This window comes from Oncorhynchus keta, unplaced genomic scaffold (assembly GCF_023373465.1).
Source record: "Oncorhynchus keta strain PuntledgeMale-10-30-2019 unplaced genomic scaffold, Oket_V2 Un_contig_8186_pilon_pilon, whole genome shotgun sequence".
NCBI classification, from domain to species: Eukaryota; Metazoa; Chordata; class Actinopteri; order Salmoniformes; family Salmonidae; genus Oncorhynchus; species Oncorhynchus keta.
Window position 1 is genome coordinate 1 of NW_026289906.1, and position 127,058 is coordinate 127,058.

The following is a 127,058-nucleotide window of genomic DNA, read 5'->3' on the forward strand; positions in this document are numbered from 1 at the left end:
GAATTTAGGTAGACTTGTTCTCAAATTTGCTTTGTTAAAATCCCCAGCTACAATAAATGCAGCCTCAGGATATATGGTTTCCAGTTTACATAGTTCCCGTGATGTCCGCCTTGCTGTCTGCTTGAGGGGGAATCTACACAGCTGTCCGCCTTGCTGTCTGCTTGAGGGGGAATCTACACAGCAGTTCCGTGATGTCCGCCTTGCTGTCTGCTTGAGGGGAATCTACACAGCTGTCCGCCTTGCTGTCTGTGAGGGGAGCTGTCCGCCTTGCTGTCTGCTGAGGGGGAATCTACACAGCTGTCAAGGGGGAATCTACACATCTTCCAGAATAGAATTCTCTTGGTAGGTAAAATGGCCGGCATTTGATTGTCTGAATTTGGGTGAAGCAGAAGGACTTGAGTTTCTGAACGTTATGATTACACAGCTCCAATCCTTGAGTTAATCACACAAAGAATACACCCAAACCGTTCTTCTTCTTGCCAGACAGGTGTTCATCTTTGTCGGCGCTGAACATTTGCTCCATGCATGGAGAAGCTACCAGTGGCTGAACTCTGATTCCCAACAACATATGTTTCAGTGAAGCACAGAATGTTACAATCTGGCTGATGTCTCTATTAGCATTTATGACCATTTGAACATCTGTGGCCATGCTTCTGTTATAATCTCCACTACCTCCCCAACTGTAGCCAGAGATTAACTGGCCACCCCATTCATTTTTACTCTCCTTCCAGACCCATATCAAACATCTCCAATCCAAAGTTAAATCTAGAATTGGCTTCCTATTTGCCTTTAAAGCATCCTTCACTCATGCTGCCAAACATTGGATAGTAGTATACTCAGGAGCGGTGGGCGATGTGCACATCTACAGAGCCTGACCAGGTGGCCGCTTCGTCTGCCCCTTCTGCCGTTGTTTTGGGTCGACTACTGGAATCCATTGTCCTGGGTGGAGGTCCAAACAGAGGATCCGATTCAGGAAATGTTCTATTTCTGGTCATAATGTTGGTAAGTTGACGTTGCTCTTATATCCAATAGTTCTTCCCGGCTGTATGTAACAACACTTAAGATTTGCTGTGGTAAATAAATAAATATAAAAAAACGAAATACTGCCGGGATAATAGTTTCCTAAGAGAAAAGAGGTGCCCATCTCTGTCGGCGCCATCTTGTGTTAATTATGGGGTGTAGATTGATAAGGACATGTTTTATTTGATCAATTTTATAGTAAGGCTGTAATGTAAACAAATGTGGAAAAGGTGTGACTTCAAACGTTTGGGGTCACTTAGAAATGTCCTGTACAGACCACCACTCAAATCAAAATCCACACAGACTGGTACTGTACAGACCACCACTCAAATCACATCCACACAGACTGGTACTGTACACCAAACCACCACTGTCACCAACTCACATCCACACACTGGTACTGTACTGACCACCACTCAAATATCCACACAGACTGTACAGACCACCACCAAATCACTCAAATCAAATCCACAAATTCCACACAGACTGGTACAGACTGTACAGACCACCACTCAAATCACATCCACACAGACTGGTACTACAGACCACCACTCAAATCAAAATCCACACAGACTGGTAGTACAGACCACCACAAATCAAATCAGACCACCATCAAATCATCCACACAGACTGGTACTGTACAGACCACCACCTCAAATCACATCCACACAGACTGGTACTGTACAGACCACCACTCAAATCACATCCACACAGACTGGTACTGTACAGACCACCACTCAAATCACATCCACACAGACTGGTACTGTACAGACCACCACTCAACATCACATCCATCCACACAGACTGGTACTGTACAGACCAGACCATTCAAATCACATCCACACAGACTGGTCCACCACTTCACATCCACACCTGGTACAGACCACCAATGTGACAGACCACCACTCAAATAAATCCACACAGACTGGTACTGTACAGACCACCACTCAAATCACATCCACACAGACTGGTACTGTACAGACCACCACTCAAATCAACACCACACTGGTACTGTGACCTGACTGGTTCCACACAGACTGGTACTGTACAGACCACCACTCAAATCACATCCACACAGACTGGTACTGTACAGACCACCACTCAAATCACATCCACACAGACTGGTACTGTACAGACTGTACAGACCACCACTCAAATCACATCCACACAGACTGGTACTGTACAGACCACCACTCAAATCACATCCACACAGACTGGTTTTGTACAGACTGTACAGACCACTCAAATCACATCCACACAGACTGGTACTGTACAGACCACAGATCCCACCACTGTACAACCATCACAGACTCTGGAACACAAACAAAAGACTGGTAGACCACCACTCAAATCACATCCACACAGGCCACCACCATCAAATCAAAATCAACACAGACAAATCCAAAATCCACACAGACTTACTGGTCAAACAAAATGTACTGTACAGACCACCACTCCAAATCAAATCCATACAGACTGGTGTGTACAGACCACCAGCTAATCCAAGTCAAATCCATCCACACAGACTGGTACTGTACAGACCTGTGTTCAAAAATGGCAACTCAAATCTAATCCACACAGTACTGAGTCAAACAAAATGACTACAGACCACCACTCAAATCACCACATGTTCCACAGACTGGTACTGTACAGACCACCACTCAAATCAAAATCCACACAGACTGGTACTGTACAGACCACCACTCAAATCAAAATCTGGTACTGTACAGACCACATCAAATGGCACAGACTGGTACTGTACAGACCAGTCAAATCAAAATCCACACAGACTGGTACTGTACAGACCACCACAAATCAAATCACATACAGACCACCACTAATCACATCCACACCAGACTGGTACTGACCACCACTCAAATCACATCCACACAGACTGGTACTGTACAGACCACCACTCAAATCAAAATCCACACAGACTGGTACTGTACAGACCACCACTCAAATCCACAGACCACCATCATTCAAAAGTTTACAGGTCCACACAGACTTAGAAATGTCCTGTGTTGAAAGAAATGTCCTTGTTGCACATTTTCTGCCCATTTAAAATAACATGAAATTGATCAGAAATACAGTGTAGACGTTGTTAATGCTGTAAATGACTATTGTTCCAATGGCACGTTTATAGAAATCTAGAGGATTTTATTTATGGTTCCAAATATCTACAGAGGCTCATTATCAGCAACCATCACTCCTGTGTTCCAATGGCACATTGTGTTAGCTAATCCAAGTACAGAGGTCCATTATCAGCAACCATCACTCCTGTGTTCCAATGGCACGTTGTGTTAGCTAATACAAGTACAGAGGCCCATTATCAGCAACCATCACTCCTGTGTTCCAATGGCACGTTGTGTTAGCTAATACAAGTACAGAGGCCCATTATCAGCAACCATCACTCCTGTGTTCCAATGGCACGTTGTGTTAGCTAATCCAAGTACAGAGGTCCATTATCAGCAACCATCACTCCTGTGTTCCAATGGCACGTTGTGTTACAGAGGCTAATCAGCAACCATCAGTACAGAGGTCCATTATCAGCAACCATGGCACGTTCCTGTGTTCCAACTCCTGTGGCACGTTGTGTTAGCTAATCCAAGTACAGAGAGCAACCATCACTCCTGTGTTCCCATTATCAGAGTCCATTATCACCATCACTCCTGTGTTCCAATGGCACGTCCATTATTGTGTTAGCTAATCAGAGTTTATCATTTTAAAAGGCTAATTGATCATTAGAAAACCCTGTTTATGTTGGCACAGCTGAAAACTGTTGATCTGATTAAAGAAGCAATAAAACTGGCCTTCATTAGACTAGTTGAGTATCTGGAGGGTCAGCATTCGTGGGTTAGATTACAGGCTCAAAATGTCCAGAAACAAAGACCTTTCTTCTGAAACTCGTCAGTCTATTCTTGTTCTGAGAAATGAAGGCTGTTCCCATGTGAGAAATTGCCAAGAAAACTGAAGATCTCGTACAACGCTGTGTACTCCCTTCACAGAACAGCGCAAACTGGCTCTAACCAGAACAGAAAGAGGTGTGGGAGGCCCCGGTGCACAACTGAGCAAGAGGACAAGTACATTAGAGTGTCTAGTTTGAGAAACAGACGCCTCACGAGTCCTCAACTGGCAGCTTCATTAAATAGTACCCGCAAAACACCAGTCTCAACGTCAACAGTGAAGAGGCGACTCCGCAGTGCTGGCCTTCTAGGCAGAGTTGCTTCATTAAAAGAAAATGCCATATCTCAGACTGGCCAATAAACATAAAATATTCAGATGGGTTAAATAACAGACACTGGACAGAGGAAGATTGGAAAAAAGTGTTTTGGACAGATGAATCTAAGTTTGAGGTGTTCGGATCATAAAGAAGAACATTCGTGACAAGCAGAAAGATGCCTGAGGAGTGAACCATCTGTCAAGCATGGTGGAGGCAATGTGATGGTCTGGGGATGCTTTGGTGGTGGTAAAGTGGGAGATTTATACAGGGTAAAAGGGATCTTGAAGAAGGAAGGTTATCACTCCATTTTGCAACGCCATGCCATACCCTCTGGACGGCGCTTAATTGGAGCCAATTTCCTTCTACAACAGGACAATGACCCAAAGCACAGCTCTAAACTATGCAAGAACTATTTAGGGAAGAAGCAGTCAGCTGGTATTCTGTCTTTAATGGAGTCACAGATCTCAACCCTATTGAGCTGTTGTGGGAGCAGCTTGACCGTATGGTAAGTAAGAAGTGCCCATCAAGCCAATCCAACTTGTGGGAGGTGCTTCAGGAAGCATGGGGTGAAATCTCTTCAGATTACCTCAACAAATTGACAACTGGAACGCCAAAGGTCTGCAAGGCTGTAATGGAGGATTCTTTGACGAAAGCAAAGTTTGAAGGACACAATTATTATTTCATTTTAAAATCATTATTTATAACCTCGTCAACGTCTTCACTATATTTCCTGTTAATTTTGCAACTCATTTCATGTATGTTTTCATGGAAAACAAGGACATTTTTAAGTGACGCCAAAAGTTTGAACGGCAGTGTATATATATATATACTTCTTACGAACAGAAACTTTGAATGTTTGTATGCATATAAAAAGTGTGATTTTTGTAACAATCCTGCGAGCGTCGTACTCACACCCACAGGACATAACCCTTGATAAATACTAATCGTTCTCAGCATCAGTGTCAACATCAGCATCAGTGTCAGCATCAGCATCAGTGTCAGCATCAGCATCAGTGTCAGCATCAGCATCAGTGTCAACATCAGCATCAGTGCCCAGCATCAGAGGTGCCAGTGTCAGAGACGGAGCCCAGACTCAGCATCAGTGTCAGCAGACAGTGTCAGCATCAGCATCAGTGTCAGCATCAGCATCAGTGTCAGCATGCCTGTGTCAGCATCAGGTCCATGACTTTGACTATTTCAAAATAGGCCCTAATGAACCAGGTATCTGGTCAGAGACGGAGGCCCAGACTGAAGTAAATGCCTGGCGGGAATAACCTGAAGTAAGGTACCATGAAATACGGAGGCACAACCAAAAAGGTGCTAAGAAAAACACTTTGCCCAGACTGAAGTAGAGGTGCCAGTGTCAGAGACGGAGGCCCAGACTGAAGTAGAGGTGCCAGTGTCAGAGACGGAGGCCCAGACTGAAGTAGAGGTGCCAGTGTCAGAGACGGAGGCCCAGACTGAAGTAGAGGTGCCTGTGTCAGAGACGGAGGCTCAGACTGAAGTAGAGGTGCCAGTGTCAGAGACGGAGGCCCAGACTGAAGTAGAGGTGCCTGTGTCAGAGACGGAGGCCCAGACTGAAGTAGAGGTGCCAGTGTCAGAGACGGAGGCCCAGACTGAAGTAGAGGTGCCAGTGTCAGAGACGGAGGCCCAGACTGAAGTAGAGGTGCCTGTGTCAGAGACGGAGGCCCAGACTGAAGTAGAGGTGCCAGTGTCAGAGACGGAGGCTCAGACTGAAGTAGAGGTGCCAGTGTCAGAGACGGAGGCTCAGACTGAAGTAGAGGTGCCAGTGTCAGAGACGGAGGCTCAGACTGAAGTAGAGGTGCCAGTGTCAGAGACGGAGGCTCAGACTGAAGTAGAGGTGCCAGTGTCAGAGACGGAGGCTCAGACTGAAGTAGAGGTGCCAGTGTCAGAGACTGAGGCCCAGACTGAAGTAGAGGTGCCTGTGTCAGAGACGGAGGCCCAGACTGAAGTAGAGGTGCCAGTGTCAGAGACGGAGGCCCAGACTGAAGTAGAGGTGCCTGTGTCAGAGACGGAGGCCCAGACTGAAGTAGAGGTGCCTGTGTCAGAGACGGAGGCCCAGACTGAAGTAGAGGTGTCAGAGACGGAGGCCCAGACTGAAGTAGAGGTGCCAGTGTCAGAGACGGAGGCTCAGACTGAAGTAGAGGTGCCAGTGTCAGAGACGGAGGCCCAGACTGAAGTAGAGGTGCCAGTGTCAGAGACGGAGGCCCAGACTGAAGTAGAGGTGCCAGTGTCAGAGACGGAGGACCAGACTGAAGTAGAGGTGCCTGTGTCAGAGACGGAGGCCCAGACTGAAGTAGAGGTGCCTGTGTCAGAGACGGAGGCCCAGACTGAAGTAGAGGTGCCAGTGTCAGAGACGGAGGCCCAGACTGAAGTAGAGGTGCCTGTGTCAGAGACGGAGGCCCAGACTGAAGTAGAGGTGCCAGTGTCAGAGACGGAGGCCCAGACTGAAGTAGAGGTGCCAGTGTCAGAGACGGAGGCCCAGACTGAAGTAGAGGTGCCTGTGTCAGAGACGGAGGCCCAGACTGAAGTAGAGGTGCCAGTGTCAGAGACGGAGGCCCAGACTGAAGTAGAGGTGCCAGTGTCAGAGACAGAGGCCCAGACTGAAGTAGAGGTGCCAGTGTCAGAGAATGTCAGACTGAAGTAGGGTGCCTGTGTCAGAGACGGAGGCCCAGGTTTGAAGTAGAGGTGCCTGTGTCAGAGACGGAGGCCCAGACTGAAGTAGAGGTGCCTGTTAGGAACAGGCTCAGTCAGTAGAGGTTTGAGTCAGAGGTGAGGATCAGACTGAACAGAGGTGCCAGGGTTAGACGGAGGTTAGACTGAAGTAGGGTCAGGGTTTGAGTCGGGGTTATGGTTAGGAACAGGGTCAGGGTTTGAAGTAGGGTTAGTGTTAGAGAACAGGGTCAGACTGAAGTAGAGGTGCCAGTGTCAGAGACGGAGGGTCAGGGTTAGGTGGTTCAGGAGACAGGGCCCAGGGTTTGAAGTAGGTTATGTGTCAGAGAACGGAGGCCCAGGGTTTGAAGTAGAGGTGCCAGTGTCAGGAACAGGGTCAGGGTTAAGTTTAGATGGTTAGAGAACAGGGTCAGGTTTGAGTCAGGGTTATGGTTAGGAACAGGGTCAGGGTTTGAGTCAGGGTTATGGTTAGGAACAGGGTCAGGAGTTTGAGTCAGGGTGAGGGTTATGGTTAAGAACAGGGTCAGGGTTTGAAGTAGGGTGCCTGTGTTAGAGAACAGGGTCAGGTTTGAGTCAGGGTTATGGTTAGGAACAGGCCCAGGGTTTGAGTCAGGGTTATGATTAGGAACAGGGTCAGGGTTTGAAGTAGGGTTATGGTTAGGAACTGAAGTAGGGTCAGGGTTTGAGTCGGAGGGGTTATGGTTAGGAACAGGGTCAGGGTTTGAGTCAGGGTTATGGTTAGGAACAGGCCCAGGGTTAGAGGTCAGGGTTATGATTCAGACTGAAGTAGGGTTGGGGTTATGAACAGGGTCAGGGTTTGAGTCAGGGTTATGGTTAGGAACAGGGTCAGGGTTTGAGTAGGGTTATGTTAGGAACAGGGTCAGGGTTTGAGTCAGGGTTATGGTTAGGAACAGGGTCAGGGTTATGGTTATGGTTAGGAATAGGGTCAGGGTTTGAGTCAGGGTTATGGTTAGGAACAGGGTCAGGGTTTGAGTCAGGGTTATGGTTAAGAACAGGGTCAGGGGGTTGGGGTTAAGAGGGTCAGGGTTATGGTTAGGAACAGGGTCAGGGTTTGAGTCAGGGTTATGGTTAAGAACAGGGTCAGGGTCAGGGTCAGGGTTATGGTTATGAACAGGGTCAGGGTTTGAGTCAGGGTTATGGTTAGGAACAGGGTCAGGGTTTGAGTCAGGGTTATGGTTAGGAACAGGGTCAGGGTTTGAGTCAGGGTTATGGTTAGGAACAGGGTCAGGGTTTGAGTCAGGGTTATGGTTAGGAACAGGGTCAGGGTTTGAGTCAGGGTTATGGTTAGGAACAGGGTCAGGGTTTGAGTTATGTTTAAGGTTGGGGTTATGAACAGGGTCAGGGTTTGAGTCAGGGTTATGGTTTGAACAGGGTCAGGGTTTGAGTCAGGGTTATGGTTAGGAACAGGGTCAGGGTTTGAGTCAGGGTTATGGTTAGGAACAGGGTCAGGGTTTGAGTCAGGGTTATGGTTAGGAACAGGGTCAGGGTTAGGGTTATGTTTCAGGTTGGGGTTATGAACAGGGTCAGGGTTAGGGATGGTTAGGAACAGGGTCAGGGTTTGAGTCAGGGTTATGGTTAGAACAGGTTCAGGGTTTGAGTCAGGGTTATGGTTAGGAACAGGGTCAGGGTCAGGGTTATGTTAAGGTTGGGGTTATGAACAGGGTCAGGGTTTGAGTCAGGGTTATGGTTAGGAACAGGGTCAGGGTTTGAGTCAGGGTTATGATTAGGAACAGGGTCAGGGTCAGGGTCAGGGTTTGGTTAGGAACAGGGTCAGGGTTTGAGTCAGGGTTATGGTTAGGAACAGGGTCAGGTTTGAGTCAGGGTTATGGTCAGGAACAGGGTCAGGGTTTGAGTCAGGGTTATGGTTAGGAACAGGGTCAGGGTTGAGGGTTATGGTTAGGAACAGGGTTTGGTTTGAGAACAGGGTTATGGTTAGGAACAGGGTCAGGGTTTGAGTCAGGGTTTTGGTTAGGAACAGGGTCAGGGTTTGAGTCAGGGTTATGGTTAGGAACAGGGTCAGGGTTTGAGTCAGGGTTATGGGTTAGGAACAGGGTCAGGGTTTGAGTCAGGGTTATGGTTATGGTTAGGAACAGGGTCAGGGTTGAGGGGTTATGAACAGGGTCAGGGTTTGAGTCAGGGTTTGGTTAGGAACAGGGTCAGGGTTTGAGTCAGGGTTATGATTAGGAACAGGGTCAGGGTTTGAGTCAGGGTTATGGTTAGGAACAGGGTCAGGGTTTGAGGGTGGTTGGTTAGGAACAGGGTCAGGGTTTGAGTCAGGGTTATGGTTAGGAACAGGGTCAGGGTTTGAGTCAGGGTTATGGTTAGGAACAGGGTCAGGGTTTGAGTCGGGGTTATGGTTAGGAACAGGGTCAGGGTTTGAGTCAGGGTTATGGTTAAGAACAGGGTCAGGGTTGAGTCAGGTTGGGGATCAGGGTTTGAGTCGGGGAAGAACAGGGTCAGGGTTTGAGTCAGGGTTATGGGGTAAGGAACATGGTTAGGAACACAGGGTCAGGTTATGGTTGGAACAGGGTCAGGGTTTCAGGATGCTCTTTGATGGTTGGAACAGGGTCAGGGTTTGAGTCAGGGTTATGGTTAGGAACAGGGTCAGGGTTTGAGTCAGGGTTATGGTTGAGTCAGGAACAGGGTCAGGGTTTGAGTCAGGGTTATGGTTAGGAACAGGGTCAGGGTTAGGTTATGTTATGGTTAGGAACAGGGTCAGGGTTTGAGTCAGGGTTATGGTTAGGAACAGGCTCAGGGTTTGAGTCAGGGTTATGGTTAAGAACAGGTTCAGGGTTTGAGGCAGGGTTATGGTTAGGAACAGGGTCAGGGTTAGGATATGTTTAAGGTTGGGGTTATGAACAGGGTCAGGTTATGATTAGGAACAGGGTCAGGGTTTGAGTAGGGTTATGGTTAAGAACAGGTTCAGGGTTTGAGTCAGGGTTATGGTTAGGAACAGGGTCAGGGTTAGGGTTATGTTTAAGGTTGGGGTTATGAACAGGGTCAGGGTTTGAGTCAGGGTTATGGTTAAGAACAGGCTCAGGGTTTGAGTCAGGGTTATGATTAGGAACAGGGTTAGGGTTAGGGTTAGGTTTTGGTTTAAGAACAGGCTCAGGGTTTGAGTCAGGGCTATGGTTAGGAACAGGGTTAGGGTTAGGGTTAGGTTTTGGTTTAAGAACAGGCTCAGGGTTTGAGTCAGGGTTATGATTAGGAACAGGGTTAGGGTTAGGGTTAGGTTATGGTTAGGAACAGGCTCAGGGTCAGGGATAGGTTGGAGCCGGGGAAGGGTATCAGTCAGGGTTATGGTTAGGAACAGGCTCAGGGTCAGGGATAGGTTGGAGCCGGGGAAGGGTATCAGTCAGGGTTATGGTTAGGAACAGGCTCAGGGTCAGGGATAGGTTTGGGTTGCTCACCCAGCGATGTTGGATACGGAGATGCTCTTTGACAGGTTGGAGCCGGGGAAGGGTATCAGTCAGGGTTATGGTTAGGAACAGGCTCAGGGTCAGGGATAGGTTGGAGCCGGGGAAGGGTATCAGTCAGGGTTATGGTTAGGAACAGGCTCAGGGTCAGGGATAGGTTTGGGTTGCTCACCCAGCGATGTTGGATACGGAGATGCTCTTTGACAGGTTGGAGCCGGGGAAGGGTATGATGGACGTATGTCTTCGGGAGGGAACAACCAATGAGGAGTGGTCTTCTGGAGACAAGATGGCTGACCAGGGTCGCTCCCTCGACGCACCCGCTGTGATGTCATAAGAGAGGGCCAGCGTTAACAGAGGAATGCGGTAGGATGGTATTGGGTTACGTCCCACATGGCACCCTAATCCTTACATAGTGCACATGTTGACATGCAGCCCCGTAGGACTCTATAGGGAACAGATACATCCAGCCCTGTAGGACTCTATAGGTAACAGATACATCCAGCCCTGTAGGACTCTATAGGGAACAGATACATCCAGCCCTGTAGGACTCTATAGGGAACAGATACATCCAGCCCTGTAGGACTCTATAGGGAACAGATACATCCAGCCCTGTAGGACTCTATAGGGAACAGATACATCCAGCCCTGTAGGACTCTATAGGGAACAGATACATCCAGCCCTGTAGGACTCTATAGGGAACAGATACATGCAGCCCTGTAGGACTCTATAGGGAACAGATACATCCAGCCCTGTAGGACTCTATAGGGAACAGATACATCCAGCCCTGTAGGACTCTATAGGGAACAGATACATCCAGCCCTGTAGGACTCTATAGGGAACAGATACATCCAGCCCTGTAGGACTCTATAGGGAACAGATACATCCAGCCCTGTAGGACTCTATAGGGAACAGATACATCCAGCCCCGTAGGACTCTATAGGGAACAGATACATCCAGCCCCGTAGGACTCTATAGGGAACAGATACATCCAGCCCCGTAGGACTCTATAGGGAACAGATACATCCAGCCCTGTAGGACTCTATAGGGAACAGATACATCCAGCCCTGTAGGACTCTATAGGGAACAGATACATCCAGCCCTGTAGGACTCTATAGGGAACAGATACATCCAGCCCTGTAGGACTCTATAGGGAACAGATACATCCAGCCCTGTAGGACTCTATAGGGAACAGATACATCCAGCCCTGTAGGACTCTATAGGGAACAGATACATGCATCCCTGTAGGACTCTATAGGGAACAGATACATCCAGCCCTGTAGGACTCTATAGGGAACAGATACATGCATCCCTGTAGGACTCTATAGGGAACAGATACATCCAGCCCTGTAGGACTCTATAGGGAACAGATACATCCAGCCCTGTAGGACTCTATAGGGAACAGATACATCCAGCCCTGTAGGACTCTATAGGGAACAGATACATCCAGCCCTGTAGGACTCTATAGGGAACAGATACATCCAGCCCTGTAGGACTCTATAGGGAACAGATACATCCAGCCCTGTAGGACTCTATAGGGAACAGATACATCCAGCCCTGTAGGACTCTATAGGGAACAGATACATCCAGCCCTGTAGGACTCTATAGGGAACAGATACATCCAGCCCTGTAGGACTCTATAGGGAACAGATACATCCAGCCCTGTAGGACTCTATAGGGAACAGATACATCCAGCCCTGTAGGACTCTATAGGGAACAGATACATCCAGCCCTGTAGGACTCTATAAGGAACAGATACATCCAGCCCTGTAGGACTCTATAGGGAACAGATACATCCAGCCCCGTAGGACTCTATAGGGAACAGATACATCCAGCCCCGTAGGACTCTATAGGGAACAGATACATCCAGCCCCGTAGGACTCTATAGGGAACAGATACATCCAGCCCTGTAGGACTCTATAGGGAACAGATACATCCAGCCCTGTAGGACTCTATAGGGAACAGATACATCCAGCCCTGTAGGACTCTATAGGGAACAGATACATCCAGCCCTGTAGGACTCTATAGGGAACAGATACATCCAGCCCTGTAGGACTCTATAGGAACAGATACATCCAGCCCTGTAGGACTCTATAGGGAACAGATACATCCAGCCCTGTAGGACTCTATAGGGAACAGATACATCCAGCCCTGTAGGACTCTATAGGGAACAGATACATCCAGCCCTGTAGGACTCTATAGGGAACAGATACATCCAGCCCCGTAGGACTCTATAGGGAACAGATACATCCAGCCCTGTAGGACTCTATAGGGAACAGATACATCCAGCCCTGTAGGACTCTATAGGGAACAGATACATCCAGCCCCGTAGGACTCTATAGGGAACAGATACATGCAGCCCTGTAGGACTCTATAGGGAACAGATACATCCAGCCCTGTAGGACTCTATAGGGAACAGATACATCCAGCCCCGTAGGACTCTATAGGGAACAGATACATCCAGCCCTGTAGGACTCTATAGGGAACAGATACATCCAGCCCTGTAGGACTCTATAGGGAACAGATACATCCAGCCCTGTAGGACTCTATAGGGAACAGATACATCCAGCCCTGTAGGACTCTATAGGGAACAGATACATCCAGCCCTGTAGGACTCTATAGGGAACAGATACATCCAGCCCTGTAGGACTCTATAGGGAACAGATACATCCAGCCCTGTAGGACTCTATAGGGAACAGATACATCCAGCCCTGTAGGACTCTATAGGGAACAGATACATCCAGCCCTGTAGGACTCTATAGGGAACAGATACATCCAGCCCTGTAGGACTCTATAGGGAACAGATACATCCAGCCCTGTAGGACTCTATAGGGAACAGATACATCCAGCCCTGTAGGACTCTATAGGGAACAGATACATCCAGCCCTGTAGGACTCTATAGGGAACAGATACATCCAGCCCTCGAGGACTCTATAGGGAACAGATACATCCAGCCCTGTAGGACTCTATAGGGAACAGATACATCCAGCCCTGTAGGACTCTATAGGGAACAGATACATCCAGCCCTGTAGGACTCTATAGGGAACAGATACATCCAGCCCTGTAGGACTCTATAGGGAACAGATACATCCAGCCCTGTAGGACTCTATAGGGAACAGATACATCCAGCCCTGTAGGACTCTATAGGGAACAGATACATCCAGCCCTGTAGGACTCTATAGGGAACAGATACATCCAGCCCTGTAGGACTCTATAGGGAACAGATACATCCAGCCCTGTAGGACTCTATAGGGAACAGATACATCCAGCCCTGTAGGACTCTATAGGGAACAGATACATCCAGCCCTGTAGGACTCTATAGGGAACAGATACATCCAGCCCTGTAGGACTCTATAGGGAACAGATACATGCAGCCCTGTAGGACTCTATAGGGAACAGATACATCCAGCCCTGTAGGACTCTATAGGGAACAGATACATCCAGCCCTGTAGGACTCTATAGGGAACAGATACATCCAGCCCTGTAGGACTCTATAGGGAACAGATACATCCAGCCCTGTAGGACTCTATAGGGAACAGATACATCCAGCCCTGTAGGACTCTATAGGGAACAGATACATCCAGCCCTGTAGGACTCTATAGGGAACAGATACATCCAGCCCTGTAGGACTCTATAGGGAACAGATACATCCAGCCCTGTAGGACTCTATAGGGAACAGATACATCCAGCCCTGTAGGACTCTATAGGGAACAGATACATCCAGCCCTGTAGGACTCTATAGGGAACAGATACATCCAGCCCTGTAGGACTCTATAGGGAACAGATACATCCAGCCCTGTAGGACTCTATAGGGAACAGATACATCCAGCCCTGTAGGACTCTATAGGAACAGATACATCCAGCCCTGTAGGACTCTATAGGGAACAGATACATCCAGCCCTGTAGGACTCTATAGGGAACAGATACATCCAGCCCTGTAGGACTCTATAGGGAACAGATACATCCAGCCCTGTAGGACTCTATAGGGAACAGATACATCCAGCCCTGTAGGACTCTATAGGGAACAGATACATCCAGCCCTGTAGGACTCTATAGGGAACAGATACATCCAGCCCTGTAGGACTCTATAGGGAACAGATACATCCAGCCCTGTAGGACTCTATAGGGAACAGATACATCCAGCCCTGTAGGACTCTATAGGGAACAGATACATCCAGCCCTGTAGGACTCTATAGGGAACAGATACATCCAGCCCTGTAGGACTCTATAGGGAACAGATACATCCAGCCCTGTAGGACTCTATAGGGAACAGATACATCCAGCCCTGTAGGACTCTATAGGGAACAGATACATCCAGCCCTGTAGGACTCTATAGGGAACAGATACATCCAGCCCTGTAGGACTCTATAGGGAACAGATACATCCAGCCCTGTAGGACTCTATAGGGAACAGATACATCCAGCCCTGTAGGACTCTATAGGGAACAGATACATCCAGCCCTGTAGGACTCTATAGGGAACAGATACATCCAGCCCTGTAGGACTCTATAGGGAACAGATACATCCAGCCCTGTAGGACTCTATAGGGAACAGATACATCCAGCCCTGTAGGACTCTATAGGGAACAGATACATCCAGCCCTGTAGGACTCTATAGGAACAGATACATCCAGCCCTGTAGGACTCTATAGGGAACAGATACATCCAGCCCTGTAGGACTCTATAGGGAACAGATACATCCAGCCCTGTAGGACTCTATAGGGAACAGATACATCCAGCCCTGTAGGACTCTATAGGGAACAGATACATCCAGCCCTGTAGGACTCTATAGGGAACAGATACATCCAGCCCTGTAGGACTCTATAGGGAACAGATACATCCAGCCCTGTAGGACTCTATAGGGAACAGATACATCCAGCCCTGTAGGACTCTATAGGGAACAGATACATCCAGCCCTGTAGGACTCTATAGGGAACAGATACATCCAGCCCTGTAGGACTCTAGGGAACAGATACATCCAGCCCTGTAGGACTCTATAGGGAACAGATACATGCAGCCCTGTAGGACTCTATAGGGAACAGATACATCCAGCCCTGTAGGACTCTATAGGGAACAGATACATCCAGCCCTGTAGGACTCTATAGGGAACAGATACATCCAGCCCTGTAGGACTCTATAGGGAACAGATACATGCATCTGGATTGCCCTGATCTAGGACAGGACAGGGCTGTGGTGGCTCTGGTTAACACCAACAGATCTGGGACCAGGACAGATACATCCAGCCCTGTGGTGGCTCTGGTTAACACCAACAGATCTGGGACCAGGACAGGGCTGTGGTGGCTCTGGTTAACACCAACAGATCTGGGACCAGGACAAGGCTGTGGTGGCTCTGGTTAACACCAACAGATCTGGGACCAGGACATGGCTGTGGTGGCTCTGGTTAACACCAACAGATCTGGGACCAGGACATGGCTGTGGTGGCTCTGGTTAACACCAACAGATCTGGGACCAGGACAGGGCTGTGGTGGCTCTGGTTAACACCAGCAGATCTGGGACCAGGACATGGCTGTGGTGGCTCTGGTTAACACCAACAGATCTGGGACCAGGACATGGCTGTGGTGGCTCTGGTTAACACCAACAGATCTGGGACCAGGACAGGGCTGTGGTGGCTCTGGTTAACACCAACAGATCTGGGACCAGGACAGGGCTGTGGTGGCTCTGGTTAACACCAGCAGATCTGGGACCAGGACAGGGCTGTGGTGGCTCTGGTTAACACCAACAGATCTGGGACCAGGACAGGGCTGTGGTGGCTCTGGTTAACACCAACAGATCTGGGACCAGGACAGGGCTGTGGTGGCTCTGGTTAACACCAACAGATCTGGGACCAGGACAGGGCTGTGGTGGCTCTGGTTAACACCAACAGATCTGGGACCAGGACAGGGCTGTGGTGGCTCTGGTTAACACCAACAGATCTGGGACCAGGACATGGCTGTGGTGGCTCTGGTTAACACCAGCAGATCTGGGACCAGGACAGGGCTGTGGTGGCTCTGGTTAACACCAACAGATCTGGGACCAGGACAAGGCTGTGGTGGCTCTGGTTAACACCAGCAGATCTGGGACCAGGACAGGGCTGTGGTGGCTCTGGTTAACACCAACAGATCTGGGACCAGGACAGGGCTGTGGTGGCTCTGGTTAACACCAACAGATCTGGGACCAGGACAGGGCTGTGGTGGCTCTGGTTAACACCAACAGATCTGGGACCAGGACATGGCTGTGGTGGCTCTGGTTAACACCAACAGATCTGGGACCAGGACATGGCTGTGGTGGCTCTGGTTAACACCAGCAGATCTGGGATCAGGACAGGGCTGTGGTGGCTCTGGTTAACACCAACAGATCTGGGACCAGGACGGGGCTGTGGTGGCTCTGGTTAATATCAACTGATCTGGGATCAGGACAATGGTGAGCTCTATTTAAGATGGACCACGGTTTAACCTGATGTGGTCTCTGGTGACAACAGGAATGATGGCTGGGACTCATGGCCTATTGGCTGGAGGAAAACAGATCTGGGACCAGGACTTCAGTAGCTCTGGTTAAAAAGATCTGGGACCAGGATATGGCTGTATGGCTACTATTGGCTGACAAAAGATCTGGTACATAAAAACATGATGTTCTCTGGCTACTCATCCAGATTGGGACAAAGGGATCTAGTACATAAAAACAGATGTTCAGGACAGGCTGTCATGGCAATCTGGTTGACAAACATGATCTGGGACAAAACATGATGTGGTGGCTCTACAATCTGGGACCAAAATGATCTCTGTACATAAAGATGATGTTCTTGTATGGCTACTCATCCAATTGGCTGACAAAATGATCTAGTACCAAAACATGATGGGCTTGGTGGCTACTCATCCAATTGGCTGACAAAATGATCTGTACATAAAAACATGATGTCCTTGTAGCTACTATCCAATTGGCTGACAAAATGAGCTAGTACATAAAAACATGATGTGGCTTGTAGGCTACTCATCCTATTGGCTGACAAAATGATCTTGTACATAAAAACATGATGTTCTTGTAGGCTACTCATCCTATTGGCTGACAAAATGATCTAGTACATAAAAACATGATGTTCTTGTAGGCTACTCATCCTATTGGCTGACAAAATGAGCTTGTACATAAAAACATGATGTTCTTGTAGGCTACTCATCCTATTGGCTGACAAAATGAGCTAGTACATAAAAACATGATGTTCTTGTAGGCTACTCATCCTATTGGCTGACAAAATGATCTAGTACATAAAAACATGATGTTCTTGTAGGCTACTCATCCTATTGGCTGACAAAATGAGCTAGTACATAAAAACATGATGTTCTTGTAGGCTACTCATCCTATTGGCTGACAAAATGAGCTAGTACATAAAAACATGATGTCCTTGTAGGCTACTCATCCTATTGGCTGACAAAATGAGCTAGTACATAAAAACATGATGTTCTTGTAGGCTACTCATCCTATTGGCTGACAAAATGAGCTAGTACATAAAAACATGATGTTCTTGTAGGCTACTCATCCTATTGGCTGACAAAATGATCTTGTACATAAAAACATGATGTTCTTGTAGGCTACTCATCCTATTGGCTGACAAAATGAGCTAGTACATAAAAACATGATGTTCTTGTAGGCTACTCATCCTATTGGCTGACAAAATGAGCTAGTACATAAAAACATGATGTTCTTGTAGGCTACTCATCCTATTGGCTGACAAAATGAGCTAGTACATAAAAACATGATGTTCTTGTAGGCTACTCATCCTATTGGCTGACAAAATGATCTTGTACATAAAAACATGATGTTCTTGTAGGCTACTCATCCTATTGGCTGACAAAATGAGCTAGTACATAAAAACATGATGTTCTTGTAGGCTACTCATCCTATTGGCTGACAAAATGATCTAGTACATAAAAACATGATGTTCTTGTAGGCTACTCATCCTATTGGCTGACAAAATGAGCTAGTACATAAAAACATGATGTTCTTGTAGGCTACTCATCCTATTGGCTGACAAAATGAGCTTGTACATAAAAACATGATGTTCTTGTAGGCTACTCATCCTATTGGCTGACAAAATGATCTTGTACATAAAAACATGATGTTCTTGTAGGCTACTCATCCTATTGGCTGACAAAATGATCTAGTACATAAAAACATGATGTTCTTGTAGGCTACTCATCCTATTGGCTGACAAAATGATCTAGTACATAAAAACATGATGTTCTTGTAGGCTACTCATCCTATTGGCTGACAAAATGATCTAGTACATAAAAACATGATGTTCTTGTAGGCTACTCATCCTATTGGCTGACAAAATGATCTTGTACATAAAAACATGATGTTCTTGTAGGCTACTCATCCTATTGGCTGACAAAATGATCTAGTACATAAAAACATGATGTTCTTGTATGCTACTCATCCAATTGGCTGACAAAATGATCTAGTACATAAAAACATGATGTCCTTGTAGGCTACTCATCCTATTGGCTGACAAAATGATCTTGTACATAAAAACATGATGTTCTTGTAGGCTACTCATCCTATTGGCTGACAAAATGAGCTAGTACATAAAAACATGATGTTCTTGTAGGCTACTCATCCTATTGGCTGACAAAATGATCTAGTACATAAAAACATGATGTTCTTGTAGGCTACTCATCCTATTGGCTGACAAAATGATCTAGTACATAAAAACATGATGTCCTTGTAGGCTACTCATCCTATAGGCTGACGAAATGGTTTTGAAAATAGTTTTAAATACAGTTTTTCCTTACCTTCATCTTCACCTTGGCACAGACAGGCAGGCTTTCTCTACAACTCTTGTGAACATGTGAATTGCAATCTGAAAAATACAAAATAAAATGCACCTCTAAATCTTAAAGTAAGAACTTCAACAGAATAATCTTCCAGGGGGGTTCTTTCATGTGTTATGAACTGTGACTGGGGAGATAGACTGGTCTACAGAACCAGAGAGTTGGACTGGTCTACAGAGTTGGACTGGTCTACAGAACCAGAGAGTTGGACTGGTCTACAGAACCAGAGAGTTGGACTGGTCTACAGAACCAGAGAGTTGGACTGGTCTACAGAACCAGAGAGTTGGACTGGTCTACAGAACCAGAGAGTTGGACTGGTCTACAGAACCAGATAAGTTGGACTGGTCTACAGAGTTGGACTGGTCTACAGAACCAGAGAGTTGGACTGGTCTACAGAACCAGATGAGTTGGACTGGTCTACAGAACCAGAGAGTTGGACTGGTCTACAGAGTTGGACTGGTCTACAGAACCAGAGAGTTGGACTGGTCTACAGAGTTGGACTGGTCTACAGAACCAGAGAGTTGGACTGGTCTACAGAACCAGATAAGTTGGACTGGTCTACAGAACCAGAGAGTTGGACTGGTCTACAGAACCAGAGAGTTGGACTGGTCTACAGAACCAGAGAGTTGGACTGGTCTACAGAACCAGAGAGTTGGACTGGTCTACAGAACCAGAGAGTTGGACTGGTCTACAGAACCAGAGAGTTGGACTGGTCTACAGAACCAGAGAGTTGGACTGGTCTACAGAACCAGAGAGTTGGACTGGTCTACAGAACCAGAGAGTTGGACTGGTCTACAGAACCAGAGAGTTGGACTGGTCTACAGAACCAGAGAGTTGGACTGGTCTACAGAACCAGAGAGTTGGACTGGTCTACAGAACCAGAGAGTTGGACTGGTCTACAGAACCAGAGAGTTGGACTGGTCTACAGAACCAGAGAGTTGGACTGGTCTACAGAACCAGAGAGTTGGACTGGTCTACAGAACCAGAGAGTTGGACTGGTCTACAGAACCAGAGAGTCGGACTGGTCTACAGAACCAGAGAGGTGGACTGGTCTACAGAACCAGAGAGGTGGACTGGTCTACAGAACTAGAATAGGTGGACTGGTCTACAGAACCAAACCAGATGTCGCTCAAGATGTCGGCGCCAAAATACTGAAATGTTTCCTAAGGATTGGAAGCAAGGCAGCCCTCTCTGTCGGCGCCATCTTGAGCGATATGGTGTTTATCTACTAAACCTGCTAATAGTTGGTTTTGTTAGAGTTGTATTGACTGATGTTGTCTTACTGGTGCAGAGAAAGGCATCCTTAGTGTTGATGGTTTTGCTGCATTGGTGGCAGGAGGAGGATTGTGTCTGGGAGGAGACCATGCTGAAGTGATGTCCGTTCAGCGTACATCTCTCTCTGGCCTTCGCCTCTCTCCTCTCGTCTTTGTCTCGACTCTTCTCTCCATCCTTTTCCTGCAAGTGGAAGAAGGGGGATTAGGAGTAGAAACAGAATGAGGTCAGATAGTACAGCTACCCTCTCTCTCCCTTCCTCCTTTCCCTGCCTAGAAACAGAATGAGGTCAGATAGTACAGCTACCCCCTCTCTCCCTTCCTCCTTTCCCTGCCTAGAAACAGAATGAGGTCAGACAGTACAGCTACCCCCTCTCTCCCTTCCTCCTTTCCCTGCCTAGAAACAGAATGAGGTCAGACAGTACAGCTACCCTCTCTCTCCCTTCCTCCTTTCCCTGCCTAGAAACAGAATTAGGTCAGACAGTACAGCTACCCTCTCTCTCCCTTCCTCCTTTCCCTGCCTAGAAACAGAATGAGGTCAGACAGTACAGCTACCCTCTCTCTCCCTTCCTCCTTTCCCTGCCTAGAAACAGAATGAGGTCAGACAGTACAGCGACCCTCTCTCTCCCTTCCTCCTTTCCCTGCCTAGAAACAGAATGAGGTCAGACAGTACAGCTGTCTCTCTCTCCCTTCCTCCTTTCCCTGCCTAGAAACAGAATGAGGTCAGACAGTACAGCTACCCTCTCTCTCCCTTCCTCCTTTCCCTGCCTAGAAACAGAATGAGGTCAGACAGTACAGCTACCCTCTCTCTCCCTTCCTCCTTTCCCTGCCTAGAAACAGAATTAGGTCAGACAGTACAGCTACCCTCTCTCTCCCTTCCTCCTTTCCCTGCCTAGAAACAGAATGAGGTCAGACAGTACAGCTACCCTCTCTCTCCCTTCCTCCTTTCCCTGCCTTGAAACAGAATGAGGTCAGACAGTACAGGTCAGACAGTACAGCTACCCTCTCTCTCCGTTCCTCCTTTCCCTGCCTTGAAACAGAATGAGGTCAGACAGTACAGGTCAGACAGTACAGCTACCCTCTCTCTCAGTTCCTCCTTTCCCTGCCTTGAAACAGAATGAGGTCAGACAGTACAGGTCAGACAGTACAGCTACCCTCTCTCTCCGTTCCTCCTTTCCCTGCCTTGAAACAGAATGAGGTCAGATAGTACAGCTACCCTCTCTCTCAGTTCCTCCTTTCCCTGCCTTGAAACAGAATGAGGTCAGACAGTACAGGTCAGACAGTACAGCTACCCTCTCTCTCCGTTCCTCCTTTCCCTGCCTTGAAACAGAATGAGGTCAGATAGTACAGCTACCCTCTCTCTCCCTTCCTCCTTTCCCTGCCTAGAAACAGAATGAGGTCAGACAGTACAGCTACCCTCTCTCTCCCTTCCTCCTTTCCCTGCCTAGAAACAGAATGAGGTCAGACAGTACAGCTACCCTCTCTCTCCCTTCCTCCTTTCCCTGCCTAGAAACAGAATGAGGTCTAACAGTACAGCTACCCTCTCTCTCCCTTCCTCCTTTCCCTGCCTAGAAACAGAATGAGGTCTAACAGTACAGCTACCCTCTCTCTCCCTTCCTCCTTTCCCTGCCTAGAAACAGAATGAGGTCAGACAGTACAGCTACCCTCTCTCTCCCTTCCTCCTTTCCCTGCCTAGAAACAGAATGAGGTCAGACAGTACAGCTACCCTCTCTCTCCGTTCCTCCTTCCCTGCCTAGAAACAGAATGAGGTCAGACAGTACAGCTACCCTCTCTCTCCCTTCCTCCTTTCCCTGCATAGAAACAGAATGAGGTCAGACAGTACAGCTACCCTCTCTCTCCCTTCCTCCTTTCCCTGCCTAGAAACAGAATGAGGTCAGACAGTACAGCTACCCTCTCTCTCCCTTCCTCCTTTCCCTGCCTAGAAACAGAATGAGGTCAGACAGTACAGCTACCCTCTCTCTCCCTTCCTCCTTTCCCTGCCTTGAAACAGAATGAGGTCAGACAGTACAGCTACCCTCTCTCTCCCTTCCTCCTTTCCCTTCCTAGAAACACAATGAGGTCAGACAGTACAGCTACCCTCTCTCTCCGTTCCTCCTTTCGCTGCCTAGAAACAGAATGAGGTCAGACAGTACAGCTACCCTCTCTCTCCCTTACTCCTTTCCCTGCCTAGAAACAGAATGAGGTCAGACAGTACAGCTACCCTCTCTCTCCCTTCCTCCTTTCCCTGCCTAGAAACAGAATGAGGTCAGACAGTACAGCTACCCTCTCTCTCCCTTCCTCCTTTCCCTGCCTAGAAACAGAATGAGGTCAGACAGTACAGCTACCCTCTCTCTCAGTTCGTCCTTTCCCTGCCTAGAAACAGAATGAGGTCAGACAGTACAGCTACCCTCTCTCTCCCTTCCTCCTTTCCCTGCCTAGAAACAGAATGAGGTCAGACAGTACAGCTACCCTCTCTCTCAGTTCGTCCTTTCCCTGCCTAGAAACAGAATGAGGTCAGACAGTACAGCTACCCTCTCTCTCCCTTCCTCCTTTCCCTGCCTAGAAACAGAATGAGGTCAGACAGTACAGCTACCCTCTCTCTCAGTTCCTCCTTTCCCTGCCTAGAAACAGAATGAGGTCAGACAGTACAGCTACCCTCTCTCTCAGTTCGTCCTTTCCCTGCCTAGAAACAGAATGAGGTCAGACAGTACAGCTACCCTCTCTCTCCGTTCCTCCTGTCCCTGCATAGAAACAGAATGAGGTCAGACAGTACAGCTCCCCTCTCTCTCAGTTCGTCCTTTCCCTGCCTAGAAACAGAATGAGGTCAGACAGTACATCTACCCTCTCTCTCCCTTCCTCCTTTCCCTGCCTAGAAACAGAATGAGGTCAGACAGTACAGCTACCCTCTCTCTCCCTTCCTCCTTTCCCTGCCTAGAAACAGAATGAGGTCAGACAGTACAGCTACCCTCTCTCTCCCTTCCTCCTTTCCCTGCCTAGAAACAGAATGAGGTCAGACAGTACAGCTACCCTCTCTCTCAGTTCGTCCTTTCCCTGCCTAGAAACAGAATGAGGTCAGACAGTACAGCTACCCTCTCTCTCCCTTCCTCCTTTCCCTGCCTAGAAACAGAATGAGGTCAGACAGTACAGCTACCCTCTCTCTCAGTTCGTCCTTTCCCTGCCTAGAAACAGAATGAGGTCAGACAGTACAGCTACCCTCTCTCTCCCTTCCTCCTTTCCCTGCCTAGAAACAGAATGAGGTCAGACAGTACAGCTACCCTCTCTCTCAGTTCCTCCTTTCCCTGCCTAGAAACAGAATGAGGTCAGACAGTACAGCTACCCTCTCTCTCAGTTCATCCTTTCCCTGCCTAGAAACAGAATGAGGTCAGACAGTACAGCTACCCTCTCTCTCAGTTCGTCCTTTCCCTGCCTAGAAACAGAATGAGGTCAGACAGTACAGCTACCCTCTCTCTCCGTTCCTCCTGTCCCTGCATAGAAACAGAATGAGGTCAGACAGTACAGCTCCCTCTCTCTCAGTTCGTCCTTTCCCTGCCTAGAAACAGAATGAGGTCAGACAGTACATCTACCCTCTCTCCCTTCCTCCTTTCCCTGCCTAGAAACAGAATGAGGTCAGACAGTACAGCTACCCTCTCTCTCCCTTCCTCCTTTCCCTGCCTAGAAACAGAATGAGGTCAGACAGTACAGCTACCCTCTCTCTCCCTTCCTCCTTTCCCTGCCTAGAAACAGAATGAGGTCAGACAGTACAGCTACCCTCTCTCTCAGTTCGTCCTTTCCCTGCCTAGAAACAGAATGAGGTCAGACAGTACAGCTACCCTCTCTCTCCCTTCCTCCTTTCCCTGCCTAGAAACAGAATGAGGTCAGACAGTACAGCTACCCTCTCTCTCAGTTCGTCCTTTCCCTGCCTAGAAACAGAATGAGGTCAGACAGTACAGCTACCCTCTCTCTCCCTTCCTCCTTTCCCTGCCTAGAAACAGAATGAGGTCAGACAGTACAGCTACCCTCTCTCTCAGTTCCTCCTTTCCCTGCCTAGAAACAGAATGAGGTCAGACAGTACAGCTACCCTCTCTCTCAGTTCATCCTTTCCCTGCCTAGAAACAGAATGAGGTCAGACAGTACAGCTACCCTCTCTCTCAGTTCGTCCTTTCCCTGCCTAGAAACAGAATGAGGTCAGACAGTACAGCTACCCTCTCTCTCCGTTCCTCCTGTCCCTGCATAGAAACAGAATGAGGTCAGACAGTACAGCTCCCCTCTCTCTCAGTTCGTCCTTTCCCTGCCTAGAAACAGAATGAGGTCAGACAGTACATCTACCCTCTCTCTCCCTTCCTCCTTTCCCTGCCTAGAAACAGAATGAGGTCAGACAGTACAGCTACCCTCTCTCTCAGTTCGTCCGTTCCCTGCCTAGAAAGGATCTGTATGGTAACTAGTCCTTATATAGACCACAGATGACCTCTACTGACCAGGATCTGTTACTCTCTATGGTAACTAGTCCTTATATAGACCACAGATGACCTCTACTGACCAGGATCTGATACTCTCTATGGTTACTAGTCCTTATATAGACCACAGATTACCTCTACTGACCAGGATCTCTATGGTTACTAGTCCTTATATAGACCACAGATGACCTCTACTGACCAGGATCTCCATGGTAACTAGTCCTCATATAGACCACAGATGACCTCTACTGACCAGGATCTGATACTCTCTATGGTAACTAGTCCTTATATAGACCACAGATGACCTCTACTGACCAGGATCTCCATGGTAACTAGTCCTCATATAGACCACAGATGACCTCTACTGACCAGGATCTGATACTCTCTATGGTAACTAGTCCTCATATAGACCACAGATGACCTCTACTGACCAGGATCTGATACTCTCTATGGTAACTAGTCCTCATATAGACCACAGATGACCTCTACTGACCAGGATCTGTTACTCTCTATGGTAACTAGTCCTTATATAGACCACAGATGACCTCTACTGACCAGGATCTGTTACTCTCTATGGTAACTAGTCCTTATATAGACGACAGATGACCTCTACAGACCAGGATCTCCATGGTAACTAGTCCTTATATAGACCACAGATGACCTCTACAGACCAGGATCTCTATGGTTACTAGTCCTTATATAGACCACAGATGACCTCTACGGACCAGGATCTCTATGGTTACTAGTCCTTATATAGACCACAGATGACCTCTACTGTCCAGGATCTGTTACTCTTTATGGTAACTAGTCCTCATATAGACCACAGATGACCTCTACTGACCAGGATCTGATACTCTCTATGGTAACTAGTCCTTATATAGACCACAGATGACCTCTACTGACCAGGATCTGTTACTCTGTATAGTTACTAGTCCTTATATAGACCACAGATGACCTCTAGTGACCAGGATCTGTTACTCTGTATGGTTACTAGTCCTTATATAGACCACAGATGACCTCTACTGACCAGGATCTGATACTCTCTATGGTAACTAGTCCTCAGACAGACCACAGATGACCTCTACAGACCAGGATCTGTATGGTAACTAGTCCTTATATAGACCACAGATGACCTCTACTGACCAGGATCTGTTACTCTGTATGGTAACTAGTCCTCATATAGACCACAGATGACCTCTACTGACCACGATCTGTTACTCTCTATGGTAACTAGTCCTTATATAGACCACAGATGACCTCTACTGTCCAGGATCTGTTACTCTCTATGGTAACTAGTCCTTATATAGACCACAGATGACCTCTACGGACCAGGATCTCAATGGTAACTAGTCCTTATATAGACCACAGATGACCTCTACTGACCAGGATCTGTTACTCTTTATGGTAACTAGTCCTTATATAGACCACAGATGACCTCTACTGACCAGGATCTGTTACTCTTTATGGTAACTAGTCCTTATATAGACCACAGATGACCTCTACTGACCAGGATCTCCATGGTAACTAGTCCTCATATAGACCACAGATGACCTCTACTGACCACGATCTGTTACTATCTATGGTAACTAGTCCTTATATAGACCACAGATGACCTCTACGGACCAGGATCTCCATGGTAACTAGTCCTTATATAGACCACAGATGACCTCTACTGACCACGATCTGTTACTCTCTATGGTAACTAGTCCTTATATAGACCACAGATGACCTCTACTGACCAGGATCTGTTACTCTTTATGGTAACTAGTCCTTATATAGACCACAGATGACCTCTACTGACCACGATCTGTTACTCTCTATGGTAACTAGTCCTTATATAGACCACAGATGACCTCTACTGACCAGGATCTGTTACTCTTTATGGTAACTAGTCCTTATATAGACCACAGATGACCTCTACTGACCACGATCTGTTACTCTCTATGGTAACTAGTCCTTATATAGACCACAGATGACCTCTACGGACCAGGATCTCCATGGTAACTAGTCCTTATACAGACCACAGATGACCTCTACTGACCACGATCTGTTACTCTCTATGGTAACTAGTCCTTATATAGACCACAGATGACCTCTACGGACCAGGATCTCCATGGTAACTAGTCCTTATATAGACCACAGATGACCTCTACTGACCAGGATCTCCATGGTAACTAGTCCTTATATAGACCACAGATGACCTCTACTGACCAGGATCTCCATGGTAACTAGTCCTTATATAGACCACAGATGACCTCTACGGACCAGGATCTCCATGGTAACTAGTCCTTATATAGACCACAGATGACCTCTACGGACCAGGATCTCCATGGTAACTAGTCCTTATATAGACCACAGATGACCTCTACTGACCAGGATCTCCATGGTAACTAGTCCTTATATAGACCACAGATGACCTCTACGGACCAGGATCTCCATGGTAACTAGTCCTTATATAGACCACAGATGACCTCTACTGACCAGGATCTCCATGGTAACTAGTCCTTATATAGACCACAGATGACCTCTACGGACCAGGATCTGATACTCTCTATGGTAACTAGTCCTTATATAGACCACAGATGACCTCTACTGACCAGGATCTGATACTCTCTATGGTAACTAGTCCTTATATAGACCACAGATGACCTCTACTGACCAGGATCTCCATGGTAACTAGTTCTTATATAGACCACAGATGACCTCTACGGACCAGGATCTCCATGGTAACTAGTTCTTATATAGACCACAGATGACCTCTACTGACCAGGATCTCCATGGTAACTAGTCCTCATATAGACCACAGATGACCTCTACGGACCAGGATCTCCATGGTAACTAGTCCTCATATAGACCACATATGACCTCTACTGACCAGGATCTCTATGGTTACTAGTCCTTATATAGACCACAGATGACCTCTACTGACCAGGATCTCCATGGTAACTAGTTCTTATATAGACCACAGATGACCTCTACTGACCAGGATCTCCATGGTAACTAGTTCTTATATAGACCACAGATGACCTCTACTGACCAGGATCTATATGGTAACTAGTCCTTATATAGACCACAGATGACCTCTACGGACCAGGATCTCCATGGTAACTAGACCTTATATAGACCACAGATGACCTCTACGGACCAGGATCTCCATGGTAACTAGTCCTTATATAGACCACAGATGACCTCTACTGACCAGGATCTCCATGGTAACTAGACCTTATATAGACCACAGATGACCTCTACGGACCAGGATCTCCATGGTAACTAGTCCTTATATAGACCACAGATGACCTCTACGGACCAGGATCTCCATGGTAACTAGTCCTTATATAGACCACAGATGACCTCTACTGACCAGGATCTCCATGGTAACTAGTCCTTATATAGACCACAGATGACCTCTACTGACCAGGATCTCCATGGTAACTAGTTCTTATATAGACCACAGATGACCTCTACGGACCAGGATCTCCATGGTAACTAGTCCTCATATAGACCACAGATGACCTCTACTGACCAGGATCTCCATGGTAACTAGTCCTTATATAGACCACAGATGACCTCTACGGACCAGGATCTCCATGGTAACTAGTTCTTATATAGACCACAGATGACCTCTACTGACCAGGATCTCCATGGTAACTAGTTCTTATATAGACCACAGATGACCTCTACGGACCAGGATCTCCATGGTAACTAGTCCTTATATAGACCACAGATGACCTCTACGGACCAGGATCTCCATGGTAACTAGTCCTTATATAGACCACAGATGACCTCTACGGACCAGGATCTCCATGGTAACTAGTTCTTATATAGACCACAGATGACCTCTACGGACCAGGATCTGTTATTCTCTATGGTAACTAGTCCTTATATAGACCACAGATGACCTCTACGGACCAGGATCTCCATGGTAACTAGTTCTTATATAGACCACAGATGACCTCTACTGACCAGGATCTGTTACTCTCTATGGTAACTAGTCCTTATATAGACCACAGATGACCTCTACTGACCAGGATCTCCATGGTAACTAGTTCTTATATAGACCACAGATGACCTCTACTGACCAGGATCTCCATGGTAACTAGTTCTTATATAGACCACAGATGACCTCTACTGACCAGGATCTCCATGGTAACTAGTCCTCATATAGACCACAGATGACCTCTACGGACCAGGATCTCCATGGTAACTAGTTCTTATATAGACCACAGACGACCTCTACGGACCAGGATCTCCATGGTAACTAGACCTCATATAGACCACAGATGACCTCTACTGACCAGGATCTCCATGGTAACTAGTCCTTATATAGACCACAGATGACCTCTACGGACCAGGATCTCCATGGTAACTAGTCCTTATATAATCCGACCGTACAGCGTTTCAATCATATGGCCTCTGCAGAAGTCAGGGACATTAATACTTCCTGTGTTTCCCAGAGTATGCGCAGAGCTGTTGTCAAGGAAGTTGTCGAGGAAGTGAATTTGTGTTTACACAAGACTTCCCGCCCCCTCACCTACCGTCGACCAATCACGTCAATGTGGAGTCATATGGAGCCCTCCACGTTGTTACACAATTTGACAGTATTACATCACACCCTCCCTACAGCGCCTCCCGACCACGTTGGTATCTAGCTTACATCGCCTCTTCCCCTTTACGCTCACTTCCCCTTACATTCAGGAAGTGGCACGCAGCTGAATGGCATAAAAACTCTCCAATACAGAATAACAACTCGGTCATCTCAACAACTTTTCTCAAAAAATCAAGGTGTTTAAAACGATGACTTCTAGTAGCTGGTTCTCAAAACTAAGCAAACAATACATGGGTTATCCTCTGACAAATATACTGTTTATACAACCTGAATAGAGGTAGAGGTAGAGGTCAGCACACAATACATGGGTCATCCTCTGACAAATATACTGTTTATACAACCTGAATAGAGGTAGAGGTCAGCACACAATACATGGGTTATCCTCTGACAAATATACTGTTTATACAACCTGAATAGAGGTAGAGGTCAGCACACAATACATGGGTCATCCTCTGACAAATATACTGTTTATACAACCTGAATAGAGGTAGAGGTCAGCATACAATACATGGGTTATCCTCTGACAAATATACTGTTTATACAACCTGAATAGAGGTAGAGGTCAGCACACAATACATGGGTTATCCTCTGACAAATATACTGTTTATACAACCTGAATAGAGGTAGAGGTCATCATACAATACATGGGTTATCCTCTGACAAATATACTGTTTATACAACCTGAATAGAGGTAGAGGTCAGCACACAATACATGGGTTATCCTCTGACAAATATACTGTTTATACAACCTGAATAGAGGTAGAGGTCAGCACACAATACATGGGTTATCCTCTGACAAATATACTGTTTATACAACCTGAATAGAGGTAGAGGTAGAGGTCAACATACAATACATGGGTTATCCTCTGACAAATATACTGTTTATACAACCTGAATAGAGGTAGAGGTCAGCACACAATACATGGGTTATCCTCTGACAAATATACTGTTTATACAACCTGAATAGAGGTAGAGGTCAGCACACAATACATGGGTTATCCTCTGACAAATATACTGTTTATACAACCTGAATAGAGGTAGAGGTCAGCATACAATACATGGGTTATCCTCTGACAAATATACTGTTTATACAACCTGAATAGAGGTAGAGGTCAGCATACAATACATGGGTTATCCTCTAACAAATATACTGTTTATACAACCTGAATAGAGGTAGAGGTAGAGGTCAGCACACAATACATGGGTCATCCTCTGACAAATATACTGTTTATACAACCTGAATAGAGGTAGAGGTCAGCATACAATACATGGGTTATCCTCTAACAAATATACTGTTTATACAACCTGAATAGAGGTAGAGGTCAGCACACAATACATGGGTTATCCTCTGACAAATATACTGTTTATACAACCTGAATAGAGGTAGAGGTCAGCACACAATACATGGGTTATCCTCTGACAAATATACTGTTTATACAACCTGAATAGAGGTAGAGGTCAGCATACAATACATGGGTTATCCTCTGACAAATATACTGTTTATACAACCTGAATAGAGGTAGAGGTAGAGGTCATCATACAATACATGGGTTATCCTCTGACAAATATACTGTTTATACAACCTGAATAGAGGTAGAGGTCAGCACACAATACATGGGTTATCCTCTGACAAATATACTGTTTATACAACCTGAATAGAGGTAGAGGTCAGCATACAATACATGGGTTATCCTCTGACAAATATACTGTTTATACAACCTGAATAGAGGTAGAGGTCAGCACACAATACATGGGTTATCCTCTAACAAATATACTGTTTATACAACCTGAATAGAGGTAGAGGTAGAGGTCAGCATACAATACATGGGTTATCCTCTGACAAATATACTGTTTATACAACCTGAATAGAGGTAGAGGTAGAGGTCAGCACACAATACATGGGTTATCCTCTGACAAATATACTGTTTATACAACCTGAATAGAGGTAGAGGTCAGCATACAATACATGGGTTATCCTCTGACAAATATACTGTTTATACAACCTGAATAGAGGTAGAGGTAGAGGTCAGCACACAATACATGGGTTATCCTCTGACAAATATACTGTTTATACAACCTGAATAGAGGTAGAGGTCAGCATACAATACATGGGTTATCCTCTGACAAATATACTGTTTATACAACCTGAATAGAGGTAGAGGTAGAGGTCAGCATACAATACATGGGTTATCCTCTGACAAATATACTGTTTATACAACCTGAATAGAGGTAGAGGTCAGCACACAATACATGGGTTATCCTCTGACAAATATACTGTTTATACAACCTGAATAGAGGTAGAGGTAGAGGTCAGCATACAATACATGGGTTATCCTCTGACAAATATACTGTTTATACAACCTGAATAGAGGTAGAGGTAGAGGTCAGCATACAATACATGGGTTATCCTCTGACAAATATACTGTTTATACAACCTGAATAGAGGTAGAGGTCAGCATACAATACATGGGTTATCCTCTGACAAATATACTGTTTATACAACCTGAATAGAGGTAGAGGTCAGCACACAATACATGGGTTATCCTCTGACAAATATACTGTTTATACAACCTGAATAGAGGTAGAGGTCAGCATACAATACATGGGTTATCCTCTGACAAATATACTGTTTATACAACCTGAATAGAGGTAGAGGTCAGCACACAATACATGGGTTATCCTCTGACAAATATACTGTTTATACAACCTGAATAGAGGTAGAGGTAGAGGTCAGCATACAATACATGGGTTATCCTCTGACAAATATACTGTTTATACAACCTGAATAGAGGTAGAGGTAGAGGTCAGCACACAATACATGGGTTATCCTCTGACAAATATACTGTTTATACAACCTGAATAGAGGTAGAGGTCAGCACACAATACATGGGTTATCCTCTGACAAATATACTGTTTATACAACCTGAATAGAGGTAGAGGTCAGCATACAATACATGGGTTATCCTCTGACAAATATACTGTTTATACAACCTGAATAGAGGTAGAGGTCAGCACACAATACATGGGTTATCCTCTGACAAATATACTGTTTATACAACCTGAATAGAGGTAGAGGTAGAGGTCAGCATACAATACATGGGTTATCCTCTGACAAATATACTGTTTATACAACCTGAATAGAGGTAGAGGTAGAGGTCAGCACACAATACATGGGTTATCCTCTGACAAATATACTGTTTATACAACCTGAATAGAGGTAGAGGTCAGCACACAATACATGGGTTATCCTCTGACAAATATACTGTTTATACAACCTGAATAGAGGTAGAGGTCAGCACACAATACATGGGTTATCCTCTGACAAATATACTGTTTATACAACCTGAATAGAGGTAGAGGTAGAGGTCAGCACACAATACATGGGTTATCCTCTGACAAATATACTGTTTATACAACCTGAATAGAGGTAGAGGTCAGCACACAATACATGGGTTATCCTCTGACAAATATACTGTTTATACAACCTGAATAGAGGTAGAGGTCAGCACACAATACATGGGTTATCCTCTGACAAATATACTGTTTATACAACCTGAATAGAGGTAGAGGTAGAGGTCAGCACACAATACATGGGTTATCCTCTGACAAATATACTGTTTATACAACCTGAATAGAGGTAGAGGTCAGCACACAATACATGGGTTATCCTCTGACAAATATACTGTTTATACAACCTGAATAGAGGTAGAGGTCAGCACACAATACATGGGTTATCCTCTGACAAATATACTGTTTATACAACCTGAATAGAGGTAGAGGTCAGCACACAATACATGGGTTATCCTCTGACAAATATACTGTTTATACAACCTGAATAGAGGTAGAGGTCAGCACACAATACATGGGTTATCCTCTGACAAATATACTGTTTATACAACCTGAATAGAGGTAGAGGTCAGCACACAATACATGGGTTATCCTCTGACAAATATACTGTTTATACAACCTGAATAGAGGTAGAGGTCAGCACACAATACATGGGTTATCCTCTGACAAATATACTGTTTATACAACCTGAATAGAGGTAGAGGTCAGCACACAATACATGGGTTATCCTCTGACAAATATACTGTTTATACAACCTGAATAGAGGTAGAGGTCAGCACACAATACATGGGTTATCCTCTGACAAATATACTGTTTATACAACCTGAATAGAGGTAGAGGTCAGCACACAATACATGGGTTATCCTCTGACAAATATACTGTTTATACAACCTGAATAGAGGTAGAGGTCAGCACACAATACATGGGTTATCCTCTGACAAATATACTGTTTATACAACCTGAATAGAGGTAGAGGTCAGCACACAATACATGGGTTATCCTCTGACAAATATACTGTTTATACAACCTGAATAGAGGTAGAGGTCAGCATACAATACATGGGTTATCCTCTGACAAATATACTGTTTATACAACCTGAATAGAGGTAGAGGTAGAGGTCAGCACACAATACATGGGTTATCCTCTGACAAATATACTGTTTATACAACCTGAATAGAGGTAGAGGTCAGCACACAATACATGGGTTATCCTCTGACAAATATACTGTTTATACAACCTGAATAGAGGTAGAGGTCAGCACACAATACATGGGTTATCCTCTGACAAATATACTGTTTATACAACCTGAATAGAGGTAGAGGTAGAGGTCAGCACACAATACATGGGTTATCCTCTGACAAATATACTGTTTATACAACCTGAATAGAGGTAGAGGTAGAGGTCAGCATACAATACATGGGTTATCCTCTAACAAATATACTGTTTATACAACCTGAATAGAGGTAGAGGTCAGCACACAATACATGGGTTATCCTCTGACAAATATACTGTTTATACAACCTGAATAGAGGTAGAGGTCAGCACACAATACATGGGTTATCCTCTGACAAATATACTGTTTATACAACCTGAATAAGGTAGAGGTAGAGGTCAGCACACAATACATGGGTTATCCTCTGACAAATATACTGTTTATACAACCTGAATAGAGGTAGAGGTCAGCACACAATACATGGGTTATCCTCTGACAAATATACTGTTTATACAACCTGAATAGAGGTAGAGGTAGAGGTCAGCATACAATACATGGGTTATCCTCTAACAAATATACTGTTTATACAACCTGAATAGAGGTAGAGGTCAGCACACAATACATGGGTTATCCTCTGACAAATATACTGTTTATACAACCTGAATAGAGGTAGAGGTCAGCACACAATACATGGGTTATCCTCTGACAAATATACTGTTTATACAACCTGAATAGAGGTAGAGGTAGAGGTCAGCATACAATACATGGGTTATCCTCTGACAAATATACTGTTTATACAACCTGAATAGAGGTAGAGGTCAGCACACAATACATGGGTTATCCTCTGACAAATATACTGTTTATACAACCTGAATAGAGGTAGAGGTAGAGGTCAGCATACAATACATGGGTTATCCTCTGACAAATATACTGTTTATACAACCTGAATAGAGGTAGAGGTCAGCACACAATACATGGGTTATCCTCTGACAAATATACTGTTTATACAACCTGAATAGAGGTAGAGGTCAGCACACAATACATGGGTTATCCTCTGACAAATATACTGTTTATACAACCTGAATAGAGGTAGAGGTAGAGGTCAGCACACAATACATGGGTTATCCTCTGACAAATATACTGTTTATACAACCTGAATAGAGGTAGAGGTCAGCACACAATACATGGGTTATCCTCTGACAAATATACTGTTTATACAACCTGAATAGAGGTAGAGGTAGAGGTCAGCATACAATACATGGGTTATCCTCTGACAAATATACTGTTTATACAACCTGAATAGAGGTAGAGGTCAGGTCATCATACAATACATGGGTTATCCTCTGACAAATATACTGTTTATACAACCTGAATAGAGGTAGAGGTCAGTCACATACAATACATGGGTTATCCTCTGACAAATATACTGTTTATACAACCTGAATAGAGGTAGAGGTCAGCACACAATACATGGGTTATCCTCTGACAAATATACTGTTTATACAACCTGAATAGAGGTAGAGGTCAGCACACAATACATGGGTTATCCTCTGACAAATATACTGTTTATACAACCTGAATAGAGGTAGAGGTAGAGGTCAGCACACAATACATGGGTTATCCTCTGACAAATATACTGTTTATACAACCTGAATAGAGGTAGAGGTAGAGGTCAGCACACAATACATGGGTTATCCTCTGACAAATATACTGTTTATACAACCTGAATAGAGGTAGAGGTAGAGGTCAGCACACAATACATGGGTTATCCTCTAACAAATATACTGTTTATACAACCTGAATAGAGGTAGAGGTCAGCACACAATACATGGGTTATCCTCTGACAAATATACTGTTTATACAACCTGAATAGAGGTAGAGGTCAGCACACAATACATGGGTTATCCTCTGACAAATATACTGTTTATACAACCTGAATAGAGGTAGAGGTAGAGGTCAGCACACAATACATGGGTTATCCTCTAACAAATATACTGTTTATACAACCTGAATAGAGGTAGAGGTCAGCACACAATACATGGGTTATCCTCTGACAAATATACTGTTTATACAACCTGAATAGAGGTAGAGGTCAGCATACAATACATGGGTTTTCCTCTGACAAATATACTGTTTATACAACCTGAATAGAGGTAGAGGTAGAGGTCAGCACACAATACATGGGTCATCCTCTAACAAATATACTGTTTATACAACCTGAATAGAGGTAGAGGTCAGCACACAATACATGGGTTATCCTCTGACAAATATACTGTTTATACAACCTGAATAGAGGTAGAGGTAGAGGTCAGCACACAATACATGGGTTATCCTCTGACAAATATACTGTTTATACAACCTGAATAGAGGTAGAGGTCAGCACACAATACATGGGTTATCCTCTGACAAATATACTGTTTATACAACCTGAATAGAGGTAGAGGTCAGCACACAATACATGGGTTATCCTCTGACAAATATACTGTTTATACAACCTGAATAGAGGTAGAGGTAGAGGTCAGCACACAATACATGGGTTATCCTCTGACAAATATACTGTTTATACAACCTGAATAGAGGTAGAGGTAGAGGTCAGCACACAATACATGGGTTATCCTCTGACAAATATACTGTTTATACAACCTGAATAGAGGTAGAGGTCAGCACACAATACATGGGTTATCCTCTAACAAATATACTGTTTATACAACCTGAATAGAGGTAGAGGTCAGCATACAATACATGGGTTATCCTCTGACAAATATACTGTTTATACAACCTGAATAGAGAGGTAGAGGTCAGCATACAATACATGGGTTATCCTCTGACAAATATACTGTTTATACAACCTGAATAGAGGTAGAGGTCAGCACACAATACATGGGTTATCCTCTGACAAATATACTGTTTATACAACCTGAATAGAGGTAGAGGTAGAGGTCAGCACACAATACATGGGTTATCCTCTGACAAATATACTGTTTATACAACCTGAATAGAGGTAGAGGTCAGCATACAATACATGGGTTATCCTCTGACAAATATACTGTTTATACAACCTGAATAGAGGTAGAGGTAGAGGTCAGCACACAATACATGGGTTATCCTCTGACAAATATACTGTTTATACAACCTGAATAGAGGTAGAGGTCAGCATACAATACATGGGTTATCCTCTGACAAATATACTGTTTATACAACCTGAATAGAGGTAGAGGTCAGCACACAATACATGGGTTATCCTCTGACAAATATACTGTTTATACAACCTGAATAGAGGTAGAGGTCAGCACACAATACATGGGTTATCCTCTGACAAATATACTGTTTATACAACCTGAATAGAGGTAGAGGTCAGCACACAATACATGGGTTATCCTCTGACAAATATACTGTTTATACAACCTGAATAGAGGTAGAGGTAGAGGTCAGCACACAATACATGGGTTATCCTCTGACAAATATACTGTTTATACAACCTGAATAGAGGTAGAGGTCAGCACACAATACATGGGTTATCCTCTGACAAATATACTGTTTATACAACCTGAATAGAGGTAGAGGTCAGTCACATACAATACATGGGTTATCCTCTGACAAATATACTGTTTATACAACCTGAATAGAGGTAGAGGTAGAGGTCAGCACACAATACATGGGTTATCCTCTGACAAATATACTGTTTATACAACCTGAATAGAGGTAGAGGTAGAGGTCAGCATACAATACATGGGTTATCCTCTGACAAATATACTGTTTATACAACCTGAATAGAGGTAGAGGTAGAGGTCAGCACACAATACATGGGTTATCCTCTGACAAATATACTGTTTATACAACCTGAATAGAGGTAGAGGTCAGCATACAATACATGGGTTATCCTCTGACAAATATACTGTTTATACAACCTGAATAGAGGTAGAGGTCATCATACAATACATGGGTTATCCTCTGACAAATATACTGTTTATACAACCTGAATAGAGGTAGAGGTCAGCATACAATACATGGGTTATCCTCTAACAAATATACTGTTTATACAACCTGAATAGAGGTAGAGGTAGAGGTCAGCATACAATACATGGGTTATCCTCTGACAAATATACTGTTTATACAACCTGAATAGAGGTAGAGGTCAGCATACAATACATGGGTTATCCTCTGACAAATATACTGTTTATACAACCTGAATAGAGGTAGAGGTCAGCACACAATACATGGGTTATCCTCTGACAAATATACTGTTTATACAACCTGAATAGAGGTAGAGGTAGAGGTCAGCATACAATACATGGGTTATCCTCTAACAAATATACTGTTTATACAACCTGAATAGAGGTAGAGGTCAGCACACAATACATGGGTTATCCTCTGACAAATATACTGTTTATACAACCTGAATAGAGGAGGTAGAGGTCAGCACACAATACATGGGTTATCCTCTGACAAATATACTGTTTATACAACCTGAATAGAGGTAGAGGTCAGCACACAATACATGGGTTATCCTCTGACAAATATACTGTTTATACAACCTGAATAGAGGTAGAGGTCAGCACACAATACATGGGTTATCCTCTGACAAATATACTGTTTATACAACCTGAATAGAGGTAGAGGTCAGTCACACAATACATGGGTTATCCTCTGACAAATATACTGTTTATACAACCTGAATAGAGGTAGAGGTCAGCACACAATACATGGGTTATCCTCTGACAAATATACTGTTTATACAACCTGAATAGAGGTAGTAGAGGTCAGCACACAATACATGGGTTATCCTCTGACAAATATACTGTTTATACAACCTGAATAGAGGTAGAGGTCAGCATACAATACATGGGTTATCCTCTGACAAATATACTGTTTATACAACCTGAATAGAGGTAGAGGTAGAGGTCAGCACACAATACATGGGTTATCCTCTGACAAATATACTGTTTATACAACCTGAATAGAGGTAGAGGTAGAGGTCAGCACACAATACATGGGTTATCCTCTGACAAATATACTGTTTATACAACCTGAATAGAGGTAGAGGTCATCACACAATACATGGGTTATCCTCTGGCAAATATACTGTTTATACAACCTGAATAGAGGTAGAGGTCAGCACACAATACATGGGTTATCCTCTGACAAATATACTGTTTATACAACCTGAATAGAGGTAGAGGTCAGCACACAATACATGGGTTATCCTCTGACAAATATACTGTTTATACAACCTGAATAGAGGTAGAGGTAGAGGTCAGCATACAATACATGGGTTATCCTCTGACAAATATACTGTTTATACAACCTGAATAGAGGTAGAGGTAGAGGTCAGCACACAATACATGGGTTATCCTCTGACAAATATACTGTTTATACAACCTGAATAGAGGTAGAGGTCAGCACACAATACATGGGTTATCCTCTGACAAATATACTGTTTATACAACCTGAATAGAGGTAGAGGTCAGCACACAATACATGGGTTATCCTCTGACAAATATACTGTTTATACAACCTGAATAGAGGTAGAGGTCAGCACACAATACATGGGTTATCCTCTGACAAATATACTGTTTATACAACCTGAATAGAGGTAGAGGTAGAGGTCAGCATACAATACATGGGTTATCCTCTGACAAATATACTGTTTATACAACCTGAATAGAGGTAGAGGTCAGCACACAATACATGGGTTATCCTCTGACAAATATACTGTTTATACAACCTGAATAGAGGTAGAGGTCAGCATACAATACATGGGTTATCCTCTGACAAATATACTGTTTATACAACCTGAATAGAGGTAGAGGTAGAGGTCAGCACACAATACATGGGTTATCCTCTGACAAATATACTGTTTATACAACCTGAATAGAGGTAGAGGTAGAGGTCAGCACACAATACATGAATAGAGGTTATCCTCTGACAAATATACTGTTTATACAACCTGAATAGAGGTAGAGGTCAGCATACAATACATGGGTTATCCTCTAACAAATATACTGTTTATACAACCTGAATAGAGGTAGAGGTCAGCACACAATACATGGGTTATCCTCTGACAAATATACTGTTTATACAACCTGAATAGAGGTAGAGGTCAGCACACAATACATGGGTTATCCTCTGACAAATATACTGTTTATACAACCTGAATAGAGGTAGAGGTCAGCACACAATACATGGGTTATCCTCTGACAAATATACTGTTTATACAACCTGAATAGAGGTAGAGGTCAGCACACAATACATGGGTTATCCTCTGACAAATATACTGTTTATACAACCTGAATAGAGGTAGAGGTCAGTCACATACAATACATGGGTTATCCTCTAACAAATATACTGTTTATACAACCTGAATAGAGGTAGAGGTAGAGGTCAGCACACAATACATGGGTTATCCTCTGACAAATATACTGTTTATACAACCTGAATAGAGGTAGAGGTCAGGTCACACAATACATGGGTTATCCTCTGACAAATATACTGTTTATACAACCTGAATAGAGGTAGAGGTCAGCATACAATACATGGGTTATCCTCTGACAAATATACTGTTTATACAACCTGAATAGAGGTAGAGGTCAGCATACAATACATGGGTTATCCTCTGACAAATATACTGTTTATACAACCTGAATAGAGGTAGAGGTAGAGGTCAGCACACAATACATGGGTTATCCTCTAACAAATATACTGTTTATACAACCTGAATAATAGAGGTAGAGGTCAGCACACAATACATGGGTTATCCTCTGACAAATATACTGTTTATACAACCTGAATAGAGGTAGAGGTCAGCACACAATACATGGGTTATCCTCTGACAAATATACTGTTTATACAACCTGAATAGAGGTAGAGGTAGAGGTCAGCACACAATACATGGGTTATCCTCTGACAAATATACTGTTTATACAACCTGAATAGAGGTAGAGGTAGAGGTCAGCATACAATACATGGGTTATCCTCTGACAAATATACTGTTTATACAACCTGAATAGAGGTAGAGGTCAGCACACAATACATGGGTTATCCTCTGACAAATATACTGTTTATACAACCTGAATAGAGGTAGAGGTCAGCACACAATACATGGGTTATCCTCTGACAAATATACTGTTTATACAACCTGAATAGAGGTAGAGGTAGAGGTCAGCACACAATACATGGGTTATCCTCTGACAAATATACTGTTTATACAACCTGAATAGAGGTAGAGGTCAGCACACAATACATGGGTTATCCTCTGACAAATATACTGTTTATACAACCTGAATAGAGGTAGAGGTAGAGGTCAGCATACAATACATGGGTTATCCTCTGACAAATATACTGTTTATACAACCTGAATAGAGGTAGAGGTCAGCACACAATACATGGGTTATCCTCTGACAAATATACTGTTTATACAACCTGAATAGAGGTAGAGGTCAGCACACAATACATGGGTTATCCTCTGACAAATATACTGTTTATACAACCTGAATAGAGGTAGAGGTCAGCATACAATACATGGGTTATCCTCTAACAAATATACTGTTTATACAACCTGAATAGAGGTAGAGGTCAGCACACAATACATGGGTTATCCTCTGACAAATATACTGTTTATACAACCTGAATAGAGGTAGAGGTCAGCACACAATACATGGGTTATCCTCTGACAAATATACTGTTTATACAACCTGAATAGAGGTAGAGGTCAGCACACAATACATGGGTTATCCTCTGACAAATATACTGTTTATACAACCTGAATAGAGGTAGAGGTAGAGGTCAGCATACAATACATGGGTTATCCTCTAACAAATATACTGTTTATACAACCTGAATAGAGGTAGAGGTCATCATACAATACATGGGTTATCCTCTGACAAATATACTGTTTATATAACCTGAATAGAGGTAGAGGTAGAGGTCAGCACACAATACATGGGTTATCCTCTAACAAATATACTGTTTATACAACCTGAATAGAGGTAGAGGTAGAGGTCAGCATACAATACATGGGTTATCCTCTGACAAATATACTGTTTATACAACCTGAATAGATAGAGGTAGAGGTCATCATACAATACATGGGTTATCCTCTGACAAATATACTGTTTATACAACCTGAATAGAGGTAGAGGTCATCATACAATACATGGGTTATCCTCTAACAAATATACTGTTTATACAACCTGAATAGAGGTAGAGGTCAGCACACAATACATGGGTTATCCTCTGACAAATATACTGTTTATACAACCTGAATAGAGGTAGAGGTCAGCACACAATACATGGGTTATCCTCTGACAAATATACTGTTTATACAACCTGAATAGAGGTAGAGGTAGAGGTCAGCACACAATACATGGGTTATCCTCTGACAAATATACTGTTTATACAACCTGAATAGAGGTAGAGGTAGAGGTCAGCACACAATACATGGGTTATCCTCTGACAAATATACTGTTTATACAACCTGAATAGAGGTAGAGGTAGAGGTCAGCACACAATACATGGGTTATCCTCTGACAAATATACTGTTTATACAACCTGAATAGAGGTAGAGGTCAGCACACAATACATGGGTTATCCTCTAACAAATATACTGTTTATACAACCTGAATAGAGGTAGAGGTAGAGGTCAGCACACAATACATGGGTCATCCTCTGACAAATATACTGTTTATACAACCTGAATAGAGGTAGAGGTAGAGGTCAGCACACAATACATGGGTCATCCTCTAACAAATATACTGTTTATACAACCTGAATAGAGGTAGAGGTCAGCACACAATACATGGGTTATCCTCTAACAAATATACTGTTTATACAACCTGAATAGAGGTAGAGGTCAGCATACAATACATGGGTTATCCTCTGACAAATATACTGTTTATACAACCTGAATAGAGGTAGAGGTAGAGGTCAGCATACAATACATGGGTTATCCTCTAACAAATATACTGTTTATACAACCTGAATAGAGGTAGAGGTCAGCACACAATACATGGGTTATCCTCTGACAAATATACTGTTTATACAACCTGAATAGAGGTAGAGGTAGAGGTCAGCACACAATACATGGGTTATCCTCTGACAAATATACTGTTTATACAACCTGAATAGAGGTAGAGGTCAGCACATACAATACATGGGTTATCCTCTGACAAATATACTGTTTATACAACCTGAATAGAGGTAGAGGTAGAGGTCAGCACACAATACATGGGTTATCCTCTGACAAATATACTGTTTATACAACCTGAATAATAGAGGTAGAGGTCAGCACACAATACATGGGTCATCCTCTGACAAATATACTGTTTATACAACCTGAATAGAGGTAGAGGTAGAGGTCAGCACACAATACATGGGTTATCCTCTAACAAATATACTGTTTATACAACCTGAATAGAGGTAGAGGTCAGCACACAATACATGGGTTATCCTCTGACAAATATACTGTTTATACAACCTGAATAGAGGTAGAGGTCAGCATACAATACATGGGTTATCCTCTGACAAATATACTGTTTATACAACCTGAATAGAGGTAGAGGTAGAGGTCAGCATACAATACATGGGTTATCCTCTAACAAATATACTGTTTATACAACCTGAATAGAGGTAGAGGTCAGCACACAATACATGGGTTATCCTCTGACAAATATACTGTTTATACAACCTGAATAGAGGTAGAGGTAGAGGTCAGCACACAATACATGGGTTATCCTCTGACAAATATACTGTTTATACAACCTGAATAGAGGTAGAGGTCAGCACACAATACATGGGTTATCCTCTGACAAATATACTGTTTATACAACCTGAATAGAGGTAGAGGTAGAGGTCAGCACACAATACATGGGTTATCCTCTAACAAATATACTGTTTATACAACCTGAATAGAGGTAGAGGTCAGCATACAATACATGGGTTATCCTCTGACAAATATACTGTTTATACAACCTGAATAGAGGTAGAGGTCAGCACACAATACATGGGTTATCCTCTGACAAATATACTGTTTATACAACCTGAATAGAGGTAGAGGTAGAGGTCAGCACACAATACATGGGTTATCCTCTGACAAATATACTGTTTATACAACCTGAATAGAGGTAGAGGTCAGCACACAATACATGGGTTATCCTCTGACAAATATACTGTTTATACAACCTGAATAGAGGTAGAGGTAGAGGTCAGCACACAATACATGGGTTATCCTCTGACAAATATACTGTTTATACAACCTGAATAGAGGTAGAGGTCAGCACACAATACATGGGTCATCCTCTGACAAATATACTGTTTATACAACCTGAATAGAGGTAGAGGTCAGCACACAATACATGGGTTATCCTCTGACAAATATACTGTTTATACAACCTGAATAGAGGTAGAGGTAGAGGTCAGCACACAATACATGGGTTATCCTCTGACAAATATACTGTTTATACAACCTGAATAGAGGTAGAGGTCAGCACACAATACATGGGTTATCCTCTGACAAATATACTGTTTATACAACCTGAATAGAGGTAGAGGTCATCATACAATACATGGGTTATCCTCTGACAAATATACTGTTTATACAACCTGAATAGAGGTAGAGGTAGAGGTCAGCATACAATACATGGGTTATCCTCTAACAAATATACTGTTTATACAACCTGAATAGAGGTAGAGGTAGAGGTCAGCATACAATACATGGGTTATCCTCTGACAAATATACTGTTTATACAACCTGAATAGAGGTAGAGGTCAGCACACAATACATGGGTTATCCTCTGACAAATATACTGTTTATACAACCTGAATAGAGGTAGAGGTCAGCACACAATACATGGGTTATCCTCTGACAAATATACTGTTTATACAACCTGAATAGAGGTAGAGGTAGAGGTCAGCATACAATACATGGGTTATCCTCTAACAAATATACTGTTTATACAACCTGAATAGAGGTAGAGGTCAGCACACAATACATGGGTTATCCTCTGACAAATATACTGTTTATACAACCTGAATAGAGGTAGAGGTCAGCACACAATACATGGGTCATCCTCTGACAAATATACTGTTTATACAACCTGAATAGAGGTAGAGGTCAGCACACAATACATGGGTTATCCTCTGACAAATATACTGTTTATACAACCTGAATAGAGGTAGAGGTCAGCACACAATACATGGGTTATCCTCTGACAAATATACTGTTTATACAACCTGAATAGAGGTAGAGGTCAGCACACAATACATGGGTTATCCTCTGACAAATATACTGTTTATACAACCTGAATAGAGGTAGAGGTAGAGGTCAGCACACAATACATGGGTCATCCTCTGACAAATATACTGTTTATACAACCTGAATAGAGGTAGAGGTAGAGGTCATCATACAATACATGGGTTATCCTCTGACAAATATACTGTTTATACAACCTGAATAGAGGTAGAGGTCAGCACACAATACATGGGTTATCCTCTGACAAATATACTGTTTATACAACCTGAATAGAGGTAGAGGTAGAGGTCATCATACAATACATGGGTTATCCTCTGACAAATATACTGTTTATACAACCTGAATAGAGGTAGAGGTAGAGGTCATCATACAATACATGGGTTATCCTCTGACAAATATACTGTTTATACAACCTGAATAGAGGTAGAGGTCAGCACACAATACATGGGTTATCCTCTGACAAATATACTGTTTATACAACCTGAATAGAGGTAGAGGTCAGCACACAATACATGGGTTATCCTCTGACAAATATACTGTTTATACAACCTGAATAGAGGTAGAGGTAGAGGTCAGCACACAATACATGGGTTATCCTCTGACAAATATACTGTTTATACAACCTGAATAGAGGTAGAGGTAGAGGTCAGCACACAATACATGGGTTATCCTCTGACAAATATACTGTTTATACAACCTGAATAGAGGTAGAGGTAGAGGTCAGCACACAATACATGGGTCATCCTCTAACAAATATACTGTTTATACAACCTGAATAGAGGTAGAGGTCAGCACACAATACATGGGTTATCCTCTAACAAATATACTGTTTATACAACCTGAATAGAGGTAGAGGTAGAGGTCAGCACACAATACATGGGTTATCCTCTGACAAATATACTGTTTATACAACCTGAATAGAGGTAGAGGTAGAGGTCAGCACACAATACATGGGTTATCCTCTGACAAATATACTGTTTATACAACCTGAATAGAGGTAGAGGTCAGCACACAATACATGGGTTATCCTCTGACAAATATACTGTTTATACAACCTGAATAGAGGTAGAGGTCAGCACACAATACATGGGTCATCCTCTGACAAATATACTGTTTATACAACCTGAATAGAGGTAGAGGTCAGCACACAATACATGGGTCATCCTCTGACAAATATACTGTTTATACAACCTGAATAATAGAGGTAGAGGTCAGCACACAATACATGGGTTATCCTCTAACAAATATACTGTTTATACAACCTGAATAGAGGTAGAGGTCAGCACACAATACATGGGTTATCCTCTGACAAATATACTGTTTATACAACCTGAATAGAGGTAGAGGTCAGCACACAATACATGGGTTATCCTCTGACAAATATACTGTTTATACAACCTGAATAGAGGTAGAGGTAGAGGTCAGCATACAATACATGGGTTATCCTCTGACAAATATACTGTTTATACAACCTGAATAGAGGTAGAGGTCAGCACACAATACATGGGTTATCCTCTAACAAATATACTGTTTATACAACCTGAATAGAGGTAGAGGTCAGCATACAATACATGGGTTATCCTCTGACAAATATACTGTTTATACAACCTGAATAGAGGTAGAGGTCAGCACACAATACATGGGTTATCCTCTAACAAATATACTGTTTATACAACCTGAATAGAGGTAGAGGTCAGCACACAATACATGGGTTATCCTCTGACAAATATACTGTTTATACAACCTGAATAGAGGTAGAGGTCAGCACACAATACATGGGTTATCCTCTAACAAATATACTGTTTATACAACCTGAATAGAGGTAGAGGTCAGCACACAATACATGGGTTATCCTCTAACAAATATACTGTTTATACAACCTGAATAGAGGTAGAGGTCAGCACACAATACATGGGTTATCCTCTGACAAATATACTGTTTATACAACCTGAATAGAGGTAGAGGTAGAGGTCAGCACACAATACATGGGTTATCCTCTAACAAATATACTGTTTATACAACCTGAATAGAGGTAGAGGTAGAGGTCATCATACAATACATGGGTTATCCTCTGACAAATATACTGTTTATACAACCTGAATAGAGGTAGAGGTCAGCACACAATACATGGGTTATCCTCTGACAAATATACTGTTTATACAACCTGAATAGAGGTAGAGGTCATCATACAATACATGGGTTATCCTCTGACAAATATACTGTTTATACAACCTGAATAGAGGTAGAGGTCAGCACACAATACATGGGTTATCCTCTGACAAATATACTGTTTATACAACCTGAATAGAGGTAGAGGTAGAGGTCAGCACACAATACATGGGTTATCCTCTGACAAATATACTGTTTATACAACCTGAATAGAGGTAGAGGTCATCATACAATACATGGGTTATCCTCTAACAAATATACTGTTTATACAACCTGAATAGAGGTAGAGGTCAGCACACAATACATGGGTTATCCTCTGACAAATATACTGTTTATACAACCTGAATAGAGGTAGAGGTCAGCACACAATACATGGGTTATCCTCTGACAAATATACTGTTTATACAACCTGAATAGAGGTAGAGGTAGAGGTCAGCACACAATACATGGGTTATCCTCTGACAAATATACTGTTTATACAACCTGAATAGAGGTAGAGGTAGAGGTCAGCATACAATACATGGGTTATCCTCTAACAAATATACTGTTTATACAACCTGAATAGAGGTAGAGGTCATCATACAATACATGGGTTATCCTCTAACAAATATACTGTTTATACAACCTGAATAGAGGTAGAGGTCAGCACACAATACATGGGTTATCCTCTAACAAATATACTGTTTATACAACCTGAATAGAGGTAGAGGTAGAGGTCAGCATACAATACATGGGTTATCCTCTAACAAATATACTGTTTATACAACCTGAATAGAGGTAGAGGTCATCATACAATACATGGGTTATCCTCTAACAAATATACTGTTTATACAACCTGAATAGAGGTAGAGGTCATCATACAATACATGGGTTATCCTCTAACAAATATACTGTTTATACAACCTGAATAGAGGTAGAGGTAGAGGTCAGCATACAATACATGGGTTATCCTCTAACAAATATACTGTTTATACAACCTGAATAGAGGTAGAGGTCATCATACAATACATGGGTTATCCTCTAACAAATATACTGTTTATACAACCTGAATAGAGGTAGAGGTAGAGGTCAGCACACAATACATGGGTTATCCTCTAACAAATATACTGTTTATACAACCTGAATAGAGGTAGAGGTCAGCATACAATACATGGGTTATCCTCTGGCAAATATACTGTTTATACAACCTGAATAGAGGTAGAGGTAGAGGTCATCATACAATACATGGGTTATCCTCTGACAAATATACTGTTTATACAACCTGAATAGAGGTAGAGGTCAGCACACAATACATGGGTTATCCTCTGACAAATATACTGTTTATACAACCTGAATAGAGGTAGAGGTCAGCACACAATACATGGGTTATCCTCTGACAAATATACTGTTTATACAACCTGAATAGAGGTAGAGGTCAGCACACAATACATGGGTTATCCTCTAACAAATATACTGTTTATACAACCTGAATAGAGGTAGAGGTCAGCACACAATACATGGGTCATCCTCTGACAAATATACTGTTTATACAACCTGAATAGAGGTAGAGGTAGAGGTCAGCACACAATACATGGGTTATCCTCTGACAAATATGATATTTAAACAAACTGAATGAAACTCTGAATGTTGTCAATGTAGAGGTATTTTGATTGGTTAAACACAAGATCAAAAATAGATAAACAGCTGAAAACAGGCTACATTAACAGGATATACCAAACCGGGTGGAAATGGAGATGCTAACAGGACCAGAATCACACTGTTCATTCCTCCCAGACCTACCAAACCCATCTGTATCCTTCCAAACACATCTGTATCCTTCCAAACCCATTAGTATCCTACCAAACCCATCTGTATCCTACCAATCCCATCTGTATCCTACCAACCCCATCTGTATCCTTCCAAACCCATCTGTATCCTACCAAACCCATCTGTATCCTACCAAACCCATCTGTATCCTACCAAACCCATCTGTATCCTTCCAAACCCATCTGTATCCTTCCAAACCCATCTGTATCCTTCCAAACCCATCTGTATCCTACCAAACCCATCTGTATCCTTCCAAACCCATCTGTATCCTTCCAAACCCATCTGTATCCTACCAAACCCATCTGTATCCTACCAAACCCATCTGTATCCTACCAAACCCATCTGTATCCTACCAAACCCATCTGTATCCTACCAAACCCATCTGTATCCTTCCAAACCCATCTGTATCCTTCCAAACCCATCTGTATCCTACCAAACCCATCTGTATCCTACCAAACCCATCTGTATCCTACCAAACCCATCTGTATCCTACCAAACCCATCTGTATCCTTCCAAACCCATCTGTATCCTACCAAACCCATCTGTATCCTACCAAGCCCATTTGTATCCTACCAAACCCATCTGTATCCTACCAAACCCATCTGTATCCTACCTACCCATCTGTATCCTACCAAACCCATCTGTATCCTACCAAACCCATCTGTATCCTACCAAGCCCATCTGTATCCTACCAATCCCATCTGTATCCTACCAAACCCATTGTGATCCCTTTCCTAACAAGATAGAGTATGTATCCTGTATATTAACCCTGCTTTGCCAAACATCAGATGTTCTACCATCCAGACGTACAGCTGTTTTACAAACTGCCTCAACTACTTCTACAGATTCCATACAGAGTTACAAACCCCAGGTGACTCACCTACCCCTGTCCTCCTATTGTCCTCCTAATGTCTTCCTACTGTTCTCTACCCCCGTCCTCCTGCGGTACCTACCCCTGTCCTCTACCCCGTCCTCCTGCGGTACCTACTCCTGTCCTCTACCCCTGTCCTCCTACTGTATCTACCCCTGTCCTCTACCCTTGTCCTCCTACTGTCCTATACCCCTGTCCTCCTGCTGTCCTCTACCCCTGTCCTCTACCCTTGTCCTCCTACTGTCCTCTACCCCTGTCCTCTACCCCTGTCCTCTACCCCCGTCCTCTAACCCCGTCCTCCTGTGGTACCTACCCCTGTCCTCTACCCCCGTCCTCCTGCTGTACCTACCCCTGTCCTCTACCCCTGTCCCCTACCCCTGTCCTCCTACTGTATCTACCCTTGTCCTCCTACTGTACCTACCCCTGTCCTCTACCCTTGTCCTCCTACTGTCCTCTACCCCTGTCCTCCTACTGTCCTCTACCCCTGTCCTCTACCCCCGTCCTCTAACCCCGTCCTCCTGTGGTACCTACCCCTGTCCTCTACCCCTGTCCCCTACCCCTGTCCTCCTACTGTATCTACCCCTGTCCTCCTTCTGTACCTACCTCTTGTCCTTGCCGACACTTTAACTTCATGGAGAGACCTTTGACATCAAAGAACCGTCGATACAACATCTCTGTTACTTTCAGTGACTGTGAGCCCCAGACAGGCTGATATCTAACCTTACAATGCTTCAACCTTCTCAACCACAGCCTCCACTGACTGAACACCACAGTACCACAGCACTTCACAACACTAGTTCTCAGAGTAGGGAGAGAGACAGTGAGAACTGTCAGGAAGTGATGTAACAGTGTACAGGGGGTGCACAGTTCCTGTCAGAGTAGGGAGAGAGACAGAGAGCACCAGGAAGTGATGCAACAGTGTACAGGGGGTGCTGTTTCTGACTCAACCACCATCTCCAGTAGTAAGAGACAGGTATTCATAGAATGACATAGAACTAGAGCGGTCTGTCTTAGCTGCTGGTCGTGGCTGAGGTCTGTCTTAGCTGCTGGTCGTGGCTGAGGTCTATCTTAGCTGCTGGTCGTGGCTGAGGTCTGTCGTAGCTGAGGTCTGTCTTAGCTGCTGGTTGTGGCTGAGGTCTGTCTTAGCTGCTGGTCGTGATTGAGGTCTGTCTTAGCTGCTGGTCGTGATTGAGGTCTGTCTTAGCTGCTGGTCGTGACTGAGGTCTGTCTTAGCTGCTGGTCGTGGCTGAGGTCTGTCGTGGCTGAGGTCTGTCGTGGCTGAGGTCTGTCTTAGCTGCTGGTCGTGGCTGTGGCTGAGGTCTGTCGTGGCTGAGGTCTGTCTTAGCTGCTGGTCGTGATTGAGGTCTGTCTTAGCTGCTGGTCGTGATTGAGGTCTGTCTTAGCTGCTGGTCGTGGCTGAGGTCTGTCTTAGCTGCTGGTCGTGGCTGAGGTCTGTCTTAGCTGCTGGTCGTGGCTGAGGTCTGTCTTAGCTGCTGGTCGTGGCTGAGGTCTGTCTTAGCTGCTGGTCGTGGCTGAGGTCTGTCTTAGCTGCTGGTCGTGGCTGAGGTCTGTCTTAGCTGCTGGTCGTGGCTGAGGTCTGTCTTAGCTGCTGGTCGTGGCTGAGGTCTGTCTTAGCTGCTGGTCGTGGCTGAGGTCTGTCTTAGCTGCTGGTCGTGGCTGAGGTCTGTCTTAGCTGCTGGTCGTGGCTGAGGTCTGTCTTAGCCGCTGGTCGTGGCTGCTGGTCGTGGCTGAGGTCTGTCTTAGCCGCTGGTCGTGGCCGAGGTCTGTCTTAGCTGCTGGTCGTGGCTGAGGTCTGTCTTAGCTGCTGGTCGTGGCTGAGGTCTGTCTTAGCTGCTGGTCGTGGCTGAGGTCTGTCTTAGCTGCTGGTCGTGGCTGAGGTCTGTCTTAGCTGCTGGTCGTGGCCGAGGTCTGTCATTAAAGCTGTTGGCCCTTTAAAGCGACTGGCTAGCTGCTGTGGTGACAGAGAGAGAGAGCTGGAGTCCATAGAGAGAATGTCCACTTCCTGTTCTACTTCTCTTACCGCTCAGTGCTGCTGCTTCCGCCACTAATACTATTCTGTTTCTCTGGTATCTATCTCTCATCTCTTCTCGCTGCAACACAACACAACACTGTATCATTAGCACAAACGTCCTCAACTGAGTCAGATCAAATTAGGGTCATGTCACGGTGAAACGTGAAAACAGACCTCTTTGTGTAACACCACCAAAGCTCTTAATAATAATAATATATCAACGTGGTTAAAACCCATTAGCAAGGGTCAATTTATCACCTTTACTGAAGTTTTTCAGAGTTGAAATGTTTATTTGTGGAAACAGATTGGGGTTCCTCTGAAACACTAGTGCGTTCTGAACAGAGACTGTGACAATGGTAAGATGTCAAGTACAGATGTCGTATCTTCATTTGAGCCAGTTTCACACAGCAGCAAAATAATCCTGCAGCAACAGGAAATGTGAATTGTTATGTGGATTATAATTAATGGACATATTTTTGTAGGGGTTGATACATTTTTCATTAGGGAAAATCAAGTCTGAAATGGGGAATTACAAACTTTTTAAACCTACAATACACACAGGGAAAATCCATCAACAACAGGATGATCAAATTAAGATATGACATGTGTATTTCAGCAGAGGACTGCAAACAGCTTTAATCCTGAAACATAACCTTGTGATTAATAATGATGAGATTATTGGATGATAATGGTCACCCTGGTCTTCTTGTACATCTTGCTCCTATAATAGTAGAGGTATTAGTGGTAGTAGTAGTAGTAAACTCAGCAAAAAAATAAACTTCCCTTTTTCAGGACCCTGTCTTTCAAAGATATTTCTAAAAATATATATAATAATTCACAGATCTTCATTGTAAAGGGTTTAAACACTGTTTCCCATGCTTGTTCAATGAACCATAAACAATGAATGAACATGCACCTGTGGAACCCTAACCCTAACCCTAATGAACATGCACCTGTGGAACCCTAACCCTAATGAACATGCACCAGTGGAACCCTAACCCTAACCCTAATGAACATGCACCTGTGGAACCCTAACCCTAATGAACATGCACCTGTGGAACCCTAACCCTAACCCTAATGAACATGCACCTGTGGAACCCTAACCCTAATGAACATGCACCAGTGGAACCCTAACCCTAACCCTAATGAACATGCACCTGTGGAACCCTAACCCTAATGAACATGCACCTGTGGAACCCTAACCCTAACCCTAACCCTAATGAACATGCACCTGTGGAACCCTAACCCTAATGAACATGCACCTGTGGAACCCTAACCCTAACCCTAATGAACATGCACCTGTGGAACCCTAACCCTAATGAACATGCACCAGTGGAACCCTAACCCTAACCCTAATGAACATGCACCTGTGGAACCCTAACCCTAATGAACATGCACCTGTGGAACCCTAACCCTAATGAACATGCACCTGTGGAACCCTAACCCTAATGAACATGCACCAGTGGAACCCTAACCCTAATGAACATGCACCAGTGGAACCCTAACCCTAACCCTAATGAACATGCACCAGTGGAACCCTAACCCTAATGAACATGCACCTGTGGAACCCTAACCCTAACCCTAATGAACATGCACCAGTGGAACCCTAACCCTAATGAACATGCACCTGTGGAACCCTAACCCTAACCCTAATGAACATGCACCAGTGGAACCCTAACCTAACCCTAATGAACATGCACATGTGGAACCCTAACCCTAATCCTAATGAACATGCACCTGTGGAACCCTAACCCTAATGAACATGCAGCTGTGGAACCCTAACCCTAATGAACATGCACCTGTGGAACCCTAACCCTAATGAACATGCACCAGTGGAACCCTAACCCTAATGAACATGCACCTGTGGAACCCTAACCCTAATGAACATGCACCTGTGGAACCCTAACCCTAATGAACATGCACCAGTGGAACCCTAACCCTAACCCTAATGAACATGCACCAGTGGAACCCTAATCCTAACCCTAATGAACATGCACCTGTGGAACCCTAACCCTAATGAACATGCACCTGTGGAACCCTAACCCTAATGAACATGCACCTGTGGAACCCTAACCCTAACCCTAATGAACATGCACCTGTGGAACCCTAACCCTAATGAACATGCACCTGTGGAACCCTAACCCTAATGAACATGCACCAGTGGAACCCTAACCCTAATGAACATGCACCAGTGGAACCCTAACCCTAATGAACATGCACCAGTGGAACCCTAACCCTAATGAACATGCACCAGTGGAACCCTAACCCTAACCCTAATGAACATGCACCAGTGGAACCCTAACCCTAATGAACATGCACCAGTGGAACCCTAACCCTAATGAACATGCACCAGTGGAACCCTAACCCTAATGAACATGCACCAGTGGAACCCTAACCCTAATGAACATGCACCAGTGGAACCCTAACCCTAATGAACATGCACCAGTGGAACCCTAACCCTAATGAACATGCACCAGTGGAACCCTAACCCTAATGAACATGCACCAGTGGAACCCTAACCCTAATGAACATGCACCAGTGGAACCCTAACCCTAATGAACATGCACCAGTGGAACCCTAACCCTAATGAACATGCACCAGTGGAACCCTAACCCTAATGAACATGCACCAGTGGAACCCTAACCCTAACCCTAATGAACATGCACCAGTGGAACCCTAACCCTAATGAACATGCACCAGTGGAACCCTAACCCTAATGAACATGCACCAGTGGAACCCTAACCCTAACCCTAATGAACATGCACCAGTGGAACCCTAACCCTAACCCTAATGAACATGCACCTGTGGAACCCTAACCCTAACCCTAATGAACATGCACCAGTGGAACCCTAACCTTATATAAACGGTAGATTATCAGACACTCAACAAGGTCTGATTTCATTATTACTGAAACAGGATCCAAGTGGTAAATATAAAGATCCAGTTCATTAAAACAACTTGGAGGCAAAAACTCTAGCACATAGAATTAAAGCACAGAATTAAAAAGGTTTTGTCTGATGTTATTCATTCTAATCAAACAGGTTTTTAACATGGACTATACATTGGAGATAATATAAGACAAGTCCTGGAAACAGTAGAACACTATGAAAAATCTGGGAAAAGGCTTTTGATAAAGTACGATTGGATTTTATATATAAATGCCTGGAACATTTACATTTTGGAGAATATCTTCTTCCGAAGAGGAGAGGCGAAAAGAATCGGAGGACCAATATGCGGCGTGGTCCAAGAAAGAGAACACATGAACAACTGAATACAAAAAAACAATAAACGTGGAACGAACGAAACCCAAAACAGCACCGTGTGGTGAAAAACACAGACATGGAAACAATCACCCACAAACAACACACATGTGAAACCAGGCTACCTAAAGTATGATTCTCAATCAGGGGCTACCAATCAGGGACAAAGTATGATTCTCAATCAGGGACAACCAGGCTACCTAAAGTATGATTCTCAATCAGGGACAACCAGGCTACCTAAAGTATGATTCTCAATCAGGGACAACCAGGCTACCTAAGTATGATTCTCAATCAGGGACAACCAGGCTACCTAAAGTATGATTCTCAATCAGGGACAACCAGGCTACCTAAGTATGATTCTCAATCAGGGACAACCAGGCTACCTAAAGTATGATTCTCAATCAGGGACAACCAGGCTACCTAAAGTATGATTCTCAATCAGGGACAACCAGGCTACCTAAGTATGATTCTCAATCAGAGACAACCACGCTACCTAAAGTATGATTCTCAATCAGGGACAACCAGGCTACCTAAGTATGATTCTCAATCAGGGACAACCAGGCTACCTAAAGTATGATTCTCAATCAGGGACAACCAGGCTACCTAAGTATGATTCTCAATCAGGGACAACCAGGCTACCTAAGTATGATTCTCAATCAGAGACAACCAGGCTACCTAAGTATGATTCTCAATCAGGGACAACCAGGCTACCTAAGTATGATTCTCAATACCCTAAGTATGATTCTCAATCAGGGACAACCAGGCTACCTAAGTATGATTCTCAATCAGGGACAACCAGGACATGATTCTCAATCAGGGACAACCAGGCTACCTAAGTATGATTCTCAATCAGGGACAACCAGGCTACCTAAGTATGATTCTCAATCAGAGACAACTAATGACACCTGCCTCTGATTGAGAACCATACTAGGCCGAAACTATAGAAATCCCCAAAATCATAGAAAAACAAACAGACTGCCCACCCCAACTCACGCCCTGACCATACTAAATAATGACAAAACAAAGGAAATAAAGGTCAGAACGTGACAGTCAAGAGGAGTAAAACAAGGTTGTCCACTATCGCCATATCTATTTATTATGACCATCGAAATGTTCGCTGTTAAAATCAAATCCAATAATAATATCAAGCAATTAGAAATCCTTAGGTCCTTCTGTAGCTCAGTTGGTAGAGCATGGCGCTTGTAACGCCAGGGTAGTGGGTTCGATTCCGGGACCACCCATACGTAGAATGTATGCACACATGACTGTAAGTTGCTTTGGATAAAAGCGTCTGCTAAATGGCATATATTTTTATATATATATAAATCCACGGCTGAAAAACAAAGGTGTCACTGTACGCTGATGATTCATGTTTTCTTTTAAATCCACAACTTGGATCCCTCCACAGCCTCAACGAGGATCTAGATACTGTTTCTAACCTCTCTGGATTAAAAGTAGAGCGCATAAACTAACACTACCTAACATGAAAACAATTACACACAAAACATGATGGGAAACAGAGGGTTAAATACAAGTCGCTTAATTGGGGAAATGTAAAGCAGGTGTTCTCGGTATATACAAATCCCGAAATAAATAAATGATCTCACTCCAATACATTTCTATAGAAAGTTAGCAAAAACAGATCTTGCTACCATGGAAAGGTCTGTCTATTTTGTGGAAAAATCACTCTAATTAACTATTTAGTCATATCCCAGTTTACCCTGATTAACTCTTTAGTCATATCTCAGTTTACCCTGATTAACTCTTTAGTCATATCCCAGTTTACCCTGCTTAACTCTTTAGTCATATCCCAGTTTACCCTGATTAACTCTCTAGTCATATCCCAGTTTACCCTGCTTAACTCTTTAGTCATATCCCAGTTTACCCTGCTTAACTCTTTAGTCATATCCCAGTTTACCCTGCTTAACTCTTTAGTCATATCCCAGTTTACCCATTTGCTTATGGTCTTGCCTACACTTAGCAAACAGTTTTAAAATTATTTTAGAAAAAAATATTCAATTTTATTTGGAATGGCAAGCCAGACAAAATTTAAGAGGCCTATTTATATAATCAATATGAATTCGGAGGGCAGAAATGATTAAATATTAAAGCATTTGACCACTTTCACTAAAAGCATCAGTCGTACAAAACGTATAAATAAATCCAAACTGGTTCTCTGGCAGATTAGTAAGAATGTCCCCATGTTAAAGACCTTTTTCCCTATTCAGATTACAAATAACTGAAAGTGAGATGTTGTAAAGTAAATCATCTCCCATATATCGTTATTTTTAAAACAAGCCTTGAAAAGGTGGAAACAATTTCAATGTAACCAGAAAGGCAGAACAAATAATACAGTAAATATTAAACTCAAATATACTAATTGATTTAAAAAAAACATTCTTTTTTTTAAGTTAGAATCTTTAAAAATGTTATCAAAAATAGGACATGCAGCTAACAAAATCATATGGAAATGTCTGATCCCCAAATTACAACCAACTAATTGCAGCATTACCACAAAAATGGGAGAGGATAGTGGAAGGGGAAAATGTAATGAACTTGTCTGTCGGCCCAAAGACCATTTTTGAAAAGAAAATTGTGATGAATAAAAAGTATAACAGTTTCATTTAAGGACCGAAACACTGACAGATCTGCCATTTAACCTGCAAAATAGTTGGGAACAGATTTTTGACGCACCGATTCCATGGCACATGGTTTATGAACTGATATGCAAAACGATGCCGGATTCAAAACTGCATTTTTCCACTTAAATTATTAACACAATTCTTGCAACCAATAGAATTAGAATAACAGTGAAGACATCACAACTAAATAACAAATGGAAACCTAACAATAACTAGTGGTAAACAATTCAAAATGTAATTTATATTTGAAATTCTTCAAATAGCCACGCTTTGCCTTGACAACAACTTTGCACACTCTTGGCATTCTCTCAACCGGTTTCATGAAGTATTCACCTGGAATGCATTTCAATTAACAGGTGTGCCTTCTTAAAAGTTCATTTGTGAAATGTCTTTCTTTCTTAATGCATTTGAGACAATTAGTTGTGTTGTGACAAGGTAGGGATGGTATACAGAAGATAACCATATTTGGTAAAAGACCAAGTCCATATTATGGCAAGAACAACTCAAATAAGCAGAGAGAAACAAATTATTAATGGACTGTCCAGACATGAAGTCAATATGGAACATTTCAAGAACTTTGAAAGAAAGTTTCTTCAAGTGCAGTTGCAAAAACCATCATGCACTACGATGAAACTGGCTCTCATGAGTACCGCAACAGGAAATGAAGACCCAGAGTTACCTCTGCTGCAGAGCATAAGTTCATTGGAGTTACTAGCCTCAGAATTTGCATCTCAAATAAATGCTTCACTGATTCAAGTAAGAGACACATCTCAACATCAACTGTTTAGAGGAAACCGTCTGAATCAGGCCTTTATGGTCGAAATGCGGCAAAGAAAGAACTACTAAAGAACACCGATAAAAAGAAGAGACTTGCTTTGGCCAAGAAACACCATCAATGGAAATTAGACCGAATTGGAGATTTTTGGTTCCAACCTCTGTGTCTTTGAGAGACGCAGAGTGGGTGAATGGATGATCTCCGCATGTATATTTCCCACCGTGAAGCATGGAGGAGGAGGTGTTATGGTATGGGGATGCTTTGTTGCTGACACTGTCAGTGATTTATTTTGAATTGAAGGGACACTTAACCCGCATGGCTACCACAGCATTCTGCAGCGATACGCCATCCCATATGGTTTACGCTTAGTGTGACTATCATTTGTTTTTCATCAGGAGAATGACCCAATACACCTCTAGGCTGTGTAAGGGCTATTTGACCAAGAAGGAGAGTGATGGAGTGCTGCATCAGATGACCTGGCCTCCACAATCACCCGACCTCAACCCAATTTAGATGGTTTGGAATGAGTTGGACCGCAGAGTGAAGGAAAAGCAGCTAACAAGTGCTCAGCATATGTGATAACTCCTTCAAGACGAAAAGCATTCCAGGTGAAGCTGGTTGAGAGAATGCCAAAATTGTGCAAAGCTGTCATCAAGGCAAAGGGTGGCTACTTTGAAGAATCTCAAAAAATAAAATACATTTTAATTTCTTTAACACTTGTTTGGTTACAACATGATTTCATATGTGTTATGTCCTAGTTTTGATGTCTTCACTATTATTCTACAATGACGAAAAAAAATAAACAAACTAAAGAAAAACCCTTGAATGAGCAGGAACCGTTTGACCTGTCATGTATGTATATGTATGTATATAAGGGGGATTGGAAGGGATGCAGACAATTACATTGATGGAAGCTGGAATCTATATGAAATATTAAAGCTGAACTACCCCCCAAAAAGAAATCTGCAATAAAAAGTTATGTAGTATTACTGTAGTAGTCATTTAGTAGTAATGTAGTAGTAGTAGTAGTAGTAGTAGTAGTAGTAATGTAGTAGTAGTAGTAGTAGTAGTAGTAGTAATGTAGTAGTAACCTAGTAGCAGTTTAGTAGTTATGTAGCAGTAGTTTAGTAGTAGTTTAGTTGTAGTTTAGTAGTAATCGTGTTGTAGTTGTAGTAGTAATGTAGTGGTAGTTTAGTAGTGATGTAGTAGAAATGTAGTAGTAGTTTAGTAGTAGTGTAGTAGTAATGCATTAGTGGTTTAGTGGTAATGTGGTAGTAGTGGTGTAGTAGTAGTAATGTACTAGTAGTAGTTATAGTAGTAGTAATGTAGTAGTAGTGGTAGTTTAGTAGTAGTAATATGTGGTTTAGTAGTAGTAATGTAGTAATGTAGTAGTAGTGGTAGTTTAGTAGTAGTAATATGTGGTTTAGTAGTAGTTTAGTAGTAATGTAGTGTAATGTATTTTAGTGTAGTAGTAATGTAGTTTAGTGGTAATGCTGTAGCAATGTATTATTAGTGTAGTAGTAATGTTGTAGTAGTTTAGTAGTTATGTAGCAGTAATGTAGTAGTAGTGTATTGTTAGTGTAGCAGTAATGTAGTAGTAATGTATTGTTAGTGTAGTAGTGATGTAGTAGTAGTGTATTATTAGTGTAGTAGTGGTGTAGTAGTAGTAGTGTATTATTAGTGTAGTAGTGGTGTAGTAGTAATGTAGTGTTAGTGTAGTAGTAATGTAGTAGTAATGTATTGTTAGTGTCGTAGTAATGTAGTAGTAATGTATTGTTAGTGTAGTAGTGATGTAGTAGTAGTGTAGTGTTAGTGTAGCAGTAATGTAGTAGTAATGTATTGTTAGTGTAGTAGTGATGTAGTAGTAGTGATGTAGTAGTAGTGATGTAGTAGTAATGTATTGTTAGTGTAGCAGTAATGTAGTAGTAATGTATTGTTGGTGTAGTAGTGATGTAGTAGTAATGTAGTGTTAGTGTAGTAGTGATGTAGTAGTAATGTATTGTTGGTGTAATAGTAATGCTGTTAGTTTGCAATAATGCAGTAGTAGTGTAGTAGTAATGTATTGTTAGTGTAGTAGTAATGATGTAGTAGTGTAGTGTATGTAGTGTTAGTAGTAGTAATGTAGTAGTAATGTATTGTTAGTGTAGTAGTGATGTAGTAGTAATGTATTGTTAGTGTAGTAGTAGTAGTAATGTAGTAGTAATGTAGTGTTAGTGTAGTATGTAGTGTTAGTGTGTGATGTAGTAGTATTGTTAGTGTATTGTTAGTGTAGTAGTAGTTTAGCAATAATGTAGTAGTAATGTAGTAGTGTAGTAATGTATGTAGTAGTTAGTGTAGTAGTGATGTAGTAGTAATGTATTATTAGTGTAGTAGTAATGTAGTAGTAATGTAGTGTTAGTGTAGTAGTAATGTAGTAGTAATGTATTGTTAGTGTAGCAGTAATGTAGTAGTAATGTATTGTTAGTGTAGTAGTGATGTAGTAGTAGTGTATTATTAGTGTAGCAGTAATGTAGTAGTAATGTATTGTTAGTGTAGTAGTAATGTAGTAGTAATGTATTGTTGGTGTAATAGTAATGTAGTAGTAATGTATTGTTAGTGTAGTAGTGATGTAGTAGTAATGTATTGTTGGTGTAATAGTAATGCTGTGGTAGTTTAGCAATAATGCAGTAGTGTAGTAGTAATGTAGTAGTAGGGTAGTAATGTAGTAGTAGTGTATTATTAGTGTAGTAGTAACGTAGTAGTAATGTATTGTTAGTGTAGTAGTAATGTAGTAGTCATGTATTGTTAGTGTAGTAGTAATGTAGTAGTCATGTATTGTTAGTGTAGTAGTAATGTAGTAGTCATGTATTGTTAGTGTAGTAGTAATGTAGTAGTAGTTTAGTAGTAATGCAGTAGTGTAGTAGTACTCACCCTGGTCTTCTTGTATATCTTGTTCTTGAGGTAGCTGAAGGTTCGGCTAACCTTGGTTCCACTCTTCCCATCAAAGTCCGTCCTCAGGGGACCCGCTATGTCCTCCTCAGATATACTGACACACAGAGCACAGAGATACACACAAACACACACACGTCCGCATGAATGCACATGCACTTCTAAAGCTTGACATAATTTTCTGGATTTTTCCATGCTGTTTAAAGGTACAGTCAACTCAGTATATTTAAACTTCTGACCCACTGGAAATGTGATACAGTGAATTATAAGTGAAATAATCTGTCTGTAAAGAATGGTTGTCGTGCACAGAGTAGTAGTCCTAATAGTTTGTTAACAATTCATTTGTGGAGTGGTTGAAAAACGAGTTTTAATGACTCCAACCTAAGTGTATGTAAACTTCTGTATATACACATACATACACCCTAACCCTAACCCTAACCCCAACCCTAACCCTAACACCTAAACCTAACATCTAACCCTAAACCTAACCCCTAACACCTAACCCTAAACCTAACCCTAAACCTAACCCCTAACATCTAACCCTAAACCTAACCCTAAACCTAACCCCTAACATCTAACCCTAAACCTAACCCTAAACCTAACCCCTAACATCTAACCCTAAACCTAACCCCTAAACCTAACCCCAACCCTAAACCTAACCCTAACTCCTAACCCTAACCCCTAACTCCTAACCCCAACCCTAAACCTAACCCCTAACACCTAACCCCAACCCTAAACCTAACACCTAACCCTAAACCTAACCCCTAACCCCAACCCTAAACCTAACCCCTAACCCCAACCCTAAACCTAACACCTAACCCTAAACCTAACACCTAACCCTAAACCTAACCCCAACCCTAAACCTAACCCCTAAACCTAACCCCTAACCCCTAACCCCTAACCCCAACCCTAAACCTAACCCCTAAACCTAACCCCTAACCCCAAAATATAATTTGTCCTCATGGGGACGTCCTTGTTTGACTGTCCTTGTGGGGATTTCCAGGTACCACCAGTATAGTAATATAAGCATGCGACACACACAACACACTACACACCACATGTGCTGTAACTCTGTAATGAGTAATGCAGTAGTCCTTCCTCACCTGTAAGCCAGAGATCCAGAAGTGCTGGAGAATGACCTGGTACCTGAGGAGGAAGAGGAGATGGAAAGGACCAGCTATAACCCCCAGGGGTCAGTTAGATCAACCTATCAAGCAACTCAGGGTAGGAGTGCTGATCTAGGATCAGGTCTAGGATCAGGTCTCAGGGTAGGAGTGGTGATCTAGGATCAGGTCTCAGGGTAGGAGTGCTGATCTAGGATCAGGTCTAGGATCAGGTCTCAGGGTAGGAGTGCTGATCTAGAATCAGGTCTAGGATCAGGTCTCAGGGTAGGAGTGCTGATCTAGGATCAGGTTTCAGGGTAGGAGTGGTGATCTAGGATCAGGTCTAGGATCAGGTCTCAGGGTAAGAGTGTTGGTCGAGGTTCAGGTCCCCACCTGTCTGTGTAATCTAATTCATTATGATCTGAAAGGCTACAGTTTTCCTGAATCAGCACTCAACCCCAAGTCTTCTCCTAATCACACAGCCCCAAGTCTTCTCCTAATCACACAGCCCCAAGTCTCCTCCTAATCACACGGCCCCAAGTCTTCTCCTAATCACACGGCCCCAAGTCTTCTCCTAATCACACAGCCCCAAGTTTTCTCCTAATCACACAGCCCCAAGTCTTCTCCTAATTACACAGCCCCAAGTCTTCTCATAATCACACAGCCCCAAGTACTGGTGCAGTCAACTGGGGATAACTACCTCAGTGTGCTAACTCGAAGGGCCCTCTATCCTAGTGTACTTACCATAAGCGCCCTAGATAACTAAGGGTACTTACACAAAGAGTCCTCATCATCACTAGATGACGAGGCCAGAGAAAGGATCGATTTAGATTTGGGGAGAATGGGAGAGAGGTTGAAAGAGAAGGAGATTCTCCTCCTGTGTCTGGTCCGTCCGGTGGCTGAAGGAGGGATACGGAGGAGGGTAGGACGAAATCAGAACATGCAGCAAACTCACACACTCCAACAACACTGACATTTCAGGAGGAATGAAGGCTCAGAGCACCTGAAAAACACATGGACCTACTACTGACATGACCTACAGGCACACCTGATAGAGAACCCAACATGTCTCAGGACCTAGACCTGATATAGAACCCAACATGTCTCAGGACCTAGACCTGATATAGAGAACCCAACATGTCACAGGACCTAGACCTGGTAGAGAACCCAACATGTCTCAGGACCTAGACCTGATAGAGAACCCTACATGTCACAGGAACTAGACCTGGTAGAGAACCCAACATGTCACAGGACCTAGACCTGGTAGAGAACCCAACATGTCTCAGGACCTAGACCTGATAGAGAACCCTACATGTCACAGGAACTAGACCTGGTAGAGAACCCAACATGTCACAGGAACTAGACCTGGTAGAGAACCCAACATGTCACAGGACCTAGACCTGGTAGAGAACCCAACATGTCTCAGGACCTAGACCTGATAGAGAACCCTACATGTCACAGGAACTAGACCTGATAGAGAACCCAACATGTCACAGGACCTAGACCTGGTAGAGAACCCAACATGTCACAGGAACTAGACCTGATATAGAACCCAACATGTCTCAGGACCTAGACCTGATAGAGAACCCTACATGTCACAGGAACTAGACCTGGTAGAGAACCCAACATGTCACAGGAACTAGACCTGGTAGAGAACCCAACATGTCACAGGACCTAGACCTGGTAGAGAACCCAACATGTCTCAGGACCTAGACCTGATAGAGAACCCTACATGTCACAGGAACTAGACCTGATAGAGAACCCAACATGTCACAGGACCTAGACCTGGTAGAGAACCCAACATGTCACAGGAACTAGACCTGATATAGAACCCTACATGTCACAGGAACTAGACCTGATACAGAACCCTACATGTCACAGGAACTAGACCTGATAGAGAACCCTACATGTCACAGGACCTAGACCTGATAGAGAACCCAACATGTCACAGGACCTAGACCTGGTAGAGAACCCAACATGTCTCAGGACATAGACCTGATATAGAACCCTACATGTCACAGGAACTAGACCTGATAGAGAACCCAACATGTCAGAGGACCTAGACCTGATAGAGAACCCAACATGTCACAGGACCTAGACCTGATAGAGAACCCAACATGTCACAGGACCTAGACCTGATAGAGAACCCAACATGTCACAGGACCTATACCTGATAGAGAACCCTACATGTCACAGGACATAGACCTGATAGAGAACCCTACATGTCACAGGACCTATACCTGATAGAGAACCCTACATGTCACAGGACCTAGACCTGGTAGAGAACCCAACATGTCACAGGACCTAGACCTGATATAGAGAACCCTACATGTCTCAGGACCTAGACCTGGTAGAAACCCCGTTATCACAGGAACTAGACCTGATAGAGAACCCAACATGTCACAGGACCTAGACCTGGTAGAGAACCCAACATGTCACAGGAACTAGACCTGATAGAGAACCCTACATGTCACAGGAGCTAGACCTGATAGAGAACCCAACATGTCACAGGACCTAGACCTGGTAGAGAACCCTACATGTCACAGGAACTAGACCTGGTAGAGAACCCGTTATCACAGGACCTAGACCTGGTAGAGAACCCAACATGTCACAGGACCTAGACCTGGTAGAGAACCCTACATGTCACAGGAACTAGAACTGATAGAGAACCCTACTTGTCACAGGAACTAGACCTGATAGAGAACCCTACATGTCACAGGAGCTAGACCTGATAGAGAACCCAACATGTCACAGGAACTAGACCTGATATAGAGAACCCTACATGTCACAGGAACTAGACCTGATAGAGAACCCTACATGTCACAGGACCTAGACCTGGTATAGAACCCAACATGTCATAGGAACTAGACCTGATAGAGAACCCAACATGTCACAGGACCTAGACCTGGTATAGAACCCAACATGTCATAGGAACTAGACATGATAGAGAACCCTACATGTCACAGGAACTAGACCTGATAGAGAACCCTACATGTCACAGGAACTAGACCTGATAGAGAACCCTACATGTCACAGGACCTACACCTGGTAGAGAACCCTACATGTCACAGGACCTAGACCTGGTAGAGACCCCGTTATCACAGGAACTAGACCTGATAGAGAACCCAACATGTCTCAGGACCTAGACCTGATAGAGAACTCTACATGTCACAGGACCTAGACCTGGTAGAGAACCCAACATGTCACAGGACCTAGACCTGGTAGAGAACCCAACATGTCACAGGACCTAGACCTGGTATAGAACCCAACATGTCATAGGAACTAGACCTGATAGAGAACCCAACATGTCACAGGACCTAGACCTGGTATAGAACCCAACATGTCACAGGAACTAGACCTGATAGAGAACCCTACATGTCTCAGGACCTAGACCTGGTAGAGACCCCGTTATCACAGGAACTAGACCTGATAGAGAACCCAACATGTCTCAGGACCTAGACCTGATAGAGAACCCAACATGTCACAGGAACTAGACCTGATAGAGAACCCTACATGTCACAGGACCTAGACCTGATAGAGAACCCAACATGTCACAGGAACTAGACCTGATAGAGAACCCTACATGTCACAGGACCTAGACCTGGTAGAGAACCCAACATGTCACAGGAACTAGACCTGATAGAGAACCCTACATGTCACAGGACCTAGACCTGATAGAGAACCCAACATGTCACAGGACCTAGACCTGGTAGAGAACCCAACATGTCACAGGACCTAGACCTGATAGAGAACCCTACATGTCACAGGACCTAGACCTGGCAGAGAACCCAACATGTCACAGGACCTAGACCTGGTAGAGAACCCAACATGTCACAGGAACTAGACCTGGTAGAGAACCCAACATGTCACAGGACCTAGACCTGATAGAGAACCCAACATGTCACAGGACCTAGACCTGATAGAGAACTCTACATGTCACAGGACCTAGACCTGGTAGAGAACCCAACATGTCACAGGAACTAGACCTGGTAGAGAACCCAACATGTCACAGGACCTAGACCAGATAGAGAACCCTACATGTCACAGGACCTAGACCTGGTAGAGACCCCGTTATCACAGGAACTAGACCTGATAGAGAACCCTACATGTCACAGGACCTAGACCTGGTAGACACCCCGTTATCACAGGAACTAGACCTGATAGAGAACCCTACATGTCACAGGACCTACACCTGATAGAGAACCCTACATGTCTCAGGAACTAGACCTGATATAGAACCCAACATGTCACAGGAACTAGACCTGATAGAGAACCCTACATGTCACAGGAACTAGACCTGATAGAGAACCCTACATGTCACAGGAACTAGACCTGGTAGAGAACCCTACATGTCACAGGAACTAGACCTGATAGAGAACCCTACATGTCACAGGACCTAGACCTGATAGAGAACCCTACATGTCACAGGACCTAGACCTGATAGAGAACCCAACATGTCACAGAAACTAGACCTGATATAGAGAACCCAGCATGTCTCAGGAACTAGACCTGATATAGAGAACCCAACATGTCTCAGGAACTAGACCTGATATAGAGAACCCAACATGTCTCAGGACCTAGACCTGATATAGAACCCAACATGTCACAGGACCTAGACCTGATAGAGAACCCAACATGTCACAGGACCTAGACCTGATAGAGAACCCGACATGTCACAGGACCTAGACCTGATAGAGAACCCGACATGTCACAGGACCTAGACCTGATAGAGAACCCAACATGTCACAGGACCTAGACCTGATAGAGAACCCGACATGTCACAGGACCTAGACCTGATAGAGAACCCAACATGTCACAGGACCTAGACCTGGTAGAGAACCCAACATGTCACAGGACCTAGACCTGATATAGAACCCTACATGTCACAGGAACTAGACCTGATAGAGAACCCAGCATGTCACAGGACCTACACCTGATAGAGAACCCAACATGTCACAGGACCTAGACCTGGTAGAGAACCCAACATGTCACAGGACCTAGACCTGGTAGAGAACCCAACATGTCACAGGACCTAGACCTGGTATAGAACCCAACATGTCTCAGGAACTAGACCTGATAGAGAAACCCTACATGTCACAGGAACTAGACCTGATATAGAGAACCCAACATGTCTCAGGACCTAGACCTGGTATAGAACCCAACATGTCACAGGACCTAGACCTGGTAGAGAACCCAACATGTCACAGGACCTAGACTTAGTAGAGAACCCAACATGTCACAGGAACTAGACCTGATATAGAGAACCCAACATGTCACAGGACCTACACCTGATAGAGAACCCAACATGTCACAGGACCTACACCTGATAGAGAATCCAACATGTCACAGGACCTAGACCTGGTAGAGAACCCAACATGTCACAGGACCTAGACCTGGTAGAGAACCCAACATGTCACAGGACCTAGACCTGGTAGAGAACCCAACATGTCACAGGACCTAGACCTGGTATAGAACCCAACATGTCTCAGGAACTAGACCTGATAGAGAACCCTACATGTCACAGGAACTAGACCTGGTATAGAACCCTACATGTCACAGGAACTAGAACTGATAGAGAACCCAACATGTCACAGGACCTACACCTGATAGAGAACCCTACATGTCACAGGAACTAGACCTGATAGAGAACCCTACATGTCACAGGACCTAGACCTGATAGAGAACCCTACATGTCACAGGACCTAGACCTGATAGAGAACCCTACATGTCACAGGACCTAGACCTGGTAGAGAACCCTACATGTCACAGGACCTAGACCTGATAGAGAACCCTACATGTCACAGGACCTAGACCTGGCAGAGAACCCTACATGTCAAAGGAACTAGAACTGATAGAAACCTCGTTATCACAGGAACTAGACCTGATAGAGAACCCAACATGTCACAGGACCTAGACCTGGCAGAGAACCCTACATGTCAAAGGAACTAGAACTGATAGAAACCTTGTTATCACAGGAACTAGACCTGATAGAGAACCCTACATGACACAAGAACTAGACCTGGTAGAGAACCCTACATGTCAAAGGAACTAGAACTGATAGAAACCTCGTTATCACAGGAACTAGACCTGGTAGAGAACCCTACATGTCACAGGACCTAGACCTGATATAGAGAACCCAGCATGTCTCAGGAACTAGACCTTTATATAGAGAACCCAACATGTCTCAGGAACTAGACCTGATATAGAGAACCCAACATGTCTCAGGACCTAGACCTGATATAGAACCCAACATGTCACAGGACCTAGACCTGGTAGAGAACCCAACATGTCACAGGACCTAGACCTGATATAGAGAACCCAACATGTCTCAGGACCTAGACCTGATATAGAACCCAACATGTCACAGGACCTAGACCTGGTAGAGAACCCAACATGTCACAGGACCTAGACCTGATAGAGAACCCTACATGTCACAGGAACTAGACCTGGTAGAGACCCCGTTATCACAGGACCTAGACCTGATAGAGAACCCAACATGTCACAGGAACTAGACCTGATAGAGAACCCAACATGTCACAGGACCTACACCTGATAGAGAATCCAACATGTCACAGGACCTAGACCTGGTAGAGAACCCAACATGTCACAGGACCTAGACCTGATATAGAACCCTACATGTCACAGGAACTAGACCTGATAGAGAACCCAGCATGTCACAGGACCTACACCTGATAGAGAACCCAACATGTCACAGGACCTAGACCTGGTAGAGAACCCAACATGTCACAGGACCTAGACCTGGTAGAGAACCCAACATGTCACAGGACCTAGACCTGGTATAGAACCCAACATGTCTCAGGAACTAGACCTGATAGAGAACCCTACATGTCACAGGAACTATACCTGATATAGAGAACCAAACATGTCTCAGGACCTAGACCTGGTATAGAACCCAACATGTCACAGGACCTAGACCTGGTAGAGAACCCAACATGTCACAGGAACTAGACCTGATATAGAGAACCCAACATGTCACAGGACCTACACCTGATAGAGAACCCAACATGTCACAGGACCTACACCTGATAGAGAACCCAACATGTCACAGGACCTAGACCTGGTAGAGAACCCAACATGTCACAGGACCTAGACCTGGTAGAGAACCCAACATGTCACAGGACCTAGACCTGGTATAGAACCCAACATGTCTCAGGAACTAGACCTGATAGAGAACCCTACATGTCACAGGAACTAGACCTGATATAGAGAACCCAACATGTCTCAGGACCTAGACCTGGTATAGAACCCAACATGTCACAGGACCTAGACCTGGTAGAGAACCCAACATGTCACAGGAACTAGACCTGATATAGAGAACCCAGCATGTCACAGGACCTACACCTGATAGAGAACCCAACATGTCACAGGACCTACACCTGATAGAGAACCCAACATGTCACAGGACCTAGACCTGATAGAGAACCCAACATGTCACAGGACCTAGACCTGATAGAGAACCCAACATGTCACAGGACCTAGACCTGATAGAGAACCCAACATGTCACAGGACCTACACCTGATAGAGAACCCAACATGTCACAGGACCTAGACCTGGTAGAGAACCCAACATGTCACAGGAACTAGACCTGATAGAGAACCCAACATGTCACAGGAACTAGACCTGGTAGAGAACCCAACATGTCACAGGAACTAGACCTGGTAGAGAACCCAACATGTCACAGGAACTAGACCTGATAGAGAACCCTACATGTCACAGGACCTAGACCTGATAGAGAATAGGCAAGGCAAGGTCAGGGGAGGGGCAAGGTCAGGGGGAGGGGCAAGGTCAGGGTTAGACTAAGGGGTATACTGTACTGACTATCCATGTCTCTCTGGTTGATTCTGAGCGTGGACACTGACTTGGTCAGGGGGAGGGGCAAGGTCAGGGGGAGGGACAAGGTCAGGGGGAGCGGCAAGGTCAGGGTTAGACTAAGAGGTATACTGTACTGACTATCCATGTCTCTCTGGTTGATTCTGAGCGTGGACACTGACTTGGTCAGGGGGAGGGTCATGGGAGGACAACTGTGTCTCAACGGACGATACCTCCTGGACTTCTGATGTAGAAAAACAAAAACAACCAAATCACATCATCATTTAACCTTTATTTAACTAGGCAACCCACTGTTCCCCAGTAGGCTTTATTTAAGGCAAGACAGCTCAGAACAATAAAAAACAATGTCAATGACTGTCAAGGAACAGTGGGTTAACTGCCTTGTTCAGGGGGAACAGTGGGTTAACTGCCTTGTTCAGGGAGCAATGACGGCCTACTGGGGAACAGTGGGTTAACTGCCTTGTTCAGGGAGCAATGACGGCCTACTGGGGAACAGTGGGTTAACTGCCTTGTTCAGGGAGCAATGACGGCCTACTGGGGAACAGTGGGTTAACTGCCTTGTTCAGGGAGCAATGACGGCTTACTGGGGAACAGTGGGTTAACTGCCTTGTTCAGGGGAACAGTGGGTTAACTGCCTTGTTCAGGGGAACAGTGGGTTAACTGCCTTGTTCAGGGAGCAATGACGGCCTACTGGGGAACAGTGGGTTAACTGCCTTGTTCAGGGGAACAGTGGGTTAACTGCCTTGTTCAGGGAGCAATGACGGCCTACTGGGGAACAGGCTACCTGCCTCTAACCACTAGGCCACCTAACCTCTAACCACTAGGCTACCTGCCTCTAACCCCTAGGCTACCTGCTCTAACCACTAGTCTACCTGCCTCTAACCACTAGGCTACCTGCTCTAACCACTAGGCTACCTGCCTCTAACCACTAGGCTACCTAACCTCTAACCACTAGGCTCCCTGCCGCCCCACAACAATACAACTATTTGAATGTTAGGTGGAGACTGTGTAGCAGATCCATAATGACCTACCTGTCTCTAACCACAACAATACAACTATTTGAATGTTAGGTGGAGACTGTGTAGCAGATCCATAATGACCTACCTGTCTCTAACCACTAGGCTACCTGTCTCTAACCACTAGGCTACCTGCCTCTAACCTCTAGGCTACCTGCCTCTAACCTCTAGGCTACCTGCCTCTAACCACTAGGCTACCTGCCTCTAACCACTAGGCTACCTGCCTCTAACCACTAGGCTCCCTGCCTCTAACCACTAGGCTACCTGTCTCTAACCACTAGGCTACCTGCCTCTAACCACTAGGCTACCTGTCTCTAACCACTAGGCTACCTGCCGCCCCACAACAATACAACTGTTTGAAAGTTAGGTGGAGGCTGTGTAGCAGATCCATAATGACCTACCTGTCTCTAACCACTAGGCTACCTGTCTCTAACCACTAGGCTACCTGTCTCTAACCACTAGGCTTCCTGCCTCTAACCACTAGGCTACCTAACCTCTAACCACTAGGCTACCTGTCTCTAACCACAACAATACAACTATTTGAATGTTAGGTGGAGGCTGTGTAGCAGATCCATAATGACCTACCTGTCTCTAACCACTAGGCTACCTGTCTCTAACCACTAGGCTCCCTGCCGCCCCACAACAATACAACTATTTGAATGTTAGGTGGAGGCTGTGTAGCAGATCCATAATGACCTACCTGTCTCTAACCACTAGGCTACCTGCCTCTAACCACTAGGCTACCTGCCGCCCCACAACAATACAACTGTTTGAATGTTAGATGGAGGCTGTGTAGCAGATCCATAATGACCTACCTGTCTCTAACCACAACAATACAACTATTTGAATGTTAGGTGGAGGCTGTGTAGCAGATCCATAATGACCTACCTGTCCGTGCTCATTGGTGCTGTGTAGCAGATCCATAATGACCTACCTGTCCGTGCTCATTGGTGCGAACCCCCAGCTCTGATTGGTGTTCTTCAGTCAGAGATTCTAGAGACCTGACCCTCTCCTCGTTGCTGCCCTGGTGACAGACCACTCCACGCAGCCTGGCCTCCTGGGTAATGGCGCCCAGGGCCGCCGGGCCCTTCCCATCGTCACTTACTTCACTCAGACCCTCCAGGCTGTAGCTGAGAAGAAGGACAAGTCAATCTGCTGGACTGTACATAGGACATATTACAGATTGTGGTGTACCATACTATAAATGACCCTAATAATGTGTTTTATCGTAGACACTGAGTGGCAATGTACAGTGGGCTCCAAAATGACTGGCAGCCCTGACTGGCAATGCACAAACAATACTTAAAAAATATATAAAAAATATAAATATAGAGATAAACTCAAAATACCAACATGTGAGAAATACTGGACTTTAATCATGTTTCAATGTCACCAACCAAAATAATTTATCGATTTAATTAAATATCAATGTCCTCCAAAATCAAGGTTTCACAATTAATGGCATCTTTAAAGATTATTGTAAATAACATCTACCAAAATTAAACCAGGAATTAAATTCCACTTATTTAATTAAGTGCATCTAAGTGTTAAGGAACTATATTGAGCCATTACATCACTTCCTGTTTCACTGGGGTATAAAAATGAGGTAACAGGCATGGAACATCCCTTTGTCATCCAACACCATGGAGAAAATAACTGGCAGTTCAAAAGAGACAGATGGTCGTGGACCTTCATAAATCTGGTAGTGGCTACAAGAAGATCCACAAACGGTTGAATATACCACTGAGCCCTGTCAGGGCAATTATTAGAACATTCAACAGATATGGAACAGTTGAAAACCTCACCGGTAGAAGATGCTAATTAATTTTGCCCCCCAGGATAGGGAGGAGGATGGTGAGAGAAGCAACAAAATCCCCAAGAATCACTGTGAAAGAATTGCAGGTCTTGGGGTCACCAGGTTTCAAAAAGAACCATCAGACACCACCTCCACAACCACAGGAAGGTGGACAGGGAGATGGAGAGGACAGTTCCTGTCTTGATCAGAGGACGGTGGACAGGGAGATGGAGAGGACAGTTCCTGTCTTGATCAGAGGAAGGTGGACAGGGAGATGGAGAGGACAGTTCCTGTCTTGATCAGAATTGTACAGGGAGATGGTTGATGATGATGGAGTCTGGTGAAGATATTGTACAGGGATGCTCTGGGAACCAGCCTGAGTCATGTACACTAGTTTTTCCTATAAAAGTAGTGTTATACTGCAGCAGAGCTTGCAGGGTGCTACAGAATGGTATGGCACGTTGGAAAAACCACGGCAGAACCACTCAGACACACAGTACCAATCACACAGACATAGTACCATAGACAACCACAGTACCTTAAACAACCACAGTACCTTAAACAACCACAGTACCTTAGACAACCACAGTACCTTAGACAACCACAGTACCTTAGACAACCACAGTACCTTAAACAACCACAGTACCTTAAACAACCACAGTACCTTAGACAACCACAGTACCTTAGACAACCACAGTACCTTAGACAACCACAGTACCTTAGACAACCACAGTACCTTAGACAACCACAGTACCTTAGACAACCACAGTACCTTAGACAACCACAGTACCTTAGAAAACCACAGTACCTTAGACAACCACACTACCATAGACAACCACACTACCATAGACAACCACGGTACCTTAGACAACCACAGTACCTTAGACAACCACAGTACCTTAGACAACCACAGTACCTTAAACAACCACAGTACCTTAGACAACCACACTACCATAGACAACCACACTACCATAGACAACCACACTACCATAGACAACCACAGTACCTTAAACAACCACAGTACCTTAAACAACCACAGTACCTTAGACAACCACAGTACCTTAGACAACCACAGTACCTTAGACAACCACAGTACCTTAGACAACCACAGTACCTTAGACAACCATAGTACCATAGACAACCACAGTACCTTAAACAACCACAGTACCTTAGACAACCACAGTACCTTAGACAACCACAGTACCTTAGACAACCACAGTACCTTAGACAACCACAGTACCTTAGACAACCACAGTACCTTAGACAACCACAGTACCTTAGACAACCACAGTACCTTAGACAACCACACTACCATAGACAACCACACTACCATAGACAACCACAGTACCTTAGACAACCACAGTACCAATCACACAGACACAGTACCTTAGACAACCACAGTACCTTAGACAACCACAGTACCTTAGACAACCACAGTACCTTGAAAACCACAGTACCTTAGACAACCACAGTACCAATCACTCAGACACAGTACCTTAGAACCACGGCAGAACCACTCAGACACAGTACCTTAGAACCATGGCAGAACCACTCAGACACAGTACCTTAGAACCATGGCAGAACTACTCAGACACTGTACCTTAGAACCACGACAGAACCTTTCAGACACAGTACCTTAGGACCACGGCAGAACCACTCAGAGGTGGTGGAGGGAATGGAGTTACTGGGATGTGTTTAAGTCAATGGTTTGGTCTGAGTGGAGAGGGAGAGGGTCTGAGTGGAGAGGGAGAGGGTCTGAGTGGAGAGGGAGAGGGTCTGAGTGGAGAGGGAGAAGGTCTGAGTGGAGAGGGAGAAGGTCTGAGTGAAGAGGGAGAGGGTCTGAGTGGAGAGGGAGAGGGTCTGAGTGGAGAGGGAAAGGGTCTGAGTGGAGAGGGTCTGAGTGGAGAGGAGAGGGTCTGAGTGGAGAGGGAGAGGGTCTGAGTGGAGAGGGAGAGGGTCTGAGTGGAGAGGGAGAGGGTCTGAGTGGAACTGAGCATCAGTGTTCAGTATGAGGATGCAGTACTTTGGGGTGTTTTAATGTACTACATGTTCAGTATGAGGATGCAGTACTTTGGGGTGTTTTAATGTACTACATGTTCAGTATGAGGATTCAGTACTTTGGGGTGTTTTAATGTACTAAATGTTCAGTATGAGGATGCAGTACTTTGGGGTGTTTTAATGTACTACATGTTCAGTATGAGGATTCAGTACTTTGGGGTGTTTTAATGTACTACATGTTCAGTATGAGGATGCAGTACTTTGGGGTGTTTTAATGTACTAAATGTTCAGTATGAGGATTCAGTACTTTGGGGTGTTGTACTAAATGTTCAGTATGAGGATGCAGTACTTTGGGGTGTTTTAATGTACTACATGTTCAGTATGAGGATTCAGTACTTTGGGGTGTTTTAATGTACTACATGTTCAGTATGAGGATGCAGTACTTTGGGGTGTTTTAATGTACTACATGTTCAGTATGAGGATGCAGTACTTTGGGGTGTTGTGATGTACTAAATGTTCAGTATGAGGATGCAGTACTTTGGGGTGTTGTATAATGTACTAAATGTTCAGTATGAGGATGCAGTACTTTGGGGTGTTTTAATGTACTACATGTTCAGTATGAGGATGCAGTACTTTGGGGTGTTGTACTAAATGTTCAGTATGAGGATGCAGTACTTTGGGGTGTTTTAATGTACTACATGTTCAGTATGAGGATTCAGTACTTTGGGGTGTTGTAATGTACTAAATGTTCAGTATGAGGATGCAGTACTTTGGGGTGTTTTAATGTACTACATGTTCAGTATGAGGATGCAGTACTTTGGGGTGTTTTAATGTACTACATGTTCAGTATGAGGATGCAGTACTTTGGGGTGTTTTAATGTACTAAATGTTCAGTATGAGGATTCAGTACTTTGGGGTGTTTTAATGTACTACATGTTCAGTATGAGGATTCAGTACTTTGGGGTGTTTTAATGTACTAAATGTTAAGTATGAGAATTCAGTACTTTGGGGTGTTGTGATGTACTAAATGTTCAGTATGAGGATGCAGTACTTTGGGGTGTTTTAATGTACTACATGTTCAGTATGAGGATGCAGTACTTTGGGGTGTTTTAATGTACTAAATGTTCAGTATGAGGATTCAGTACTTTGGAGTGTTTTAATGTACTACATGTTCAGTATGAGGATTCAGTACTTTGGGGTGTTTTAATGTACTAAATGTTAAGTATGAGAATTCAGTACTTTGGGGTGTTGTGATGTACTAAATGTTCAGTATGAGGATGCAGTACTTTGGGGTGTTTTAATGTACTACATGTTCAGTATGAGGATGCAGTACTTTGGGGTGTTTTAATGTACTAAATGTTCAGTATGAGGATTCAGTACTTTGGGGTGTTTTAATGTACTACATGTTCAGTATGAGGATGCAGTACTTTGGGGTGTTTTAATGTACTAAATGTTCAGTATGAGGATGCAGTACTTTGGGGTGTTTTAATGTACTACATGTTCAGTATGAGGATTCAGTACTTTGGGGTGTTTTAATGTACTAAATGTTCAGTATGAGGATGCAGTACTTTGGGGTGATTTAATGTACTACATGTTCAGTATGAGGATTCAGTACTTTAGGTTTTTTAATGTACTACATGTTCAGTATGAGGATTCAGTACTTTGGGGTGTTTTAATGTACTACATGTTCAGTATGAGGATGCAGTACTTTGGGGTGTTTTAATGTACTACATGTTCAGTATGAGGATGCAGTACTTTGGGGTGTTGTGATGTACTAAATGTTCAGTATGAGGATTCAGTACTTTGGGGTGTTTTAATGTACTAAATGTTAAGTATGAGGATTCAGTACTTTGGGGTGTTTTAATGTACTACATGTTCAGTATGAGGATGCAGTACTTTGGGGTGTTTTAATGTACTACATGTTCAGTATGAGGATGCAGTACTTTGGGGTGTTTTAATGTACTACATGTTCAGTATGAGGATGCAGTACTTTGGGGCGTTGTGATGCTTCCATTGTTAAACAACGTCAATCTGATGAACATAATATAAGTTCCATTAGTACCTTCTCCTGTGAAACGTTGGCTTTCCTTCCCCGGGACTTTGTGTGGCCCTGAAGGAGATAGAAGATGAGGGATGAGAGGAACGATAGAGAGATTACATGGATTTCTACACACATCAGGATGACAGCCTGGCATGTTATGATCAGTGATCAAAACTGATGGATGGGTGTGGAACGTATAGTACAGTAATTTACAGTCATTTACAGTATTGTAAAGTATAGTATTGTAGAGTAACGTACAGTAATTTACAGTATTCTACAGTAAAGTATAGTATTGTAAAGTAACGTACAGTAATTTACAGTATTCTACAGTAAAGTATAGTGTTGTACAGTAACGTACAGTAATTTACAGTATTGTACAGTAAAGTATAGTATTGTACAGTAATTTACAGTATTGTAAAGTATAGTATTGTACAGTCATTTACAGTATTGTACAGTAAAGTATAGTATTATAGTATTGTAGAGTAATGTACAGTAATTTACAGTATTCTACAGTAAAGTATAGTGTTGTACAGTAATGTACAGTCATTTACAGTATTGTACAGTAAAGTATAGTATTTTACAGTAATTTACAGTATTGTACAGTAAAGTATAGTATTGTAGAGTAACGTACAGTAATTTACAGTATTGTACAGTAAAGTACAGTAAAGTGTAGTATTGTACAGTAACATACAGTAATTTACAGTATAGTACAGTAAAGTATAGTATTGTACAGTAATTTACAGTATTGTACAGTAAAGTATAGTATTGTACAGTAACGTACAGTAATTTACAGTATAGTACAGTAAAGTATAGTATTGTACAGTCATTTACAGTATTGTACAGTAAAGTATAGTATTGTACAGTAACGTACAGTAATTTACAGTATAGTACAGTAAAGTATAGTATTGCACAGTAACGTACAGTAATTTACAGTATAGTACAGTAAAGTATAGTATTGTACAGTAACGTACAGTAATTTACAGTATTGTACAGTAATTTACAGTATTGTACAGTAAAGTATAGTATTGTACAGTAACGTACAGTAATTTACAGTATTAGTATTGTACAGTAATTTACAGTATTGTACAGTAAAGTATAGTATTGTACAGTAACGTACAGTAATTTACAGTATTGTACAGTAAAGTATAGTATTGTACAGTAACGTACAGTAATTTACAGTATTGTACAGTAAAGTACAGTAAAGTACAGTAAAGTGTATCCACATGACTGCAACTGTTGTGCTAGTAAAGGTTGTTCCTCAACAGACCCTCCTCAGACCCTCCCGGCCCTCCTCAGACCCTCCTCAGACCCTCCCGGCCCTCCTCAGACCCTCCTCAGACCCTCCCGGCCCTCCTCAGACCCTCCTCAGACCCTCCCGGCCCTCCTCAGACCCTCCTCAGACCCTCCTCAGACCCTCCCGGCCCTCCTCAGACCCTCCTCAGACCCTCCTCAGACCCTCCCGGCCCTCCTCAGACCCTCCCGGCCCTCCTCAGACCCTCCTCAGACCCTCCCGGCCCTGCTCAGTTCAGCTCCAGTCTCCTGTACCTGCATTGGTTCATGTCTCCGTTTCCTGCTGTGTTCTTCCCTGCTCCCCAGCTGTGGCGTCTGAACGGGGACAGAGACCTGATGCTGGGACGATGTTCAGCTGGGCGCCGTGGCACCTCCGTCAGTCTGTCCTTCACCTCTTCCTCTGCCTCTCCTCCTGGACCTTCTCTTGCCGTGGGCCCTTGTGTGTGGCCCTCTACAGGGCTCCAGCTGCGGCCGTGGTCCCTGCAGCCCCTCTCCCCCAGGCCCCCCTCCACACAGCTCTCTGGGCTGGAGCTGGTCGGACCCCCGCTGGCCGTGTCATCTGTGGAGGAACAGGATACAGACACCTCACTGGTGCTGTCCCCATCACCATATCATCCCCTGGAAACAGAGAGCAGTTAGACAGATCAGGGGGAGTTTAATTACGAGAGAGAGACAGAGAGACAGAGAGAGACACAGAGACACAGAGAGAGAGACAGAGAGAGACAGAGAGAGACAGACAGAGACAGAGAGACAGAGAGAGAGAGAGAGAGACAGAGACAGAGAGAGACAGAGAGAGACAGAGAAAGAGACACAGAGAGACAGAGAGAGAGAGAGAGACACAGAGAGAGAGAGAGAGACAGAGACAGAGAGAGAGAGAGACAGAGAGACAGAGAGAGAGAGAGAGAGAGAGAGAGAGAGAGAGAGAGAGAGAGAGAGAGAGAGAGAGAGAGAGAGAGAGAGAGAGAGAGAGAGAATGTTATGTGGGAGATGACAGGAGAGAGACCAATAACTGAGAGGACTGAATGATAGGGGCGGCAGGGTAGCCTAGTGGTTAGAGCGTTGGACTAGGAACCGAAAGGTTGCAAGATTGAATCCCCGAGATGACAAGGTACAAATCTGTCGTTCTGCCCCTGAACAAGGCAGTTAACCCACTGTTCCTAGGTTGTCATTGAAAATAAGAATTTGTTCTTCACTGACTTGCCTAGTTAAATAAAGGTAAAATAAAAAAATACTTGATCCGCTGGACACTGTAATGAGTCTGCCATCCTCCTAGTGGTTCAATGTACTGTATGTAATAGATACTGGACACTGTATGTAATAGATACTGGACACTGTATGTAATAGATACTGGACACTGTATGTAATAGATACTGGACACTGTACGTAATAGATACTGGACACTGTATGTAATAGATACTGGACACTGTATGTAATAGATACTGGACACTGTATGTAATAGATACTGGACACTGTATGTAATAGATACTGGACACTGTATGTAATAGATACTGGACACTGTATGTAATAGATACTGGACACTGTATGTAATAGATACTGGACACTGTATGTAATAGATACTGGACACTGTATGTAATAGATACTGGACACTGTATGTAATAGATAATGGACACTGTATGTAATAGATAATGGACACTGTATGTAATAGATACTGGACACTGTATGTAATAGATACCGGACACTGTATGTAATAGATACTGGACACTGTATGTAATAGGTACTGGACACTGTATGTAATAGATACTGGACACTGTATGTAATAGGTACTGGACACTGTATGTAATAGATACTGGACACTGTATGTAATAGATACTGGACACTGTATGTAATAGATACTGGACACTGTCATGAGTCTAGTAGTTCACTGTACTGTATGTAATAGATACTGGACACTGTATGTAATAGATACTGGACACTGCATGTAATAGATACTGGACACTGTATGTAATAGATACTGGACACTGTCATGAGTCTAGTAGTTCACTGTACTGTATGTAATAAACTCAGCAAAAAAATAAATGTTCTCTCACTGTCACTCTGCAGGTTTTTTTTACAGCAAACTTAAACATATTAAATATTTGTATGAAGATAACAAGATTTAACAACTGAGACATAAACTGAACAAATTCCACAGACATGTGACTAACAGAACTGGAATAATGTGTCCCTGAACAAAGGGGGGAGGTCAAAATTAAAAGTAACAGTCAGTATCTGGTGTGGCCACCAGCTGCATTAAGTACTGCAGTGCATCTGCAGGGGTCATATGATTGAGTGTAGTTTGTCCCAGGAGTGTGAAGGTGAACGGAAAGGCTCTGGAGCGACGAAGCGCCCTTGCTGTCTCTGCCTGGCCGGTTCCCCTCTCTCCACTGGGATTCTCTGCCTCTAACCCTATTACAGGGCCTGAGTCACTGGCTTACTGGGGCTCTCTCATGCCGTCCCTAGGAGGGGTGCGTCACTTGAGTGGGTTGATTCACTGTTGTGGTCATCCTGTCTGGGTTGCCCCCCTTGGGTTGTGCCGTGGCGGAGATCTTTGTGGGCTATACTCAGCCTTGTCTCAGGATGGTAAGTTGGTGGTTGAATATATCCCTCTAGTGGTGTGGGGGCTGTGCTTTGGCAAAGTGGGTGGGGTTATATCCTTCCTGTTTGGTCCTGTCCGGGGTGTCCTCGGATGGGGCCACAGTGTCTCCTGACCCCTCCTGTCTCAGCCTCCTGTATTTATGCTGCAGTAGTTTATGTGTCGAGGGGCTAGGGTCAGTCTGTTATCCGGTGTCCTGTGTGAATTTAAGTATGCTCTCTCTTTCTCTCTCTCTTTCTTTCTTTCTCTAAGCACACTAGGTAAGACCTGGGAGGACCATCCCCTGTATTTAGGTTAGCGCACCAGGTGGCGTTAAGGTTAGGTAAGTGGTGGGTAGGTAGGAGAGGGTAGGTAAGGTAGGAGAGGGTAGGTGAGGGTAGGTAAGGGTAGGTAAGGTAGGACAGGGTAGGTAAGGTAAGAGAGTGGGCTCTCTTTGCTTTGGTTCCGTCCAGCCCCTTTTCCTCAATTTACCGTGTGAAGGAGGAAATTAATTCCCAGTAAACGGTAATATTCTCTGCCTCTGTCATCCTACAGTCACATACCTCTATACCTCCACCTACAGTCACATACCTCTTTACCTCCATCTACAGTCCCATACCTCTCTACCTCCACCTACAGTCCCATACCTCTATACCTCCACCTACAGTCCCATACCTCTATACCTCCACCTACAGTCACATACCTCTATACCTCCACCTACAGTCACATACCTCTATACCTCCACCTACAGTCCCATACCTCTATACCTCCACCTACAGTCCCATACCTCTATACCTCCACCTACAGTCACATACCTCTATACCTCCACCTACAGTCACATACCTCCACCTACAGTCCTATACCTCTATACCTCCACCTACAGTCCCATACCTCTATACCTCCACCTACAGTCACATACCTCCACCTACAGTCCCATACCTCCACCTACAGTCACATACCTCTATACCTCCACCTACAGTCCTATACCTCCACCTACAGTCACATACCTCTATACCTCCACCTACAGTCCTATACCTCTATACCTCCACCTACAGTCACATACCTCTATACCTCCACCTACAGTCACATACCTCTTTACCTCCACCTACAGTCACATACCTCTATACCTCCACCTACAGTCCCATACCTCTATACCTCCACCTACAGTCACATACCTCTATACCTCCACCTACAGTCTCATACCTCTATACCTCCACCTACAGTCCCATACCTCTTTACCTCCACCTACAGTCACATACCTCTTTACCTCCACCTACAGTCCCATACCTCTATACCTCCACCTACAGTCACATACCTCTATACCTCCACCTACAGTCACATACCTCTATACCTCCACCTACAGTCACATACCTCTCTACCTCCACCTACAGTTACATACCTCTCTACCTCCACCTACAGTCCCATACCTCTATACCTCCACCTACAGTCACATACCTCTCTACCTCCACCTACAGTTACATACCTCTCTACCTCCACCTACAGTCCCATACCTCTATACCTCCACCTACAGTCACATACCTCTATACCTCCACCTACAGTCACATACCTCTCTACCTCCACCTACAGTCACATACCTCTTTACCTCCACCTACAGTCACATACCTCTATACCTCCACCTACAGTCACATACCTCTCTACCTCCACCTACAGTAACATACCTCCACCTACAGTCACATACCTCCACCTACAGTCCCATACCTCTATACCTCCACCTACAGTCACATACCTCTCTACCTCCACCTACAGTTACATACCTCTCTACCTCCACCTACAGTCCCATACCTCTATACCTCCACCTACAGTCACATACCTCTCTACCTCCACCTACAGTCCCATACCTCTATACCTCCACCTACAGTCACATACCTCTTTACCTCCACCTACAGTCACATACCTCTATACCTCCACCTACAGTCACATACCTCTCTACCTCCACCTACAGTAACATACCTCCACCTACAGTCACATACCTCCACCTACAGTCCCATATCTCTTTACCTCCACCTACAGTCCCATACCTCTTTACCTCCACCTACAGTCCCATACCTCTATACCTCCACCTACAGTCCCATACCTCTATACCTCCACCTACAGTCCCATACCTCTTTACCTCCACCTACAGTCACAAGCCTCTATACCTCCACCTACAGTCCCATACCTCTATACCTCCACCTACAGTCCCATACCTCTTTACCTCCACCTACAGTCCCATACCTCTATACCTCCACCTACAGTCACATACCTCTCTACCTCCACCTACAGTCACATACCTCTATACCTCCACCTACAGTCACATACCTCTATACCTCCACCTACAGTCCCATACCTCTATACCTCCACCTACAGTCCCATACCTCTTTACCTCCACCTACAGTCACATACCTCTATACCTCCACCTACAGTCACATACCTCCACCTACAGTCACATACCTCTATACCTCCACCTACAGTCACATACCTCTTTACCTCCACCTACAGTCCCATACCTCTTTACCTCCACCTACAGTCACATACCTCTATACCTCCACCTACAGTCACATACCTCCACCTACAGTCACATACCTCTATACCTCCATCTACAGTCCCATACCTCTATACCTCCACCTACAGTCCCATACCTCTTTACCTCCACCTACAGTCACATACCTCTCTACCTCCACCTACAGTCACATACCTCCACCTACAGTCACATACCTCTTTACCTCCACCTACAGTCCCATACCTCTATACCTCCACCTACAGTCACATACCTCTTTACCTCCACCTACAGTCACATACCTCTATACCTCCACCTACAGTCACATACCTCTATACCTCCACCTACAGTCACATACCTCTTTACCTCCACCTACAGTCACATACCTCTATACCTCCACCTACAGTCACATACCTCTATACCTCCACCTACAGTCCCATACCTCTATACCTCCACCTACAGTCACATACCTCTTTACCTCCACCTACAGTCACATACCTCTATACCTCCACCTACAGTCACATACCTCTATACCTCCACCTACAGTCCCATACCTCTAAACCTCCACCTACAGTCCCATACCTCTATACCTCCACCTACAGTCCCATACCTCTTTACCTCCACCTACAGTCCCATACCTCTATACCTCCACCTACAGTCATATACCTCTATACCTCCACCTACAGTCACATACCTCTATACCTCCACCTACAGTCCCATACCTCTATACCTCCACCTACAGTCCCATACCTCTATACCTCCACCTACAGTCCCATACCTCTATACCTCCACCTACAGTCCCATACCTCTATACCTCCACCTACAGTCCCATACCTCTATACCTCCACCTACAGTCCCATACCTCTATACCTCCACCTATAGTCCCATACCTCTATACCTCCACCTACAGTCACATACCTCTATACCTCCACCTACAGTCCCATACCTCTATACCTCCACCTACAGTCACATACCTCTATACCTCCACCTACAGTCCCATACCTCTATACCTCCACCTATAGTCCCATACCTCTATACCTCCACCTACAGTCACATACCTCTATACCTCCACCTACAGTCCCATACCTCTTTACCTCCACCTACAGTCACATACCTCTATACCTCCACCTACAGTCCCATACCTCTTTACCTCCACCTACAGTCACATACCTCTATACCTCCACCTACAGTCCCATACCTCTTTACCTCCACCTACAGTCACATACCTCTATACCTCCACCTACAGTCCCATACCTCTTTACCTCCACCTACAGTCACATACCTCTATACCTCCACCTACAGTCCCATACCTCTATACCTCCACCTACAGTCCCATACCTCTATACCTCCACCTACAGTCACATACCTCTATACCTCCACCTACAGTCCCATACCTCTAAACCTCCACCTACAGTCCCATACCTCTATACCTCCACCTACAGTCCCATACCTCTTTACCTCCACCTACAGTCCCATACCTCTATACCTCCACCTACAGTCATATACCTCTATACCTCCACCTACAGTCACATACCTCTATACCTCCACCTACAGTCCCATACCTCTATACCTCCACCTACAGTCCCATACCTCTATACCTCCACCTACAGTCCCATACCTCTATACCTCCACCTACAGTCCCATACCTCTTTACCTCCACCTACAGTCCCATACCTCTATACCTCCACCTACAGTCACATACCTCTTTACCTCCACCTACAGTCACATACCTCTTTACCTCCACCTACAGTCCCATACCTCTTTACCTCCACCTACAGTCCCATACCTCTTTACCTCCACCTACAGTCACATACCTCTATACCTCCACCTACAGTCACATACCTCTATACCACCACCTACAGTCCCATACCTCTTTACCTCCACCTACAGTCACATACCTCTATACCTCCACCTACAGTCCCATACCTCTTTACCTCCACCTACAGTCCCATACCTCTTTACCTCCACCTACAGTCCCATACCTCTTTACCTCCACCTACAGTCCCATACCTCCACCTACAGTCACATACCTCTATACCTCCACCTACAGTCCCATACCTCTTTACCTCCACCTACAGTCCCATACCTCCACCTACAGTCACATACCTCTATACCTCCACCTACAGTCCCATACCTCTATACCTCCACCTACAGTCACATACCTCTATACCTCCACCTACAGTCACATACCTCTTTACCTCCATCTACAGTCCCATACCTCTCTACCTCCACCTACAGTCCCATACCTCTATACCTCCACCTACAGTCCCATACCTCTTTACCTCCACCTACAGTCCCATACCTCTTTACCTCCACCTACAGTCACATACCTCTATACCTCCACCTACAGTCACATACCTCTTTACCTCCATCTACAGTCCCATACCTCTCTACCTCCACCTACAGTCCCATACCTCTATACCTCCACCTACAGTCCCATACCTCTATACCTCCACCTACAGTCCCATACCTCTTTACCTCCACCTACAGTCACATACCTCTATACCTCCACCTACAGTCACATACCTCTATACCTCCACCTACAGTCACATACCTCTATACCTCCACCTACAGTCCCATACCTCTATACCTCCACCTACAGTCCCATACCTCTTTACCTCCACCTACAGTCCCATACCTCTTTACCTCCACCTACAGTCCCATACCTCCACCTACAGTCACATACCTCTATACCTCCACCTACAGTCCCATACCTCTTTACCTCCACCTACAGTCCCATACCTCCACCTACAGTCACATACCTCTATACCTCCACCTACAGTCCCATACCTCTATACCTCCACCTACAGTCACATACCTCTATACCTCCACCTACAGTCACATACCTCTTTACCTCCATCTACAGTCCCATACCTCTATACCTCCACCTACAGTCACATACCTCTATACCTCCACCTACAGTCCCATACCTCTTTACCTCCACCTACAGTCCCATACCTCTTTACCTCCACCTACAGTAACAGGGTGTTGCGTTCCCTCCTAGAGGCCTACATAACATAATGGGGGCTCATCCGGGATCATTAAGCCCACCGGACCCTGCTGCTCTGAGCTCTGTGATTGGTGATTGAGGTGTGACCGGACCCTGCTGCTCTGAGCTCTGTGATTGGTGATTGAGGTGTGACCGGACCCTGCTGCTCTGAGCTCTGTGATTGGTGATTGAGGTGTGACCGGACCCTGCTGCTCTGAGCTCTGTGATTGGTGATTGAGGTGTGACCGGACCCTGCTGCTCTGAGCTCTGTGATTGGTGATTGAGGTGTGATGGTGGGCTGTGAGTTTGGGTGACTTGTTTAGTTTGCGTGTGTTCAGTAGGCTGCATTGTACAAGATGGCTGCCTCAGCAGTCTCCCAGTTTATTGAAGCGCCCTCTGTTGATCGGTTGGTGGGGTTGCGTAAAGTAGACCTTTGCCCCATAGCTGACCATTATGGACTCTTCATCCCTGGGAAAGCCCTAACGGCTGAGCTTGTGGTGCTAGTCAGGGAGGGTTTAGTGAGAACACATGTTCTTGTTGAAAGATGAGATGGAGTCTTCAGGAGAGGAGATGGGTAGACCTTCTGAAGTCGGAGGACGGTGTGGAGAAAGGGCTCGTATTTACATCTCCCAGATTCAACCCTTTCTCTTCCCCTTTCGGTTGCTCAGACGGCTAGGCTGATGGTGAGGCTGGTCCGTTTGGAGCAAAAAGATTAAGAGCGAGAGACAGATGACGTTTGATTTAGAAATGAGGAAAATGGATAACAACAAGGAGGTGAGGATCGGACAGCTGGAGCCGCTGGCGCCAGTGGGACTCAACAACCTGCTCATCATCACTTCGATGTCAGTACAAATACAGCTCCCTCCGGGAAGCTGTTTCCTATTTCTCTGCGTTTGAGCGTGTGGCCCCTGTGCTGCATTGGCCACTCGAGGTGTGGCTGCTCCTGTTGCAATGTAAATTGTCTGGGAAAGCCCAGGAAGTGGTAGCTGCTCTCTCCCTGGAAGACAGTTTACACTACGATACAGTTAAAACTACCGTGTTGTGGGCTTATGAGTTGGTGCCTGAAGCTTTTAGGCAGCGCTTCACGAACCACAAAAAAAAAAAAAAAACTCTCACTGTACTTTTGAGTTTGCAAGGGACACAGAGTCCCTGTTTATTAGCAGGTGTTCAGCCGGCAAAGCTAACACTGGCTAGAGGACCAGGCAGAGACCCACACAAACCTCCCAGCATAGAATAGAGTGGATAAACCCCACAGATTAAACAAACCCCCCAGAGTAGTGAAACCCCCCAGAGTAGAGCACAGAGGAGAGGAGAGTTGAGTAGAGCACAGAGGAGAGTAGAGTAGAGCAAAGGAGAGGAGAGTAGAGCACAGAGGAGAGGAGAGTAGAGCAAAGGAGAGGAGAGTAGAGCAAAGGAGAGGAGAGTAGAGGAAAGGGGAGGAGAGTAGAGCACAGAGGAGAGGAGAGTAGAGCAAAGGAGAGTAGAGCAAAGGAGAGGAGAGTAGAGCACAGAGGAGAGGAGAGTAGAGCAAAGGAGAGGAGAGTAGAGCAAAGGAGAGGAGAGTAGAGTAGAGCACAGAGGAGAGTAGAGCAAAGGAGAGGAGAGTAGAGCAAAGGAGAGGAGAGTAGAGCACAGAGGAGAGGAGAGTAGAGCAAGAGGAGAGGAGAGGAGAGCAAAGGAGAGTAGAGTAGAGCACAGAGGAGAGTAGAGCAAAGGAGAGGAGAGTAGAGCAAAGGAGAGGAGAGTAGAGCACAGAGGAGAGGAGAGTAGAGCAAAGTAGAGGAGAGTAGAGCACAGAGGAGAGTTGAGCAAAGGAGAGGAGAGTAGAGCAAAGGAGAGGAGAGTTGAGCAAAGGAGAGAAGAGTAGAGGAAAGGAGAGGAGAGTAGAGGAAAGGAGAGGAGAGTACAGAGGAGAGGAGAGTTGAGCAAAGGAGAGAAGAGTAGAGGAGAGGAGAGTAGAGGAAAGGAGAGGAGAGTAGAGCAAAGGAGAGGAGAGTAGAGCAAAGGAGAGGAAAGGAGAGGAGAGTAGAGCAAAGTAGAGGAGAGTAGAGCAAAGTAGAGGAGAGTAGAGCATTCATAGAGAAGTTATGTACCACCCCCCATTATCATTTACACAAAGCAAACCACCCTGAAGCAATCCAGCAGTTTTTCATCATCTCTATTGTTATTCTCTATTCAAACATCAAACTATTACAGTGACAAATAAATGATCCCTATTTAAAATCTTCCTGGTGCACCCATCCCGTTAGTGGGATCATTTTGGTCAACATCCGCTGAATTACAGAGCGCCAAATTAAATTACTAAAAATATTTAATTTTCATGACAAGTGCAATATAGCAAAACACAGCTTAGCTTGTTGTTAATCCACCGGACTGTACCTTCTTCAATAGGAGAGAGAGAGAAAAGGTCTGCTCCAAACTGTTTTCTATCCTAATCTGACAATTATATGCATATTCTGGGCCTGAGAAATAGGCAGTTTCATTTGGGTACGTTTTCCATCCAAACATCAAAATACTGCCCCCTGACACTCAACAGGCTAAAGAAAAGGCCCTTGTGGAAAACACTGTCCTCTCCTGTGCTGAGAGAGAGGGAGAGGCAGTTCTTTTCACTCAACAGGCTAAAGAAAAGGCTTACCTTGTGGAAAACACTGTCCTCTCCTGTGCTGATTATGCTCTCAGTGTCGCTGTCTGAGTCTTTGTGGAGAGTAGTGCTGAAACTACTCACACTCTGACAGTCTGCAACCAGAACAACACAACAGGACAACAGGTTAGAGGAAAAGACAACCGTCTTCAGAAGGTCCTATTCATGCAGACAGGAACACCAGTCGTACTGTTACCCTGGTAAGAGGAACATACAGTCGTACTGCTACCCTGGTAAGAGGAACATACAGTCATATTGCTAGCCTGGTAAGAGGAACATACTGTCGTATTGCTACCCTGGTAAGAGGAACACCTAACACAGTCAGGTTAGAGACGGGAAAAGACAACCGTCTTCAGAAGGTCCTATTCATGCAGACAGGAACATACAGTCGTACTGCTACCCTGGTAAGAGGAACACCAGTCATACTGTTACCCTGGTAAGAGGAACACCAGTCATACTGTTACCCTGGTAAGAGGAACACCAGTCATACTGTTACCCTGGTAAGAGGAACACCAGTCGTACTGTTACCATGGTAAGAGGAACACCAGTCATACTGTTACCCTGGTAAGAGGAACACCAGTCATACTGTTACCCTGGTAAGAGGAACACCAGTCATACTGTTACCCTGGTAAGAGGAACACCAGTCATACTGTTACCCTGGTAAGAGGAACACCAGTCGTACTGTTACCCTGGTAAGAGGAACACCAGTCGTACTGTTACCCTGGTAAGAGGAACACCAGTCATACTGTTACCCTGGTAAGAGGAACACCAGTCATACTGTTACCCTGGTAAGAGGAAACACCAGTCGTACTGCTACCCTGGTAAGAGGAACACCAGTCATACTGTTACCCTGGTAAGAGGAACACCAGTCATAATGTTACCCTGGTAAGAGGAACACCAGTCATACTGTTACCCTGGTAAGAGGAACACCAGTCATACTGTTACCCTGGTAAGAGGAACACCAGTCATACTGTTACCCTGGTAAGAGGAACACCAGTCATACTGTTACCCTGGTAAGAGGAACACCAGTCGTACTGTTACCCTGGTAAGAGGAACACCAGTCATACTGTTACCCTGGTAAGAGGAACACCAGTCGTACTGTTACCCTGGTAAGAGGAACACCAGTCATACTGTTACCCTGGTAAGAGGAACACCAGTCATACTGTTACCCTGGTAAGAGGAACACCAGTCATACTGTTACCCTGGTAAGAGGAACACCAGTCATACTGTTACCCTGGTAAGAGGAACACCAGTCGTACTGTTACCCTGGTAAGAGGAACACCAGTCGTACTGTTACCCTGGTAAGAGGAACACCAGTCATACTGTTACCCTGGTAAGAGGAACACCAGTCATACTGTTACCCTGGTAAGAGGAACACCAGTCATACTGTTACCCTGGTAAGAGGAACACCAGTCGTGCTGTTACCCTGGTAAGAGGAACACCAGTCGTATTGTTACCCTGGTAAGAGGAACACCAGTCATACTGTTACCCTGGTAAGAGGAACACCAGTCATACTGTTACCCTGGTAAGAGGAACACCAGTCATACTGTTACCCTGGTAAGAGGAACACCAGTCATACTGTTACCCTGGTAAGAGGAACACCAGTCGTGCTGTTACCCTGGTAAGAGGAACACCAGTCATACTGTTACCATGGTAAGAGAAACACCAGTCGTACTGTTACCATGGTAAGAGGAACACCAGTCGTACTGTTACCATGGTAAGAGGATCACCAGTCATACTGTTACCCTGGTAAGAGGATCACCAGTCATACTGTTACCCTGGTAAGAGGAACACCAGTCTTACTGTTACCATGGTAAGAGGAACACCAGTCATACTGTTACCCAGGTAAGAGGAACACCAGTCATACTGTTACCCTGGTAAGAGGAACACCAGTCATACTGCTACCCTGGTAAGAGGAACACCAGTCGTACTGTTACCCTGGTAAGAGGAACACCAGTCATACTGTTACCCTGGTAAGAGGAACACCAGTCATACTGTTACCCTGGTAAGAGGAACACCAGTCATACTGTTACCATGGTAAGAGGAACACCAGTCATACTGTTACCCTGGTAAGAGGAACACCAGTCATACTGTTACCCTGGTAAGAGGAACATACAGTTTCTACTGTTACCCTGGTAAGAGGAACACCAGTCATACTGCTACCCTGGTAAGAGGAACACCAGTCATACTGTTACCATGGTAAGAGGAACACCAGTCATACTGTTACCCTGGTAAGAGGAACACCAGTCATACTGTTACCCTGGTAAGAGGAACATACAGTCCTACTGTTACCCTGGTAAGAGGAACACCAGTCATACTGCTACCCTGGTAAGAGGAACACCAGTCGTACTGTTACCCTGGTAAGAGGATCACCAGTCATACTGTTACCCTGGTAAGAGGAACACCAGTCTTACTGTTACCATGGTAAGAGGAACACCAGTCATACTGTTACCCAGGTAAGAGGAACACCAGTCATACTGTTACCCTGGTAAGAGGAACACCAGTCATACTGTTACCCTGGTAAGAGGAACACCAGTCTTACTGTTACCCTGGTAAGAGGAACACCAGTCATACTGTTACCCAGGTAAGAGGAACACCAGTCATACTGTTACCATGGTAAGAGGAACACCAGTCATACTGTTACCCTGGTAAGAGGAATACCAGTCATACTGTTACCCTGGTAAGAGGAACACCAGTCATACTGTTACCCTGGTAAGAGGAACACCAGTCGTACTGTTACCCTGGTAAGAGGAACACCAGTCATACTGTTACCCTGGTAAGAGGAACACCAGTCATACTGTTACCCTGGTAAGAGGAACTCCAGTCATACTGTTACCATGGTAAGAGGAACACCAGACATACTGCTACCCTGGTAAGAGGAACACCAGTCGTACTGTTACCCTGGTAAGAGGAACACCAGTCATACTGTTACCCTGGTAAGAGGAATACCAGTCATACTGTTACCATGGTAAGAGGAATACCAGTCTTACTGTTACCCTGGTAAGAGGAACACCAGTCGTGCTGTTAACCTGGTAAGAGGAACATCAGTCATACTGTTACCCTGGTAAGAGGAACACCAGTCATACTGTTACCATGGTAAGAGGAACACCAGTCATACTGTTACCCTGGTAAGAGGAACACCAGTCGTACTGTTACCCTGGTAAGAGGAACACCAGTCATACTGTTACCCTGGTAAGAGGAACACCAGTCATACTGTTACCATGGTAAGAGGAACACCAGTCATACTGTTACCCTGGTAAGAGGAACACCAGTCATACTGTTACCCTGGTAAGAGGAACACCAGTCATACTGTTACCCTGGTAAGAGGAACACCAGTCTTACTGTTACCCTGGTAAGAGGAACACCAGTCATACTGCTACCCTGGTAAGAGGAACACCAGTCATACTGTTACCCTGGTAAGAGGAACACCAGTCTTACTGTTACCCTGGTAAGAGGAACACCAGTCATACTGCTACCCTGGTAAGAGGAACACCAGTCATACTGTTACCCTGGTAAGAGGAACACCAGTCGTACTGTTACCCTGGTAAGAGGAACACCAGTCATACTGTTACCCTGGTAAGAGGAACACCAGTCATACTGTTACCCTGGTAAGAGGAACACCAGTCATACTGTTACCCTGGTAAGAGGAACACCAGTCATACTGTTACCCTGGTAAGAGGAACACCAGTCTTACTGTTACCCTGGTAAGAGGAACACCAGTCATACTGTTACCATGGTAAGAGGAACACCAGTCATACTGTTACCCTGGTAAGAGGAACACCAGTCATACTGTTACCCTGGTAAGAGGAACACCAGTCATACTGTTACCCTGGTAAGAGGAACACCAGTCATACTGTTACCATGGTAAGAGGAACACCAGTCATACTGTTACCATGGTAAGAGGAACACCAGTCATACTGTTACCCTGGTAAGAGGAATACCAGTCGTACTGTTACCCAGGTAAGAGGAACACCAGTCGTACTGTTACCCTGGTAAGAGGAACACCAGTCGTACTGTTACCCTGGTAAGAGGAACACCAGTCGTACTGTTACCCTGGTAAGAGGAACACCAGTCATACTGTTACCCTGGTAAGAGGAACACCAGTCGTACTGTTACCCTGGTAAGAGGAACACCAGTCATACTGTTACCCTGGTAAGAGGAACACCAGTCATACTGTTACCCTGGTAAGAGGAACACCAGTCGTACTGTTACCATGGTAAGAGGAACACCAGTCATACTGTTACCATGGTAAGAGGAACACCAGTCGTACTGTTACCCTGGTAAGAGGAACACCAGTCGTACTGTTACCCTGGTAAGAGGAACACCAGTCATACTGTTACCCTGGTAAGAGGAACACCAGTCATACTGTTACCCAGGTAAGAGGAACACCAGTCATACTGTTACCCTGGTAAGAGGAACACCAGTCATACTGTTACCATGGTAAGAGGAACACCAGTCATACTGTTACCATGGTAAGAGGAACACCAGTCTTACTGTTACCATGGTAAGAGGAACACCAGTCGTACTGTTACCCTGGTAAGAGGAACACCAGTCATACTGTTACCCTGGTAAGAGGAACACCAGTCATACTGTTACCCTGGTAAGAGGAACACCAGTCATACTGTTACCCTGGTAAGAGGAACACCAGTCATACTGTTACCATGGTAAGAGGAACACCAGTCATACTGTTACCCTGGTAAGAGGAACACCAGTCATACTGTTACCCTGGTAAGAGGAACATACAGTCCTACTGTTACCCTGGTAAGAGGAACACCAGTCATACTGCTACCCTGGTAAGAGGAACACCAGTCATACTGTTACCCTGGTAAGAGGAACACCAGTCATACTGCTACCCTGGTAAGAGGAACACCAGTCATACTGTTACCATGGTAAGAGGAACACCAGTCGTACTGTTACCCTGGTAAGAGGAACACCAGTCATACTGTTACCATGGTAAGACCGTACTGTTACCCTGGTAAGAGGTACACCAGTCATACTGTTACCCTGGTAAGAGGAACACCAGTCATACTGTTACCCTGGTAAGAGGAACACCAGTCATACTGTTACCCTGGTAAGAGGAACACCAGTCATACTGTTACCCTGGTAAGAGGAACACCAGTCATACTGTTACCCTGGTAAGAGGAACACCAGTCGTACTGTTACCCTGGTAAGAGGAACACCAGTCATACTGTTACCATGGTAAGAGGAACACCAGTCGTACTGTTACCCTGGTAAGAGGAACACCAGTCTTACTGTTACCATGGTAAGAGGAACACCAGTATTACTGTTACCCTGGTAAGAGGAACACCAGTCATACTGTTACCCTGGTAAGAGGAACACCAGTCATACTGTTACCCTGGTAAGAGGAACACCAGTCATACTGTTACCCTGGTAAGAGGAACACCAGTCATACTGTTACCCTGGTAAGAGGAACACCAGTCATACTGTTACCCTGGTAAGAGGAACACCAGTCATACTGTTACCCAGGTAAGAGGAACACCAGTCATACTGTTACCCTGGTAAGAGGAACACCAGTCATACTGTTACCCTGGTAAGAGGAACACCAGTCATACTGTTACCCTGGTAAGAGGAACACCAGTCATACTGTTACCATGGTAAGAGGAACACCAGTCATACTGTTACCCTGGTAAGAGGAACACCAGTCGTACTGTTACCCTGGTAAGAGGAACACCAGTCATACTGTTACCCTGGTAAGAGGAACACCAGTCGTACTGTTACCCTGGTAAGAGGAACACCAGTCGTACTGTTACCCTGGTAAGAGGAACACCAGTCATACTGCTACCCTGGTAAGAGGAATACCAGTCATACTGTTACCCTGGTAAGAGGAACACCAGTCATACTGTTACCATGGTAAGAGGAACACCAGTCGTACTGTTACCCTGGTAAGAGGAACACCAGTCATACTGTTACCATGGTAAGAGGAATACCAGTCGTACTGTTACCCTAGTAAGAGGAAACACCCGTCGTACTGTTACCCTGGTAAGAGGAACACCAGTCATACTGTTACCCTGGTAAGAGGAACACCAGTCGTACTGTTACCCTGGTAAGAGGAACACCAGTCATACTGTTACCCTGGTAAGAGGAACACCAGTCGTACTGTTACCCTGGTAAGAGGAACACCAGTCATACTGTTACCCTGGTAAGAGGAATACCAGTCATACTGTTACCCTGGTAAGAGGAACACCAGTCGTACTGTTACCCTGGTAAGAGGAACACCAGTCATACTGTTACCCTGGTAAGAGGAACACCAGTCATACTGTTACCCTGGTAAGAGGAACACCAGTCATACTGTTACCATGGTAAGAGGAACACCAGTCATACTGTTACCCTGGTAAGAGGAACACCAGTCTTACTGTTACCATGGTAAGAGGAACACCAGTCGTACTGTTACCCTGGTAAGAGGAACACCAGTCATACTGTTACCCTGGTAAGAGGAACACCAGTCATACTGTTACCATGGTAAGAGGAACACCAGTCATACTGTTACCCTGGTAAGAGGAACACCAGTCATACTGTTACCATGGTAAGAGGAATACCAGTCATACTGTTACCCTGGTAAGAGGTACACCAGTCGTACTGTTACCCTGGTAAGAGGAACACCAGTCGTATTGTTACCATGGTAAGAGGAACACCAGTCATACTGTTACCCTGGTAAGAGGAACACCAGTCATACTGTTACCCTGGTAAGAGGAACACCAGTCATACTGTTACCCTGGTAAGAGGAACACCAGTCGTACTGTTACCCTGGTAAGAGGAACACCAGTCATACTGTTACCCTGGTAAGAGGAACACCAGTCATACTGTTACCATGGTAAATGGAACACCAGTCATACTGTTATCTCATCTGAAATGGACCTAATCCATACTGTCATCTCATCTGAAATGGAACTAATCCATACTGTCATCTCATCTGAAATGGAACTAATCCATACTGTCATCTCATCTGAAATGGAACTAATCCATACTGTCATCTCATCTGAAATGGAACTAATCCATACTGTCATCTCATCTGAAATGGAACTAATCCATACTGTCATCTCATCTGAAATGGAACTAATCCATACTGTCATCTCATCTGAAATGGACCTAATCCATACTGTCATCTCATCTGAAATGGAACTAATCCATACTGTCATCTCATCTGAAATGGAACTAATCCATACTGTCATCTCATCTGAAATGGAACTAATCCATACTGTCATCTCATCTGAAATGGAACTAATCCATACTGTCATCTCATCTGAAATGGAACTAATCCATACTGTCATCTCATCTGAAATGGAACTAATCCATACTGTCATCTCATCTGAAATGGAACTAATCCATACTGTCATCTCATCTGAAATGGAACTAATCCATACTGTCATCTCATCTGAAATGGAACTAATCCATACTGTCATCTCATCTGAAATGGAACTAATCCATACTGTCATCTCATCTGAAATGGAACTAATCCATACTGTCATCTCATCTGAAATGGAACTAATCCATACTGTCATCTCATCTGAAATGGAACTAATCCATACTGTCATCTCATCTGAAATGGAACTAATCCATACTGTCATCTCATCTGAAATGGACCTAATCCATACTGTCATCTCATCTGAAATGGAACTAATCCATACTGTCATCTCATCTGAAATGGATCTAATCCATACTGTCATCTCATCTGAAATGGAACTAATCCATACTGTCATCTCATCTGAAATGGAACTAATCCATACTGTCATCTCATCTGAAATGGACCTAATCCATACTGTCATCTCATCTGAAATGGAACTAATCCATACTGTCATCTCATCTGAAATGGAACTAATCCATACTGTCATCTCATCTGAAATGGACCTAATCCATACTGTCATCTCATCTGAAATGGATCTATTAAGAAGGCAAGAAGCCTTGCCTTCAACGGGGACAGTGAGGTGACTTGATACAAGAAGCCTTGCCTTCAACAGGGACAGTGAGGTGACTTGATACAAGAAGCCTTACCTTCAACAGGGACAGTAAGGTGACTTGATACAAGAAGCCTTGCCTTCAACGGGGACAGTGAGGTGACTTGATACAAGTAGCCTTACCTTCAACAGGGACAGTAAAGTGACTTGATACAAGAAGCCTTACCTTCAACAGGGACAGTAAGGTGACTTGATACAAGAAGCCTTACCTTCAACAGGGACAGTGAGGTGACTTGATACAAGAAGCCTTACCTTCAACAGGGACAGTGAGGTGACTTGATACAAGGGACAACGGTGCCTTACCTTCAACAGGGACAGTGAGGTGACTTGATACAAGAAGCCTTACCTTCAGGGACAGTAAGGTGACAGTACAAGGTTACCTTCAACAGGGACAGAGGTGACTTGATACAAGAAGCCTTACCTTCAACAGGGACAAGGTGACTTGATACAAGAAGCCTTACCTTCAACAGGGACAGTACCTTCAACAGGGACAGTGAGGTGACTTGATACAAGAAGCCTTACCTTCAACAGGGACAGTGAGGTGACTTGATACAAGAAGCCTTACCTTCAACAGGAACAGTAAGGTGACTTGATACAAGAAGCCTTACCTTCAACAGGGACAGTAAGGTGACTTGATACAAGAAGCCTTACCTTCAACAGGGACAGTAAGGTGACTTGATACAAGAAGCCTTGCCTTCAACAGGAACAGTAAGGTGACTTGATACAAGAAGCCTTACCTTCAACAGGGACAGTAAGGTGACTTGATACAAGAAGCCTTACCTTCAACAGGGACAGTGAGGTGACTTGATACAAGAAGCCTTACCTTCAACAGGAACAGTAAGGTGACTTGATACAAGAAGCCTTACCTTCAACAGCGACAGTAAGGTGACTTGATACAAGAAGCCTTACCTTCAACAGGGACAGTAAGGTGACTTGATACAAGAAGCCTTACCTTCAACAGGGACAGTAAGGTTACTTGCAGAACAGACAGCATCGCTTCGGTTCTCAAGTAGATTCTCAGGTAGGATCTCATGCAGGTTCCCAGATAGAATCTCAGGTAGGTTTTCAGGTATGTCCTCAGGTTGGATCTCAGGTGGGATCTCAGGCGGGTTCTCAGGTAGAATCTCAGGTAGGTTCGCAGGTGCGTTCTCTGGTAGGTTCTCAGGTAGGTTTTCAGGTAGGTTCTCAGGTAGAATCTCAGGTAGGATCTCAGGTGCGTTCTCTGGTAGGTTCTCGGGTAGGGTCTCAAGTAGGTTCTCAGGTATGTTCTCAGGTGACACTGGACTGTTCGGTGGGACATCCCCTGTATATGTGGACACCACTACAGCAGTGACATCATCTCCATCTCCACAGTCTGACCACGTCACAGAGGGGTCGAGGGTCAGGGTTAGGGTCACGGAGTGGTCGATGGTTACAGAGGGGTCGAGGTTGAGGGCTTGGTCTGTAGCAGGTTGACTGTCTGAGTGTCCTGACCCCTCCTCCGCCCTGGTGCCACAGGACTCCTGATTCACTGTCCTGTCAGAGGGGTCTCCAATGTGTTCCCCTAGAACTGAGGGGGGCTCACTAGGTCTCCGTAGGACCTCCGTTATCTCCATCTCTACACCCTCTCCACCCTCCTCTCCACCCTCTCCACCCTCCTCTCCATCCATCTCTACACCCTCTCCACCCTCCTCTCCATCCTTCTCTCCACCTGCCCCACCAGACGCTCCCCCAGAGTTGGAGCCTGTTTCTGGGGGCGGGAGGTCTCCATCCATGGGGGTAGTCCCATCCCTGTCCTCTGTGATCTCAGCTCTGAGGCCAGAGTCACCAGTCTCTATGGGCTTACCCTGTCTGACACCCTGTCTCTCACCTTCTCTGTCACCCTGTCTGTAACTGCCCTCTAGTGGCAGTTCCCCCTCGAACACCTGCTCTGACTGAGGCTCTGATGAGGACTCTGAGTGATGCTCTATTGCGGGCTCTAGTGTCAGCTCTAATAGGGGTTCTGGTATGTAGGGCTCTAGTGTCGGCTCTAACAGGGGTTCTGGTGTGTAGGGCTCTAACAGGGTTCTGGTGGTGTAGGCTCTAACAGGGGTTCTGGTGGTGTAGGCTCTAACAGGGGTTCTGTTGGTGTAGTCTCTAACAGGGGTTCTGTTGGTGTAGGCTCTAACAGGGTTCTGGTGGTGTAGGCTCTAACAGGGGTTCAGTCTCTAACAGTGGTTCAGGCTCTAACAGGGGTTCTGGTGGTGTAGGCTCTAACAGGGGTTCTGGTGGTGTAGGCTCTAACAGGGGTTCTGGTGGTGTAGGCTCTAACAGGGGTTCTGTTGGTGTAGGCTCTAACAGGGGTTCTGGTGGTGTAGGCTCTAACAGGGGTTCTGGTGGTGTAGGCTCTAACAGGGGTTCTGGTGGTGCAGGCTCTAACAGGGGTTCTGGTGGTGTAGGCTCTAACAGGGGTTCAGGCTCTAACAGGGGTTCTGTTGGTGTAGGCTCTAACAGGGGTTCTGGTGGTGTAGGCTCTAACAGGGGTTCTGTTGGTGTAGTCTCTAACAGGGGTTCTGGTGGTGTAGGCTCTAACAGGGGTTCTGGTGGTGTAGGCTCTAACAGGGGTTCAGGCTCTAACAGGGGTTCTGGTGGTGTAGGCTCTAACAGGGGTTCTGGTGGTGTAGGCTCTAACAGGGGTTCTGGTGGTGTAGGCTCTAACAGGGGTTCTGGTGGTGTAGGCTCTAACAGGGGTTCTGGTGGTGTAGGCTCTAACAGGGGTTCAGGCTCTAACAGGGGTTCAGGCTCTAACAGGGGTTCTGGTGGTGTAGGCTGTAACAGGGGTTCAGGCTCTAACAGGGGTTCTGGTGGTGTAGGCTCTAACAGGGGTTCTGGTGGTGTAGGCTCTAACAGGGGTTCTGGTGGTGTAGGCTCTAACAGGGGTTCTGGTGGTGTAGACTCTAACAGGGTTTCAGGCTCTAACAGGGGTTCAGGCTCTAACAGGGGTTCAGGCTCTAACATTGGTTCAGGCTCTAACATGGGTTCTGGTGGTGTAGGCTCTAACAGGGGTTCTGTTGGTGTAGACTCTAACAGGGGTTCTGGTGGTGTAGGCTCTAACAGGGGTTCTGGTGGTGTAGGCTCTAACAGGGGTTCAGGCTCTAACAGGGGTTCAGGCTCTAACAGGGGTTCAGTCTCTAACAGGGGTTCAGGCTCTAACAGGGGTTCTGGTGGTGTAGGCTCTAACAGGGGTTCTGTTGGTGTAGGCTCTAACAGGGGTTCAGTCTCTAACATTGGTTCATGCTCTAACATGGGTTCTGGTGGTGTAGGCTCTAACAGGGGTTCTGGTGGTGTAGGCTCTAACAGGGGTTCAGGCTCTAACAGGGGTTCTGGTGGTGTAGGCTCTAACAGGGGTTCTGGTGGTGTAGGCTCTAACAGGGGTTCTGGTGGTGTAGGCTCTAACAGGGGTTCAGGCTCTAACAGGGGTTCTGGTGGTGTAGGCTCTAACAGGGGTTCAGGCTCTAACAGGGGTTCTGTTGGTGTAGGCTGTAACAGGGGTTCAGGCTCTAACAGGGGTTCTGGCTCTAACAGGGGTTCAGGCTCTAACAGGGGTTCTGGTGGTGTATCAGCAGATTCTCTATCAGCAGGCCCACTTCCTGAGAACAGCAACGCTCCACAGTTTAATACTGCTGTTACTGTACTGTCCATAGAGCCACTGATAGCTGAGATCTCAGCTGCATGGTCCATAGATGTTTCTACAGGGCCATAGGCATCTCCCATTTCTCTATCATCACAGTCCCCAGAATGGAGTCCAGTTTCCTGAGCCCCGTGGCTGCCCTTCTCAGAGGGGTGAAACTGTTCCTCTGTGGAGCCACCAGAGCCCTCCCCAGCCCTAGCAGAAGCTGTTTTCTTACTTTGTTCCAGTGGAGGTTCACCCTGACTGAGGCCCTCTATCTCTATAGGACATGATCTCACAGAGTCAGCTGTACCCTCCTGCATGTCCTGTCCATTGTCCAGGGTAGAAGGGTCTGACAGGGGAGAGGGGTCAGAGTCTGACAGACCCTTAGTGGTGGGGATAGAGTCTGTTGTGGTTAACCATTCACTGTCTGGTTGGTCCTCTGGGTGAACGGTGTAGCAGCCCTCCTGACAGCAGTCTGCTGGTTGGTCCTCTGGGTGAACGGTGTAGCAGCCCTCCTGACAGCAGTCTGCAGGTTGGTCCTCTGGGTGAACAGTGTAACAGCCCTCCTGACAGCAGTCTGCCGGTTGGTCCTCTGGGTGAACAGCAGCCCTCTGACAGCAGTCTGCAGGTTGGTCCTCTGGGTGAACAGTGTAACAGCCCTCCTGACAGCAGTCTGCAGGTTGGTCCTCTGGGTGAACGGTGTAACAGCCCTCCTGACAGCAGTCTGCAGGTTGGTCCTCTGGGTGAACAGTGTAGCAGCCCTCCTGACAGCAGTCTGCTGGTTGGTCCTCTGGGTGAACGGTGTAACAGCCCTCCTGACAGCTGTCTGCTTCCCTCCCCACACAGCTCTTACCTTCCTGGAGACACTCCTTCAGGTCTGTGTATGAGGGATCTGAGTTGGACACGTCTTCCAGGGACTGAGTGTGTCCCATGTCTTCTGTTGTTGCTGTGTCTCCACTGAGGACAGGTGGATCTCTGGGATCTGAGTTGGACACGTCTTCCAGAGACTGAGTGTGTCCCATGTCTTCTGTTGTTGCTGTGTCTCCACTGAGGACAGGTGGATCTCTAGGATCTGTGTATTTCTCCTCCTCCCCACTTCCTACTGTGCTCTCCTCCTCTCCTCCCTGGTTCTGCTGTTCCTGGTAAGGAAACAAGGTACCAGGGGTAGAGGAAGAGAAGTGTTAGGGTGGTAAGGTACCAGGGGTAGAGGAAGAGAAGTGTTAGGGTGGTAAGGTACCAGGGGTAGAGGAAGAGAAGTGTTAGGGTGGTAAGGTACCAGGGGTAGAGTAGTGTTATGGTGGTAAGGTACCAGGGGTAGAGTAGTGTTATGGTGGTGAGGTACCAGGGGTAGAGGTAGAGTAGTGTTAGGGTGATAAGGTACCAGGGGTAGAGTAGTGTTAGGGTGGTATGGTACCAGGGGTAGAGTAGTGTTAGGGTGGTAAGGTACCAGGGGTACAGTAGTGTTATGGTGGTAAGGTACCAGGGGTAGAGTAGTGTTAGGGTGGTAAGTTACCAGGGGTAGAGGAAGAGAAGTGTTAGGGTGGTAAGGTACCAGGGGTAGAGTAGTGTTAGGGTGGTAAGGTACCAGGGGTAGAGTAGTGTTAGGGTGGTAAGGTACCAGGGGTAGAGTAGTGTTAAGGTGGTATGGTACCAGGGGTAGAGTAGTGTTAGGGTGGTGAGGTACCAGGGGTAGAGGTAGAGTAGTGTTAGGGTGATAAGGTACCGGGGGTAGAGTAGTGTTAGGGTGGTAAGGTACCGGGGGTAGAGTAGTGTTAAGGTGGTATGGTACCAGGGGTAGAGTAGTGTTAAGGTGGTAAGGTACCAGGGGTAGAGTAGTGTTAAGGTGGTATGGTACCAGGGGTAGAGTAGTGTTAGGGTGGTGAGGAACCAGGGGTAGAGTAGTGTTAGGGTGGTAAGGTACCAGGGGTAGAGTAGTGTTAGGGTGGTGAGGTAACAGGGGTAGAGGTAGAGTAGTGTTAGGGTGGTAAGTTACCAGGGGTAGAGGTAGAGTAGTGTTAGGGTGGTAAGGTACCAGGGGTAGAGTAGTGTTAGGGTGGTAAGGTACCAGGGGTAGAGTAGTGTTAGGGTGGTAAGGTACCAGGGGTAGAGTAGTGTTAGGGTGGTAAGGTACCAGGGGTAGAGGTAGAGTAGTGTTAGGGTGGTATGGTACCAGGGTAGAGGTAGAGTAGTGTTAGGGTGGTATGGTACCAGGGGTAGAGTAGTGTTAGGGTGGTATGGTACCAGGGGTAGAGTAGTGTTAGGGTGGTAAGTTACCAGGGGTAGAGTAGTGTTAGGGTGGTAAGTTACCAGGGGTAGAGTAGTGTTAGGGTGGTAAGTTACCAGGGGTAGAGGTAGAGTAGTGTTAGGGTGGTAAGGTACCAGGGGTAGAGTAGTGTTAGGGTGGTCCCAGGGGTTCACAGCTCACCCTGACCAGGGGTCTCAGCTCCTCCACCAGTCTCTGGAGGGTAGGGGGGGCTGTGCCCGGTGCTGTGCCCACTGTCAGGGTATGGGTGTTCAGCCTGGGAAGGTTACACACCACCCTGGAGCCGGTAAAGGATGGATGGACTGTCCCTCTGTAAGGCTTTGTCTCCGCTCTGTGTGGACCAAAATAAACTACCTGAAGATTCTGGATCATGTGATTGGCCAACACAGTAGGGGGAGGTCATGTGATTGGCCAACACTGTGATTCTCTCAGGTCGTCAGACTGTGATTCTCTGGGATTCTCTGGGATTGGCCAACACGTAGTGGGAGGTCATGTGATTTTCCAACACAGTGGGGGTCAGCAGCCAACAGGTAGTTATTCATGGTCTGGATTTACTCGTATTCTCTCAGGTAGTCAGACTGGGATTCTCTCAGGTAGTCAGACTGGGATTCTCTGGGATTCTCTCAAGGTAGTCAGACTGGGATTCTCTCAGGTAGTCAGACTGGGATTCTCTGGCATTCTCTCAGGTCGTCAGACTGGGATTCTCTGGCATTCTCTCAGATAGTCAGACTGGGATTCTCTGGTATTCTCTCAGGTAGTCAGACTGGGATTCTCTGGGATTCTCTCAGCTAGTCAGACTGGGATTCTCTGGGATTCTCTCAGGTAGTCAGACTGGGATTCTCTGGGATTTTGTCCGTTAGTCAGATTGAGATTCTCTGGGATTCTGTCCATTAGTCAGATTGGGATTCTCTGAGATTCTATCCGTTAGTCAGACTGGGATTCTCTGGGATTCTGTCCGTTAGTCAGACTGGGATTCTCTGGGATTCTCTCAGGTAGTTAATAACCACCATGTCATCTCAGATTTTCAAAATGTGCTTTACAGCCAAAGCTAGACAAGCATTTGTGTATGTTTATTGATAGCCTAGCATTGCATTTTGTGCAGCTAGCAGCAGGTAACTTGGTCATGGAAATCAGAAAAGCAATCAAATTAAATAATTTACCTTTGATGAGCTTCGGATGTTTTCACTCACAAGACTCCCAGTTAGATAGCCAATGTTCCTTTTATACTAAAATATTATTTTTGTAGGCGCAATAGCTCTGTTTGTTCTTCACGTTTGGCTGAGAAATCCACCGGAAACTGAAGTCACGAAAACCCCGAAAAATATTCCAAATTAGCTCCATAATATCGACAGAAACATTGTTTATAATCAAAACTCAAGGTGTTTTTCAAATATCTATTTGATAATATATCCACCGGGACAATTGGTTTTTCAGTAGGACTGATTGGAATAATGGCTACCTCTTTATTTTACGCAAGAATCACTCTGAGAGCATCAGGTGACCACTTGTGCAATGTAGCCGCTTACGGGTATTCTTCAACATAAAACTGCGTAAAACTACGTCACAATGCTGTAGACACCTTGGGAATACGGAGAAAAAGTAATCTGGTTGATAGCCCATTCACTGCGCAATAGGGACGCATTGGAACGCAGAGCTTTCAAAACATGAGGCACTTCCGGATTGGATTTTTCTCAGGCTTTCGCCTGCAATATCAGTTCTGTTATACTCACAGACAATATTTTTACAGTTTTGGAAACTTTAGAGTGTTTTCTATCCTAAACTGTCAATTATATGCATATTCTAGCATCTTGTCCTGACAAAATATTCCGTTAATGATTCTAGCCATCCCGGATCCGGGATCGTGAATACAGCCTCAAGTTCATTACCATAACGCAACGTTAACTATTCATGAAAATCGCAAATGAAATGAAATAAATATGCTAGCTCTCAAGCTTAGCCTTTGTTAACAACACTGTCATCTCAGATTTTCAAAATATGCTTCTCAACCATAGCAAAACAAGCATTTGTTATTGATAGCTAGCATAGCATTTAGCGTAGCATTCAGCAGGCAACATTTTCACAAAAACAAGAAAAGCATTCAAATAAAATCATTCCTTTGAAGAACTTTGGATGTTTTCAATGAGGAGACTCTCAGTTAGATAGCAAATGTTCAGTTTTTCCTGAAAGATTCTTTGTGTAGGAGAAATTGCTCCGTTTTGTTCGTCATGTTTGGCTACCAAAAAAAACGAAAATTCAGTCATCAAAACGCCAAACTTTTTTCCAAATTAACTCCATAATATCGACTGAAACATGGTAAACGTTGTTTAGAATCAATCAAGGTGTTTTCACATATCTCTTCGATGATATATCGTTCGTGGAAGTCTGCTCTCTCCTCTGAATCACATGGAAGAATGCTTGCAGCTGAAGATTACGCACCAATTTCGACAAAGGACACCGGGCGGACACCTGGTAAATGTAGTCTCTTATGGCCAATCTTCCATTGATATGCCTACAAACACGTCACAATGCTGCAGACACCTTGGGCAAACGGCAGAAAGTGTAGGCTCGTTCAGGGCGCATTCACCGCCATATAAGGAGACAATGGAAAACAGCGCCTCAAACATTCGGCTCACTTCCTGTTTGAAGTTTCATCTTGGTTTCGCCTGTAGCATCAGTTCTGTGGCACTCACAGACAATATCTTTGCAGTTTTGGAAACGTCAGAGTGTTTTCTTTCCAAAGCTGTCAATTATATGCATAGTCGAGCATCTTTACGTGACAAAATATCTTGTTTAAAACGGGAACGTTTTTTCATCCAAAAATGAAATACTGCCCCTAGTGTTCCAAGAGGTTAATGGAAACACTGCCCCCTAGTCACAAAAGGTTATTAACATGGGCATGAGAGCTGAAACAGCTTGGTGTAGGTTCAAGATAACGGAATTCTCCGACCTGAAGATCACGTATGTGACGATTTTTACCAATGTGAGTTTGTTTCTTTCTGAGTTCCCAATTGTCAGACATCACCACAACATCCAGCTAGGAGAAACAACAACATGGTCTGTCCTTACTTTGTGAGGAGCTGGTGTAGGTCTCGGTGGCTCCGCTGCTGAGCGATGCTTGCAGGTGTGGCCCCCTGTCTGTTGGTCAGTCTGAGGGCTTCAGGGGCCCCTGGTTGCAATAGGAGCCACACAGCTACCCTCTTAAGACCCCGCCGTGCTGCAAAGTGGACCAAAGTCTCCTGGGGCTCTGCAGGGATAGAGAGAGAGAGAGGGATAGAGAGATAGATATAGAGAGAGAGGGAGAGAGGGAGAGAGAGATAGAGAGATATAGAGAGATAGAGAGATAGAGATAGAGAGAGAGAGAGTAAATAGAGAGTAAATAGACTGAAACTAAAAACATCGCAATGTTGGTTGGCTGGTTAGTGCTGACTTACTCTACCCTGGTTGGCTGGTTAGTGCTGACTTACTCTACCCTGGTTGGCTGGTTAGTGCTGACTTACTCTACCCTGGTTGGCTGGTTAGTGCTGACTTACTGTACCCTGGTTGGCTGATTAGTGCTGACTTACTCTACCCTGGTTGGCTGGTTATTGATGACTTACTCTACCGTTGGCTGGTTAGTGATGACTTACTCTACCCTGGTTGGCTGGTTAGTGATGACTTACTGTATCCTGGTTGGATGGTTAGTGATGACTTACTCTACCCTGGTTGGCTGGTTAGTGATGACTTACTGTACCCTGGTTGGCTGGTTAGTGCTGACTTACTCTACCCTGGTTGGCTGGTTAGTGCTGACTTACTGTACCCTGGTTGGCTGGTTAGTGCTGACTTACTGTACCCTGGTTGGCTGGTTAGTGCTGATTTACTGTATCCTGGTTGGATGGTTAGTGATGACTTACTCTACCCTGGTTGGCTGATTAGTGCTGACTTACTCCACTCTGGTTGGCTGGTTATTGATGACTTACTCTACCGTTGGCTGGTGGTGTTAGGACAGGACAGGACAGGACAGGTCAGGTCAGGACAGGACAGGTCAGGACAGGTCAGGACAGGTCGGTACGTGTTAGTGGTACTGCTAGCCTGTGTGTGTCTACTGTTGTATTATCTCACCAACTGATCCTGTATTATCAGCCAGTACATAGCAGACCTGTCAGACTCCATGGTAGAGAGCTGTACTGTCTACTGTAGGGGAGAGGTGAATCACTGAGCACATAGCATGCTACTCCTGCTGTATTATCTCACCAACTGATCCCTGATCAGCCAGTTAGACCTGTCAGACTCCATGGTAGAGAGCTGTACTGTCTACTGTAGGGAGAGGTGAATCACTGAGCACATAGCATGCTACTCCTGCTGTATTATCTCACCAACTGATCCCTGATCAGCCAGTTAGACCTGTCAGACTCCATGGTAGAGATGTACTGTCTACTGTAGGGGAGAGGTGAATCACTGAGCACATAGCATGCTACTCCTGCTGTATTATCTCATCAACTGATCCCTGATCAGCCAGTTAGACTCATGGTAGAGAGCTGTACTGTCTACTGTAGGGGGAGGTGAATACTGAGCACATAGCTGTCAGACTCAGCAACTGGATCAGCCAGAGATGGACTGTACTACTGTAGGGGAGAGTGAATCACTGAGCACATAGCATGCTCCTCCTGCTGTATTATCTCACCAACTGATCCCTGATCAGCCAGTTAGGTCAGACTCCATGGTAGAGAGCTGTACTGTCTACTGTAGGGGGAGGTGAATCACTGGAGCACATAGCATGAGCTGTATTACATAGCATGCTACTCTGAGCTGCTTTGTGTTTGGGCTCCTAGCTTAGCCATCTCAGCAACTGATCCCCTTGAATGTATTTGATCAGCCAGTTGAATCAACTGAGGAGCTGTACTGTTCTGTCTGTCTGTCTGTCTGTCTCTCTCTTCCTGATAAAACCAAGTAAATGTTGAAATGTTATACTGTAGGTGCTACTCCTGCTGTATTATCTCAGTGGTGTAGCGGGTGTTTTAGTGGGAGTTGGGCTGGGGACCCTAGTCTGTGTTTGGGCACCTGAGCTTAGCCACTTTGTGTTTGGGCTCCCTGAGCTTTAGCCACTTTGTGTTTGGGCTCCTGAGCTTAGCCCTTTGGGAAAAGTTAATCCCCTGCCCTGGGAGCACAATTTCTGTCTGTCTGTCTGTCTCTCTCTTTCATAAACCAAGTAAATGTTGACTGCAATGTTATACCTAGGTGCTACCTTGAAATACCCTCCTCCCCTCCCTCCCCCTCCCTCCCTCCCTCCCTCCCCTCCCTCCCCCCTCCCTCCCCCCCTCCCTCCCTCCCTCCCCCATCCCTCCCTCTCCCCTCCCCCTCCCTCCCTCCCCTCCCTCCCTCCCTCCCTCCCTCCCCCCTCCCTCCCTCCCTCCCCTCCCTCCATCCCTCCCTCCCCCTCCTCCCCCTCCCCCCCCTCCCCTCCCTCCCTCCCCTCCCTCCCTCCCTCCTCCCCCTCCTCCTCCATCCCTCCCTCCCTCTCCCCCTCCCCCTCCCTCCCTCCCCCCTCCCTCCCTCCCTCCCTCCCTCCTTCCTCCCTCCCTCCCCTCCCTCCCTCCTCCCCCTCCCCCTCCCTCCCCCTCCCTCCCTCCCTCTCTCCCTCCCCTCCCTCCATCCCTCCCTCCCTCTCCCCCTCCTCCCCCCTCCCTCCCTCCCCTCCCTCTCTCTCTCCCCCCTCCCTCCATCCCTCCTCCCTCCCCTCCCTCCATCCCTCCCTCCCTCCCCCCTCCCCCTCCCCCTCCCCTCCCTCCCTCCCTCCCCTCCCTCCCTCCCTCCCTCCTCCCTCCCTCCCTCCCTCCCTCCCCCCTCCCTCCCTCCCTCCCCTCCCTCCCCCCTCCCTCCCTCCCTCCCTCCCTCCCTCCCTCCCTCCCTCCCTCCCTCCCTCCCTCCCTCCTCCCTCCCTCCCTCCCTCCCTCCCCCTCCCTCCCTCACCAGTGATGTTCCTGAGGTGTGTCCCAGTAGGTTCCACCCATCAGGCAGGTCCAGGTGTCTCAGTGCCAGGGACAGACTTTCATCAGTCTCTCACATTCCTCCAGAGGGATCTGACACTCATCGAGTAACAGCGCCCCCTCAAGGCCGTCTGGTCTCCTGCAGTGCTCACCTAGGTTGAGGATACCAGGTGAGGACAATGTTATATTCACGTGCAGCGAGCTTTAAAAAAATAAACATATTCATAGGACCAGCTTTTGTTCGACATACTCTTGACTCAATGTTCATATTTTCAACCTAGATGCTCACCAGAAACCCAGGGCCATGTCGAAGGCCAGGTCCTGGACGAAGTTGAACCTCTGCTCCGCCACCGCCACCACAGACACCGGAGATTCACCGGCGGGAGGTGGCGGGGTCGGACGGCACAGGGTGACCTGCACCGCCTCACAGCGGTCATGGGCTGGGGGACAGCGATGAAGAGAGGGAGGGAGAGTGTTAGAAATGGGGAGAGGAGAGAGACAAATGGGGAGAGGAGAGAAATATGGGGAAGAGAAATGCATGGAGGGAATAGATGAGGGAGAGATACATATGGGGAGGATAGTGTGAGATACGTTTTCTATTATTTAGGATTTCTATTTGTTTTCATTATGGAACCCCATTAGTTCCTGCCAAGGCAGCAGCTTCTCGGGTTTATTATGGATCCCCATTAGTTCCTGTCAAGGAGAGATGAGGAGAGGGAGCAGAGACATATGGAGGAAATAGATGAGGCCAAGGAGCAGCTACTCTTGCTGGGAGAACCCCATTAGTTCTACCAAATGACTCTTCCTGGGGTAAATCCCAGATGAGGCAGCCTTGCTTCTCTTCCTGGGGTTTATTATGGAAGGTAGTTCCTGTCAGGCAGCTACTCTTCCTGGGGTTTTATTATGGATCCCCATGTTATGCAAGGCAGCGCAACTTTTCTGTTATTTCTCTTTTCTTCTCTTCTGTTTATTTCCCCTATTCCTGCAGGCAGCAGCTACTCTTCCTGGGGTTTATTATGGATCCCCATTAGTTCCTGCCAGGCAGCAGCTACTCTTCCTGGGTTTTATTGGTCCCCATTGGTTCCCCTGCCAAGGCAGCAGCTACTCTTCTGGGTATATTATGGATCCCCATTAGTTCCTGTCAAGGCAGCAGCTACTCTTCACAGGGTTTATTATGGATCCCCATTAGTTCCTGTCAAGGCAGTAGCTACTCTTCCTGGGGTTTATTATGGATCCCCATTGGTTCCTGCCAAGGCGGCAGCTACTCTTCTGGGGTTTATTATGGATCCCCATTAGTTCTGTCAAGGCAAGACTGATGTGTAGATTGATGTGTAGACTGATGTGTATATTGATGTGTAGACTGATGTGTATATTGACTGGCTGTTGGCTGGGCTCCCTGCCTGTGTAGACTGATGTGTTAAACTGATGTGTATATTGACGTGTAGACTGATGTGTAGACTGATGTACACCCAAACAAGGGCATAACGTTCATCCACACTCTGTGTAGACTGATGTATAGTCAAAACTGTTATGTGTAGACTGATGAAGACTGATGAAACCCACCTCTTTAGACTGATGTATATTGATGTAGACTGATGTGTAGACTGATGTGTGAATATTTGACGCTCTGTAGACTGATGTAATGTAAATTGATGTGAAGACTGATGTGTATATTGATAGACTGATGTGTAGACTGATGTGTATATTGATGATGTAGACTGGATGTGTGTAGACTGATGTGTAGACTGATGTGTAGACTGATGTGTAGACTGATGTGTAGACTGATGTAGACTGATGTGTAGACTGATGTGTAGACTGATGTGTATATTGATGTGTAGACTGATGTGTATATTGATGTGTAGACTGATGTATAGACTGATGTGTATATTGATGTGTAGACTGATGTATAGACTGATGTGTATATTGATGTGTAGACTGATGTAGACTGATGTGAAGACTGATGTGTAGACTGATGTGTATATTGATGTGTAGACTGATGTGTAGACTGATGTGTAGACTGATGTGTATATTGATGTGTAGACTGATGTGAAGACTGATGTGTATATTGATGTGTAGACTGATGTGTAGACTGATGTGTATATTGATGTGTAGATTGATGTATAGACTGATGTGTAGACTGATGTGTATATTGATGTATAGTATATGGATGTGTATATTGATGTGTAGACTGATGTGTATATTGATGTATAGACTGATGTGTATATTGAAGACTGATGTGTAGACTGATGTGTATATTGATGTGTAGACTGATGTGTAGACTGATGTGTAGACTGATGTGTATATTGATGTGTAGACTGATGTGAATTGACTGATGTGTATATTGATGTGTAGATTGATGTGTAGACTGATGTGTATATTGATGTGTAGATTGATGTATAGACTGATGTGTAGACTGATGTGTATATTGATGTATAGACTGATGTGTAGATTGATGTGTAGACTGATGTGTATATTGATGTATAGACTGATGTGTAGACTGATGTGTAGACTGATGTGTATATTGATGTGTAGACTGATGTGTAGATTGATGTGTAGACTGATGTGTATATTGATGTGTAGACTGATGTGTATATTGATGTGTAGACTGATGTGTAGACTGATGTGTATATTGACTGATGTGTAGACTGATGTGTTTATATTGATGTGTAGACTGATGTGTATATTGATGTGTAGACTGATGTGTAGACTGATGTGTATATTGATGTGTAGACTGATGTGTATATTGATGTGTAGACTGATGTGTAGACTGATGTGTAGACTGATGTTTTTAATCTGATTTTACTGATTTGCATCAGTTATTTGATGTGGAATAGAGTTCCATGTACTGATCATGTCTCTGATGTAGTACTGTGGAATAGAGTTCCATGTGTATATTGATGTCTCTATGTAGTACTGGTAATAGAGTTCCATGTAGTGATGTCTCTATGTAGTACTGTGTGAATTGATGTTCCATGTAGTCATGTCTCTATGTGTAGTACTGATGGAATAGAGTTCCATGTAGTCATGTCTCTATTGATAGTACTGTGGAGATAGAGTTCCATGTAGTCATGGCTCTATGTAGTACTGTAGAATTGAGTACTGATGTAGTCATGTCTATATTGATGTGTGAACTGTGGAATGATGAGTATCCATGTAGTGCATGTCTCTGTAGTACTGTAGAATGTGAAGAGTTCCATGTATAGTCATGTCCTAGACTGATGTGTATATTGAGTAACTGTGGAATATTGATGTGAACTGATGTAGTATATTGGCTCTATGTAGTGCTGTGGAATAGAGTTCCATGTAAGACATGGTATATTGATGTAGTACTGTGGAATAGAGTTCCATGTAGTGATGTCTCTATGTAGTACTGTAGAATAGAGTTCCATGTAGTCGTGTGTCTCTATGTAGTACTGTGGAATAGAGTTCCATGTAGTCATGGCTCTATGTAGTACTGTGGAATAGAGTTCCATGTAGTCATGATGTGTATATGTGTGTAGACTGATGTGAATTGAGTTCCATGTAGTCATGGCTCTATGTAGTACTGTGGAATAGAGTGATTCCATGTAGTCATGGCTCTATGTAGTACTGTGGAATAGAGTTCCATGTAGTGATGTTTTTTAATCTGATGTAGTTACTGTGGAATAGAGTTCCATGTAGTCATGTCTCTATGTAGTACTGTGGAATAGAGTTCCATGTAGTCATGGCTCTATGTAGTACTGTGGAATAGAGTTCCATGTAGTCATGTCTCTATGTAGTACTGTGGAATAGAGTTCCATGTAGTCATGTCTCTATGTAGTACTGTGGAATAGAGTTCCATGTAGTCATGGCTCTGTAGTACTGTGGAATAGAGTTCCATGTAGTCATGGCTCTATGTAGTACTGTGGAATAGAGTTCCATGTAGTCATGGCTCTATGTAGTACTGTGGAATAGAGTTCCATGTAGTCATGTCTCTATGTAGTACTGGAATAGAGTTCCATGTATCATGGCTCTATGTAGTACTGTGGAATAGAGTCCATGTAGTCATGGCTCTATGTAGTACTGTGGAATAGAGTTCACGTAGTCATGTCTCTATGTAGTACTGTGGAATAGAGTTCCATGTAGTCATGTCTCTGTCAGAACAGAGTACTGTGGAATAGAGTTCCATGTAGTCATGGCTCATGTAGTACTGTGGAACAGAGTTCCATGTAGTCATGTCTCTATGTAGTACTGTGGAATAGAGTTCCATGTAGTCATGGCTCTATGTAGTACTGTGGAATAGAGTTCCATGTAGTCATGGCTCTATGTAGTACTGTGGAATAGAGTTCCATGTAGTCATGGCTCTATGTAGTACTGTGGAATAGAGTTCCATGTAGTCATGGCTCTATGTAGCACTGTGGAATAGAGTTCCATGTAGTCATGGCTCCATGTAGTACTGTGGAATAGAGTTCCATATAGTCATGGCTCTATGTAGTACTGTGGAAGTTCCATGTAGTCATCCATGTAGTCATGTAGTCATGGCTCTATGTAGTACTGTGGAATAGAGTTCATGTAGTCATGCTCTCTATGTAGTACTGTGGAATAGAGTTCCATGTAGTCATGGCTCTGTGTAGTACTGTGGAATAGAGTTCCATGTAGTTATGGCTCTATGTAGTACTGTGGAATAGAGTTCCATGTAGTCATGGCTCTGTGTAGTACTGTGGAATAGAGTTCCATGTAGGCATGGCTCTATGTAGTACTGTGGAATAGAGTTCCATGTAGTCATGGCTCTATGTGCTGTGGAATAGAGTTCCATGTAGTCATGAGCTCTATGTAGTACTGTGGAATAGAGTTCCATGTAGTCATGGCTCTATGTAGTACTGTGGAATAGAGTTCCATGTAGTCATGGCTCTATGTAGTACTGTGGAATAGAGTTCCATGTAGTCATGACTCTATGTAGTACTGTGGAATAGAGTTCCATGTAGTCATGGCTCTGTAGTACTGTGGAATAGAGTTCCATGTAGTCATGTCTCTATGTAGTACTGTGGAATAGAGTTCCATGTAGTCATGGCTCTATGTAGTACTGTGAATAGAGTTCCATCTAGTCATGGCTCTGTAGTACTGTGGAATAGGTTCCATGTAGTCATGGCTCTATGTAGTACTGTGGAATAGAGTTCCATGTAGTCATGTCTCTATGTAGTACTGTGGAATAGAGTTCCATGTAGTCATGTCTCTATGTAGTACTGTGGAATAGAGTTCCATGTAGTCATGGCTCTATGTAGTACTGTGAAACAGAGTTCCATGTAGTCATGGCTCTATGTAGTACTGTGGAATAGAGTTCCATGTAGTCATGGCTCTATGTAGTACTGTGGAATAGAGTTCCATGTAGTCATGGCTCTATGTAGTACTGTGGAATAGAGTTCCATATAGTCATGGCTCTATGTAGTACTGTGGAATAGAGTTCCATGTAGTCATGGCTCTATGTAGTACTGTGGAATAGAGTTCCATGTAGTCATGGCTCTATGTAGTACTGTGGAATAGAGTTCCATATAGTCATGGCTCTATGTAGTACTGTGGAATTGAGTCATGGCTCAGTTCTGTGGTAGTCATGTAGTCATGGCTCTATGTAGTACTGTGGAATAGAGTTCCATGTAGTCATGGCTCTATGTAGTACTGTGAATAGAGTTCCATGTAGTCATGGCTCTATGTAGTACTGTGGAATAGAGTTCCATGTAGTTATGGCTCTATGTAGTACTGTGGAATAGAGTTCCATGTAGTCATGGCTCTATGTAGTACTGTGGAATAGAGTTCCATGTAGTCATGGCTCTATGTACTGTGGAATAGAGTTCCATGTAGTCATGGCTCTATGTTGTACTGTGCGCCTCCCATAGTCTGTTCTGGACTTGGGGACTGTGAAGAGACTCTGGTGGCATGTCTTGTGGGGCATGCATGAATGTCCGAGCTGTGTGCTAATAGTTTAAACAGACAGCCTCGGCGCATTCAGCTTGTCAACACTCTTACAAAAACAAGTAGTGATGAAGTCAATCTCCCCTCCCACTTTCAGCCAGGGAGAGATTGACTTGACTTTAAGGGCCAGCCAGGAGAGATTGACTTTAAGGGCCAGCCAGGAGAGATTGACTTTAAGGGCCAGCCATGCTGCCCTGTTCAGAACCAACTGTAATGTTCTACTTCCCTTTTTGTGGCACCTGACCACACAACTGAACAGTCGTCCAGGTGTGACAGAACTGTCTAGGCCCCTTACATGTCATGCCTACATTTGCTGATCTGGCCAATGGAAAAACATCATCATTGGGTTTTATGATGAATGAGCCATCTGATTAAATTAATGAGGAAGCTGAGCCTTTTTGCCAAACATTTCATTGAAGCTCCAAAGCTTTTTAATATCATTCTTTGTCATGTTTCTTTGTTTCATAGTGTAGTTTCTTCTTCTTTTTATTTTGTTTAGTCACATGATTTCTTCATACGTTTGTCAGTCTGTTGGGCAGCTGTTAGTCATGAACTGTGCTTGTTTCTCCAGCCATCAGTTCTCAGTCTGTTTCTCTGATGTAGTCATGAACTGTGCTTGTTTCTACAGCCATCAGTTCTCAGTCTGTTTCTCTGATGAAGCCATGAACTGTGCTTGTTTCTCCAGCCATCAGTTCTCAGTCTGTTTCTCTGTATAGCCATGAACTGTGCTTGTTTCTCCAGCCATCAGTTCTCAGTCTGTTTCTCTGGTATAGTCATGAACTGTGCTTGTTTCTCCAGCCATCAGTTCTCAGTCTGTTTCTCTGATGTAGTCATGAACTGTGCTAGTTTCTCCATGTTTCTCTGATGTAGTCATGAACTGTGCTTGTTACTCAGCAATCAGTTCTCAGTCTGTTTCTCTGATGTAGTCATGAACTGTGCTTGTTTCTCCAGCCATCAGTTCTCAGTCTGTTTCTCTGATGTAGTCATGAACTGTGCTTGTTTCTCCAGCCATCAGTTCTCAGTCTGTTTCTCTGGTATAGTCATGAACTGTGCTTGTTTCTCCAGCCATCAGTTCTCAGTCTGTTTCTCTGATGTAGTCATGAACTGTGCTTGTTTCTCCAGCCATCAGTTCTCAGTCTGTTTCTCTGATGTAGTCATGAACTGTGCTTGTTTCTCCAGCCATCAGTTCTCAGTCTGTTTCTCTGGTATAGTCATGAACTGTGCTTGTTTCTCCAGCCATCAGTTCTCAGTCTGTTTCTCTGGTATAGTCATGAACTGTGCTAGTTTCTCCAGCCATCAGTTCTCAGTCTGTTTCTCTGGTATATGTACATGTTGCTGTATGTGTCTGTTGACCAATCAGCTGTGATTAATCAAGTTTATTTAAAGTCTTACCGGGACAGAGGGTGTGCAGAGTGTCATGGCCGCTCCACAAGGCACTGGTCAGGTGACTCTGGGAGGAGCCAGAGAACAACAGGAAGTACTCCTCACCCTCCTCATCCTCAGTCTGCTCTTCATCACATAGCTGTACTGTTATCACAACCTTACCCTGCAGAGAAGGAGAGGAGGGGTTAAAGGTTACCTTACCCTACAGAGAAGGAGAGGAGGGGTTAAGGTTACCTTACCCTGCAGAGAAGGAGAGGAGGGGTTAAAGGTTACCTTACCCTGCAGAGAAGGAGAGGAAGGGTTAAAGGTTACCTTACCCTGCAGAGAAGGAGAGGAAGGGTTAAAGGTTACCTTACCCTACAGAGAAGGAGAGGAGGGGTTAAAGGTCACCTTACCCTGCAGAGAAGGAGAGGAGGGGTTAAAGGTTACCTTACCCTGCAGAGAAGGAGAGGAGGGGTTAAAGGTTACCTTACCCTACAGAGAAGGAGAGGAGGGGTTAAGGTTACCTTACCCTACAGAGAAGGAGAGGAGGGGTTAAAGGTTACCTTACCCTGCAGAGAAGGAGAGGAGGGGTTAAGGTTACCTTACCCTGCAGAGAAGGAGAGGAGGGGTAAAGGTTACCTTACCCTGCAGAGAAGGAGAGGAGGGGTTAAGGTTACCTTACCCTACAGAGAAGGAGAGGAGGGGTTAAAGGTTACCTTACCCTACAGAGAAGGAGAGGAGGGGTTAAAGGTTACCTTACCCTACAGAGAAGGAGAGGAGGGGTTAAAGGTTACCTTACCCTACAGAGAAGGAGAGGAGGGGTTAAAGGTTACCTTACCCTACAGAGAAGGAGAGGAGGGGTTAAGGTTACCTTACCCTACAGAGAAGGAGAGGAGGGGTTAAAGGTTACCTTACCCTACAGAGAAGGAGAGGAGGGGTTAAAGGTTACCTTACCCTACAGAGAAGGAGAGGAGGGGTTTAGGTTACCTTACCCTACAGAGAAGGAGAGGAGGGGTTAAAGGTTACCTTACCCTGCAGAGAAGGAGAGGAGGGGTTAAGGTTACCTTACCCTACAGAGAAGGAGAGGAGGGGTTAAAGGTTACCTTACCCTACAGAGAAGGAGAGGAGGGGTTAAAGGTTACCTTACCCTACAGAGAAGGAGAGGAGGGGTTAAGGTTACCTTACCCTACAGAGAAGGAGAGGAGGGGTTAAAGGTTACCTTACCCTACAGAGAAGGAGAGGAGGGGTTAAAGGTTACCTTACCCTGCAGAGAAGGAGAGGAGGGGTTAAAGGTTACCTTACCCTACAGAGAAGGAGAGGAGGGGTTAAAGGTTACCTTACCCTACAGAGAAGGAGAGGAGGGGTTAAAGGTTACCTTACCCTACAGAGGAGAGGAGGGGTTAAAGGTTACCTTACCCTGCAGAGAAGGAGAGGAGGGGTTAAGGTTACCTTACCCTACAGAGAAGGAGAGGAGGGGTTAAAGGTTACCTTACCCTACAGAGAAGGAGAGGAGGGGTTAAAGGTTACCTTACCCTACAGAGAAGGAGAGGAGGGGTTAAAGGTTACCTTACCCTACAGAGAAGGAGAGGAGGGGTTAAAGGTTACCTTACCCTACAGAGAAGGAGAGGAGGGGTTAAGGTTACCTTACCCTACAGAGAAGGAGAGGAGGGGTTAAAGGTTACCTTACCCTGCAGAGAAGGAGAGGAGGGGTTAAAGGTTACCTTACCCTACAGAGAAGGAGAGGAGGGGTTAAAGGTTACCTTACCCTACAGAGAAGGAGAGGAGGGGTTAAAGGTTACCTTACCCTACAGAGAAGGAGAGGAGGGGTTAAAGGTTACCTTACCCTGCAGAGAAGGAGAGGAGGGGTTAAAGGTTACCTTACCCTACAGAGAAGGAGAGGAGGGGTTAAAGGTTACCTTACCCTACAGAGAAGGAGAGGAGGGGTTTAGGTTACCTTACCCTACAGAGAAGGAGAGGAGAAGTTAAAGAGTTTACCTTACCCTGCAGAAAGAGAGAGGAAGGGAGAGGGGCTAAAGGTTACCTTACCTACAGAGAAGGAGAGGAGGGGTTAAGGTTACCTTACCCTACAGAGAAGGAGAGGAGGGGTTAGATTTGCATACCCCTACAGAGAGAAAGGAAGGGAGGGGCTAAAGTTTACCTTACCCTACAGAGAAGGAGAGGAGGGGTTAAAGTTTACCTTACTCTACAGAAGGAGAGGAGGGTTAAAGGTTGCCTTACCCTACAGAGAAGGAGAGGAGGGTTAAAGGTTACCTTACCCTACAGAAGGAGAGGAGGGTTTAGAGTTACCTTACCCTACAGAAGGAGAGGAGGGTTAAAGGTACCTAAATTGCAGAAATGCCATTGAGATTTCACAGTTGGTGTTTGTACGTTTTCCACTAAACTGAGAGGTGACTGTTTAGGTGACAGAAAATGCCCTCCTGAGTGCTGTGATTAGATTTGTCATTTATTAGGATATATTTTAGCCTCCATTAGAAAAACAGCAAAAGCAAAGTAAGGTACAAACACAAACAAAGATCCTCTTACCTATTATACATATTATGAGTTAAATCCCCCACCTCCTCCCCTCCACCCCACATATTCATTTTAAATACAACATAACATTATGAGTTAAAATCCCCCACCTCCTCCCCACTCCACCCCACATATTCATTTAAATACAACATAACATTATGAGTTAAATCCCCCACCTCCTCCCCACTCCACCACATATTCATTTAAATACAACATAACATTATGAGTTAAATCCCCACCTCCTCCCCACTCCACCCACATATTCATTTAAATACAACATAACATTATGAGTTAAAATCCCCCACCTCCCCCACCTCCCACCCACATATTCATTTAAATACAACATAACATTATGAGTTAAATCCCCACCTCCCCCCACTCCACCCACATATTCATTTAAATACAACATAACATTATGAGTTAAATCCCCCACCTCCTCCCCACTCCACCCACATATTCATTTAAATACAACATAATAACCTAAACTCAGCAAAATAATAAATGTCCTTTCAATGTCAACTGCGTTTATTTTCAGCAAATTTAAATATATATGTAAATATTTTGTATGAATGTAAAAAAATTCAACTGAGACATAAATTGAACTGAAGTTCCACAGACATGTGACTAACAGAAATGGAATAATGTGTCCCTGAACAAGGGGGGGTCAAATCAAAAGTAACAGTCAGTATCTGGTGTGGCCACCAGCTGCATAAGTACTGCAGTGCATCTCCTCCTCATGGACTGCACCAGATTTGCCAGTTCTTGCTGTGAGATGTTACCCTGCTCTTCCACCAAGGCACCTGCAAGTTCCCCGGACATTTCTTGGGGGAATGGCCTAGCCCTCACCCTCCGATCCAACAGGTCTCAGACATCTGTGGGGGAATGGCCCTAGCCCTCAACTAACAGGTCTCAGACGTGCTCAATGGGATTGAGATCCGGGTTCTTCGCTGGCCCTGGCAGAACACTGACATTCCTGTCTTGCAGGAAATCACGCACAGAACGAACAGTATGGCTGGTGGCATTGTCATGATGGAGGGTCATGTCAGTATGAGCCTGCAGGAAGGGTACTACATGAGTTTGTGCCCATAGGCGACATTGTTACTGGTGATGACTGGTGAGGACCTGCCTTACAACAGGCCTACAAGCCCTCAGTCCAGCCTCTCTCATTATATTGCGGACGGTCTGAGCAATGATGGAGGGATTGTGCGTTGCTGGTGTATCTCGGGCAGTTGTTGCCATCCTGTACCTGTCCTGCAGGTGTGATGTTGCACGTGGTCTGCCACTGCGAGTGACGATCATCTGTCCGTCCTGTCTCCGTGTAGCGCTGTCTTAGGCATCTCACAGTACAGACATTGCAATTTATTGCCTGGCCACATCTGCAGTCCTCATGCCTCCTTGCAGCATGCCTAAGGCACGTTCACACAGATGAGCAGAGAGCCTGGGCATTTTCTTTTGGTGTTTTCAGAGTCAGTAGAAAGGCCTCTTTAGTGTCCTAAGTTTTCATAACTGTGACCTTAATTGCCTACCGTCTGTAAGCTGTTAGTGTCTTAATGACCGTTCCACAGGTGCATGTTCATTAATTGTTTATGGTTCATGGAACAAGCATTTGAAACAGTGTTTAAACATTTTATAATGAAGATCTGTAAAGTTATTTGGATTTTTTTTACGAATTGTCTTTGAAAGACAGAGTCCTGAAAACAGGATGTATATTTTTTGCTGCCGCCTCATCGGCCGTACGACTGCCCCATTAACCTCCAGCCTGAAGCTCCTCTACCCAGTAGCCGGGTGTTTAACCTCTCTCTTCCCGAGCAAGAGGCTATGGAGAGGTACATCCAGGACTCTCTGGCTGCAGGACTTATCCTCTTCCTCCCTGGTGGAGGCTGGGTTTTTCTTTGAGAAGAAGAAGGACGGGTCATTGAGGCCGTGCAGAGACTTCAGTGGGCTGAATAACATCACTGTTTAGAACAAGTACCCCTTGCCACTCATCAGTTCTGCTTTACCCCCTCCATGGTGCCACGGTTACCAAACTGGACCTCCGGAACCACCTTGTCCGCATAAGAGAGGGGACGAGTGGAAGACTCTGTTCAACACACCACTGGGTCACTTTGAGTATTTGGTCTTTTGGTCTTACTAACGGCCCTGCTGTTCTCCAGAACCGAGTCGTTATCGTGCTGAGGGATGTGATTGGACGCTTCGTTTAGTGTATTTTGATGACATCCTGATTGTTTTCCAGGACCCTGAGGCTGTTGGAGAATAGGCTTTTTATTAAAGCTGAAACATGTGAGTTCCGTGCTGCCATAGCAGACCCTATTCACACTACTAATACACTACAGCCACCCCAGACCCTATTCACACGACAGCCACCCCAGACCATATTCACACTACTAATATACTACAGCCACCCCAGACCCTATTCACACACTACTAATATACTACACTGCTACATTACTGGACCCTATTCACACACTAATATACTGCAGCCACCCCAGACCCTATTCACTGCTAATATACTACAGCCACCCCATACCCTATTCACTACAGCCACCCCAGACCTATTCTACTACTAATATGCTACAATACTTGGACCCTTTTCACACTACAATACCCCAGACCCTATTCACACACTACTAATATACTACAGCCACCCCAGACCCTATTCACACTACAGACACTGGACCCTATTCACACTACAGCCACCCCAGACCTATTCACACTACTATTATACTACAGCCACCCCAGACCTATTCACACACTATAATATACTACAGCCACCCCAGACCTATTCACACACTGCAGCCACTGACCCTATTCACACTGCTATTATACTGCAGCCACCCCAGACCCTATTCACACTGCAATACCCCAGACCCTATTCACACACTGCAATACCCCAGACCCTGTTCACACACTACTAATATACGACACCCACCCCAGACCCATTCACTACAGCCACCCCAGACCTATTCACACTACTAATATGCTACATGCCCCAGACCCTGTTCACTACAGCCACCCAGACCCTATTCACACTACTAATATACTACAGCCACCCCAGACCTATTCACACACTACAGCCACCCCAGACCCTAGTCACACACCTACACCCACCCCCAGACCCTATTCACACACTACAGACACCCAGACCTATTCACACTACAGCCACCCCAGACCTATTCACACTCTACAACCACCCAGACCCTATTCACACACTACAGCCACCCCAGACCCTATTCACACTACAGCCACCCCAGACCCTATTCACACACTACAGCTACCCCAGACTACATATACAGACTCCTATTCACTGCAATACCCAGACCCTATTCACACTATTACTCATGCAATACCCCAGACCCTATTCACACACTACAGCCACCCCAGACCTATTCACACACACTACAGCCACCCCAGACCCTATTCACACACGACAGCCACCCCAGACCTATTCACACTGCTAATATGCTATAATATGCTACAGCCACCCCAGACCCTATTCACACTATAGCCACCCCAGACCCTATTCACACACTACAGCCACCCCTGGTCCTATTCACACACTACTATTATACTACAGCCAACCCCAGACCTATTCACACGCTGCTAATATACAGCCACCCCAGACCTATTCACACACTGCAGCCACCCCAGACCTATTCACACTACAGCCACCCAGACCCTATTCACACACTACTAATATACTACATGCAAAGTCACCCCAGACCCTATTCACACACTACTAATATACTACAGCCACCCCAGACCCTATTCACGACAGCCACCCCAGACCATACCCCAGACCCTATTCACACACTACAGCCACCCCAGACCCTATTCACACTACAGCCACCCCAGACCATATTCACTCAGCCACCCCAGACCCTATTCACACACTATAGATACACACTACAGCCACCCCAGACCCTATTCACACACTACTAATATACTACAGCCACCCCAGACCCTATTCACACTACCCCAGACCCTATTTACTACAGCCACCCCAGACCCTATTCACTACTAATATACTACAGCCACCCCAGACCCTATTCACACACTACAGCCACCCCAGACCCTATTCACACACTACAGACACCCCAGACCCTATTCACACACTACAGCCACCCCCAGACCCTATTCACTGCAGCCACCCCAGACCTATTTCTGCAGCCACCCCAGACCCTATTCACACACATGACAGCCACCCCAGACCCTATTCACACACTACAGACCATATTCACACAGCCACCCCAGACCCTATTCACACACGACAGCCACCCCAGACCCTATTCACACGACAGCCACCCCAGACCCTATTCACACTACAGCCACCCCAGACCCTATTCACACACTACCCCAGACTCTATTCACACACACAGCCACCCCAGACCTATTCACACACTACTAATAGCTACAGCCACCCCAGACCTATTCACTACAGATTCTACAGCCACGCCAGACCCTAGTCACACACTACAGTCACCCCAGACCCTATTCACACTACTAATATACTACCCAGACCATATTCTACAGCCACCCAGACCTATTCACACTACCTAGACCCTATTCACAACGACAGCCACCCCAGACCATATTCACACTGCAATACCCCAGACCTATTCACCTAATTCACTAATATACTACAGCCACCCCAGACCCTATTCACACGACAGCCACCCCAGACCATTATTCACACTATAATATACTGCTAATATACTACTGCCTTGGACCCTATTCACACCACGACAATACCCCAGACCCTATTCACTACAGCCACCCAGACCCTGTTCTGCACTGCTAATACTACAGCCACCCCAGACCCTATTCACACACTGCTATTACTACAATACCCCCGGACCTATTCACACTGCTAATACCTGCAATACCCCAGACCTATTCACACTGCAATACCTCAGACCCTATTCACACACTGCTAATGCACTACAGCCACCCCAGACCCTATTCACACACTACTAATACACTACAGCCACCCCAGACCCTATTCACACACTACAGCCACCCCAGACCCTATTCACACACTACTAATATACTACAGCCACCCCAGACCCTATTCACACACTACAGCCACCCCAGACCCTATTCACACACTACTAATACACTACAGCCACCCCAGACCCTATTCACACACTACAGCCACCCCAGACCCTATTCACACACTACAGCCACCCCAGACCCTATTCACACACTACTAATACACTACAGCCACCCCAGACCCTATTCACACACTACTAATACACTACAGCCACCCCAGACCCTATTCACACACTACAGCCACCCCAGACCCTATTCACACACTACTAATACACTACAGCCACCCCAGACCCTATTCACACACTACAGCCACCCCAGACCCTATTCACACACTACAGCCACCCCAGACCCTATTCACACTACTAATACACTACAGCCACCCCAGACCCTATTCACACACTACAGCCACCCCAGACCCTATTCACACACTACTAATACACTACAGCCACCCCAGACCCTATTCACACACTACTAATACACTACAGCCACCCCAGACCCTATTCACACACTACTAATACACTACAGCCACCCCAGACCCTATTCACACACTACAGCCACCCCAGACCCTATTCACACACTACTAATATACTACAGCCACCCCAGACCCTATTCACACACACTACAGCCACCCCAGACCCTATTCACACACTACTAATACACTACAGCCACCCCAGACCCTATTCACACACTACAGCCACCCCAGACCCTATTCACACACTACTAATACACTACAGCCACCCCAGACCCTATTCACACACTACTAATACACTACAGCCACCCCAGACCCTATTCACACTACTAATACACTACAGCCACCCCAGACCCTATTCACACACTACTAATACACTACAGCCACCCCAGACCCTATTCACACACTACTAATACACTACAGCCACCCCAGACCCTATTCACACACTACAGCCACCCCAGACCCTATTCACACACTACAGCCACCCCAGACCCTATTCACACACTACAGCCACCCCAGACCCTATTCACACACTACACCCACCCCAGACCCTATTCACACACTACAGCCACCCCAGACCCTATTCACACACTACAGCCACCCCAGACCCTATTCACACACTACACCCACCCCAGACCCTATTCACACTACTAATATACTACAGCCACCCCAGACCCTATTCACACTACATACTACAGCCACCCCAGACCCTATTCACACACTACAGCCACCCCAGACCCTATTCACACACTACAGCCACCCCAGACCCTATTCACACACTACTAATACACTACAGCCACCCCAGACCCTATTCACACTACTAATATACTACAGCCACCCCAGACCCTATTCACACACTACAGCCACCCCAGACCCTATTCACACTACTAATATACTACAGCCACCCCAGACCCTATTCACACACTACAGCCACCCCAGACCCTATTCACACTACTAATACACTACAGCCACCCCAGACCCTATTCACACACTACTAATACACTACAGCCACCCCAGACCCTATTCACACACTACTAATATACTACAGCCACCCCAGACCCTATTCACACACTACTAATACTACAGCCACCCCAGACCCTATTCACACACTACAGCCACCCCAGACCCTATTCACACACTACTAATACACTACAGCCACCCCAGACCCTATTCACACTACATACAGCCACCCCAGACCCTATTCACACACTACTAATACACTACAGCCACCCCAGACCCTATTCACACACTACAGCCACCCCAGACCCTATTCACACACTACTAATATACTACAGCCACCCCAGACCCTATTCACACACTACTAATACACTACAGCCACCCCAGACCCTATTCACACACTACTAATACACTACAGCCACCCCAGACCCTATTCACACACTACTAATACACTACAGCCACCCCAGACCCTATTCACACTACTAATACACTACAGCCACCCCAGACCCTATTCACACACTACAGCCACCCCAGACCCTATTCACACTACAGCCACCCCAGACCCTATTCACACACTACAGCCACCCCAGACCCTATTCACACACTACAGCCACCCCAGACCCTATTCACACACTACAGCCACCCCAGACCCTATTCACACACTACAGCCACCCCAGACCCTATTCACACACTACAGCCACCCCAGACCCTATTCACACTACTAATATACTACAGCCACCCCAGACCCTATTCACACTACATGCCACCCCAGACCCTATTCACACTACAGCCACCCAGACCCTATTCACACTACAGCCACCCCAGACCCTATTCACACACTACAGCCACCCCAGACCCTATTCACACTACTAATATACTACAGCCACCCCAGACCCTATTCACACACTACAGCCACCCCAGACCCTATTCACACACTTCTAATACACTACAGCCACCCCAGACCCTATTCACACACTACAGCCACCCCAGACCCTATTCACACTACTAATATACTACAGCCACCCCAGACCCTATTCACACACTACAGCCACCCCAGACCCTATTCACACTACTAATACACTACAGCCACCCCAGACCCTATTCACACACTACAGCCACCCCAGACCCTATTCACACTACTAATACACTACAGCCACCCCAGATCCTATTCACACTACTAATACACTACACCCACCCCAGACCCTATTCACCACACTACAGCCACCCCAGACCCTATTCACTACTAATACACTACAGCCACCCCAGACCCTATTCACACTACTAATATACTACAGCCACCCCAGACCCTATTCACACACTACA

At 45.1% G+C, this 127,058-nt stretch overlaps 2 protein-coding genes and 1 long non-coding RNA gene across 3 annotated transcripts; all 3 read right to left on the bottom strand.

Annotated features, from left to right (window-relative positions):
- Positions 1–7,460: 7,460 nt before the first annotated feature.
- Positions 7,461–80,895, bottom strand: LOC127926759 (A-kinase anchor protein 13-like). Its single transcript, XM_052512298.1, has 10 exons — positions 80,883–80,895; positions 79,165–79,468; positions 77,641–77,688; positions 72,720–72,915; positions 70,890–70,992; positions 62,918–62,960; positions 61,797–61,911; positions 20,478–20,649; positions 19,156–19,223; positions 7,461–7,481 (listed from the first exon to the last, which is right to left on the bottom strand). The coding sequence occupies exons 1-10, from the start codon at positions 80,893–80,895 to the stop codon at positions 7,461–7,463; spliced, it is 1,083 nt and encodes a 360-aa protein (XP_052368258.1).
- Positions 80,896–84,199: 3,304 nt separating this feature from the next.
- LOC127926758 (uncharacterized) lies at positions 84,200–86,175 on the bottom strand. The gene is made up of 3 exons (XR_008125043.1): positions 86,093–86,175; positions 85,549–85,736; positions 84,200–84,280 (listed from the first exon to the last, which is right to left on the bottom strand). It is a non-coding gene; the product is annotated as an uncharacterized LOC127926758 (long non-coding RNA).
- An 831-nt stretch (positions 86,176–87,006) lies between these two features.
- On the bottom strand, positions 87,007–99,176 carry LOC127926760 (E3 ubiquitin-protein ligase RNF12-B-like). The gene is made up of 4 exons (XM_052512299.1): positions 98,534–99,176; positions 89,603–89,703; positions 87,824–87,964; positions 87,007–87,234 (listed from the first exon to the last, which is right to left on the bottom strand). Exons 1-4 carry the CDS (start codon positions 99,174–99,176, stop codon positions 87,007–87,009), a joined length of 1,113 nt encoding a protein of 370 aa, XP_052368259.1.
- Between the last annotated feature and the right edge of the window lie 27,882 nt (positions 99,177–127,058).

Excerpts from the sequence above, each read along its gene's own strand:
- LOC127926760 (XM_052512299.1), bottom strand. The coding sequence starts at position 99,176 with ATGGAGATAACGGAGGTCCTACGGAGACCTAGTGAGCCCCCCTCAGTT. Across the intron at positions 89,704-98,533 it reads CCTTACTGTCCCTGTTGAAG|ACTGTCAGAGTGTGAGTAGT; the intron begins GTAAGGCTTCTT and ends TTCTGGTTGCAG. Across the intron at positions 87,965-89,602 it reads AGGACAGTGTTTTCCACAAG|GGAGAGAGCAGCTACCACTT; the intron begins GTAAGCCTTTTC and ends ACTGTCTTCCAG.
- LOC127926759 (XM_052512298.1), bottom strand. Across the intron at positions 70,993-72,719 it reads GCACCAATGAGCACGGACAG|AAGTCCAGGAGGTATCGTCC; the intron begins GTAGGTCATTAT and ends TTTCTACATCAG. Across the intron at positions 62,961-70,889 it reads CAACCAGAGAGACATGGATA|GTACCAGGTCATTCTCCAGC; the intron begins GTCAGTACAGTA and ends CTTCCTCCTCAG.